This window comes from Carcharodon carcharias, chromosome 3 (assembly GCF_017639515.1).
Source record: "Carcharodon carcharias isolate sCarCar2 chromosome 3, sCarCar2.pri, whole genome shotgun sequence".
Taxonomy (NCBI): domain Eukaryota; kingdom Metazoa; phylum Chordata; class Chondrichthyes; order Lamniformes; family Lamnidae; genus Carcharodon; species Carcharodon carcharias.
Genome location: NC_054469.1, coordinates 224,177,169 through 224,299,064, shown reverse-complemented (window position 1 = coordinate 224,299,064; position 121,896 = coordinate 224,177,169). Strand labels below are relative to the sequence as shown.

The following is a 121,896-nucleotide window of genomic DNA, read 5'->3' as shown; positions in this document are numbered from 1 at the left end:
GATGATTAGAACGGGCCGAATATATTCCCACCAGAGTTAAAAGTGGCACAGCAAAAACTGAAGTTTATTTGATTTCAGTTCATCTGTGGTTCCATGAGAATATTTATTTTAAAAGTACATCTAAGTTTAATACCTGTAACAGAAGAAATTCAAGCTGACAATAGAAAACAGAGGAAAGATAATACTGCTGTGAAGCAACTTGGGACATTTTATTTCATTAAAGGCGTTAAAAAGATGTTGTTGTAACAAAGGGAAATAAAGGAATTTAACACAAAAAGCGAAAAGAAATACAGAAAAGAGGGCTCAGAGATGAAAAAGCATATCTTTTTATGGAGAATAATGAATGACGAGGTGAACGAATACTTTCTCCCCAATTTTACTTGAATGTAATCACAGAAATGAAACAGTACAAGAGATTGTCAGCGTCCTTACATCTGCAAAAGATGGGCACGCAGTAAGCAGTGCATTTCAGATGGGATGTCGCCACATGGCGCACCTTTGTTAATGGCTGAAGAGGCCAGTCTTCGAGAGGCAGGTTCTGCCACAAGTGCTGCACATGAAGCTACCAGGTGTCACGTTATTTTTGATGTTGGCATCTGGCACCAAGCTGCAGTAGCCATTGGTCATGATGGTGGTGCAGATCAGCCTACAGGAGATATCACTGTTTTCCTGTCATCAGCTAGTGGCTCCCACATGATAATGTTTATGGCCTTCATGTCATGCTTGCAAGCATCCCAGAAGCAGAGCTTTGGATGCCCCACTGGTCATCTGGCTCTAGCTATCTCACCACACGGCAAGCCCTTGGCTATGCGACAGTCATCCTGATGTGCCCAAGCCAATGAAGCCATCTCTGTTGAGTGCTAACATAACTGGGAGTTCTGCCTTTGAGGGCTATCACATTCATGATTTTGTCCAGCCAAGATAGGCCCATAATGTGCTGCAAATAATGAAGGTGGAAATCGTTGAGCTTCTTGATAACTGTAAGTCGTCCATGTTTCACAGCCATACAACAATATGCTGAGAACATGGGCCTTATACACCATCAGTTTGGTCCTAAGGGTCAGTTTGATGTTATCCCATACATGTCTCATGAGTCAGCCAAAGGTGCTCATTGCTGTGTGTATCAGGTACTGTATTAAGGAACAAATTGTGTCAGCGTGCACCCAACATAGCACAATTTGCTCACCACTTCCAGCAGGGTGCTTGTCCCATGTCCGCAGTTTTCTTAACACTTGTAGTCAGGGAGGAGAGGCAGTCCATGATCTTTGTAGAGGACTGTGGGCAACTAGTGCAGCATCATCAGTGTAGAGGCGATCTCTGATCAGGCTACGATGAGTTTTTGACTTCGCTTTCAGTCTTGATGGATTATAGGGCTTGCCATCTGACCTGGTATGCAAGCATACTCCTTCCATATCTGCAGGGAAGGCAAAGGTCAGGAGAAGGTGGAGCAACTCAATAAGATAAAAATACATAAAGGTAATAGCACTGGAGGAATTGAAAGTAGAAAAGGCACTGTGGTCCGAGGGCATGCAATCTTGAACACTAAGGGAAGCAGGAAGAAAATAGCTGAAAAATATGGGTCAGTGCTTCCAATGTCATTGAACAGGTCGGACATCTAGGAGGAAGAGCTGGCAATATCTCTTCAGAAGGGGTTGGAGTACCTGTTCCTTTGCTCACACCTGGGGTACTTGATGTTCATCCATGTGATGTATCTGATATGTTCTCCCATTTGAGGTTATCATGCTTTATTCACGTGAGGGCTGGGATATTTTTAAGATATAGTTTGATTCTTGGGATGTGACCAAGGTTGGCATTTATGCACATTCTTACTTGTTACATGTTACATTCTGAAAGTGCATAAATTAACAGGTCCTGCGGTTACAACACATTCTCTCCTTATATAAGCCGTAATGCAACTATTTTATAAAGAACATAAGAACCCAAATACAAAGAGCAAGAAACTCGTTAACAGAATAAGTACCAGATGTAGATAAATCTTTAACTGAACCATTAGCTGCAAAACAATAACATCCACAGAGCAATGATACAGAACTTCCTTCATGAAGTTGAAAAAGTGAAGAACACCAAGGAGAAAGTGAGTGTAAAAAATTAAAGCCATCATTAACCCTGCAAAATTAAAGAAATACAAAGACGTTAATTTGGTTTATTTGTTCTGGAAGTGGAGATATATCTCAAACACCATGTCTAGTTTGTGCACAAGTATTGTCCAATGAAAGTTTGAAACCTTTTAAATTACACAGGCATTTAATTATCAAGCATGACATATGCAAAAGAAAATGGTTAGTCCTAAAGCAGGAACGACATCCACAACTGCCATTGACAAAAAGTTTGCAGTGTTATCCTACTTGGCGCTTAAAAAATAGCTGAAGCAAAATATATTGCATTGGATTGCTGAGGGGTAGATAATGATGTGTGCTATTGAAATGGTGAGGGAAATGTTTGGAGAGGAGGCCAAGGAGCTGGAAAAAATCCCAATGTCAAATGATACTCTCAAATGGGGGATTAACTTAATGTCAGAAGACACTTTTGCAATGCATTGATCAGCTGCATGGCAATGACTCTGCTATACAACTTGAATCCACAGTCACTTCTAAAATAAAAAAAAATACTGCAGACGCTAGAAATTGGAAATAGAAACAGAAAATGATGGATATACTCAGCAGGTCAGGCAGCACCTGTGGTGAGAGAAACAATTAGCATTTCAGGTTGATGACCTTTTGTTAGAATTGACATTTCTAAGATGTCCCATTTAGTCACCTGTGTTCGACTTGCTTGGAAAAAGGAAATAAGAGATGACTTTTTGCTTTGTAAAGAGCTCAAGACAACAAAGTTGTTCAATATTTTTGAATTTCTGGATGATTTCATGCCTTTGGGAGAAATTAGCTGGACAAATGGAGAATCTGGAGCTGTGCTCCTTGAAGAGAAGATTAAAAGAAGATTTGACTATGTTCAAAATCAAGGGGTCTGGTCGGAGTAGACAAGGAAAAACTGCTCCCGTTGGCGGAAGGATTGAGACCCCAAAGGACACCAATTTAATGCAAAAGCAACGGCAAAATTTGGAAAAACTTTTATGCAGCAAGTGGTTAAGATCTGGAATGCACAGAGTGTAGTGGAAGCAGATAGAGGCCCTCAAAAGAGAATTGGATAATTACCTGAAAAGAAAAAAAAAACTGCAGGGCTACTGGAAAAAAGAGGGGGGAGTGGGAATAGGTGAGATGCAGAGCTGGCACAGATATTAAGAGCTTAATGGCCTCTTCCTGTGCTGCAACTATTCTATGATTATAAATTGCATTGGGGTCTGCACTGATGGAGCTGCAGCAATAACCAGAAAGCTATCTGGTGTTGTTTAAGATATAGAACCAGCTCATGATGTTCTCAACACTTGTGATAATGCTTTAAATCTGGAGCGATATATTAAAGGTGTTCTGCTGTACTTCGTGATGAAATAGGTACAGAGCAAAATTTCATGCTCATGCATTCAGAAGTGAGATGGTTATCTTGAGGCAGAATGTTCATCTGTATACTTCATCTCAGGGAACAGGTACATACTTTCCTAGCCGATAAGAAACCTGAACTTCGAAATTCTGAATAGTGGTTGGCTGGTTAAACTGGGTTACATCACAGACTTATTCAGTGAAATTAATAAGTTAAATAAAACTATGCAAAAAGGGAGAACTTTTTGACCCCAGAATGAAAGAATTAACATATTCAAAAAGCAGCAAGTGTAGAGTGCTCATGTTTACAGGGTGACCATGGGCATATCTGAGCTCTCGCAATCTTGCATTCCAGAAAAAAGGTTGACTTTTGACATAAGCAAACCACAACTGGTAGGGTACTCTTCTAGTCTATGCAACAAATGCAATACTTATTTTCCAGATAAAACAATCTGCTACATACCCATGTGGGCTACAAAAGACTCCTGTAGTGAGAATATTCAAGCTAGACTATTACCCTCTGACCCAAAGCTGTTGAAAGAGCTCACTGACTTTTCACAAGACAGTTCCCTCGGAACCAAGTTAGGTAAACCATCACTGCCGATATTTTGGTGTAAAATGCTTCCAACGAATACATCACTGCTTCTTCAGCAGCAATGAAAGTGTTGGTCCCATTTAGCACAACCAGCTGGATTTTCAGAAGTGACAATGAAAACGAAATACCTCACCAGGATGAACAGTGACCATGACGTATGTGAATGAGTGCTTATCGAAGATACCGTCAATTATTGGCTGAATTGTTTCTCAGCAACAGGTTTCACGAAGTAGAACAAAAATAAACTTATGTTCTATTACATAACTAATACTTGTGGAATTTTTAACACAGGGAGGGGGGACCTCAGAAGTGGAAAAGTTGAGAAGCTCAGCAGTCTAAGAATTTGAGTTTTTTTAAAAATCTGCAAATTTAAAAAAAATTGTATTAGTGAAAGTGATAATGAAGCTGTCAAGAGATTGCCGTAAATCCCATCTTTTAAAGGAAGGAAACCTGCTGTTGTATCTTTTTGTACACATAAACCTTGCATTTTCTCAAATTTCATGTTCAAAGGAAACAGCAACAAATTACAAGGGAGCAAATAGATATCATACCAGTCAGTCAGTGCCATTCAGGAAGGAAAAACACCAATCTTGACGCTCAGGAAACTACAAATCACAAATGGGCTAGAAGGAATGGGTACAAGGTAAAAGCAAAGAGAAGTTGAACCAATCAAATCGGTCCAAAAGTTAGTCAAGTTGGTTTAGACTGCCACCTTAGAATTTTTACTCAAATTGAAAATTACTTGTTATAAATACCAGCAACCTGCAAAAGTAAATAATTCTGAATAAAATACTTGTATTATTCAATGGGGGTGCCTGTATGGTGGTGTAAGTCACCAGAAAAATTCTCTGAGAAACCAGCATAACTTGGCTGGGAGGGGTAATTATTGGGTTTTGCTAACTCTTGATTCTATAAATGCCTCAGTTAATCCTGTTTGGCTGCTGTCCATGTAAATCACAATTAGCACCACCTCTTCATTGTGGCTCCAGAATGCAAATAAGGATGCTTCTCCTTCCTCAAGTGAGCAGACCATCATCAGGATCAGTGCATTCTTTTCCAATGATTCCATTACACAATAACTGGAGTAGCTCATTCAGTCCCTCTAGCTTCTGCCATTCCAGCAGATTATGGTTGATCCATACCTCTATAAGCTCTATTTACTTGCTTTTGTTCCATATCCTTTCACATCCTTACCTTAGTCTTAAAAATTTTAATTGACCCAGAATTCACAGCCTTTTGGGGGAAGTGAATTCCAGATTTCAACTACCCTAGATTTAACTCCTGGAGGATTGTGCTCCCTTTTGTTCTGGATTCCTCAACAAGACAGAATAGTTCCTCTGTATCTACCCATCAAATCCCTTAATTATATTAATTAGATCACCCCTCAATCATTTGCCCACAGTGCTTTAAAATCAAGGAAATACAAACCAAGTTTATGCAACCCGTGTCCAAAACTAAATGCAGTGCCCCAGATGGAGTCTAAACATAGCACTCTACAACTGGAGCATCACTCCCCCTCTTTAGTATTCTATCCCCATTAAAGGAAAGTCCAATATTCCAGAACTGACAGAATAAGATATTGCAAGTAAAATAAATGAACTTTTCTTGGTTTAAAAACATTAAAGGGCAATGGAGGATGAGCCATAAATGCTGCCTTGTCAGTGACACCCACATCCAAAGAATACCTTTTTTTTTTGAAGTGAAGGATTAACTTTTGAACTTTGGAAATGATTTTTGAAAGGCCAAACAGCCTTTTTATTAAGGGTCACTTATTTATCCATTTGATATTTATTAAACGAGCAGAGTTTTTAGCCTTTAGTGTTACAGGGACAGCTACTCTCCTCAACCTCTTGGAGGAATATGGCTCTGGGTTTGCGCTTTACCCTCAATGTTGGAGGTCTGGTTCAGATATCTGGAGCATCTGCCTCCTTTCATTGTTACAAAACCTGCCCAGCAAATAAGTTTTAATTTTGCCCCAATCCTCTAACCACAGTACTGGATCAAGGATTTTTACAGATACTAGTTTTGTGATAACCAAGGAGAAAACTAGCACATGGGGGCAAGCATCTCTGTTGGCAGGATTGGGTCAGAGTGGACTGGACTATGACCTTACCCAAGTACTTTGCCATTGGCTGCCCTACAGCTCACCCATTAAATGCCTTTTGTACCAACTCACCCAATCCAAATTCTTAACCCACCTGAAACCTTATTCATCTGCCCAAGTACATCCAAACTCTCCCGTTTGCTCTAGGAGCCAGGAAACGTCCAGTTCTGCTAGATTGCTTCCCTTGTTCCTTTGTCCCCATACATGAATGAGCTTGCTGTGTGCTCCTTCACTCAAGCTTAGAATCCCAGTGCTCACATATGCCTTCCCCCATGAAGTTACTCCAAAGTCCAGCCCTTCACACTTCTTCTCACCCTTCCTCCAAAACTCCAATCTCCCAACTGCTAAAGGCCAATGTTCTCATAGGACAATCCCCTTACCCCAGGAACCAGTCTAGCTGAACCTTTGTTGCACTTCCTCTAAAGCAAGTTTATCCTTCCTTAGGCAAGGAGACTAAAACTGTACACTGTACTCCCGACTGTAGTCACACGAAGCCCCTGTACAATTGTAATAAGAATTCCTTACTCTTATATTCTAATTCCTTACCCATATGCTTACTTTATGATTCATGTACAAGAACACCCAGAATAACAAGGATTAGAGAGAGTAAACTCCCACCTATAGAATATTTTATGGGTTCAAAATGCCTGAAATAACATTTAGCATAAAAGAGGCCTGTGCCACTGAGAAGCCTTGGGTTCAAGTTATGCACCCTTCATTAGGGCCATCGCTGAATTACAATTTGAGCAAACACCTGTGCTTCCCATTCCAAGCATCTTGCACTCACGTACATGCAATGTGAAGAAAATTTGCAGGAAGTATTTGTATAATTTCCTACAGGATATAAAAGGTACTGGTGGTTGCAAAACAGATCAACAAAATGATACCAGAACTGAGCGATTATATCAATCAGGGAAGGATAACCAGGGTGGATCGCTTTTCTCGAAGAGAACGCTGAGGACTGACCTAACAGGTCTTCAAAATTATGAAGGGCTTGACAAAGTAGACAATGTTTCCACTTGTACGTAAGAGCAAAAATAGAGCCCATTAATGTAGTCGCCAAGAAATCAGAGGGAATTCAGGAAAATTTCTTTACACAGTGAGTGATAAGAATGTGGAACAGGTTACCACATGGAGTGGTTGAGGTGAACAGCTTTTAAAGGGGGAAGATAGCCAAGAACATAAGGAAGAAGGGAACATAAGGGTATGTTGTTACATGGCTTATACACAGTTGTGTGGCTAATTGGATGAGGAAGGATGAAGGAGACATGAGTAAACGATAAATGCCAGCATGAACTGGTTGAGCCAAATGGCCTGCTTTTGTGCTGCATATTTTATGTAATCTTGATATTTTATTTAATTGTGAATTCTTCTATTTTTCAATGTGTAACAACAATTGAATGAGCTTTTCCTTTAAACAGGCCGAAACAGACTGCAGGTTTTGGCAGAAAAATTAAGAATTTTTATTTAGAAAGTGAAACAAAAGAGCATTTGGGGGTTGGGGGGGAGGGGGAGGAGGGGAGGGAGGGAGCATGGAGAAGAGGCAGGTATGATTACATGTCTCAAAACTCTTCCAGATATTCATTGCTCCCTACTTCCACAGTCTAGCATTCACTTTGTGATTGCATAACCTCTGGCTCGCTGAGCAACACCATGGGAAATCTCCATCAAGTGCTGTTGTAAATGTAGCACATGTCCAGCATACAAAAAAAAATACTAATTGCCTCAAATTTTCCAGGGAACAATAAAGGAACATTTACATCACTGTCCGAATCAGACTTATTTCAAAGTCTGTCCAGTAACCATGTGCACTCCCGTATCAGCCCAGTAAGTGTAATGGGAGATAAGTTATGGTTGTGCATTGTGACTGCAACACTTTCCACATTTTGGTGTCATAGTATATATAGACTTTCGGTTGCATAAAACAGCAACAATTCACAATAGAAGAGAAATGCAATGCACACATTATCCAGGGGTTTCAACATAGTTGAAAATAGCCACCAATAAAAAGTGAATCAAGTATGACTCACTTTACTATTGAGGACTATCCAAAGCTATTCAACATGAAAATCCAACTGGGAAAATTTGTTCCTGTCAAAAATTAATGTTCCTTTTCTTATGCATGTGCCAGATTTATTAGGTCATGAATTGGACGGTAAACAGCAAACATCTGTATTCTTGATTAGAATAAAAGGTCAGTTTGGTAAATAATCAAATTAAATAGACGTGACATTAACCAGCAGTCGCGTTGCTAACATGGCTTTCTAAAGTGATTTTGAAGAACAAATTATATAGTTATTTGGCTGCTTGTCAGTGAGTCAATGACGATTTGCCATCTAACCTTTAGCTGCTTTAAATTTTGGTGAGTTGCTGCTTCCTGCTAGTAAAAACCTAAGCAGATTTATTTACAAAAATAAACAAAAAACCTGTTCCAATATCCAAACTTCAAAGAAATGACAGAATTTCTTGCAGGGCTAAGTGGAATCTTACATCTGAAATTTGGTCCATTTGATCATTATAAAATTCTTCTTTAGCATACATTGGAGGAGAAATTTCTATGCAAAAAGCATAAATCAGGGCCCAAGGAAACACATATATTCCTTCTTTATGTCCTATAGTTGAAGTTTCAGGTAAGCTAAGAATTATTCATGTACATTAGGCACAGCACCTTTAAGAAAATGGAATCATGGAAGCTTTTTAAACTGAGTGTACATCATGCTGGAGTCATAACAATGCATTCAAACAGAAAGCAAAGTCATTTTCAGTAAGGATACTTCCCCAGGAAAATGAGTTTCCTGTGGCACTTAAAATTTTTGGCCATGATTTTACACCCTCTTTGAAACAGTGCAATTAGAGGAAATTCACATGAATAACTCTTTAGCATGGAGGTGGGGCCACTGTATCAAGTCATGATATATATGACGCAAGGATCAATAGATAGGTTTAAGAGATGCAGGAAATTTAGGTGTAATCAAGAGTTAGGAATCACTTTATGCCTCGATTATGTCCACCTCTGGGCGCAAATACACAGGAAATTCCACTCGAGGATCATGCTGCAAATATACTTGCATTTTTTTTAAAAAAAAACAAATCAAGAGTTAGGATTGAGATTCAGTTTCCAACACATCATGATCAAATGCAAATATTTTGCACTTCCATGATCTGAACTTTGGCTTTAAAAATTGAGGAAACAATGAATTCAGATTTGAAACTGCTTTTAGACCAACTGAACACTTAAATCTTAGATGTCTAATCGTAATTCAGATTGCACAAACTGACCTAATTTTGACCTGAGCCAACCAACATAAATCTAGCATACACACATACTTCTTACCTAAGCCATGGCTCAGAAATCTGCTGTAACTAAACTAATGGATGCAGGCTACCCATATAATGCAATTTCCTTGGATTTCAAAAAAGACAAATCACAAGGGTCTGAATGGGGATATAAAGAGAAAAACATTTATGTAGTAACTTTCACAACCTCAGGATATTCTGAAGAGCTGGACAATCAATGAAGCACTCTCAAAGTGTAGTCATGGTTGTAGGAAATGTCACAGCCAATTTGCACATAGCATGATCCCAAAAGCAATAAAGTAATAGCCAGATCATCTGTATAGCAATGTTAGTTAGAATCATAGAATGCTATAGCAGAAGGCCATTCAGCTAATCATGCCCGTGCTGGCTCTTTCAAAGAGATAACCTAGCCCCTGTTCTTTCCCTATAGCCTTGTAATTTTCTTTTTCCCTTCCAAATAATTACGCAATTCCTTTTTGAAAGTTACTATTCAATTTGCTTCTACCAACTTTCAAGCAGCCCACTTCAGATCACAACTTGACTCATGGCACAAAGAAATCTTGTCTCCTCTGGTTCTTCCACCAATGACTAAATTTATGTCCCCTGGTTACTGACCATTCTGCCATGTAAACAGTTCCTCGTTTAGTCAATCAAAACCCTGCAAGATATTGAATACCTCTAATAAACTTCCCTATAACGTTCTCTGCTCTAAGGAGAGCAACACAAGCTTCTCCACTCTCTCCACATAACTCAAGTTCCATATTACTAGCACCACCATTATAGTAAATATCTGCAGCCTAATGCCTGACATCCTTCTTAAAGTGCAGCACACAGAATTGAACACAATACTTCAGCTGGGGGATATCTGGTGATTTATACAAGTTAAGCATAATTTCCTGGTTTAGTAATCTATTGCTCTAGCAATAAAGCCAAAGGTCCTGTATGCCTTTAAAAAACATGCATCAACTTGTCCTATCACTTTGAAAGATTTGTGTACATACACAGGTTTCTCTGATCCTGCTCCCCTTTTAAAATTGTATCCCTTAATTTTAGTTTCCCCGTTAATCTTTCCAACATGCATATTTCCCACTTCACTGTATTAAATTTCATTGTCATGTGTCTGTCCATTTCACAGTTTGTGCCTTCCCCTGATGTTTGCTACTGTCCTCCTCACTGTTTAGTACACAAGCTCCACATCTTCTACAAACTTTAAAATTATGCCATGTAGCCAACGTTAATATATTTTAAGGAACAGTGGACCTGATGCTGGCACCTACTATTTACCTCCCTCTAATATAACTGGAAAAAGCCTGCCATTTTTCATTTACTGTTTTTCCAGTCAGTCTTGGTTTCCAACCCACCTGAACTCTTAAGCTCAATGAAATTAACTTTTGTCCAAGTTGAGTTTTTTAAAAATTCGTTCATGGAATGTGGGCATCACTGGCTAGGCCAGCATTTATTAGCCATCCCTCGTTCAGAGGGCATTTAACAGTCAACCACATTGCTGTGGGTCTGGAGTCAAATTTCCTTCTCTAAAGAACATTAATGAACCAGGTGGGTTTACAAGACAATCATGACTTTTAATTCCATCTGCCACTGTGAGATTTGAACCTGGGTCCCCAGAGCATTATCCTGGATCTCTGGAAAACTAGTCACTGACAATACCACTATGCCACCGCCTCCCTATAAGCTACCTGCTTATAAAGATAGATACGAACAGAGATTTCTCAACCACAGTGAGGGGTTGTTTTATAAGTAGCATTCTGTACCCTGAGCTCTGAAAAGTTATTTGGATTCAAAACAATAACTCTTCCTCTCTCCACAGATGCTGTCAGACCTGCTGAATTTTCTCAGCATTTTGTTTTTATTCTGTACCCAGGTCTGTTTATGACAGTATGATTTAGAGACACATTTTTTCAATTACCGGTCAATTTTCTGATATACCAGAACGCTTCAATCAGGTTTTGATAAAAGGATGGCTATTAAGTCTATTCTTCCATGTAGTATGTAGGTAAAATGCTAGTGAGCTAGTCAAGCAGCAGGCACAAGCAATGACCATCAAAAGGAAAGTAAATCGTTTTCCCTACACAACTCTTGCTACCAATTGTGAAAGTTATGAGGACCAAGAATTAATGACAAAACTAGTTAAAACAAAAATCTCAATGATTTCTGTGAAAATAAGTACAGTGGTAATCAAAATATTGAGTACATGGATAAAGGGAAGAATCTCAAGTCCAAGATAGGCCTTTCCTTTTATAAGGTTGGTATGGTCTGGTATCACAGATATGGGCATGGTTACTATCCCAGTAACTGCACGTTCATAAGGATGGACCTAGCCCCAGAAACCATTTTTGCAGTTGACAGAACATTAAATTGGAGCCAGCAAAACTGTCAAATGGGACAAGTAATGATAACCAAGATAAGGATTCAAACACTACCCTCTTGTCGTACAGTCTTTTGCTAATGGAGTTACGAGACAGATAATAACAAAACAAGTTTGGTTATTGGGTTTATGTGCACAACCTACAAGAACAGTGCTTAAAATGAGAGGAAACTGTAATAAAAGATTTGTATAATTTTTATTGCTATTAATTCAGGGAAAAAAGTTGCATAAAATCCAAAAATTTGTTCTAGAAATATAAGTGACCTTTCCAGTACATAACATCTTGAATATCAAAGAATACAGTAAACATATGAACGAACTGAAGGTAGCAACGTACCTCCTATATACAGTACATAAAATTAGTTCCAATATAGCCACCAAGTTATTTACACATTGTCTTACAGGGTCACGTGGCTTACCATTTTTAAATCTTTGAACTCAACAGCACAGTCGCACCAAGATAGCTGTTTTGTATTCAATTGGTCATCCAAAAAAAAAGTGAAGTAAAAGAAATGTGCTTCAAGGAAAATAAAAGCCACACTTCATCCTCTAGCGATCTGGAAATAACAGTTAATTGATTCACATGGGTGGCATTAAAAAGGCCCAAATGTCAACAGGTATTTCTCACATGCTAATAAGAAGTTTGGGTCAATGTCCTAGCTACTCAAAGCAGCCTGACTAGAGTAAGCATAGACAGATGAAGTCAACTGCAATTTTTCTCCCTAAAAAAATACTCTTTGATGACAAGCATTTTGTTGACACCAGGGCTTTAAGACAAGACAAAGGCCTTAAGAGCCTACAAACAAAAACACATTCAACTCCTATGACACCCACTCGTTTTCAAGTCAACAAAATACATCAATCCACTCAAAAAGAGTGGGGACTCTATACATTTATAAAAAAGCAGACTGCCGCATGCCAATATCACAGCTCCATTTATCCCCATTAATGTTAAAGGAATGCCAAGGGTCACACTTGGACAGCACTAATTCAACCTTACGCTGTAGGATGCAGCAACCCTCAAAAATGCCATCATCTTGCGAATAACCTCAGTGCACTTTTAAGAAATAAACCTGGAAGCAGAATAGTGCATATTGGCTTTTATCTCTCCTTTTAAAAAAAAAAGCAGCAGCATAAATCAGTGACAATGCTGACATGATTAATACCATCTACAAATATCAAGCATCAGTCTTCACATTATAGTAGTGGCAAATGCAAGTGAAATGGTGAATTCACTACCACGTCAAATCTGCAGAGATCACGCTACCTACAATAAATATCTTAAGTGGTTTTTTTTAAATCATGGAGACATGTAACCTTTTTTCTGTATAGCTATGAGTAAAATAAAATTTGTTTTACATTCTAAAATCCAAGTAAACACTGCCCCAATATCGGTTTCAGTTTAGAGCCTTTTTTTAAAGAAGGAAATCAAGTAATATCCGTTGCAAGTTTATGGTACAGTATAAAGATGGGATTCACAAAAATGATTGTGGCTATTCAATGGTTTGATCCAAAGACAAACTGAAAAACATTCACGCTTTTGTCAAATTTAAACAGTTGTTATAAATATCACCACCAAAAATTAAAGTAACAAAGGTAATTAGCTGCACTAAATAAAATGCTTTAAAATCTGTCCTTTTTTTAAAGTCTAAAAAGAAACTAACCAGACAATATTCTGAAGATTGTTTTTCCTGTTTTTTTATCTCGATTAATACAGGCACTCAATTTTCCAAAGCTTTTTCTCTTCAAAAAAAGACAATATAAAAGGCATTACCCTACGTCAATGTCTATATTTACTCTTTTATCCACTATGCCAAACAGAAGTACTTTAAATTCATGCATCTACTTTTGAAAGCGGAGTGGTTTCTACATCAACTGAAAGAGAAACAAAAAACCATGAAACAGAGAGGGAACAGAGACTCGAAATTTGAAGACAACTTGACGCAGACAGAAGATGTACCATGATGCAAGATGTGACCTGGCATTTTAACCGGCAGCAGTCTGCTCATTCCAGCCCAGTGTCTTTATCGGACAGGTTGGTTCTCAAACACTGCCATAAATTATGAACAAACAGCGAACATTGCACGTGCCACTTGGTATAATACATTCATCAGTGCAAAACGAGAGGTCAATATTGTAAGCATTTCTAGGTCGACTGCTCTGTTTGCTTCATGAACACTGCAGCCAAAATAGGTCAAGAAACGTTCATATATGGGAAAAATGCCACAATAGGTTCAAGACAACCCAGACTTCAGTGACCATGTACTAATCCCAATCTAATGGAGAAAACCGTTTTTGCTTGACTAACAGAGCATCAAGTGTATTGTTAGGGTCAGACCCACATATTCAGGCTCAATGCTAAGTTGACATAATTTTCTAGCTTAGTCGGCTGAATCCAAATCATGAGATGGAGCAAACTTTAATTTGAAGGCACCTGAAAATGAGAAAAAAATTGGTTTTATTAAAAAGCCACTGCAGCACATTCCAAACATTTATTACAAGATACAGTGAAGAACATTGTGAAAGCCATGTCATTAATCTGTGGAGAAAGTTTCCATTGCCATCAATTACATGTTGCTGTAGTTTGTACATAAGATTCCAATACAGTATCCATAAGACTACTAAAATGCTACTTTGGCCAAATGGCTTGCATGGTAAAGAATCCTTTTTGGTGGGGATAGGAAAGAGGGGAGGCAATGGGAGTTGGAAACAACAAGAAAGTTAGGGGGAAAAAAAAAAATCACTAAAATCACTTTAGCGTGGTCAAGGCACAGAACAGTACTTTTGCCAACTTTAATCCCACCCATAAATTTTTTTTTAAAAATTTTGACTAGTCCAAATGCCTGTCACACAATCAACGCTCACTTTCACTCATGAGAAAGATTGTGGGAGCATTTCTTACTTTTGGGCAGTGAGTGTGAGTGATGACATTGAGATCAGGGTCTGAGAAACAGAAGAGAGATTCTTCTGCTTGTCACCATGATCCAGTCAAAAGCGAGACCCACACTTAACGTTCCCAGATAATCACCCCCAGTTTTGTCTGAAATTGGAAAACCAAAGTGAAGGGAGTGGGCTCACAGTTCATTACACCAAAGATTAAAATAAAAGGAGAAAACAGGGCTGTAATCGGGAAGCATGGCTCAGCGAGTTTTAAAAGACCTGAAATTCTCGGATGGAAGACTAAGGCAGGGGAGGATTTCCTGGCTCTGAGGTCCAAACAAAGAATAAGTCACATCCAGGGGACCACAGCTTCCATCAGTGAAAAGCTAAATCAGTTGGTAGGTTCAATAATGCAGATTAATTTATACGCGAGATGACCTGAGCCACATTTCTGGAAAAGCCATGTCATTTTAAAGTTCCATTTGTTTTCTCATTAATTAATCTTGAACAAGAGAATCAGAGTTAATTTTTACATTTTGTGCAGCCACACGTCATATGCCCAACAACCTCAAATAGGAAAAGGTTCTGAATATTGCTGAAAAGACAAGACTTGTTACCAAAGCTTTTCATCTTGCAACTGCTTTGGCAGCAGGTCTCTCTTCTCAGCAATATTCAAGTTCTGTACTAGCAAGAAAAGATTCAGTACAACCATGAGTTCTCATGTCCTAGGCTTTACAGATTGCTTTTCCCAATCAAACGTTTTAATGTCTGGTACACTTAGAAAATACTGTATTTTCAATTCCTTCTTTTGTTTTGTGGATGGGTACTTAGTTCTAGAACACCTGCTTTGGTCCAAAACAATTTGTCGGCGGACATTAGCAATTTTTGTTTTGAGGGTAAAAATACAAGGTGATGATAACACATGCTTAATTGATTTAAGAAACCACTCTAGAATCTGTTGAGCGCACCGCACCACCCCCCCCCCCCACCCCCGCCCCACCCACCCACCTTTTGTCCTGTTAAATGAGCAACACAAACAGCATTCTGCTCAGCACGTTAAACCACAACAGATCATGGTGCAGTATGTGCCTTTGGTTGCTGTACTTTCTGCATGCATGTGACTTGCTGAACAACTAGAGAAAGTAAGGCAGTTCTCCAAATGCAATCAGGCTTTCAAGGCCATTCTTGCAAAAACTTACTCTGCCCCAATTAAGACAGCTTCCAACAGTACACCATTTCAGATCGACCATCTGGTTTGTGCAGCTCCAGCCTGGCCAACAGCCAGCCCTGTGAAAACCCAATCTTGATGATCAAGAGCACAACAAACTCTGGTCTGCTCAATGACACGGTGTGGCCTCATCACTTGTAAAACACGGGTTACATTTATCGCAAAGACTATGCAGATGAGGGAGCCTCTCATCCTTCCCCAGCTTCCTCCCCATTAGATTGTAGATGACTCCAGAGTTTTTGCCTTCAATACACAACTCAGACATAGTCATTTTCAGGCTTCCACACTGCTTGCACCCATGTCTTATGTGTTACAAATATACTAGGGACAATTCTCTCACTGTACCCCTGGTGTGAAGCCTGGCAGCATATAAATTGAGAAGCCATGCAGCCACGCCCCATAATCTCCCCATCCCCTCAAAGAAAACTGGGAGCATGCTTGCAATTATTCTAGCAGACAGAAAACCATTGGGAGCATGCTCCCGGAAATGTGCAATTTGTAAACTGAGCCCTCGGGAATCATTGTTGCCCCCTCCCCTTACCACTTCCCAGGGTCCCAGTGACCAGGACTGCAGCAAAGTGCTGCCAGACTTTCCAACTTATGTAAAACAGCCTCAAACTTTGTGCGCTGCTTATTTGGACAGTATGGTTCAGCATGCTGCTCATTCTGCCGTTTACTCCTCTACAATGTTCAATGCTAAAGCTGCCATCAATCCCAGGAATCTTTCAGTCCCCCCACCATCCCCCAGCCCCGGCCTTCTCAGAGCATGGGTACATAATTATCTTCTCCAAGCACCTTATACCAACTCAAGTGATAATGACTCTCTTTGTAACTTTTTGGGGGGCGGGGGGTGGCTTTGTTCCAATTAGTTTAAAAACTGAATGCTGGCTTGTGCAACAATGTGGTGGAGCACAATTACACTTGCAATCACCAAGAATTCCAATCTCAGCTCTGCAGTTGGATTGATAGAGTAAGGGTATGAAGAGGGAAAACAAAATAGTATTTTTTTTTAAAAATCTAATGTTGAAAACAGTTCCGTCATGGAGGTTTCAGGTGTATCTCAGTCCATGCATTCAATTCACTGTTGAGCAAAAAGAGAAGAACAAAGAACAAAAGAACAAAGAAAAGTACAGGAACAGGCCCTTCGGCCCTCCAAGCACCCGGTAGTTTAAGTACCTCAAGTCCGGTCAGTGGTCAGGGACAGTGGGGTGTGACTGCAAGTGAGGCAGGTAGAGGGATCCTGTGTTCAGGAACAGAGGAGCCTTAGCTCTTGACCTTGTCCAACAGGTACGAGGTACTTGCTCCCTGTGTGGATGAGGAAGAGGGCTGTAGGGAGGATGAGCCAGCTGACCACGGCACCGTGACACAGGAGGCCATTCAAGAGGGGGGAGCAAAAAAACAAGTGGTAGTTGTAGGCGATTCTATAATTAGGGGAATTGATACCTTCCTTTGTAAGCAGGATCGAGTGTCCCGCATAGTATGTTGCCTGTCCAGTGCTTGGGTGAGGGATATCTCTGACCGGCTTGAAAGGATATTGGAGAGGGAGGGGGAGGATCGAGTTGTGGTCCACGTCGGGACAAATAACATAAGAAAGACTAGGAAAGAGAACCCGTTTGGGGATTATCAGGAACTAGGAACTAAATTAAAGAACAGGTCCTCAAGGGTTATAATCTCCTGATTACTATCCAAGCCACGTGCAAACTGGCGTAGGGACGCGAGAATAAGGGAAGTAAACACGTGCCTAAAGGAGTGGTGTGGGAAAGAGGGGTTCCATTTCATGGGACACTGGCATCAGTATTAGAACAGGAGGGATCTGTACCATTGGGACGGTCTCCACCTGAAACGATCTGGGACCAATGTTCTAGTGAAAAGGGTAAATAGGGTGGTCAATAAGACTTTAAACTAGAAAGTTGGGGGGAAAGAGAGGGAAGGGTAAAACTCCAAGAAGTATGATTAATGGGAAACAAAGCAGCGGGTTAGCGTGTGGGGGAGTGGATTCAACTTCATGGAAAATTATGAAAAAACTGAAAAGAAAGGAGAGCCCAGGAGAGGCTATTAAAGTCTCCAGAACACAAAATAGGACAGTGTTTGGAAAGGGCTAGGAATCTAACTTCAAGCACAGCAGATAAAGGGACGACAATGAGAAAGGGGACGGGAAATACAGGACTGAAGGTGTTGTATCTGAATGCACAGAGTATACAAAGGTAAATGAGATTGTGGCGCAGATTGAAATTGGCAGGTATGACGTGGTGGGCATTACGGAGACATGGCTGCAAGGGGATCAGGACTGGGAGCTAAATATCCAAGGATATACATCCTATCGAAAAGATAGGCAGGTTGGCAGAGGGGGGTGGGGTTGCTTTGTAAGTAAGAAATGAAATTAAATCGATAGCAAGAAATGATGTAGGGTCAGGTGATGTAGAATCTGTGGGTAGAGTTGAGGAAACGCAAAGGTAAAAAAACCATAATGGGAGTTATGTACAGGCCTCTGAACAGTAGTCAGGATGTGGGGCACAAGATACACACCTTTTCTATCTCCTGGTGTAAGAAAGGCAAGGTTACAGTGATCATGGGGGATTTCAATATGCAGGTAGACTGGGAAAATCAGGTAGTGGATCCCAAGAAAAGGAATTTATGGAATGTCTACGGGATGGCTTTTTGGAGCAGCTTGTGGTGGAGCCCACTAGGGAACAGGCAATTCTAGATTTAGTGATGTGTAATGAGGCAGATTTGATAAGGGAGCTTAAGATGAAGGAACCCTTAGGAGGGAGTGACCATAATATGATAGAATTTACCCTGCAATTTGAGGAAAAAGCTGGAATCCGATGTAACGGTATTACAGTTGAATAAAGGCAACAACAGAGGAATGAGGGAGGAGCTGGCCAGAATTGACTGGTAGATGAGCCTAGCAGGAAAGACAGTGGAACAGCAATGGCAGGAGGTTCTGGGAGTAATTTGGGAGACACAGTAAAAATTCACCCATAGGAAGAAGCATACTAAAGAGAGGACAAGGCAACCATGGCTGACAAGGGAAGTCAGGGACAGCATAAAAGCTAAAGAGAAAGCATACAATGCAGCGAAAAGCAGTGGGAAACCAGGGATTGGGAAGCCTACAAAGACCAACAGAGGACAACTAAAAAAGAAATAAGGAGGGAGGAGATTAAATATGAGGGTAAGCTAGCAATATAAAAGAAGATTGCAAGAATTTTTTTTTTTTAGGTATATAAAGGGTAAGAGAGGGGCAAAAGTGGACATTGGGCTGCTGGAAAATGACCCTGGAGTAGTAGTACTGGGGAACAAAGAAATGGCAGAGGAACTGAATAGGTACTTTGCGTCAGTCTTCACAGTGGAACACGAGTGACATCCCCAAAGTTCAAGAGAGTCGGGAGGCAGAGGTGAGTATGGTGGCCATTACCAAGGAGAAGGTGCTAGGAAAACGGAAAGGTCTGAAAGTGGATAAATCATTTGGACCAGATGGATTACACCCGAGTTCTGAAGGAGATAGCTGAACAGATAGTGGAGGCGTTACCAGTGATCGTTCAGGAATCACTGGAGTCAGGGAGGGTGCCAGAGGACTGGAAAATAGCTAATATAACCCCCCCCCCCCCCCATTTAAGAAGGGAGTGAGGCAAAAGACGGGAAATTACAGGCCGATTGGTAATTGATAATGACCTCGGTCATTGGTAAGATTTTAGAGTCCATTATTAAGGATGAGATTTCAGAATACTTGGAAGTACGTGGTAAAATCGGGCAAAGTCAGCATGGTTTCATCAATGGGAGATAATGCCTGACAAATTTGTTAGAATTCTTTGAGGTGGTAACGAGTAGGTTAGACAAAGGAGAGCCAATGGATGTTATCTACTTGGACTTCCAGAAGGCCTTTGACAAGGTGCCGCACAGGAGGCTGCTCAGTAAGATAAGAGCCCATGGTGTTAGAGGCAAGGTACTAGCATAGATAGAAGATTGGCTGTCTGGCAGGAGGCAGAGAGTGGGGATAAGGGGGTCCTTCTCAGGATGGCGGCCAGTGACTAGTGGAGTTCCGCAGGAGTCAGTGTTGAGACCATAACTTTTCATTTTATACATTAATGATTTAGGTGAAGGAACTGAAGGCATCCTGGCTCAGTTTGCAGATGATACAAAGATAAGTGGAGGGACAGGTAGTATTGAGGAGGCAGGGAGGCTGCAGAAGGATTTGGACAGGTTAGGAGAATGGGCAAAGAAGTGGCAGATGGAATACAACGTGGGCAAGTGTGAGGTCATGCACTTTGGTAGGAAGAATACAGGCATAGACTATTTTCTAAATGAGGAGAGAATTCAGAAATCTGGAGTGCAAAGGGACTTGGGAGTCCTAGTCCAGGATTCTCTTAATGTTAGCTTGCAGGTTGAGTCGGTAGTTAGGAAGGCAAATGCAATGTTGGCATTTATTTCAAGAGGACTAGAATATAAAAGCAAGGATGAGCTGCTGAGGCTTTATAAGGCTCTGGTCAGACCATATTTAGAATATTGAGCAATTTTGGACCCCGTATCTCAGGAAGGATGTGCTGGCCCTGGAAAGGGTCCAAGGAGGTTCACGAGAATGATCCCAGGAATGAAAGGCTTAACATATGAGGAACGTTTGAGGCCTCTGGGTCTATACTCGATGGAGTTTAGAAGGATGAGGGGGGATCTGCTTGAAACTTACAGAATACTGAAAGGCTTGGATAGAGTGGACGTGGGAAAGATGTTTCCATTAGTAGGAGAGACTAGGACCCAAGGGAACAGCCTCAGAGTAAAGGGAAGACCTTTTGGAACAGAGATGAGGAGAAACGTCTTTAGCTAGAGAGTGGTGAACCTAAGGAATTCATTGCCACAGAAGGCTGAGGAGGCCAGGTCATTGAGTGTATTAAGACCGAGATAGATAGGTTCTTGATTGGTAAGGGGATCAAAGGTTACGGGGAGAAAGTGGGAGAATGGGGTTAAGAAACCTATCAGCCATGATTGAATGGCGGAACATACTCGATGGGCTGAATAGCCTAATTTCTGCTCCTATGTCTTATGGTCTAAGCCTGCGCCGATCATATTGCCCATCAACATTTTGCACTTCTGGGGTCCATATCCTTCTATTCCCAACCTATTCATGTATTTGTCAAGCTACACCATTGTCAGGTCACTGATTCAAACTCACTGGTCAGCTTTTTTTTTTAAATTAATTCATGGGATGTGGGCTTTGCTGGCTGGACCAGCATTTATTGCCCATCACTAGTTGCCTTTGAGAAGGTGGTGAGCTGCCTTCTTGAACCACTGCAGTCTATGTGGTGTAGGTACATCTTCAGTGCTGTTAGGAAGAGTGTTCCAAGTGTTCCCATCAATCTGCTGCCCTTGTCTTCCTAGATGGTAGTGGTCGTGGGTTTGGAAGGTGTTGTCGAAGAAACTTTGGTGAAATCCTGCAGTACATCTTGTAGATGGTACACACTGCTGCTGTTGTGCATCGGTGGTGGAGGGAGTGAATGTTCGTGGATGTGGTGCCAATCAAGTGGACTGCTTTGTCTTAGATGGTGTCAAGCTTGAGTGCTGTAGGACATGCACTCATCCAGGCAAGTGAGGGGCATTCCATCACACTCCTGACTTGTGTCTTGTAGATGGGAGACAGGCTTTGGGGAATCAGGTGGTGAGTTACTTATTACAGGATTCCTAGCTTCTGACCTGCTCTTGTAGCCAGAGTATTTATAGAGCTAGTTCAGGTCAGTTACTGGTTAATGGTAATCCCAGGGTGTTGATAGTGAGGGATTCAGTAATGGTAATGTCATTGAGCATGAAGGGGCAATGATTAGATTCTCTCTTGCTGGAGATGGTCATTGCCTGGAACTTGTGTGGCGTGAATGTTACTTGCCATTTGTCAGTCCAAGCCTGGATATTGTCCAGTCTTGCTGCATTTGGACATGGACAACTTCACTGTCGGAGGAGTTACGAATGGTGAACATTGTGCAATCATCAGCAAACATCCCCACTTCTGACCTTATGATGGAAGGGAGGTCACTGATGAAGCATTTGAGGATGGTTGGGCCGAGAACACTACCCTGAGGAACTCATGGAGCTGATATGACTGACCTCCAACAGCCACAGCCATCTTCCTTTGTGCTAGGTATGACTCCAACCAGTGTAGAGTTTTTCCCCCTGATTCCCATTGACTCCAGTTCATTGACTCCCTGATGTCACACACTGTCAAATGCTGCCTTGATGTCAAGGGCAGTCACTCTCACCTCACCTCAGGAGTTCAGCTCTTTTGTCCAAATTTGAACCAAGGCTGTAATGAGGTCATGAGTTGAGGGGCCCTGGCAGAATCCAAACTGGGCATCAGTGAGCTGGTTTTTGTTAAGCAAGTGCTGCTTGATAGCACTGTTGATGACCCCTTCCATCACTTTACTGATGATCGAGAGTAGACTGATGGGGCGGTAATTGGCTGGGTTGGATTTGTCCTGCTTTTTTTGTGTACAGGACATACCTGGGCAATTTTCCACATAGCTGGGTAGGTGCCATGTTGCAGCTGTACTGGACCAGCTTGGCTAGGGGTGCGGCAAGATCTGGCACACAAATCTTCAATATTGTTGGAATATTGTCAGACCTATAGCTTTTCCAGTGTCCAGTGCCTTCAGCTGTTTCTTGATATCGTGTAGAATGAATTGAATTGGCTGAAGACTGACATCTGGGGACCTCCAGAGGAGGCAGAGATGGATCATCTCCTCGGCACTTCTGGCTGAAGATTGTAGCAAATGCTTCAGCCTCATCTTTTGCACTGATGTGCTGGGCTCCCCCATCTTTGAGGATGGGAATAATTTGAGCCGCCTCCTCCAGTGAGTTGTTTAATTGTTCACAGCCATTCACGACTAGATGTGGCAGGACTGCAGAGCTTAGATCTGATTCATTGGTTGTGGGATGGCTTAGCTCTGTCTATCACTTGCTGCTTATGCTGTTTGGCCCCCAAATCTGGCTGACCAATATAGCTTGACCAGGGTTGACACCTCATTTTTAGGTATGCCTGGTGCTGCTCCTGGCATGCCTTCCTACAGTCTTCATTGAACCAGGGCTGATCCCCTGGCTGGATTGTAATGGTAGAGTGGGGGATATGCCGCGCCATGAGTTCACAGATTGTGTTCGAGTATAACTCTGCTGCTGCTGATGGCACACAGTGCCTCACAGATGCCCAGTCCTGAGTAGCTAGATTTGTTCAAAATCCATCCCATTTAGCACGGTGGTAGTGCCACACAACAGGAAGGAAGGTGTCCTCAAGGTGAAGACAGGACTTCACAACAACTGTGTGGTGATCACTCCTACTGATACTGTCATGGACAGATGCACCTGTGGCAGGCAGATTGGTAAGGATGAGGTCAGGCATGTTTTTCCCTCACCACCTGCCGCAGACCCAGTCTAGCAGCTATGTCCTTTAGTACTCGGCCAGCTCAGTCAGTACTGGTGCTGCCGAGCCACTATTATGTCAAATCTATGTATCTACCCAGAAGGGGAACCCCATTCACAATCTACTCACATGTAGGAATCGTTCTCAGAGCACAAAGTATTGTCTGACTTTCCAGTGCCATTCTGAGGAAGCATTACACTGTCAAAGGTATTATCCTGCAGATGAGACATTGAACCCTGTCTGCACTATAGCCTTTCCAGTGTCCAGTGCCTTCAGGTGTTTCTTGATATCACGTAGAATGAATTGAATTGGCTGAAGACTGACATCTGGGGACCTCCAGAGGTGGCCGAGATGGATCATCCCCTTGTGAAAATGTGAAAGCTCCCAAAGATCTTCTGATAGCTTGGCCAATATTCATCCTTCAGCCACAATAAATAGAACAGACTAGTTGGTGGTTGTCTCATTGTTATTTATGGGATCTTGCTGCTCACAAGGCAGCTGCCATGATGTCTTAATTTCAAGTGACTTACAGTTCAAAAGTTCATCAGTGGTAAAATGCATTGAGACGCGTTGAGGTGCTTTATAAATGCAAGTTTTCTACCCTTGAATCCACAAAGGCCCCCTTCCAATAGCACCTTCCATTTAATCTCCATTGGTGCTTCGTCTTCAGAGAGTCAGGACTACCATACCTGGCACTCGCTGCTTACCAGGCTTTATGAAGGGCAGTAAGTGTAGTGTCGTTGGTATTTGCCTAAATGTGGTGGCCTTGCTCCAGGATACCTTGGGGTAAGTCTACCCAACAGCGGTTTGAAGCTTGGGAGACTTGGTCTGCCTGCTGACTCAGGATTCAATTCATCCTGACTACCTTCCTGTCCAGAGGAATTTGAGTATGGGCTATGGCAGCAGCAAGTGAACTGGCAGATCTGGAATGTGAGATGAGGTGGGGAAGCACTGTAATTTTTGCTTTCTCCAGCTGCAAGTCAAGCAGGATTTCTAGCTGACCAGGTCATTGTGGCAAACATAGAAGGCTCTCCTGGAAGGGCTGAGATTTTGGCTGTAACTAATGCCTAGATATTGAAGATTGGTCGCTGCATAAAGACTGAAGTGTCCTATGTTTGTACTGGGCAATGACCTTGATTTGGAGCAGCTGGACCTATAGCCACATTGTTGGACAATATGAAAGACACCAGGGGAGGAAATGGTGGCATTCGTGAGAATAGAGGGCATCAGAATTAGGGATATTGGCAGGACAACAGACATCAGAAGCAACAGAGGAAAAGTGACATCAAATCTTGCTTAAAAAGTCTTTTTTTTTTTAAAAAGAGGGTCGCAAGAAGCGATGATTTTAAACATTATGGTTTGAAAATGGCTTATTGGATTGTTCTTGATTTAAGTAGAATAACATCCCATTTTGCATGTGGATGCTGAATAAATATGGAAGAACAAAAACATTTTCATGCAAAGTTTTGAATGGGATCAGAATAAAAAGTCATTGCTGAAATGGCTAACCTGTAAATTCTATGGAAATGCCGATGAAGGGAAAGTGTGGATACAAGTTATAAAACTGGGATAACAAGGGGAGGGAGCTTGAGTTATGCAGGGACTGGAGATGCTGGGGTTGTTCTCCTTAAAGCAGAGCAGGTTAAGAGATTTAAGAGACACGCTCAACATTGTGAAGGTTTCGATGGAATAAATAAGGAGAATCTGTTTCCAGTGGCTGGAGGGTGGGTAATTAACCAGAGGACACAGATTTTAAGGTGATTGGCAAAAGAACCAGGGGCAGATGAGAGGTTCTCTTTTAAACAGTGTTATGATGATTTGGAATGCATTATTGGAAAAATGGTGGAAGCTATATAATACCACTTAAAATCTTGGGATGTAGGCCCATCAGGCGCAGGGACTATGTCAAATTTCTTAACTCATACGAATACGATTTCTTAACTCTATGCATATCCTCACGTTCTTCCACTTTTACTAGGTCCTTGGTTGCCCACTGCTTCCGGAACGTTTTTTGTGCATTTGTAAAATGAGCCCTCGGGAATCACTGCTGCCCCCTCCCCTCCACCACTTCCCAGGGTCCCAGTGACCAGGACTGCAGCAAAGTGCTGCCAAAACTTTCCAACTTATGTAAAACAGCCTCAAACTTTGTGCTCTGCTTATTTGGGCAGTATGGTTCAGCATGCTGCTCATTCTGCCGTTTACTCCTTTACAATGTTCAATGCTAACGCTGCCATCAATCCCAGGAATCTTTCAGTCCCCCCCCACCACCCCCAAACCCCGGCCTTCTCAGAGCATGGGTACATAATTATCTTCTCCAAGCACCTTATACCAACTCAAGTGATAATGACTCTTTTTATAATGGCTGGGCGGGGGGGGCGGTGGGTGGCTTTGTTCCAATTAGTTTAAAAACTGAATGCTGGCTTGTGCAACAATGTGGTGGAGCACAATCACACTTGCAATCACCAAGAATTCCAATCTCAGCTCTGCAGTTGGATTGATAGAGTCAGGGTATGAAGAGGGAAAACAAAATAGTATTTTTTTTTAAAAATCTAATGTTGAAAACAGTTACGTCATGGAGGTTTCAGGTGTATCTCAGCCCATGCATTCAATTTACTGTTGAGCGAAAAGAGAACAAAAGAACAAAGAAAAGTACAGCACAGGAACAGGCCCTTCGGCTCTCAAAACCTGACTTCTCCAACCCCCTCTCAAATTTCAATTAATGCTCAAGCAGGGAGGTACAAGCTGTATTTTCAAAATTGCAGAATACAGAAGTTGCATTGATTACTGAATTTTCAAAGTTTTCTCCACAATATGCATGGAGCACATTAATATTCAACGCACAACTCAATAATTCACTGGTTGCTCAGTAACCTGGGGATTACATCATCAGATCTACTCAAGAGTCTTAAACAGAGTTCAATGGTTCAACCAGGTATCACATGATTATGGTTAAGACACTAGTAAATTTCAATGCTTTACAACTTAATATCAAGGTGAGCATGAAAGCATCAAGATTCCAGCACCATATCAATCTAAAATGTTCAAACCCAGATTATTGTTTGGGTTATCTTGAACACGCCGCTTACCTGGCTGACTGGCCTCCATGGATGGCTGTTTACAATCCTGTGCATAGTGTCCACCTACACCACAATTATAACAGGATGCATTTCCATTCTTTTTAGGTCCCAACCCATTTACATTGGTGACCATGTTGGCCACTTGATACATCAGTGGAAATCCTCGGACAAATCCAGGCATTTGCTGCATCCCATAGTTAGTCTGATTTGCCATAGGATCGTGCATTAGTCCATTAGTGTAAGGGTTCTGATAAAAGGGCATCTGGGTTCCGTTGTTTTGATGTGCTTGGTTGAGGTAGCTACCATTACAAAGAGAGGTTATCCCACTGAAAGGGATAAAAGGAACTCTGATAAGCTGGCTGGGTATCGTGTTGGGGTAGTAGTAGTTTAGCAGAGGATTACTATTGGTTCCACAGCTACCTCGGCATCCACAGGAACTACAAGCCCCACAGCCAAGCTGCTGAGCTGGTTGCATGGTCCCATTAGTACTTGTATTTCCTATTGTGTTAATATAAGATGTGCTGTCACTCTGAGCTGTGCTATGAGTTAAAGCAGTATTGAGACTTGGTACAGGGCCCGGGGTGTGAGTAGGGACTGAAGAGCCAGTGGACTGGATTTGGCCTACAGGAGATGGCGAGGTTGCTGTGCCCTGCAATGGCAAAACACTGGTCGGAGTTCCACTCAAGTTGTATGAGCCAGGTGGTGGTAGCAGGCCAGCTGCAGGAAGCATCACTTTTAAACTGGCAGACTCAGGTACTGTTCCTATATTCCCATCAGCCTGAGGCAACAAGGCGTTCAGTCCTACGACATTCTGTGTTGAAGGTTTAGCAGTGGGATCCAAAACCGAGGGTGCTGATAGTTTCCCCGATGGAGAGTGGCTGTGAACTGGGATGAATGCAGTGTTGGCTGATCCAATATTCACGGCGCCTGCTGGTGTCTGGGGTCCAGGAACACGGCAATTCTCCAAGTTAATTTGCGACGCTGTCATTTTATGTCTGTGTGCCATGGGATGAAGAGCAGGACTAGCAGCCTGCAGTAGGAAAGGAGTCGCCACTGAAAGAGGCGAAGGGATCAGGTCCACTCTCTTCCCTGCTTCAGCAGCGCCAACTGACGTTACATGTGAAGAATCTCGGAGAGAGGCAGCAACAGGAGGAACGGTTACAATCATCCCAACAGTTTTGTCCACAGGAGCAACATAATCTGGCTTCTTTCCACCATTTTGCATCATGTAGTGCATAGGAGGCATTAAAGGAATGCGAGGAAGAAAAGGGGCAGGCGGATTCCCTGGAACACTACAGTTCTCACTCTGCACTGGAGCAACCTGAGCAGTTGGCCTTGTGATATTTCCACGAACTGGGTTACAGGAGAGCCTCTCTTTCTGCTTATCTTTCCCAGAATCCTCCGAAGTGCTATCAGAATCTATTGGAAAGAAAGAAATAGAAGCATTCAATGCATTACATTGTAACAAAAATAAATAGATCAACTAGAATCTGCCAAAAGATTTTTTCATATATGTTATACAAAAGCACCTAGAAATTGATTAATGTTCAGAAAAACACCCAGTACAATGCAATGTGGAGGAAAATTGTGGTATTCCTCTAATAATCAGTCAAACAATAAGCTGGGGAAAAGATTATGTGGTTAAGCAAAATTGATATTTACCATAAATAGCAGGACCAATTTTCAAAGATGACCTAGTACAAATATGCATTAGGGACACAGAACAGAAGCAGGTCACTCAGTCCCTCAAGCCTATTCGCATTCAACTGGATCATAGCTGATCTGCACCACAACTTGCATTTACCTGCCCTTGACCCGTGCACTGATAGCCCTTACCTAACACAGGTACAGTGTCTCAAAACTCGGGACAGAGGTCATGCTACATTTCAGATCTCGCCAGATTTCAGGTCAGGTTCGGACCATGGGTGGTTCAGGTTAAACCAGGTGAGGGGGTGTCAAGGGTCGCTCGGAGCATGGGAATAGGCCGACACACACAAGTAGCAAAGCAGATAACTAGTCCGATAACAGCGCACCAATGTGGCATCTAATCAAATTGTCCTGGTGCATTTTTTAAAATATATTTTACTCAAATTAAGATGGGTGCAGGCACATTCTAAAAATGCCCGGTTTTCAGACAACAGATTTTGGACAGTCAGATTTGAGACACTATACTGTAAAACTTCATCAATCTCAGTCTTGAAAATTTCTTTTGAAATTGATAGATGACAAAACCAGTGCTTTATTGATCCATGTCATTTTAAATTATTTTTTCATGGTTGCAAAGAACAGAGTATAAGTTAGCAGCATTTGGGAAGAAAGTTTGGTTATAGAAAGTACCCATAATGCTTATATTTAAAAATCAGAGCTAAACTGAAGTTCAAAATTTTGCAACTAGCACACACCCATAGATGTAATGGCCTATCTGGATTGTGATACTCATATTGTAAAATTTGAGAGCCTGTACACTAGCAGCATACTAATGCTGCACAGAGAGATTGGGAACATTTGGTACAACAGCAAAGATGATATTCTGATGGGAAAGTAATAAAACACTGAACATAACTCAAGTTGTTGGAGAAATCTGACAATATTCAAGTTTCGGCCTGTATTCTTGGCACAGATTCTGGGCTTGAACCCACCATCTTGTCTCAGGAGCAAGAGTATTACCATTGAGCCAGGCTGACACATACAAGGCAGTTAATGTTGCATTGTAACTGGCTACCACTTTTGGCAATTCAACAGTGACTTCACTTCCAAAATAATTAGTTTATAGTGAAGTATTTCAGTACATTTTGAAAGAAAAATCACTAAATTCAAGCTCTCCCACTCGAATTCTGGTCATTAGTTGGAAAGACTAAATATCACTGTTAGATGTGGATCAGACTTGATCTCTAACCAACAGTGAATGTCAATTTGATCACAAAGTTGCGCCACAGGTTAGCAAGGCCATAAAAAAAGTCAAACCAAGCACTAGACTTTATTTCTAGAGGAACACAGAATTGAAAAGTCCGGAATCTATGCTAAATCTGAATCAAACCTTGATTAAACCACATGTAGATTACTGCCTGTACTTCTGATCGGCATATTATAAAAAAAGATATAGCAGTGAAGAGAAGATTGACAAGGACAATACCAGAAACACATGGGTATTCATGTCAGGAAAGGATCAACAGGCTGGAACTCTGGGAGCCTCAATACGAGAGAAAGGTAGCAAGAAATTAAGTTTTGGGAGAAATTCCAAAGAGCAAGGGCATAAAGGCTGAAGGAGCAGCTGTCATTGGAGCAAAAAGGAGAGTGAAACCCAGAATAATCCAAGCCCAAACTGTTAACTACAGTAACTATCCATAACTCTACCAATGGGTTATTTCTGCAGATAATACAGGTGTAACAATGACGGACTTTTATTGCAGTTGGAGCTGTATGTGTTTCTCTGTTCCATTTAATTTAGATTTATTGTGCAGAGCCTTAGTTTCCGATGATTAACTCTTCAGCACAATTTCAGAAGCTTTTAGGAAAAGTAACCCCCACCAACAGTAGACGGCGTTTGGCGTAGATCCTGTGAGCTGCAACTGCCTGTTAAGGAATTTCTTCTACTGAATCCTGCTTGCTGTAAAACCTCAAGTCGTTGCAGGCTGTTACGACGGGATGGGGTATTAATGGGTATTAATTTCATGGTAGTTTGTTGTCACACAGTGCAGCAAAATCTTAGTGCACAGAAATAAAAAAAATCTTCCAAATTTTGAGTTAGATTTTTTCTGTTTTGATTTTCATCTTCAGCAGTGTGAAAATTTAAACCAGGCACTAAAATCTTTTTGGACACCATTTGCAGCTATTTTATTTGCATCAAATACCCACTTGAGATCCAACTATCCCACCAGTGTGACCAACCAACTTCCATTGCTTGCTTTAAAGGTAAAATACATGCATTTGTTTTCCAGCAATTTCAGTATTCACAATGTGTCAAATGGTGACTTACTTAATTGCAAGTCATTCAAAACTAATCTAGAGGGATTTTCGAAATTCAAAATAACTCACCTTTGTCTTTTTCATCTTCACTTTCACAGCTCTCTCTCCCGTCGTGTCTCGGGCTGGAAGGAGAACTGTAGCTTTCTGAAGAGCTGTCTCCACATGCTTCTAAACCAGAGCCAACATCTCTTAATTCTAAAACAATCAGGTAGGTGCCATTCAGTAATAAAATAAAGCCAATCACCTTTTTAGTTTGCAGCATGATGCACAGTTACAGGCCATGTAGGCCACTGCATTATTTTGCAAAATACTTTGTTTGCGCTTCATTCTCTCTCCCTTGTCCTTCAGCTAAGCGCGCAGGACAGTTTGGGCTACACCTCCATGGCCACCAAAACTATTCCACAACTGGAGGTGTGCTGCCGCAGCCAGTTCATTTCCTGTGATTAGGAACCCAGCTGCTATGAACCACCCTCCCTGCCGATCTACAGCTACACTAGATGATTTTGCAAAACACGCAAACGTATGCAATTTTTAAATAGCAAAAGCATACTGAAATTAACAATTAAGGACATTTTTAAATTAAAAAATACACAATCTGCAAGTAGTGGCATCGATGTGAACAAATGTCAAACACTTGACAGGTGTTGGGTCAAAGGGAATTTCTTAAAGGTTAAAGCAGAGTTGTGGTATACTTAATCTTTGCCACTAGGTGGTGGTACAACTTTAAAATCAAAATGGTTCATTACTGGGAGAATCACCCACTGACTCCAACGCACCATAGGGTAGCAGGATACTGGTTTACAGCAACATTCCCACATTGATTTAATCTCAACTTGGTCATTACAGGTGCTGAGCAGAAACCAAGTATTTCTTCACCACTGCTCCCCCTCCCCACAAAGGGATAGAAGAAACAACAGCCTCTTTCATGGCCAGAGTTTCTAAAGGTTCGTGCAAGAGCAGAACTGAATTGCTACGAAAATCTAAAGAATATAAAAACCACAGGAAGGTCAGAGGAAGTCAACAAATGATACTGGATGATTGATAGGTGGTGCAAGCAGGTTCAGTTTGAATACTGTTCATTTCCTGTCAATGTCATTTCAATTGAGAAATAGAATTTTCCACAAGGGAGTTGAATCAGGATGCAATCAGCTTTACAAGCATATGAACCACAATAAGGCATTCTATAATATTTGCTGTAATTAAACCATTGCAACTTTAGAATGGGGAAAGAACCAATTAAAAATGTTTAGTTTGTTACATTAGTACTTCTCATTGCTACTGATGTTTCCAGTATTTTTAAAAATTAACTCGCGGCTTAGTGGAAACTCCAGAAAATTCAATTTTTCCAGCAAGTACTGAATATATTGCAAGGTAAGTACCAGTGAACCAGAGAATTCTCTGGTAAATTTTTTTTCTGCCTTATATCCCAGCTACAGATGGCATCTTTTCCACTGATCGTCAAACCTTTACAATATCAACCGAAATAAAATTTTAATTGCCCTCTGATTTGATAATATTTCCTCTGGAATGATTAACACTTCCCACTTCAATGACTTATTCAACTCTGATTTGCACGGCTTGCCAAAACATAAGTTAAACCAAAAAATAAAATCACTACCTTTATATACTTTGTCTAATGTACATATAAAATGAGGATTACAAATATTAATATTGCTGTCAGTAAAGTCATTACAATATAAAACTTGAATAATAAAACGGATTTCAATAATTCATTTGCCAGATTTTAGTGACAGACTTGAAATGAAATGTAGCAAGATGGTGCAGCAGTCTGTGTAATTCAAAGTTACATAAAAAATATCCACAGGGAAAAAGCAAATTTGGCTCATGTGTGTGGAAATTCTTTCCGCATAGAGGGGACAAAAATATCTTTTGGAAAACCCAGTACAACTGCACTCAAGGAATACAGAGTGCAACCGAAGTAGTTTCTGAACTAAGGCAAAGCAAGTTGTTACCAAATACCATATTGCTACTTTATTTCTTAAAGTAAGCCAGTTGGAAGACAGGTAGATTAAGCTGTCCATCAGATATTTTGCTGCATAAATAAAACGACTCCCTTGCATTTATTGCGGAAAATGCCCCCACCCAGCCAGCCACAGGATTTAATTGGGGTAATTTTAACCTGCAAGAAAGTGTGGATTTGGGTTTGGTGGGATGTTTAAATTTATAGGAGACATTAAAATCTGAACCCAAGCTGCCCATTTCCAGTTTTAATAGAGGTGGGACAGACAACTAATCTGTCCTCGAGAAGCAAGCCAGTCATTGAAAGCTTTTAAGGAGGCTGAATGCTTCCACATTAAATTAACTTTCTATTTTTAACTGAAGTCTGCCAAGTTTTCCTGGCCTTTACCCTGCAGGTAAAAGGAGGTACAAAGAGCTGGATCCATAAGTTAAGTGCCTTCATAGCACTGCACATGAGCACAAATGTCTCCTCCTGCCCCAACCATCCATCTGCCTCCCACTGCCATCATGCACACCTCCACTACTACCACTGCCCCTCCACCCCTGAGCCCTGCACCCTGTCTTTTGACCAACAAATGAAACCTCAATATTCCTGCTCTGGCCAAAGCATGAAACCGATTTTTTTTATTTTTAGCCAAGCAGAAAACTAGTGCTCTGCAAATAGATGGGAACCGGTAAGGGAAGTCTGAAAAATGAAAAGAATGTAGAGGTGACAAAACAGTAATGTTTTTAAGTGAGCAGTTATAATCTAAATTTATATCCATACTGACTGCTGCAATAAAGCTAAAACCTCAATTACTGAAATGTTTTCATTCTTCAGGCTGATGTCCAAGGAAATTTCCACAACACCACAGCCCTAGTCCCTAAAAAGGTACTGCATAGAATATAAATGTCAACACTTAGAAGTTAAAAAAGTAGAACCTATGGCAGCTAGCGTTATGCTAGATTACAAAGGGGCTGAAATAAATGTTGAGACTCTATTATAACAAATTCCTTGAGTATTTCCTTAAAAAAGGCTAATGGTATTATAAAAAGTGGAATTTGTATAAAATTTGTTTCGTGAGAAATTAAAGACATGTACCGTTACCAAATTATGCTCCCGTGAAGCACCTTGAGATGTTTAAGGTACTATATAAATGCAAACTTTGTGTTTTGTAAAGAAACACGGTGTGGGTGGGGCGGTGTGGAGAGAGGACTTGGCTAATTTGTCTGAAAGTTATTTCACTATATGCAGAGTAACAAAAAAATAATCCTTTTGGAAAACTCAATGCCTTGTGCTCAAGGAATACAGTGCAGAACAGAAGCAATTTGCGCAGATGAACTCAACCATTATCAGCACCCAAGTTTCAAAACCAGTCCAACAGCAAAGATTTCGTCAAAAGCTTTGGATTAATATTCCCGACATCATCTCTATAAATGTGACCGTAGAGATTTACAACCATACATATTTACTTAGATAACAAACATCCACTGGAAACAAAAGTACTGCAAAAAGTCAGGTCAGGCATCATCTCTCTCTATAGTTGCTGCCTGACCTGAGCATTTCTAAAACTTCCTATTTCAGTTTTCCAGCATCCACAGTACATTGCTTTTATATTTGTTAAAAATAGTTTGCTAGACTCTACGGTCACATCTTTGTTATTGTAAAATTGCCGAGTACGTTGCAATATTAATTTCAAAACGCATTGAAAACTCCTAGGTGAGGCCCTCTTCAAGGGCAGAATCCATTTTAAAAGTGGCAACAGTTATGTGAAATGTCCCTACATAGTGCCATGTTCAGCATTTGTAATGACAGACTGTCATCATACTAAAAGGACCATTAATCCCGATGCTCCTTGAGATTCAAAATTAGCAGGCAACTCTCCTTTCCTCTATGAAATCTCAACAAACACACTTTCTTCTAAGGGAATTTGCACAGAATTAATGATGCTGCCATTTTCACTATTTTGCCTCCCAGTCAATTTCTCTCAAAACCTAACTTAGTATAATTTCTCTCTATTCTCCACCCACTTACCACAGATTTGGATTTTGAGATCACCCTCCCTATCAAGAGATCATAAAGCCCAAAACACAAAGTTGCAATCCACCCCCATCGCGCCGTCCTCACAATTGCTGAAGTGTCAGCTGAGGAATGAGCTCATGTTCCGCTAACAGCTTTAAAAGTTGGCAAGGGACAGTCTACCTGCACACATGCTCATAATAAAAGAGGGGTTGCAGGTCCCCTGTGCTGGAAATCTTTTGAGGCCAATTGGCATCATGTAATGGAGGCTGTTGAGTTTAACATTATTGATGGTCAAGGCCCTTTCAATTTTGCTATTAACGTACCACAGCCATATGCCAAACACCTTCCAGTTGCAATTTTGGAAGTTTTGAAGACTGACATTGCTGTAGCTTCCCCCAGCCTGGCCACTGCGACAGCTTCCCTAACCTCTCCACTTGCTCAACCACTTTGCCAACACCCACCCCACCCCTAGTTAACCACTTTGCTAGCTTTAACCCAACCTCCCCAGAAGTGTTAACTCCCTTGCCCACCAGCTGAAAAAGTTAATTAGTATACCTTCCCTCCCATCAGCTCTCCCTATTTCCCCTAAAACTTTGGATCAACTATCCTCATGCCCTCTAGCTCTGACTACTATTCTTATTCTTGACAGACAGGTGGACTAGAATAGAAAAATACATATACATGTTAATAGCCATAAACTATGGGAGTAAAATAAATGACAAGAGTCCTTACCTTTTCCTGACCCAGTCCACACGTGCTGCACAGGAGGAATCCTAAGAATACCATTGCCAACAGGAGCCCTGTGATTCCCTCGGTCGACCTTGTTTTTGCTGCTGTTATAAAGCAAAAAAGGTAAAACAATTAGGGATGCATCATAGACTAATTAGAATTTTTTTTGCAACTCCAGAATTAGTCTTTATTGCCCGAGTATATAAAAGGAAGCCAAAATAATGTGTCCTGTTACAACATGAAAACACTAAGTGCTAGCCACACACTTTGAAAATAAATCTAGTGAACAGAACGGAACATCTAAACCCCTAAACTAGGATAAGCTCCCATACATACATGGGCACCCTCCTTTACTACACCACAGACCTTACTACTCTAACCAACGTGAAGTAATTTATTTTCACAAGAGTGTACATTGTTACAGTTGACTTCTGTTAAGCTGAAGGAGTGTCATTTTTTTCTCTCTGCATGATATACAATTGCCCAATTTTCTCCTCTTACACACCACACCCCCACCCTAATTTCTGCCCCAGGAGGCACTAATTTTCACTCTGGTAGGAAGAATAGAAAAGCAAACTTTTTTTTAAAAAAGGTGAGAAACTATTAAATGTTGGTATTCAGAGGGATATGGGTGGCCCTGTACACAAATCAAAGTTAACATGCGGGTATAGCAAGCTATAAGAAGGGCAAAAAGTACGCAAGGCTTTATTACAAGAGAGTTGAGTACAAGTGAAAGGGAGTTCAGCTGCAATTATATAAGGTTTGGATGAGGCCACAGTTGGGAGTGTGGTGTATAGTTTTGGGCTCCTTTCCAAAGGAAGGATATATGTGTCTTGGAGGTGGTGCAACAAAGGCTCAGTAGATTAATTCCTAGGGTGAGAGGGTTGTCCTAGAGATCAAGAACAATTTCTGGATTTTAGAAGAATGGGAGGTGATCTCATCTAAAAGAATAAAATTCTTAGAGTAAATTTTAAGAGGTTGTTTCCTCCAGCTGGAGACTATAGAATTAGGGGTCATAGTTGCAGGATAAGAAGTCAGCCATTTGGGACTGAGAAGAGGAGAAATTTCTTCAGAAGACTGTGAAACTTTGGAATTCTCTGCCTCAGGGCTGTAGATGCACAGGTGTTAAGTACATTCATGGCTGAGATAAGATTTTTGGACATTAATCTAATTTTATATATGGGGATAGGGCAGGAAAATAGGAGTTGAGGTAGATCACCAGCCATGATCTCAATGGCAGATAAGGCCCGAGGAGCCGTATGATCTACACCTGCTCCCATTTCATATGTAAGGACAATAAGGGGAGCTGCAGGCATCTGCAATACCTGAGTGCTATTCTTCACGGATAAGCTTAAAAAACAAGTGCATTAGAATCCTCTCACCAGGATTGTTTGGTAGTCAAGTTTGATCATTACCTCAGCACTAACAAACAGGGATCAATGGTCAGCAATCAGAATCAGGAAACCTGGCTGTTATTTGGGTTTCTCAGCTCAAAGACACCAAAGTCAGTTGTTGCAACCCAACCTAGTCCATGTCTTTTACTCCTCTCTGTACTGAAATGAAGACTTATACCATACTGTTGCAACTTATTCCTCTCATGAACTTCAAATTGGAATTCTTTACCTCCCTCAATATTTACTTTAAACAAAGAAAAACAAGAGAACACTTAACTTTCCCAACATCTTATTAATACATACTTGTCTGCCTGTGTGTTCAACTTCTTACTCCCAGATGAAGTATTTCTTTTATCTTCTGACAAACACTACAATGACAGGGGAAAAAATGCACAATCAGAATCCATTTGAATATCTGGAGGCACAGTAAACAGCAAATTAGCAGCAGTTAAGGGACAGGAAGGACCGTCTAAATTAGGACATTTATCTGTGTACTTTGTATTCCAACATTCTAAACCAGTTCTGGTTTACAGGAAATAATTGATACCATGTGATTCCAGGCATGAAGAACTGTAGCTATCAGGATAGAGTGGAGAGGGTGGGACTGCTTTCTTTGGAGAAAAGAAGGCTGAGAAGAAACTTGATAGAGGTATTCAAGATCCTGAGGGGTATGGACAGGGTAAATCGTTAGAAACTGCTCCCACTCAAGGGAGCATCAAGAACTAGAGAGCATAGATTCAAAATAATTGGCAAAAGGAGTAAAAGTGATGTGAGGAAAAATGTTTCCACCCAGAGAGCAGTTGAAGTCAAGAACAAACTTTCTGCAAGGGTTATGGAAGCAGGTTCAATCAAGGTATTCAAAAAGGAATTGGATGGCGTTCTGAAAAGGATGAATGTGCAAGGTTACAGGGATAAGGCAGGGGAGTGGGACTAGGTAGAATGTTCCTTTAGAGAGCCAGTGCAGACTCGATGGGTCACATGGCCTCCTTCTGCACTATAAAGATACTGTGATTCAAAGCAAGTAAATTATGCTAGACCTTTGATAAAACACTGGTTAGGCCTCAGTTAGAATTTTGTGTTCAATTCCTGGCACCACATCTTAGGAAAGTTGTCAAGGACGTTTACTAGAATGGTACCAAGGTTGAGGGACTTGAGTTACATGGAGAAGCTGAGGTTATTCTCCATTAGGATGGGATTTTATAGAGGGGCTTAAAATCAAGAAGGGCTTTGATAGAGTAAATAAAGAGAACTGTTTCTGGTAGCAAATGTAGCCAGAGGACACAGATTTAAGGTCATTGACAAAAGAACCGGAGGCGACATAAGGAAACCTTTTTAAAAAAATATATGCGAGTTGTGATCGCAAATGCACAGCCTGAACGGTGGTGGAAGCAGATTCAATAGGAACATTCAAAAGGAAACTGAATAAATACTTGGAAGGCAAATATTTACAGGGCTAGGGGGAAAGAACTGAAGAGTGGGGTTAATTGGATGGTGCTACCAGGGCCGATGGGCTGAATGGTCTCCTCAGCTTCTGTAACATTTTACGGTTCTTTTTCAAATGCTTTGGGTCTGTCCTGTAGAGTACATATACAAAACGAATAATACAAGACTGTATGCTCATTGGTAACTAGTCCATTGCACTTGGCTATAAGGTCGTATTTATCCTTCCTTTTTCACAGGAGCTTTCAGAAGAGAGAAAGTGGAAATATTTGGAGAGGATGGGAACTAAATCTTATTGGGATTATAGTCCTACAAGGAATCAACAGTTTTCTGGTAACTCACAGAAGTGCTCATTTTTCATGGGAGCTTAGCAACGAGTATCAAATGGAATATTTCAAATGTAAAGAACATAAACAAAAACCTCAATGCACGCACACGCGCGCACACAATTTCTGGCTAATAATCCGCCTCCCGTTTTCAGCATTAATGGATAGCTGTCACCATAACCAATATCAATTAATAGAGCAGAGACTGGGAATCAAACTTGAGATTTACTGATCTATATAGGTCAATGTTGCACCATAAACAAGCCAGCCACAAACCACAAGACTATGCCATCTCCTTCTTCACTTCCACCAGCTCCCACACCCATCAAGCCATTACAACTTTCCACATACATAGTCCAATCAGCTCAGCTTTGACCTTCTATGTGGCCAAACTGGGACCTATTTGACAAGCTTCAGCTCTGTAGATCTGATCCATTAGTTGTGGGATTGCTTAGCTCTGTCTCCTGACTGCTGCTTAGGCTTTTTGGCACACTAGTCCTGCGTTATGGCTTCACCAGAATGACATCTCATTTTTAGGTATGCCTGGTGCAGCTCCTGACATGCTCTCCTGCACTCTTCACTGAACCAGTGTTGATCCCCTTGCTTCACAGCAATAGTAGAGTGGGGGATATGCCAGGCTGAGGTTACAGATTGTGTTTGAGTGCAATTCTGCTGCTGATGGCCCGCAGCACCTCATGGATGCCCAAGGCTTGAGTTGCTAGATTCGTTCGAAATCTATCCCATTTAGCATGGTGGCAGTGCCACACAAGTAGGCTATCCTCAATGTGAAGGTGGGACTTCATCTCCACAACAACTGTGGTGGTCAACCCTGCTGATACCATCATGGGGCAGATGCATCTGCAGCAGGCAGATGAGAAAGAGGTCCAGTATGTTTTTCCCTCACCACCTGCTTCAGACCCAGTATAGTGGCAATGTCCTTTAGAACTCGGCCAGCTCAGTCAGTAGTGATGCTATCGAGCCACTCTTGGTGATGGACATTGAAGTCGCCCCACCCAGAGTACATTCTGCGCCCATGCCACCCTCAGTGCTTCCTCCAAGTGGTGTTCAACATGAAGGAGCACTGATTCATCAGGTTTCCTTAACCATGTTTGACCTGGTGTCATGAGACTGCGTGGCGTTTGGAGTCAATGTTGAGGGCTCCTAGGGCAACTCCCTCCTGACTGTATTCCACTGTGCCACCACCTCTGCTGGGTCTAACCTGCCAGTGGACAGGATATACCCAGGGATGGTGATGGACATTATCTCTAAGATATGATTCCGTAAGGATGACTATGACTTGCTTGACTAGTCTGAGGCAGTTCTCCTAATTTTGGCACGTAAAGGGCACTAGTGAACCAGATAGGTTTTTACAAGTATCAGCAATGGTTTTATGGTCATCATTAGACTTTTAATTCCAGATCTTTATTGCATTCAAATGCCACCATTTGTTGTGAGTGGTTTCGAACCAGTGCCCCCTGTATCTCTGGATTACTAGTCCAGTGACAATACCACTACACCATTGCATCTCCATCATATAAAGCTAGTCTCAGTAATGGTGACAGAACTATCAATTATTGTAAAAGCCCATCTGATTCATTAATGCCCTTTAGGGAAGGAAATCTGCCATTCTTACCCTGGGTCTGGCCCACATCCATCTTGAGATCCACAGCAATGTGATTGACTCTTAACCGCCCTCTGAAATGGTTTAGCAAGTCACTCAGTTGAAGGGTAATTAGGGATCAGCAACAAATGCTGGTCTTGTCAGTGACACTCATCTCATGAAAGAAAGAAAAAAAAGCACTGGGACATGCAGCAGCAGAAAATTGGTTTAGGATTCAGTTGAAGAAAATTCCCACCCATTTCTATGCAGAATCAAATTTTTTAGTTGTCATTTCCAAAGGAGGCCAGATGTACCTGCTCAACTGTGGGTAGGTGCTCTTAAATGAGGTGACAAGTGATATTGTATGTAACATTTTCCATCATTGTTGGCAACTCTGGATGCTGCCTGGAATGCTAGCATTGCTAAGGGAGTCAGGATAGTGTGTGCCTATGTCTATAAGTCTGAGGGGGAAGTTGCATGTTCAAAATAAACTTTGTCCAACCAAAACAAGCTGTGGGTAACGCAGGAGGGAAAAGAGAAGAACATTTTATAAAAAACAATAAATCTCAGTATTTGCACAAGTTTTAAAATTTCCTTCAGTCCACTAAAATTTACAAAACATAGCAGCCAATTGCTTGAAAGAACTTCAAGAGCTCAACCTTATAAGGAGTAGCTACAACATGCACTCTTTCCAGCCTTCGTGTGGTAAGGTACCCAAGGAAGCACACATCAATACTAGATATGTAACAGTCATTCACTGATGAGTCCTGTAGTTCATGTCAACTGATTTGCTCTCTGCTAACTGCAGAGTTCTAAAACACTTCAGCTATTAAATAAAATTACTCAATTTAAAGAAAATTCTGGCAGGTTAGGAATAGGGAGGGCAGAGGAAAAGGCACGTACTGAACTTAACCAGCCATATAAATGCTGTGGCTACAAGAGCAGGTCAGAGACTGGGAATTCTGTGGCGAGTAACTCACTTCCTGACTCCCCAAAACCTATCCACCATCTATAAGACATAAGTCAGGAATGTAATGGAATACTCTCCACTTGCCTGGATAAGTGCAGCTCCAACAACACAAGACAAAGCAGCCCACTTAACTGGCACCCCATCCACCACCATAAACACTCTCTGCCTCACCATGCGTGCCATCCACAACATGCAAAGCATCAAAGTTGTTTCAATAGCAGCTTGAAAACCCACAACTTCTAGCACGCAAGGACAAAAGCAGCAGATACATGGGAATACTATTACCCACAAGTTCCCTGCTGCACATCATCCTGACTTGGAACTATATCGCCATTCTTCCAGTCGCTGGGTCAAAACCCTGGAACTCCCTTTCAGCAGCACTGTCGGTGTACATACACCACAGACTGCAGCAACAAAGCAGTTCACCACCAGCTTCTCAAAGGCAATTAGGGATGGGCAACAAATGCGGACCTAGTCAATGACCCTCACCATCCTGTGACCGAATTTTAAAAATTACTACAAAATGTTGGATGGTAATCATGGAGATATGGAAGACAGCCTTGCAGCACTAAGTTCAATGAGTGTATTAGAATAATGAATTTGTTAAGACAACATTTCAAACCCACATGTTCCATCACAGCTGTACAGTGGTCAGTGTTACGTTTTGTGCTGTAGTTCCTTTTCTTCCAGTCCAGTACACCATTCTGTTCAGGGTGCTGTAAGCTTACCCCTACCCCTGGAGATTTTACGCCAGAGACACTGTAAAGAGAATTGAAATGTTCAGGAAAACAAAAACCACAATGGGATGAATTTGAAACATGATCTACAACATTATCAGGAGTATGAGCCAGTCGACCTCTCCTGTCAACAATACAAAGCTTTAATTCAGTGCACTGGACAGTAGAGGTACAGACCATTAACACCAAATTTAGCCTCCGACCTCAAAAATGTTTGATTTCTTTAAAGTTATTCTTCACTTTTTCCAACCCCATTTCTATTTAATTCATGAAATTATAAAATTTTAAAAAAGAATGCTGACCCTTAGAGAGCCAGTTGCTACTAACAGACTATTGAAAAGACCTTGACAGTTGTAATAATTGAAATTAAGCTTCACCCAGAGCTTAGCTGTAGAATTTAAATACAAAGAATAAATGCTAAAGGTCAGAATTTTCACACCAATCTTGCACTTGTTAATAAGTGACACTGTAAATTCTATCACATTTTGATTGAAAAGTTTAAAATAAAAACATCCATTAGAACTAGAAAATCAATTCATAAAACTGAAGTTTTTCCTGCAGTTTACAAATCCTTTTTAAAAATAATGCAGGTTACAGTAGTGAAGTTATATATAAAATTATGTATGTATGTACACACCAAACAAAATATTCCACCAGTACAACAAATCCCTATCCCAGGCAAAATAACAGAATATTGCCAAATTAAACCCAACTTTCAAATAACTTCACAAGGCTGAAAAATAATTAAAACTTTCAAAAGATTTTTCTCAAACATGTTTTGAATTGCAGACTTACCAGATTGGGTTCAGCCCTAACCATAACCATTCCTATAGGTCAGCATGCCTGAGAAGGAAATTTATACTTAAACTTACCTGCAGCCTATAGATTTCCCCATATTTTTCTTATGATGAATTGATTGCTGTTGTCCATCTAGAAAAATATCAAAAGTCAGTGTTATAAATGATCTACCAAACCATCCCACCATAAAAGCAAATCACTCCAAATGGCCAATTTCCATTTTCTTCCCTGATTTGAAAGGGTCTTCTGATGACAAGAAGTTATTATCTGTAGCTCTTAATTTCAGTTATCTGATCAAAAGGCAGGTAGTCTCAAATTGCACTTTATACTAGGTTATCCCTTGTGCAAAAAAATTCCTTGGAAGGAATAGAAAATCAGGGTGAGAAATGATAAGATACTGACTACATTGAAAAGAGCAGCAACATGAGAGACCACTAGGACGTTAACAATTTAGGGTAAAAGGAACGTATAGCTGCATTCATTTCAAAGTACAGACACTTATTGAATTTTTAAACTTCACCTCATCAGCTAATTACACAGCCAGGTTTGACATGTGAAGAAAGGGCATGGAGACAGAACAGACTCAATCATTTAAGACTCAGCTCTGGGTGCCACTTGTTAAAAAAAAATTGTAAAGCGTCAACCTATTTCATTTAAATGCAATTTGAACCTATTGATGTTTTTCATGCAACAGCACCACCAGCTGATAAAATGAAGTATCATATTAACTTCAACTGCATTAGCCTGGCAGCTGCCATGCAGTTACATTTAGTTGATTCCTTGCCTACCCAGAAATGTCAGAACATTCAGTAACTGTGGCAAATTAGAAATTTTATGCAGGGGGTAGGGAGCAAAATGAGACAATAAAAAAGACAAAGTTGAATCATCAATTTGCCTCTCTTGTCTCAGAGGAGTCCAAAGCGACTGAAGCCCAGAACTAAAAAGACTTGTAAAAAGCACATGGAGCAGCGTGTAAAGCCATATACCTTCTTCCTGGCTGGAAGCCTCAGAACTGTCTTCCTTGAAGTGTTCTACAGATTTAGACAACTTTAACGCTGGCTGTAAGTTTGCTGCAGAGGAAATTAGAAGCAATTAAAAAAGTAAATCCTATTGCGATTATAATATTCCAGTGAAACAATTAAGCCCATTACAGTCGTTTGGTATTGCTTAAAAAAAGAGGCAGGTGAAGCTTTTCATTTTACACACATCAGGATATTTCACAAGAATACCAATATAAGGGGAAAACAACAATTTATACTGTATGAGAAGAGTGCTGATTGGTTGACAAGTGGACTCTGATTGGTAGAAGCTTTGCCATGGAGAATGCATCAGCGATGGCAGCTGACAGTTAACTGCCAAGCATTGTTTGAAATTTAAACCAGTTTGACCCTGACTGGTCAATGTATTACCCTGAGGAATGTGTCAGCGAATGGCTGTCACTCATTTTGTTTAGCTGAAACAGGTGCAAAACGTACAAGGTACAAACCGTGGCCAACCAGCCCTTTGCTTCAAAAACTCAAAACATGGTATCCAATATTAGATGTGATGTCACAATTGGACAACAGTGTAAATTGTCTTCCCCTTATATTGGTATCTTGAGGTGTCCTGATGAGTGCAAGACAAAAAGCTTTGACATCTCTTTTTTCAGCAATACTTAATCCCATTATGCTAATTCAAACTCATTAGAAGTTCCTACAGAGAACAGTAAGAAAGGTCTCATCATCTTGTATGAAAAGATTTCAAAATGTTTCCCTTCCCTATTCAGTTTTCTCCTTTTCTAAAGTGCAGACTCCTTTTGTTTGAACTCCAAAGGCCCTCTTCAGCAGCTTTTCTTCACAAGCCTAGAACATTACTTCCACGTCCACCTGCGGTTGAAACCTCGATCTTTGTTTAGTCACCACCAGACCTGACTATTCCAATTGTCTCCTGTACATCCCACACCCAAACACCAGCTCATCTAAAACTGTCTTCTGTAGTACAACATGCATCACCATGACTCACCCACCAACCAAACCCCCATGTCCTCACTGGCCAACATTCCCCTCCAGTCCTCCAAAGTGTTTAAATTCATCCCCACCCCACCCCCCAATGGCATTGTTCCTTCCCAGTTATGTAACCTCCTTCAGCACGACAGCCACCAAGCTCTCGATTCCTGATGCCAACCTCAGACACCCACTCTTCCTTCATCCCATCACTAACAGCTTTACACTCACCAACCTCAGCCCCACTGCTTGGATCTCTAACCCCTTTTCTTCCTTCAAAACCTTCCTCGGAACCCAACTCTTCCTTCAGACTTTTGGTCATCCCCCTCCTCCCCCCTGCCAATTATCTCTTCCTTTAACTTGGTATCTCAATGAAGTTTCTTGAGACATTATTTTATGCTACAGGTGCTGTAAAGGTTGTTTGTTATCTCAGGTCTGGAAACTTGTATGATTGAACATTAAGTGTTTATTAACAGCTTATAACTATATACATCTCCAAGGTGTAGCCCTGCATGGGTGCTAGCTTCTGCTAGGCTTTTACTGTATTCAGTCTATCATGTGACTCTCCACATCGTGCTGTGGGTGGTACTGTTTCTCCAGTCTTACTTTAACCTTTGCTATGCCCAAACACCCATCTACCACAAGAGGCACTGAAAGCAAAGAAAAGCAAGCATTTTAAGAAGGTTTGGAAAAACAGAGGAAGAGAATCAGGGACTGATTAGAAAGAGCAATTTAATGAGTTGAGTACCATCATGTTAATGATTTGCTATTAATCAACTTAAAGAATCATGAACTCCCCATCTATGATTGGAGTTTGTTGTTGTTGTCCCCTCTTCCTGACTTTACTAGTGTTCTCTCAGTTTTCAGTTCTGACAAAGAGTTACTCCTGAAATGCTGAAATTACTTCTCTTTATGGGTGCTGACTGGTCTGTGGATTTCTAGCACTTTTTCAGTATAAAGAACTCAGTTTTAACTAGCTGAATCAAAGCGAGGTCAAGATTTGAAAAAAATGAAATGGAATTATATCCTTCTAAAGAAATAGGAGAAGATGCACAGACTCCACATGTTTATTTCATTAAAGTATTTCATCAATTCTGCTTAATGTTGCTCACTTACTATGGTGCTGACTGTAGTCGGGTAACTTCCCAAAGAAGAATTCACGAACATGTTCACTTTTTAAGAAAGCTCGAGATGGAGATGAAAACAGTTGCCTAATAGATAAAGGCAAGAGATTACCTTACTGCATGTACTCGACAGATTTGGGCAACATTTCATACCAGAAGCAAAACACTACATAGGAGAACAAACACTCAACTTGGTATAATTATAGTCAATTATAGTGTCATATGGTCAGAGTATTGATCCTCAAACTTGCATTAAGAAAGCCACCTCAGCTCTTTTCTGAGCAATTACTAGGATACAGTACTAGGAACAAGAATTAAAGCAGACCCAAAACAAATCCATATTTGATGGCATTTCTACGTACATCTAAGCTGCATTTTTGTGACAGGGTCAAGATATACTGTTTGTTTACAATGACTGGAGGGCTCTACTAATGTGCATTCTAGTGTACGGTGACTGTCATTTAGGATACACATTTATGTTTAGCTTCACTGAAGAGAATCAACAGGACAGTTTGCTCTTTCCATTCAGAACAGCAAGAGATTAGTGCAAGATCTTAAAAAAAATCCAATCAAATTCACAGGCTTTGTGCTGGACAGCAGAAATAGGATAGGATTAGGCAGGTAAATGAATGGCTGGAGACGTGGTGCAGGAGGGAAGGGTTTAGATATTTCAGGCATCATGCCAAGTTGTAAAACCGGAAGATAACCCGAAACCGGATTGCTTTCACTTGAACCAAACTGGTAAAGAAAATAACTAGAACAGTGGGGATGAATTAATATGCCAAAGAGGGATATTCAAACATCAAGAAACAGCCAGCATAGAATTGAACCACACAGCAAGCATTTGAAAATGGGGAAATTTAAAAGTTTAAGGACTAACACAGATCAAGAGGAAAGGAAGCACATATGTTTCAAAACTGTATACAAATGCATACAGCATCAAGAAATGAATGAAATAATCCAGAGCTCCGGTGACAAAATGGACAATGATATTTGAACAAAGTGGGGATATACCTATAAGGAAATATTTTAATATGAAAGGATAGATATGGTGGCGTTTTTAATGTAAAGATCAAAATGCCACACTAATTCCAGGTTTATTTGAAATAAAAGCTTGTTATTGGCTTGTGTAACTGGTCACCAAGTCAGAGTGTGACAATGGTTGCTGAGCTATTTAACCAGATTAAGATGACAACTACATTCATATTTAAATTGCCTTAAGGGGTTTTTAATTTCCTAGGATTAACTGCAAGGAGTAAGGAGAGATCAGGATCAAGATATATGCTAAGAAAAATACTGTGGACACTGGAGATCTGGAACAAAAACAGAGCTGGAAAATCTCAGCCAGTCTGGCTGCATCTGTGGAGAGAGGAACGCTTTTTAAAAATAATTGTTCATGGGATGTGGGCGTCGCTGGCCAGGCTAGCATTTATTACCCATCCCTAGTTGCCCTTGTTCAGGAGGCATTTAAGGGTCAACCACATTGCTGTGTGTCTAGAGTCACATGTAGGCCAGACCAGGTAAGGAAAACAGATTTCTTTCCCTAAAGGGCATTAGTGAATCAGATGGGTTTTTACAACAATCGACAATGGTTTCATTATTCAACTTTTAATTCCACCATCTGCCGTGGCAGGATTCCAACCTGGGTCCCCAGAGCATTACCCTGGGCCTCTGGATTACTAGCCCAGCGACAATACCACTACACCATTGCCTCCCTGCTTTTCCATGGCCTTCTGTTTTTATTCAAGACATATGCTCCCTGGTCATGCCCTTAAACTATCTGATCACTCAGTTAAAAAGCATGAGGGGTTGACAACGCAATCCAATTTTATTTAAAAAAGCACAGTGTTAGGGAACATGTTAAAAACAAAACTATAGTCAGCTCTGATGGCAGACTCACCACAGTTAAAAGAGCACAATAAAGATTTTAGATTTTCAAACACTAGTTGTTAGAGAGAAAGTAGAAAGCAATTAATGAAGCTGGGCTGAAAATATTACAGACACAATGCGTGGCATAGTGGTAAACTTTAATATTGTTATTACAGTATGGTGCATTTATGTATACCACAGGGTAAAGGAGTAAAGAAAAACCCAGAAACTACAAAAGGCAATAATACAAGGAATATGGGGCTCAAATATAGATCTTCAGGTTAGGAACAGGAATAGGCCATTCAGTCCTTCAGCCTGCTCTGCCACTCGATAAGAAATCATGGCTGATTTGGCTGTGGTGTCAGCTCAACTTTCCTCTCTGCCCCCCATAATCTTGGGCTCCTTGTCTATCAAAAATCTATCTAACTCAGCCTTAAATAAATTCAATGACCCAGCATCCACTGCTTTCTGGGGAAGAAAATTCCACAGACTAAACCACCCGCCAAAGAAAAAAATTTTCATCTCCATCTTAAAAGGCAGGCCATTTTTTTCTCTGACATTAGCTGTGTCCCCTAGTTCAAGTCTCCCAGTATTCACCCTGTCAAGTCCCCTCAGGATCTTGTATGTTTCATTAAGATCACCTCTGTGGTAGACAGAGTACAAGGATAAAATGAAAACCACTTTTAAAAAAATAAGAGCTTGACAAAAACTTCAAGACATAAAAGAATGCAAGGAGCATAAAATGCTCCTGCAACTATGTCTGGAGTGAACTGAGCCAAGGATGTAGGACCTTTGAAGGAGAGGTAGAATTAAGCAAAGATGGTCAATATCCTGAAGAATTTTCTTTTAAACACCAATGTTACTCATGAAAGGCAGCTTCTTCCACAAACAGCAATTAAAGAGCAATTGTAAAAAGGCTACCTGGATGCCTTTTTAAAGTTCTACAGCCGAAGTAGGGGTGGATCTTCCAAGAAACAGGGAGAAACTTTTTAATGACAATGTTAATTACTGATGAAGAAATGTTGGAAACATTGAACATAAAGAAGAGACCCAGAGCTGAATGGCCTGCACACAAGGGCACATTAAGGAAATGGCTGGTAAAGCCAATGACTGACAAGTTAGTCAACTCTTAGCAATGATATTTAGGGAATCATTAGAATTAGGATTTGCAACTAAGACTGAGCCTTTACATTAATTACAAAAAAAAAGTGCATAGCCTGAAGATTAGTTTGATAAATTGGACAAGGCACGAGCAAAATGTTAGGAACCACACTGAAAAAGGGAATCGTGGAACACCTAGGGAAGCACAAAGTTATCAGCTCACATCAGCAAAGCTTTCTGGGCAGGGCACAAAGATAAAGAATTCTAACAGGTTTACTGAGAATCATTCATGGTAAATGAAACTTCATGGATAATGTTTATTGTAAATTCAATAAAGCATCTGATACAGTGTGACTCAGGAGCTGATAAATAGTGTAGAAAAATTATGAAATAGGATGGAAGTTTTTGAAGTGTATTGCCACAAGCTGCAAAACAGGCCAAATGACTAGTCGGGCACCCAAGGATTAGTGCTTGGACCATTATACATCTATGATTTGGAAGAGGGGAAAAACTGTTGAAGTTTGATCATGATGCAAAGGAGGTGACAACAGGTGTAAGGCTATAAACAAGAGCAGGCTCACTGTAAACAAAGGATCCTTAGATATTTTGAGCAACTAGGCTAAATGGTAAATTAAAGTGTTGAGAGATGAAGTTCATAGAAGATCAGATACATCTGCTTCACACAAGTCAGCAATGTATATTTGCAGAGGGCATCCCAGGACAGCAATCAAAGCCAGTAATATCAGGAATTTAAGTGAATGTTAGATGGGCAATTGGCAAGAAAATCAATTGAGACATATGGATAATAAATTCTGTGCAGTGCTTTTGAGCTCCAAGGCCAGCCAGTTCAGCTGAAGTGGTCTTTTCCAGCCCTAAACATTTCTATGGTCATGCTTCTACATCGCCTAGCAATGACTACGTGGTCATGCTTCTACATCGCCTAGCAATGACTACGTGGTCATGCTTCTACATCGCCTAGCAATGGCTACGTGGTCATGCTTCTACATCACCTAGCAATGGCTACGTGGTCATGCTTCTACATCACCTAGCAATGGCTACGTGGTCATGCTTCTACATCACCTAGCAATGGCTACGTGGTCATGCTTCTACATCACCTAGCAATGGCTACGTGGTCATGCTTCTACATCACCTAGCAATGGCTACATGGTCATGCTTCTACATCACCTAGCAATGGCTACGTGGTCATGCTTCTACATCACCTAGCAATGGCTACGTGGTCATGCTTCTACATCACCTAGCAATGGCTACGTGGTCATGCTTCTACATCACCTAGCAATGGCTACGTGGTCATGCTTCTACATCACCTAGCAATGGCTACGTGGTCATGCTTCTACATCACCTAGCAATGGCTACGTGGTCATGCTTCTACATCACCTAGCAATGGCTACGTGGTCATGCTTCTACATCACCTAGCAATGGCTACGTGGTCATGCTTCTACATCACCTAGCAATGGCTACGTGGTCATGCTTCTACATCACCTAGCAATGGCTACGTGGTCATGCTTCTACATCACCTAGCAATGGCTACGTGGTCATGCTTCTACATCACCTAGCAATGGCTACGTGGTCATGCTTCAACATCACCTAGCAATGGCTACGTGGTCATGCTTCTACATCACCTAGCAATGGCTACGTGGTCATGCTTCTACATCACCTAGCAATGGCTACGTGGTCATGCTTCTACATCACCTAGCAATGGCTACGTGGTCATGCTTCTACATCACCTAGCAATGGCTACGTGGTCATGCTTCTACATCACCTAGCAATGGCTACGTGGTCATGCTTCTACATCACCTAGCAATGGCTACGTGGTCATGCTTCTACATCACCTAGCAATGGCTACGTGGTCATGCTTCTACATCACCTAGCAATGACTACGTGGTCATGCTTCTACATCACCTAGCAATGACTACGTGGTCATGCTTCTACATCACCTATCAATGACTACGTGGTCATGCTTCTACATCACCTATCAATGACTACGCATTTTAATGTGAATCCGACATTGTTACATTTGACCCATTTTCGATTCGTCCTATGTACTAGGGATCTTGCTACGGTCACCTTTTGTCCAACAAGTTTGTAGAGTAGCATTTGAAAATTCAGGCCTTATAACAAAAACACCGAACCCTCATTTATAACCATTATAATAGGGGTAAGCAGAGAAGGGGAATTCATTCTATAGAATGAAATCTTACCACACATTAGCACTCTTTTTGCACTGTATCGTGGTTCAAGATCTAATGTGCCCTCTTCAGCTTTTTTGTGCCTTTAGATGCTTTCAGACAAACAGTTAATAAAATAGGGAAACTATTTGGTTCTGAAATATAAATCGTGAAAACAGCTTTAATCCTTTCCCTTCAAAAAAAAAAAGAGCTCATCTTCTCTCCTAAAGTTACATGGTAAAGGGTTATAGTTCTTGCCATTTCTTGCTAAATTAGGGAAGGCTGTCAGACAGCTCAGTATGAAGAAGTAGCTTGCAAGCGCCCTACAGCACATCACATTTTCCATTTATGAAAGCACAGTTATCCATCTGTAGTTTTTTTTATTGGTTTACTCAATGTTATTTTGGCTGCATGCAAGATGTCAGAGATTCCTTACTAATATCCTGGCAGTAGCTCCAAGCAAGGATGGTGTAAGCTGGTCAGAGTTCCTATTGGGCTGACAAATTTGAGCATAGCCCTTAACTGGCTAATTAATGGAAATTGTTATTTAGTCTCCAAGGAGATGTACAAGACTGGAAAAGGCCATTGTAGAGGCTGGAATGCTCCTTGAATCAAAGAAAGTAGGCCCAAAGCAAGAAAGTATTCTCTTGGGCAAAGAACACTGCAAGTCAACCAGCACGAAAAGAAGCCAAAAATCACCATGGGAAGAGAGTTTTGGGCCAAAAAAGAGAACATGGGGCAGCTGAGGGGAAACAAAAAGGGGGAAAATGGCTATTGTCACTCATTTTAACTCATGCCGTTGAAAAGTAGCAACAAGTAAAATTATAAAGTCATGTAAAGGACTATTGCTGAAAGTAGAGTACTGGAAACATTGCCAAAGCTTTTCGCCTTGTACTAATCAGGACAGATGCAAGAGTACCAAATTTCGAACGATCACAATTTATACCACAGGAGAAAAGGAATGAGTGCAAGACAAAAATCTTCAGCAATGTGTCTCTCTTTTCAGCAATATTCAAATTCTATACTACCAAGTGATTGTTTGTAATACGAGAAACACTGATGCAATTGCCAGAATGAAAACGGAACAGAAAAAAATGGTTAAGACAGGCTTAATAAGTATGCAAGACCAGAAAGATAAGATTAAGATAGACAAGAAATAGCAGATGAACAAAGACAAGGAAACACTGCAGGTCAGAGATTTAATTCCTTACAGCATTGATAACCCCACATCAGCACAAGTTCATTTAGGCACATGAACAAAATTAAATAATTTGAGCAGCGTAAATTCAGATAAGTGTGAAATATAAATTGATTCAGGCAAGTGGCACACATCATAGTGGATGTGGTGAAAAGTAGAAAAATAGATATTTTATAATGCCGCCCAATGAGAGTACTGACAGGAAAGAAAATTAACAGGGCAAAAGAATACATTTCTCAAAAGCAGAATTTGTGGGGTGGGGTGGGGTCTGAAATATAAAGTTTGCCATTCAATCCAACTGGCAGAAAAGCTGGCAGTAAAACACGACTCTTAAAAAAACACCAATGCAATATTGTTAGGTATAAAAAGCTATATGGTAGGGGAATGAACATTTTAACATATTTCCTTGGATTTGCTTACAAGAACTCAAAATGTGTTTCTGAAAGAATAAACTACATGGCAAACTACATCATAACAGATTCTGCTGCAGGTTCAATTTTCAAAGCCTTTAAACATAGGTTTGGAGTTGGATCACAGATCATCCAGGAGGGCCTAAATGTTCCTATCTCATAAGTGCCAAACTACTGTAAAAAGTAATTCACAGATTTCAAGAGATGGGAGGAATTGGGGGATGGGGCAGGAGAGAGAAAAATGACTGAAACATAAGCAAACATTTTTAACGTATAAAAATACCAGAATAATATTACTAAAAAAGTTTCACGTTTCCTAATAGCACCACATTTGAAAACTGTAAAGTTTCACTTTGAATGATTTAAGTTTAAGTTTTGTTCTCAATGATTAAGTATTGTCCCAGTGTAGCCACCTGAATTGAGCAACCCTAGCATTAGGTAGATATGCATAGGAAGATGAAAACAGCAGTGGGTATGTTCTATAAACAGAGGGGATATCTGTACGAGATGAGGTAAAATTAGCACTTAGTGCCATTATTACTTTAATGCCAGTGCTCAGCAGTTACCTTATGAGTGACTCCAGATCAGAGTGCCGTCTGTCTTCTCTCGTCTGTGAGCCGTGACTTAATGCCCGCACTGCAGTCTTGCCAGAAACATCAATGGAAAGATCCTTAGGAAGCTGTATGAGAAAACAGAGTATTATTTTAGAATCACACAAGGGTGGGGAATTGGGTCATGCACAATAATTCAACCCACCACTGAAAACACAACTGAGCTTTAAAACACCCTAATTAGGGAAGATGGCATTCAAGAAGGTGGCTCACCTTCTTAAGGACAATTAGGGATGAGTAATAATTGCTCGCCTTGCCAATGACGCCCACTTCCCGTGAATGAATTAAAGAATTATGTTAACTAATGGTTTCCATTACAAGCCCAAAGTCTGTATGTTGTTTAAAATGAGCAGATTTACCAATTAAGAACTGCATTTCTATGCATTATTCAGGGCCTATTTTAATCCCCATATGATCAGCAATATAATTTCACACATTTCTTCGGGAACCAGGTCGAGAAAGAATCAAACCAACTCAATAGGAAATTTTATCAGACCTAGACTCTTAACCAAATAGCGTCTTCTTGGCAGGGCTGTGAAAGCCAAAGAAGCCTTTTTTGGTCCAAGTCTGAAGATCATATGTCTGTAGGCATATTGCTTCCTCCACATTGAAGGGAAAATGCATTACCAAAGAACAAACAGTGGTAAGAATGAGTCACCTTGGAAGGTGACTCCTGTAATAAACAGCCAGCTTGTGCTGAGCCACAGAAAGAAAAAAAAAAATCGCTCTCAACCCCTTGAAAGCAATACATTAATTTCAGAAAATGTGCCCCCTCCTCCAATACCAGCATAACACTTGTACTTCCAATATAAATCATCCTTGTAGTAACCTGTCAATTTCTCCTTTAAACTATTAAAAGTGTATGCTTTCATAGCCTTATAATCCTCACATGTACAATACAAAGCCTCCATCTTCAAGGGCAAGTGAGGGGTAGGCAATAAATGCTGGTCTTGCCAGTGATGCTCCTATGAATGAATTTTTAAAAAGACTTTAATTGCTAAGGCAGGATCCCTGAATCTCTTCTCAAACTTTATCTGAAGCATCTTGCTGAATAAAAATGGTCTCATTTGCATCATTAAAAACTGAGAAATGTAAAATTGCAGGATGCCCTGGCTACTTTCCTCCACTGAGGCAGAAAGTAGGAGAGAAAATTAAAAGATGGACAAACAATAAGAAAAAAATAGTAAGCATCCAAGCCAGTAAGGTTGCTGTAGCAAGGCATGTCAGATGTTACCTAATGAATATTTTTCAGAAAGATAACTGTTGGGGTGTCCTTTGAATAATAATAGTCCTAACTCGTAATAAACAGCAAAGCCTATATTCTAAAATCTATTTCACTCAATTTTTTGATTAGAATACAAAAACAGATCTCAACTGATGATACTTACATTTTGCACAATGGCATGCCCTTTTTTTAAATTGCACTTAAAGCAGCAAATGGGAGTGAAATGTGACCAGCTTAGGGGAAGATAAAAAGCAAAGCTCCTATCGGTATACGACAAAACCCACTTTAAATAGGAATCCAGGGTGGTATGCAAAGAGTATCAATTAAGCTGGGCTGTCCAGTGAGTTAATTCCAGCAGTTCACTGAACTGTTGCATTTCACCTGTCATTAGAATGAACAAAATGTTAATCTGGCCATGATCCCATTCCTTCCACCCCAAAAAAGGAAGGACTCAATACTTTTAAATATGGCAAACAGCCGAATAGTATAAGCCTCTTCCAAGCATAAATCACTATTAGGTTCTACTTTGGCTTCAACTACAAGAGCACAGGCTCCTTGTAAACAGTGCTTAGTTAAGAAATTGTCTCCTCCAGATACTAGGATTAGTAATAAAAACAAGGTGCTGGAAAAACTCAGCAGGGCTGGCAGCATCTGTGGAGAGAGAAACAGAGTTAACCTTCCAAGTCCAATATGACTTCTTCAGAACTAGGATTAGTATACTGCTTTCACCGTAATTGTCCAAAGAGCTCTGCAGGACAACAGCGAGTACAAACTCATCAACAAAATAAACAATGAACCAGGATCCTTGAAAGGAGGTAGAGATGGCACTCAAATATCTAGCAGGACAGGAATTTATTACCACATATTAATATTTCCTATCTTACTCAAGTTAAAATTGATTTGGAACAATAAGACCATATGAACAACGGGCAGTCATCTATGCACCTTATTTCTTATTGCCCCAACTCTGCAAATTTGAAATTTTAGCAAGTAAAAACTTACTTTAGTTAAAAACTCCTGCAGTTCCTGGTGTGTTTTCCTCACAGTACACATCGAGAGATCAGTCCGCAAGACCTTCAAATACAATTTTACAAACGTTGTGAATGATGGTACAAAGATATAAAAAAAAAACCAATGTTAACCGCAAACAAACAAGTCATCGGCTCCATGTGTCTATGCCAATATCTTTCTTTCCAAAGCCTAACCTCTTGCACACCATACCCTTAAATTTTCCATTTGAAACACCTAAGTAATTTCCTTAAAAGGAAATATTACTCAACTTCAACAACAGATTGTGATAAAGACTTCCACATTCAACCAATCATTGGGTAAAGACATTTACCACCCCCGCCCCACAACGATCCATTTAATTCTTGTGTGAACGGCTAAGATTTGTGCCCTCTTGTTACTGCCCTACTAACAACTTATCACTATTTAACTGAATATAATTAGTTATTATCTCAAAGACATCCACAAGGTTGATCGTTAAACCATTACTGCTACACAGGGAAAAGTCCCAAGGCTCTGTTCATAACTACTAATCCTGAAATCAGGGCTTGTACAAGTTCAACATTACCCTGCCTTGCTTCTATAACCAAAATTCTGTTTGCCTTTTTACAATGGCAAGTCCGTCTTGTGGGCTCCTGCAGCTGACATCAATACATGTCCCCCAGAGTTCAGTGTTGAGACTACCATTTCTAACTTACATAAATGACCTGGATTCATAAACTCAAATGCTAAGTGGTCAAAACTGTAAACATTACCAAACTGGAAGGGGCAGTGGAACCAGGACAGGCATTTCAGAAACCAGAATGATTTGGAAAAAATGGTATCTGGATTTAAGGCAAACTAGTGCAAAGTGCTGCATGCAGAAAGGAAAAATAGACAAAACATATATTCCACAAATAAGTGTTGGAAGTAGCCAAGGACAAAGTTGAATTAGTCGTAGTGGACTTGACAGAACACATCCAGCCAATGTAGTGTAGCAACAACAAATCCAACAGAACATTAAACTACATGGTCAAAACAGTAGTATATAGGTCAGAAATGATGACCAAACAGTATTATACTCTGGTCAGACTGCATCTCCAGGGCCATGAGCAGTTCTGGATGCTGAAACACAAGGAGAACATCTAAGTGCTGCCCACAATGCAGAGAAAAGCCATAGGTTTGGTCCCTAGTGTCAGAGTTGTGAGGAGATGGAATATAAAAAAAGCTAAATCAAGGCTATTATTTTGAGTTATTATTTTGAGCTAAGTGGCGATAGCAGGCTAAGGGAACTCAGATTCAGGCTACTAAACAGCAAATTTAGGATTGTCACTAGGAAATTCTTCTTTATATTGAAAAAGTGAACAATATATAGAATTAATTTGCAGGACAATCATAAGGCAAAAGCTTTGCAATCTTAAATAAATAGATGCTAAAATATGGAGACTTAAAGAACCCGTACTTTGGTATTTATATATACAGGTACCAAACCCTGTATCCGGGAAGTTCGGGACCAGATGTGTACCAGATGCAGAGATTTTCCCGATTTTGGGTCCTTGGGTGGGAGGTATGGGGTGGAGTAGGATAACTTAAAGCCGGGCTGACTTTTCCGCTGAGCTGGACCCAGCCGGGACGGGGGAAGAAAGGATAAGGGGTGGACCAGGCTGGCTTCCACCTTTAGTCCCAAGGTCTTCTTTGTCCATAACTGTCACTTGATTTAATTCAACTACTTGCAGATTAAAACAAAAATGATGATTACATATCAGCACTAATCTTGTCAATCTCAAATATTATAATCATCTTCTGCCATTTAATCCAGGGCTGTGTACTTTAAAGGTTAATTTAATTGCGTACAAAAGTCCAGATACCCTCTCCAATTACCCATCTCAAGTTTTTAAGAAGCTCAAGTACATCTGTGAAAGAAGCTCCAGGGCTAAAAATTGACATATATACAATTTCTGAACTAAAGTCATAATTAAATATCTTTAAGCACTAAACTCCCCTTTGCTTTTGTTGCTTAATTCAAATTATTGGATGGTTCCAATCCCTTTCTTGCAAAAAGCATGACTGATTCATCACTACATCCAGGTCTAAATAGCATGGCTGTATTACTGGTATATTCTCTTTCAGGAATGACAGGTAACATTTTGTCTTTGATTTATTACTCCATTGCAGGGAGTGATGAGTGAGTATACTAAAATAAAACAAACACGAGAAGCACAATGTCATTTTTTGAAAGCCTCGATTGTTAGATTTCCCCGACATCAAAAATAACAGCTATGCTAAATGTAACACTCTTATCAAGCCGAATCATATAAATTTAAAGGTGATATTAATAAAGCCATTATTCAATGCAGCTATCAAATACAAACCCTTATCCATCTTCAGTCTTGAATAAAAAAAGCACCTGAACCAAGTGGCTATTTCCATTCAACTAAAGTCAACTTCAGGCAGAAAGTGAAGGCTCCACACCTGAAACATGAACTCCTCTGTCACCGCTTATAATAGCTAACTTGAGTCTTAACAAGATTTTTTGCTTTTACTTCAGATTTCTAGCATCTACTGTTTTTTCTTTTCGTTAATATAGAGCAAATTAAAGGTAATCTATTACTTACCTCAAATGTGTACTCCCAGTAGTTGTCAGTTCTCTTTTTTGAGACAGTTTTAAAGATAATATTTTCAATCTGCCCACCTGAAAAACAAACAGAAAACCCTAGTTACAAAATAAAGAGACCATGATCAGTTTGAAATAACTTTTGTCCATTAGGACAGAATTAAATGAATGTGCAGTCAGCTGGTAAAAAGCTTTAAGTGGGGTGTTTACACTGCAGTTATGGGTTGCAAATCATGTTTATAAACCATGTGTGAACCCACTCTGTATTTACAGTCCAAGCAGTTTCAAACGGAAGTGGCATGACACTGCCATCCCCTCCACCACCAACCCCACCCAATCCTGCCGTAGAAAATCTCATCACTTTGGAGTCAGGACTGGGCCCCAACTGCACACTTACAACTCAGGTTCTGCACATGTCTAAAGTGGAAGTTAGTTGGCACCAATATTGAACTTGAAGTGTAAATAGAACCGTAAAAAGCAAACTGATGCCTATCTGAACATCAGAGAATTTTGTCTCCAACTGAAAAAAATCCAAATTCAGTTTTAGTCTCAGTTCCCTGCTACATCGGAGAACGGCTCGACTGTGACAGAGTTCCGGAGCACAAACTGAAGCCAAGATGGACCAAAGAGGAAACGGCCAAATTGGACTAAAGCCTAAAAAACAGCTCTACCAATTCCCTCTAGGCTCTACACCACATCTGTCTGGCAGTTGTCACGACATCATTGCAATATTATTTCCAACATCCTGGTCAGCTTTTTAAAAAAAAAATCAAGAGTCCAATCACACCTGAAAGGCACTCACTACCCTGAAAAAAAGGTAATGTTTCAATCATGTAATTATCAATACATTTTTTAAAAGAGGGAACTTGCTGCAAGGTTTAAATGAGTAAATGTGAAATAGGGAAAGTGAACAGTTAAGCAATTACAGTGGTGATTCTTTCAATTTTATTCAGTTCTGTCTTTTGACTGCTTTACAACATATTTTTCTCGAAGCAGAACAATGTGGTTTCTTGGCGTACCCACCAGTCAACATTAAAACTTAACAAAACCTTAGTATTCTCTTCAATTAGTCTCAAAGACTTCAATGCCCCATTGAGAACTTTGATCTTCAGTTATCACATTGTGAAGAACTTTGGTGCCAGAGTAGTTCTCATCTGTTGGGCTGCCTCTCACATTGTATCAGATCATATAATCAGGCAGGAAGAGGACAAAGATAATGCTGCCTTATTTATTTACAGTGACACACTGATGTACCTGGTCAATAAGAAATATAGGTCACAATTTAGAATTTGATCTTCAGTTCTGGCTGAAGCAGAAAGGAAAAGCTAATGGGAATACTTTCTGTACAAAATATCTAACAACATTACCACCACATTGCTTGTCAAGAGTTAATCATTTACACAGCTCATCATCAGCCCAAACAACTCAATATTTAGGTCTTCAATCTGCTCCTGAGTTTTTCTGGTGATGTAGGAGGCAGGTTAGGTGTGCATCACAAACCAGCTCTACCAATAGCAAGTATACTTAACAGACAATATACTTAGTCCACACAGTTCTGATGTCTTATGCACCATAACTCAAACACTTCCCAGCCACTTGGAGCAATGCAATCTCCTGGGATGAGTTAAAAAAAAGTACATACACAAATACCTTGACCAGCTAGGGCAAAGAAAACGTGGACAATTCTTTATCGACACCCTTAGGTGATCAAAATTGGTCCAGGAGATAACACTGGCTCTGACTGATGTTAGCAGGATAACTGCAAAATATTGTGCATGCTGGAAATCTGAAACACAAACAGAAAGTGCTGGAAAAACTCAGCATGTCTGACATCATCTATGGAGAGAGATCAAGGCGGCCAAATGCAGACTGGGTGACCGCTTTGCGGAACACCTCGTCTGTCCGCAAGCACGACCCAAACGTTTTGGTCACTTGCCATTTCAATATTCCACCCTGCTCTCATGCCCGTCCTTGGCCTGCTGCAATGTTCCACTGAAGCCCAACGCAAACTGCAGGAACAGCACCTCATCTTCTGACTAGGCACCTTACAGCCTTCTGGACTTAACATTGAGTTCAACAATTTCAGACCATGAACTCTCTCCTCCATCCTCACCCCTTTTTTTTTTTAAATCCCTTTCTTCAACATTCATTTTTATTTTTTATCCACTTTTATTTTTTATTTATTCATCCTTGGTTTTATCCCCCTTTATTATCGCATTTTCTATCCTTTTTTTCCCCATCACCACCCCCTCCCCCCACCCCATCCCTTACAGGGCCATCTGTCACTTGTTCTATGTTGTTCTTTGGTTCAATACTACCCCTCTGCTATAATCACATTCTGCTTTCTTACCTCTGCGCCACTATTAGCACTTTTTTTTTTAAGCACTAACCACCGCCATTAACAATCCCTTTGTCCTTTAGTTCATGACATATTTGTCAATCCCTTTGTCCCCACATATTGCTGGCCTTCTATCCAGCTCCACCTTCCCACTGCCCCTTAAACAGTATAAATTTCATCACATTTCCACTTTCCTTCAGCTCTGAAGAAGGGTCATACAAACTCGAAACGTTAACTTTGTTTTTCTCTCTCCACAGATGCTGTCAGATTGCTGAGTTTTTCCAGCATTTTCTGTTTTTGTTAGCAGGATAACTACTTCTTCCATGAGATTATCACCACCCCAGCAAGAAACTGGTTCGGCTCTTGCTTGAAGGACGCAGTGAATTGAGTGCTTACATGGCTATTCCCAAATCCACTTCGTTCTGGGAAAAGAACAATCTAATGTCCAACCTAGGCCTACCCTATGTAAGTTACAAACATGAACCCCAGTCCTTCTTAACCTATTCAATTCAAGCATGGGTCTACATAAATGCAATCCGGTGCCTACATTATCAATCAAATCACCCTCATATCTGCACTTCCCTGAAGTCCAGAGACCCAGTTTCTTGAGCCGAATTGTATAAGTCAGGTGGTTTATCTTGTGGTTGACCACTGCACCCTTTTCAAAATATAAATATCACCCAACATAAGTGACCAAAACTGGATACAGTATTCTGAGGCCTAGTCAAGGTGGTGTACAAGGACAATATGTTTTTACAAGGCATAAATTGTCCTGAGACTATAGCCTAGAACCCTATTCACCTTAGCTATAGCTACACAGCAGTGGTTATGGACCTTTAGAGATTGATAAACACCCCAATCTCTCTGCCTCACCACTAATTTTAATTATTTCCCTTGTTGGATGATTTTACATTTAACCTGCCCATGACTATAAGACGTAGAAGCAGAAGTAGGCCATTTGGCCCAGTGCATCTGCTTCGCCATTCAGTGAGATCATAACTGATCTGATAATCCTCAATTCTACTTTCCTGCCTATTCCCCATAACACTTGATTCCCTTACTGATTAAAAATCTATCTCAGCATTGAATATACTCAACGACCCAGCCTCGAGAGCCCTCCACGGTAAAGAATTCCTCAGATTCACTACCCTCAGAAGAAATTCCTCATCTCTCTCAAATGGGCAACCCCTTACTCTGAGATTATGCCCTCTAGTCCTAGATTCTCCCACAAGGGGAAATAACCTCTCAGCTTCTACTCTGTCAAGCCCCCTAAGATTCTAATGCATTTCGATAAGGTCGCTTCTCATTCTTCTAAACTCCAATGAGTACAGGCCCAACCTACTCAACCTCTCGTCGTCAGAAAATCCCTCCATACCCATGATCAATCTAATGAACCTTCTCTGGACTGCCTCCAATGCCAGTATATTTTTCCTTAGATAAGGGGACCAAAACTGTTTACAGTATTCTAGCTGTGGTCTACCTAGTGCCTTGTATAGTTTTAGCAAGACTTCCCTACTTTTATACTCCATTTCCTTTGAAATAAAGGCCAACATTCAATTCCTTCCCTATTACCTGCTGAACTTGTATGCTAGCTTTTTTTGATTCATACACAAAGGCCCCCAAAGCTCTCCATGCTGCAGCTTTCTGCAGTCTTTCTCCATTTAAATAATATTCAACTCCTCTATTCTTCCAGCCAAAGTGCATAACCTCACATTTTCCCACATTATATTCCATCTGCCAAGTTTTTGCCCAGTCACTTAACCTGCCTATATCCCTCTGTAGACTGTCATCCTCACCACTTGCCTTCCCACCTATTGTGTCATCCGCAAACTTGGCGATAGTACACTCACCTCCCTCATCCAAGTCATTATTATATATTACAAATAATTGTGGCACCGGCACTGATCCCTGTGGCAGTCCACTAGTCACAGGTTGTCATCCTGAAATTATCCAACTCTGTCTTCTTTTAGTGAGCCAATCCTCCATCCATGCTAATATACTACACCCAACACCACGGGCTCTCATCTTATCCAGAAAAAAATCCCACCATTCTGGGTTCATCAGACAGTAGTAAGGGTTGACAAAAATGGTTATTATTCTTATTACTATATCCTCCTGTTTACCTGCAAACATACAATCATACCCTGAAAAGATATCCCAATGCTTCAGAAGGTGGTTAATGAAAATATTGAATAGTTCTGTAAGAAATTGATTGATAAGAACAGTGATGCAGTAATTTAAAATAAATCAAAGATTACCTGGTCGCTGAGCAATTGCTTCAGCCCCTTCACAAGATGATGGAGGAGTTCTTTCGTAGTAGTTACTCTCTGTCCCCGAGGAATAATTTTTCCTGGAAAGACGGTCCTTTAAAAAAATGCAAAAAGGCAATACACATCACCAAAGGCTCTTTTATAGATCAAAGAAATTTTCACATCTTCCTTCCCCAAAACATGAAATATCCCTTCTAAATATGGGATTAGTATTTGTCAAATAATGCAAGCTAAATTTGAAAGCTGTAAGCTAATATAACTTCCAGGAGTGACATTTTATAACCAGTTTATTGAAGGCTTCTTCAAGGAGCTTATTCTAAGAACAACTTCCAACACTCGATGCCTATAACTTTCCCCCAAATATTGATCAACACAAGATACGAAAAATTCCAATAAATTTTATGAAGGCAACAATTCCACTGAAACATTCAATGGGCCATTTGATGAATATTAACTTAGTTTTAATGGCAAGCTGATTTTGCATTATTCAGGTAGATGACTGGATAATATTCTTGCAGGTTTTGAATAATGCCATTTTCAGTTCCTCCATGATACCCACTTTCTGTACTTTCTACTGCCCTCCCAATCTCTCCCTGACAACGCAACTATATTTTGCTGTTGACAGAGTCAAAGGCACTCTTCACCCTCCTCCCAAACCCCCCAAACCAAGGCTGTCATCACCTCATCACTGTAACTTCACCACTTTGCCTACTGTTTCATCGCTCACTTCCCTTTCCTCTGGAAAATCTTGGAATGCATCATTGCAACTGTGTTTCACATTTACCTCTCCTAACAGTTTCTCCTGATTTCCAGTCTGATGCCTCCAGCTCACTGTACTGAGGCTGCCCTGATCAAAGTAGCCAACAGTCTTTTTGACTGCAACTATGGTGTTTTACTCTTCATCTCCCTTGACCACTGGAGCATTCGATACTTTTGAACACACCATCTACTTTCATTTTCCACTTCTTTGGGACTGGCTCTGCTTGATTGCACTCTCACCCATTACATCATAGCCAGTATATCTTTTGGGAACAATCCCAAAAGGATTCCTTCAAAAATGTTTCATCCTTGATCCCCTTTTGTCTGTATGCTGTCTCAAGGTAATATTATTCACAGGCATGGGGCCAGCTTCTGTACATCTGTTGACACCCAGGCCTACCTTTCTCCATCACTGCCCCCAAAAACAACCATAAAATTCTGTGGCAAAGTAACAAGAAATTAGAACTTTCAATACTGGCATGGCCAAGCCATCTCTAAAGTTCCTGTCAAAAATTGTAATCAAAATCCTTAATCCCTGGCTGCCTCTCAATGACTTACCCAGGGTAAATCTAATGCAGTCAGATTTCAGTGTCAACATCCCAACTCCAAAATTTTCAGCCACCTCCAGGGTCAGCTTCTCTTTTCTAGCCTGCTGAGCTCCATATAAAGGCTGACTCGCCCAAATTTTGCTACCTGCATCCTAACTTGCATTATAGGGCCAAGTGGTTCGCTCATTCAGACAGTTAGCACCTTGGCATGCTGGTCATATTGTTTCCTCCATTGTAAACTTCCATTAAAACCTGCTTCATCCAGGAAGAATTATATTTCTATATTCAGCATTTTGATGCATTATTTAGTGAGCTTAAGCTCTTTTTTTTTAAAAAAAAACACTACAACCTGACACTGGCTGAGAAATGCATATTTCACAATAAGATGACTTAGCTTTTGATTTTGCTTAGTCTGACCTCATGCAGTACTCATTCCTTTTGAAAAAAACTCCACTGTACTTTAAACTTGCATACCCCTTAGCGTTTTATAATTAAAAACATTCTCCCACAAAACCTGTTAATGCAAAACTAGTTAAAAGTCAAGGACAGACAAGCAAGTAGATTTGCCTCAAATACACACGCTTAAATTGTTGGCTCTGCACTAACTTGTGTTCATATGCAACACCAGCTGTACAAATACAGGGTCCAAGTTGATGGTTGTGGCTTTTACTACTGCCAACTGGAATACAAGCTACTTATCAATCAGCATGTCAATCAGTTACAGTACACTCGTTAAAACTGATCTTCATAGCAGGAAGATAGGTTGCTCTAGTTACTGACCCCAACCTATCCTACTGAATGGGGCAAAGGAAGCCATTCAAACCCATTTCTATTTGTTTTTTTTAATAATGGAAAGGTGCAAAGGAAATTCATAATGCAGGGATGACAAACTTAACTTAATAATCTAAAACAAACCTCCTTCTGTTCATTAGAACAGAGAGAATTAAGATTTGCAAAATTGAGGATTTTTGATAAGATAGAGATCATTCATTTCACTGGATTGGTAACTGATGGAATACATTTTAGACCAAGCCTCCCCCATCTCAACGCCAACAAAAATGAGGAGAGGAATTTGCAAGGAAAATAACTTCTTTGGGGCATGAAATATCTAACCAGAAACAGTGCTGACACTACAATCCACAATAGGGAAGAGAAAAAAAATATTTGAAATAGAAAACAATTAGAAAGGTATGCAGAAAAGGACTATGTATGGAGGCTTTTCCAGAAAGCTGGCCCAGATACAATGACAAATTGCCTCCTTTAATTCTTTAGTTCTCAGAACCAAGATTCTTTAAGGTTTTGATAAGGCTTCTCAGAATTTAGCTATATGCTTACATTGCAAACAAAGAAAACCAATATAAGACAACTTCTGCAACACCGGCCAGGATCAGCTAACAAACCAAATGCTCTTGAACTTCGAGGTTCAAAGAAATCAGGTAGGACTCTGCTCCTGAACCGTTATTCCATGACCTCTGTTGGAAAGTAAAACAGCAACAACTTGTATTGATATAGCACCATTAATGTCGTGATACTCCCATGAAGCACTTTGTAATGTATTAACAAGCCAAGGAGATACTGGACAGATGACCAAAAGGTTGGGCAAAGAGGTAGGTTTTCAGATAAAAGCAAAATACTGCGGATGCTGGAAATCTGAAACAAAAACAAAAATAGCTGGAAAAACTCAACAGGTCTGACAGGATCTGCGGAAAGGAATACAATAAACGTGTCAAGTCCGTATGACTCTTCATCAGAACTAAGGAAATATAGAAATGTGGTGAAATATAAGCTGGTAGACGGGGGTGGGACAGGTAGAGCTGGATAGAGGGTCAGTGATAGGTGGAGGCAAAGAAGAGATTGCCAAAGAAGAGATTGCCAAAGAAGAGATTGCCAAAGAAGAGATTGCCAAAGAAGAGATTGCCAAAGATGTCACGACAAAAGGACAAAGGAGTGTTGATGGTGGTGATATTAGCTAAGGAATGTGCTAATGGTGACGTTAAGGGTAGAAAGGAGGACGAGCATGTGACAGATAGCCCTAGTGGGGGGAAGGGATTGAAATAGGCTAAAAGGTGGAGATAAAACTAAGGATGGAAATAAATTTAAAAATGGAAATGGGTGGGAAGAGAATATATTTTAAAAAAGTAAGTTTTCATGGTATTTGAAAAGGACAGGAAAGGACAGAAAGAAAGCAAGCTGCAGGCATGCACCTTGTGGGGCTGGAGGAAGTTAGGGACAGGAAGGGGCAAGACCATGGATAGAGTTGAGCATGAGGACCAAGCATTGGCCCAGATGGGCAGTGATGCCCAGAGGCATATTGCCTGTTCATTCAGGTCAGTGATATAGAGAGTGATTACTTGGGCAAGACGAACCAATGGTAGCTAATATGAACATACGATGAGGACAATTAGACTACTGGGCCCCTCAAGCCTGTTCCATCATTTTAGTCAGATCAGCCATGATCTCATGTGGCCTCAACTGTACTTTCCTGTCTACCCCCTATACCTTCTTATTACCTTGTCAATGACAAAAACTGTTAACTCAGCCTTAAAAATACTCAATGACCCTGCATCCACTACCCTTTGGGGAAGGGAATTCCACAGACTAACAACCATCAGAAAATTTAAAAAATTGACCTCATCTGTCTTAGATGGGAGGCCTCTTATTTTTAAACTGTGTCCCCTAACTCTAGTCTCTCGCAAGGAGAAACATCCTCTCAGCATCCACCCGTCACTTCCCTCAGAATCTTATGTTTCAGTTAAATCACCTCTCATTCTTCTGAACTCCAATGAATACAGGCCCAACTCGTCCAAACTTTCTTCATGAGATAACCCCCTCAGCCCAGGAGGTGAACCTTCTCTGAACTGCTTCTAATGCAACTAGATCCTTTCTTGAATAAGACCACCAAAACTGTACACAGCACTCCAGTTGTGGTCTCACCAATGCCCTGTACAACTGTAGCAAAACTCCCCCACTTTTTATATAAAAACAAAAACTGCTGGAAAAAAAAACTCAGCAGGTCTGGTAGCATCTGTGGAGAAAGAAATAGAATTAACATTTCAAGTTCAATATGGCTTTTTCAGAACTGGAGAGGTAGAAATGTGATGGGTTTTATGCTGTTGAAAAAAGGGGAGGAGGGTGGGGAAAAAAGGTATTTCCAGGTATTTTTATTTTTGTTTTGGATTTGCAGCATCCGCAGTTTTTTGCTTTTATCTTAGTGGAAAAAGAGGGACAGGTTAGAATCGAGCAAAGTCAGAAGATGAGGTTTATCAGCTTGCGCTGGGCTTCACTGGAACACTGCAGCAGGCAGAGGACAGAAATGTGAACAAGATAGTGAACAGAAATGGTAAGCAACAGGAAGGCCAGGGTCATGCTTCCCTACTTTTATATTCCATTCCCCTTGCAATAAATGCCAACAGTCCACTTGCCTTCATAATCACTTGCTGTGCCTGCATTCTAACTTTGTGATTCATATACCAGGACACCCAGATCCCTTTGTACCAGATTTCTATAACCTCTCAGTTTAATGTGTACATTTTTAAAATTCTTCCTGCAAAGGTGGACCTCACATTTTCCCACATTTTACGCCATCTGCCAAAATTTTGCCCACTCACTTAACCTATCTATATCCCTTTTCAGACTCCTTATATCCTCTTCATAACCTACTCTCCTACCTATCTTTGCCTCATCAACAATATAGCAATCATACATTTGAATATTGCTGAAAGACATTTCATCAAAGCTTTTCATCTTGCACTCATCAGGTCAATCACAAGAATACCAATGACAGGGGAAACAACAATACTGTATGAGAAGACAGTGCTGATTGGTTGGCAAGTGGCTCTATCTTATCTATGACCGGCTCTGCACAGCAAGAATTGGCCAAACAGTTGGGTGAATTGTTACAACCAGTTTTCCAGATATACGATTAAGGATTCCTTCACATTTGCGAAGACCATACAGGACTTGCAAATCGATAGCTACGCTGTGTCCATGTGCTCATTTGACATTGCCAGCCTAGTCACCAATGTTCCACTTAAGGAAGCCATAGGTGTTTGTGCTGCAGCATTATATCATGGCAATCTAGACCCGCCACCATTGCATAAATCAGTATTGACTGAGCTTATAAACTTGGCAACTCACACAGCTGAGTTCAGCTTTAAGGACACCATGTATGCCCAAAGAGATGGTGTTGCCATGGGATCCCCTCTAGGCCCAGCTCTCACAAACATCTTTGTCAGGTTCCAGGAGAAACATGTCTTCGATGAAATGACATTAACCTCCTACCCATTGCATATTTCTGATATGTGGATGATACGTTTGCTATATTTAAATCCATAGTAGCATGTAATAATTTCCTTGCACGTCTTAATGGGCTCCATCCTGCGCTCAAACTCACCTTCAAAACCGATCAGTCAAACTAACTTCCTTTCCTTGATGTACTGGTTGAGATATCTGCCAGGGGGTTCTCAACCACAGTCTACCGCAAGTCTACCTTCACTGGTCAATATACGGGCTATAAAACTGGCCTCATCAGCAATCTTGTAAATAGGGCCCAAGCCATTTGCTCTCCATGCAAGTTGGTGCTGAAATAGGGCGTATCAAAGACATCCTGTGGGATAATGGCTACCCTGATCAGGTCATTTCACACTGTATATCACGCAAACTCAAACGGGCCCAAGGCTGTCACTTTTGGCCCTGAAAAGTGCCTAGTCTACCTCAGGTTACCCTGGAAGGGGACGGTATGTCAAAAATTTGAACAGGTGAAGCTAGCTGTTTCACACTGCTGCTATGCAGTAGCAACACAAGTGGTATTCACCACTAACAGGATGCTGCCGTCAAGCCAAAGACTTTCTGCCTATAACATAAATGAGTAATGGGGTAAATGAATTTCAGTGCCAGTTTGATGCTAGGTACTTAGGCCATACATCCTAAAGACTGATGATCATATCAAATAGCATGTCCCTTCCATTGTTCACAACGGGCAAAGTACAGACCATACCCAACCAGCTTGTACTTGCAAAACTCAAAACACGGTGTCTAACATTAGATGTGATTCTGCGATTGGACAACATTTGCTAAATAATCTTCAGTGCGCTAAAAATTATGCTGACAACCAACTTAAGATTATCAGTCAGCCTCACAGTGTGGCACGTGTGTGTGTACTGGAAGCTACATATATTAATATACAGGGCCCTGTTCTTTGCAGACAGAAAGTGTACACATATTGCGCCTGTTTAGCTAAACAAGTGATAGCCATTTGCTAGTTTATTCCTCAAGGCAATGCCTTAACCAGTCAAGCTGCCTGGTTTAAACTTCAAACAATGCTTGGAAACTATCAGTCACCATTAACTGGTGCATTCTCCATGGCAACACCTCTACCAATCAGAGTCCACGTGCCAAACGATCAGCACACTCTTCTCAAGAGTATAAAGTTGTTGCTTCCCCCGACATTGGTGTTCTTGCTGACCTGATAAGACGAAAAGCTTCGGCGAAATGTCTTTTTTCAGCAATACTCAAGTTCTGTACTACCAAACGAATAATCATATATTTGGCCATTTCATCCAAATCATTGAAATAGACTGCAAATAGTTGAGACCCCAGCACTGATCCCGTGGCACTCCTAGTTACAGCTTGCCAACCCCAAAATTACCTATTTATTCCTATGCTCTGCATCCTGTTAGCTAACCAATCCCCTACACCATGAGCTCCTATTTGTGTAGTAATCTTTGATGTGTCACCTTACCAAATGCTTTTGGAAATCCAAGTACACCACATCTACATTATCCACGTAGCTTGTACTTGCTCAGGGAACTCTAATAAATTGGTCAAGCATTATTTCCCTTTCACGAAACCATGTTGACTCTGCCTGATTACATTAAGATTTTCTAAGTGCCCGGCTATAACCTCCTTAATAGTTTCTTGCATTTTCCCTATGAGAGATGTTAAGATAACTGGTCTACAGTTTCCTGCTTTCTGCCTCCCTCCTTTCTTGAATAAAAAGAGATCACATTCACTATATTTCAATCTGATGGGACCTTTCCAGAATCTAAGGCATTTTGGAAAATTATAACCAATGCATCTATTATCTACAGAATTATTTAAGACCCTGAGATGCAAGCCATCAGGTCCTGGGGATTTGTCAGCCTTTAGTTATAGTAGTTTTCTCAGTACCCTTTCCCTGGTGAATGTAATTATTTTAACTTTCACCTCTTGACTTTACAAGTATTTCTGGGATGTTGTGCATCTTCTACTGAAATCAGACACAATGTCTATTGAATGCTTCCACCATTTCCTTATTTCCCATTATTAATTCCCAGACACACTCTCTAGAGGACCAATACTCCCTTTACTTACTCTTTTCCTTTATACTTTAAAAAAGAGTTTCTGTAAGTTTCTTTCACAGTACGTGGGTGTCACTAGCTAGGCCAGAATTTATTGCCCATCCATAACTGCCTTCGAGGTGGTAGTGGTGAGACACCTTCTTGAACCACTGCAGTCCAGTCCATCTGGTGTAGGTACACTCTCAGTGCTGCTTTTATATTTCTAGCTAGCTTTCTCTTATCCTCAATTCTCCCTCATTAATTTTAAGTCACTCTTGCTTCTTAAATCCTGTACAATTTTCTGTCCTGTACTAATCTTAGCAGAATTCTACACTTCTTCCAATTTCATACTATCCTTAAGGTCCTTATTTAGCCATGAATGGTACATCCTTCTCCAGGAGTCTCTCTCTCTATCACTGGAACATATGTTTGCTGAGTGTTATGATATATCTCTTTCAATGTCTACCCCTTAACCTAATTTCCCAGTTCACTTCAGCCAGATCTGACTTCATAGCCTCATAATTGCCTTATTTACATTTAAAACACACACTTTAAATCCATTCTTCTCTCCCTCAAACTGAATGTGAAATTCAATCATGTTATAATCACTACAACTATTAGGCTCTTTTACTAGGAGGTCATCAATTAATCTCTGCCTCCTTGCACACTACCAGAATAGCCTTGCCTTTGGTTGGCTCTAGAAAGTGCAGCTCAAAGAAACTGCCACAAAAACATTATGAACTCATCTTCCAGGCTACCATTACCAATCTGATTTGTCCGATCTATAAGTAGATTAAAATCCCTCATGATTATTGCTGTACCTTTCTCACAAGCCTGTTATTTCTTTCTGTATACCTCATCCTACTGTGTTGAAACTGTTAGGTCTGCTATACATTACTTCCACAAGTGACTTCTTACCTTTGCTATTTCTTATCTCTACCCAAACTGATTCGACACCTTGATCTTCAGAACTAAGGTCACCTCTCACTATTGTACTAATGCCAGCCTTAACTAACAGAGCTATCCCAACACCTTTTCCTAGCTTCCCGTCCTTCCGAAGCATCAAGTACACTTGAACAGTCAGGTCCAGACTTGGTCATTGTGCAGCCACGACACTGTCTTGGCTATTAGGTCATCCACATTTATTTCTTTTTGTGTTGACAATTCATCCAATTTGCTATGAATGCTAGGCGCATTCAAATATGGAGCCTTTAGATCTGTTTTTATCTGCTATTTTTGCAAACTCTGGCCTTACCTGCTGAACCATAGCCCAAGCATTAACAACTTTAGGAAAGTGTAGATAAGAATTTTTGACAGGATGAGAAACAGCAGAAAGATACAACATAAACAAGCATTCCGAGTTTGGCGGGAGGAACATCAGCAATGCAGTAACCACAAGAGAGTACACGATATTGTGATGTTATCAGAAGGTTCAAGGCATAGTTGTAGTAAATCAGTGATTTTAACTTGAACTTTTGGATCCTAATCATAGTCTTTACTAGGATTTTCCACAATTTTACCCTTTCATCAATATATTCAATGCTGGAGGCACAGTAACTACCAAATGCAGAAGTTCTGCTGTGTGTACAAAAGGCAATGAACAACAATTAAAGTTCAGCACTGCTGGGAACTGGAGAATTCTGTTATCAGGAATTGCTGGTGCACGCACACATCATTTCCACTGATAGTGATACAGGAACAAGCAGCAGTATGGATTCTTCACTTTTTAAACTCAGCTTTTCCCCCTAATAGATACTTTCCTTCTAGATGATAATCTTGCAGTGAAGGCTGGATTTTCTCTACCCCAACACCCCTGGCCGGAATGGCTGCAGGAAAAAAAGCATTTGTGCTTTTCATGTTACTCCTTCCCCACCACTCTCCAGTTCTCTTTTCCACATTTCCTTTGGTCATTTTCCAGCACTGTGTCCAAGTGACCAGTATCCATGTGTTAACTAGACAGTGAGAGTCAATAGACTAACTAGCTGGAAAGGGCTTAACACTCAAGCCCAATCTTGCCCCTAATGACACTAACTCTTTCAAGCACAAACACGTTTCCATCTGCTCCTATTCAAATGAAGTTACATTGTTTCATAGTTTGCCACTTTGAGATTTGAACTCTTGATCTTGGGGTTACAAGCCCAGTACCATAACCACTTGGCTAAATATTTAGGCCAAGCTCCTAATGACACTGTAGCTGAACTAAATTAGCTCAGAGATTTAATATAGGGCTCCCCAGTCTCAATATTTTGGATAGGTACCGCCATACTAATTAAAAAGCTGACTTTTAAAATCTTCACTTTCATATTTCACTGTATCCACTGAGTTCTGTTATTTATCCCCTATATGTACAGTCATTCACTTCTCATTCTGAAGTGCCAACACCAACATAACTGAGTTGGCATTTGCAAGAGCAGCCAAGAACCACCAAGGCAGATATATTTTTGAAGCTCCTACAGAGGTAGAAGGCCTGCCAAGAGTGAATGAGATTGCCTTTCTCTGTGGCCAAGAACCTGCATTATGATTTTGAATCAACTATACAGGTATCCTTTTTCTGCCAGCCACACTTGGCATTTTGCCCCACAACATAAATGATGTACGTTAGGATGAGAACACAATAGGCAGAGCCTCCAAATAATTGTATTTCCAATAGAAATGAACCCTACAGTCCCATTTGCATCTCTTACCTAAGCTTTAAATTCCTTCTCAACGTGAAATATCTTGTACTCAAAAAGGAAGCAAACATACTGCAGTTCAGTGCTCTAGTTTGGTTTTAGCATTTGGCTGCAAACTAGACATTCCAAATTATTCAACCCAATTTTAGAACATCACCTACTACATCAGTGTGATCATTTCCGCTCCAGTTTGTTATCTCCAGTGCTTGTAGTGTACTAGCCAACCACCAATTTAGTGCAGTGTGGGGAACCAGGGGTAATTTTGTGCTACACAGGCTCTTTAATAAAGATTGCTGAAACTCATTTAACGTTAAGATATTTGTGGTGCACAGGGTGGGTATTTTCTGACATGGACTCAAAAAAAAAAAATTCAAAAGGTGAAAGGGTTGCACATCAGTGCAGGACTAAGCAAGTGCCGCAACATCAGAGATGCGCCCTTTCTGCCACGTGCTTTTGAGTGGATGTAAAAGGTCAAAAGCACCATTTCAAAGAACAGAAAGGAAATTCTCGCCAGCATCCTGGCTATTACTTGTCCCTCAATTACCATCACTAAAACAGGTGATTTGATTGTTCTCTCATTCTGTTTGTGGGAGCCTGCATATTAGTTGCCGCATTTCCTACTTTAGAATAGTGACTACACTTCAAAAAGTGCTCCATTGGCTATAAAGAATTTTGGGAAGTTCTACAATTGTGAAAGAAACTGAATGATTAGCTAATTTTAATTACATTCCTGAATTCAGAGCAGACTATAATGATAAGTTAAGCAATGAGCTACTGCTTTGTAACATATTTCAAGCATTCAGAGACAAGCTCCAACAGAACTGCTCTACTAATTTATCAGCTGAAGGTTAATAATGGCACCCATCCTGCTTTATTTAGTCTAATGCTCACATGGGTCGTGCAGCCAATTTATATGCAAACCATTTTTATGTGCAAGTAGGTTATGAAAGGCAGCAAGCTCTCATCATTAAGCCTTGCAATTTGAACTGCTGCAACATCCCCTTTTGTTTTGTTACATTAATGGAAAACATACACCATTTCTAATATGCTTCCATAATAATGACACTCAATGGTAATTTTATAAATCCAATAAAATCTAATCTTTATGAGCTGCTTAAAGCTTTAGATATTCAATGTATTTGAGAAAGTTGGCTGAAACTAACCTGCCTAACATTTTTCACTCAATCAGCACCATAGAATGGTTACAACACAAAATGAGACCATTCAGCCCATCATGTTACTGCTGGCTCTCTGCAAGAGCAACTCACTTAGTCCCACTCTTTTTTCCCCATAGCCCTGTTTGGAGTTTTTTTCTTTTCAGATAATGAATCTAATCCCCTTCTGAATACCAGCATTGAATCCGCCTCAACCACACACTCAGACAGTACATTCCAGAGACCGAAAGCAGATTAACTAGACATTGATCCCATTACCATTTGTTGCACCTTGATACATGTTAAATAGCTACAACACTTTCTCAGAAATACATTGAATCAGACATGGAGACAAATAGGTGACTTTGGCCATCTTGTTATTTAGCTGGAAAATTAAAGTAGTCAAATGATAGCAAAAATCTTGCTCCCTGTCTGAACATCTGCAATGTATTTTAGTGCTCTAAAGAGTGAACATGATACTATCTAAAGCTCTAAGCAAATCAAAGATTAGATTGTACATTATGTTTAATAGTGAGGTTTGAGAAATGTAATAACAGTAAAAATACAAGTCGTTCCTATTCTTGAAGTCTGCATCACTGACAATGCTAGTTAACTTCTAGCTCAACTGGTGTTAACAAGATGACCAGAGCCTCTATTTCAAAACTCAAATTCCTGTTAGCCTTTGTTGTAAATAAATCACTATTTATTGCACTTGTAGATTCAAGTTGTTTGAACCCCTTGACCTCTCCTTTCAGCCACAACTTTCATACTTTCTATTCTGGTGTGTATTTATTGTTTGTTTTGCCTTCCAAAAATCACCTCACTGCTCTACATTCAACTGCATTTGCCAGCTATCATTTCACTAACCTATGTATTCCTGAAGCCTTTTACAGTCCCTCAGTATTTTCCAAACTCCCCACTTGTCAGAAATTGAGATTATTCCTTATGTTCAATTCTGTCTATAATTATCAAGAACATTACCAGTATTGGCCCAAGTGCTAAACCATTTTAAGCTCAAGCAATACCCAATCATAAGCACTCCCTCTCCTGTTTGTCAATCAACTTTCTATCCACACTGATACAATTCCTCTTGTACCATACCTGAAATTTTTTTTTTTATATAAATAACTTATATAGCAAAGCAGTGTCAGGTCTTAAATCAAGTAAAATTATGCAGGAAATTTAAATTAAAAACAAAGTCCTGGAAATACTCAGGTCTGGCAGCATGTGTGCAGAGAAGAAACAGAGTTAACTATTCCAGTCAAATGTGACGCTCAAGTCATATTGGACTCAAAACATTAACACTGTTTCTCTCTCCACAGATGCTGCCAGAACTACTGAGTATTTCCAGCACTTTGCCTTTATTTCAATATCAGGTGCTCTGAATGTAGTTAAGTTTCAAAATATATTACCTAAATGACCAGAATGAATACTTGTGCTTAAAAGGCCACGAAGAGTTAAGTCCAAGTTTAACGAACAATTTGAATACTGCAGATGCTGGAAACACAGTTAGTATGGGGTTAATGACCCTTTATCAGAACTGCAAATGGCTACTAACATGATATTTCTCTCTCCACTCATCTAACCTGTAGTTTCCAGCATTTTTGTTCTTTTTGAAAAGTATGAATACTGAACGCTAGAGGCCCTTTCAGCTCAACGGTTGTACAGGTCAAGTATTCTACAATAGACTCAGATTCACAGAAGCCACCAACAATATGAAAGGGGAGTATTTGTACATCACAGGCTAATATCCATTATTCTTTCAACATTTACATGGATAGTTTTAGCTAAAGTGAGCATGACTTGCTGAAATGGTTGTCCTATTAATGAAAACTTCAATGGAAGTAATCTAAAAGATGGGTGTTGAAGATTTTAAGCAATGTGACTGTGACTATTTCCTATGGCAGCTTGTCCCATTGTGGGACTGTCCTTAAAAAGAAAGATTCTTGATACACTCTCTAGGAAACAAATGGTCTTTGCAGTTTGTGTGGATGGTTACCTTGTGTTTTGTCATTGCCGGAGAGCACCTGGTATTTGTTTTTGTCAATTCCCACTAGTCCATTCCATATTTTATAGAACACAGTAAGTCTATTATTTCCCCTCATTTGTTGTAGCGATTCCCTTTCCAAATCTTTGATCAATGATGTAATTCTGGCGTGTTTCCTATGCTGATTCATGCAGCAATTTGGGTCACTTCAATCTTATCTATATCTCTCGCCATAAGAATCCCCCACACAACTTGCATTCTCCAAGATTGGACAAATGAAATGTTCAGTAAGCTATAACTCTGACATTTGTGTTGCAATACCAAAGATGATTCCTCAGAAATCCAAGAATGCTGTTTGCTCTGGATGTTATCTGCTGAATGTGGAAGATTGCTTTTAAGATGTTGGAGAATCCAATTACAGAACTTAAAGCTACCTGAGAATGTAGCTGATCAGTTTGTCAACAATTGTCCATTAGCTAATTTCAAAAAAAACAGTTTAGTCACTTGGAAACTGGAGTCACTCCAATGAACATTTACACTTAAATAGCTTGCCCTCACTAAACTAGTTTATTTTATAGTGTCTCGATATAACTAGCAATAGTCTAATAACTCTCATTCAGTAGTGTAACTATTTCATAATCTCTGCCCAGACAGAATTAAACATTGTGAGTATGCTGCAGGTACAGGCTCAAAAGGCTTTTCAATAAAGTAGCCCTGATCAAAATGTACCTGAATTCATGGCCTCAGTATGAACCATTGGAACATAGGAGCAGAAGTAAGCCTTTCAGCCCTCGAGTTCAGTGATTTTGAATGCCTGTCCCCAGGACGAATGAGAAAAGGATTTGCAGTTCCTGAAGGGCGGGGGTTATTGAAGGATTACACAATACCAAACCAGAGTTATTTGCTAAAGCTTTCCAGTTAGATGATGACACTTCTTTGCTCCCAACTCCCATCCTGTTGTTGCTGCTATAAAGAGAATACGACTGGGCTCTGTGACACAACCAACAGTTGAATATCCCACCATCACTCACTGTACAGCTTCACATATGAAAAATTAGATACTTCAGCCATGCCCTGGAAATTGCTGATAACTGAAGAACTGTACATCAACAAACAGTCAATACCTCCAGGGAGGAAAGTTTGCTTTGTGCAGCGATGAATATCCTGACAAAAGAAAAAGGAATCGTCTACATTAAAAGCAATACTGCTTAAGGATAATTTGAGCTTTTGTAGTTGCGAACGGGTGCAATCGTACAGCTTGCAAAGGTGAGCACCTGGAACAGAATACACTATGGGCTGATACCCCACTAAACCAAATATCAGGTCACAGGTTGAGATATGAGATGGGGCTTGTAAAAAGAGGTGCAACTGCTGCAGTTCTGCTGATAAAACACCCAGTGCCCCAACCATGCCTGAAAAGAAAGGCCTGTATTTATATAGTGTCTTTCATAACTACTGGACTTCCCTAAGTGCTTTATAAGAAATGAAGAACTTTTAAAATGCAGTAACTATTCTAATGTGCACAGCAAACACAAACAGCAAAACAATAACAATCTGTTAAGATAGCTCCCTGGTTGTTCTTAAAATTGATAAAAGTAAAATACTGCGGATGCTGGAAATCTGAAACAAGAACAAAAATAGCTGGAAAAACTCAGCAGGTCTGACAGCATCTGCGGAGAGGAACACAGTTGACGTCGAGTCCGTATGACTCATCAGAACTAAGGAAGTAGAGAAATAAGGTGAAATATAAGCTGGTAGAGGGAGAAAAGGGCCAGTGATAGGTGGAGGCAAAGAAGAGATTACCAAAGATGTCATAATCAAAAGGACAAAAGGGTGTTGACGGTGGTGATATTATCTAAGGAATGTGCAAATGGGGACATTAAGGGTAGCCAGCAGGACAAGCAAGAGGCAGATGGCCCTACTGGGGGTGGGGGGAAAGGGATCGAAATGGGGTAAAAGGTGGAGATAAAACAATAGATCAAAATAAATAAAAATAGGTGGGAAAAGAAAAATGTATTTTTAAAAAATTAAAAATGATAAATTATTGGAAAAAGGGGGATGGGGATGGAGGAGAGAATTCACGATCTGAAGTTGTTGAACTCAACATCAAGTCCGGAAGGCTGTAAAGTGCCTAGTCGGAAGATGAGGTGCTGTTCCTCCAGTTTGCGTTGAGCTTCACTGGAACATTGCAGCAGGCCAAGGACGGACATGTGGGCATGAGAGCAGGGTGGAGTGTTGAAATGGCAAGCGACAGGGAGTTCTGGGTCATGCTTGTGGACAGACCGAAGGTGTTCTGCAAAGCAGTCATCCAGTCTGCATTTGGTCTCTCCAATGTAGAAGAAACCACATTGGGAGCAGTGAATGCAGTAGACTAAATTGAGGAAAATGCAAGTGAAGTGCTGCTTCACTTGAAAGGAGTGTTTGGGCCCTTGGACGGTGAGGGGGGGTGGGGGGGGGTGGGGGGAGTAAAGGGGCAGGTGCTGCACCTTCTGCGGTTGCACGGGAAGGTGCCATGGGAGGGGGTTGAGATGTAGGGGGTGATGGAGGAGGGGACCAGGGTGTCCAGGAGGGAACGATCCCTGTGCAAAGCTGCCGGGGGGGGGTGAAGGGAAGGTGTGTTTGGTGGTGGCATCATGCAGGAGTTGGCGAAGGATGATCCTTTGAATGCGGAGGCTGGTGGGGTGATAAGTGAGGACAAGGGGGACCCTATCATGGTTCTGGGAGGGAGAGGAAAGTGTGAGGGCGGATACGCGGGAGAATGGCCGGACAAGGTTGAGGGCCCTGTCAACCACCGTGGGTGGGAAACCTCAGTGAAGGAAGACATGTCAGAGGAACTGTTTTAGAAAGTGGCATCATCAGAACAGATGCGACGGAGGCGAAGAAAGTGAGAGAATGGGATGGAGTCATTACAGGAAGTGGGGTGTGAGGAGCTGTAGTCGAGGTAGCTGTGGGAGTCGGTTGGCTTGTAATGAATATTGGTGGACAGTCAATCGCCAGAAATTGAGACAGAGAGGTCAAGGAAGGGAAGTGTCAGTGATGGACCACGTGAAAATGATGGAGGGGTGGGAATTGGAAGCAAAATTAATAAATTTTTCCAGATCCAGGCGAGAGCATGAAATGGCACCAAAGCAGTCATCGATGTACCGGAGAAAGAGTTGTGGGAGGGAACCTGAGTCGGACTGGAACAAGGAATGTTCCACATACCCCATAAAGAGACAAGCATAACTGGGGCCCATGTGGGTACCCATAGCCACACCTTTTATTTTGAAGAAGTGAGAGGAGTGTAAGGAGAAATTGTTCAGTGTGAGAACAAGTTCAGCCAGACGGAGGATAATGGTGGATAGGGATTGTTCGGGCCTCTGTTCGAGGAAGAAGCGGGGAGGTGTAGAGGGATTGGACATCCATGGTGAAGAGGCGGCGATTGGGGCCAGGGCACTGGAAATTGTTGATATGATGTAGGGTGTCAGAGGAATCACGGATGTAGGTGGGAAGGGACTGGACAAGGGGAGAGAGAATGGAGTCAAGATGGCAAGAAATGAGTTCTGTGGGGCAGGAACAGGCTGACATGATCGGCCTGCCAGGACAATCCTGTTTGTGGATTTTGGGTAGGAGGTAGAAGCAGGCTGTCCAAGGTTGGGAGACTATGAGGTTGGAAGCTGTGGAAGGAAGATCTCCAGAGCAGTTGAGGACAGTGACAGTCCTGGAAACAATGGCCTGATGTTCAGTGGTGGGGTCATGGTTTGGGGGAGGTAGGAGGAAGTGTTTGCAAGTTGACGTTCAACCTCTGCGAGGCAGAGGTCAGTGCGCCAGACAACAACAGCACTACCCTTGTCAGTGGGTTTGATGACAAAGTCAGGGTTGGACCTGAGAGAACAGAGTGCAGCAAGTTCAGAAAGAGACAGATTAGAATGGGTGAGAGGAGCAGAGAAATTGAGATGACTGATGTCACGCTGACAGTTCTCAATGACAAGATCAAGAGCAGGTAAGAATCCAGGGGGAGGGGTCCAGGTGGAGGGAGAATATTGGAGGCGGGTAAAAAGGATCTGTCGAACAGGGAGAGGACTCCTGCCCAAAGAAGTGAGCACGGTGATGAAGGCGGCGGAAGAAGAGTTCAGCATCGTGCCGAGCCCGAAATTCATTGAGGTGCGGGTGTAAGGGTATGAAACTGAGTCCTTTGCTGAGCACTGAACGCTCAGCTTCAGAGAGGGGAAGGTCAGGGGGGTATGGTGAATACACGGCGGGGGCTGGGTTTGGAAGACGGGATGAGGTCAGGGGGGTGGGCAGGGGTGGAGGGTCCTGGATGGGCGTTTGGCTTCTTAAAACTGAACCTTGGGATACTTCACGCTCAGCTGAGCGGACAGACAGAGGCTGTTTAATATCTTCAACAAAGCACGACACCTCCAACAGCGCAGCACTCCCTTCCTCCTGAACTGGAATATCAACCCTGATCCTCAAGGCCCAGAGTGGACTATAACCCTCAGAGGGAGGAGTGCTGCCAACTGAGCCGCAGCTGATATCTGGGGTCTGGAGGCATGGAAACCCAATCTGCAATAAACATTCAAACTAGATTATTTTTTTTAAAAAAAACTATTGGTCAAAACCAAAACTGTAGCAGCTTCATGTCATTATTACATAGCCTTGTTAGGTGAAAGGCAACAGCCCTGGGCCAACCATCATGAGATCTTTCAAATAACACTTTCTTCTGAATTAATACGTAATTGCCACAGACCTTTCCTTCGTGGCCACAAAAGGAAGGAAGAAGGTAGAGAGGGCGGATGGGGGTGGGGGGAATCCCATGAAGATTGGTGCGAGATTAGTGATCAAACACATGCCGCAACGGAGCTGGTGATCCAGACTCTGCCACAACCGCTCCGCTCCGCTCCCCTCCCCCACCACCAACGGACACCTACCTGAGCGCGGTACCTTATTGGCTGCTTTCAAGCGCCAACGGCCCATTCAAAAAAAGAGAGACGAAATACCACAGGCTCCGCACGCCCCGCCCCCCTCCCCTCCCCTCCCCTGGCCACACGGACTGCCCAGAGTGCGCCTGCGCGCAGCCGCCACACACACACACACACACACACACACACACACAGACATCACCCCCCCCCCCCCCGCCCCCACGGCCTGAGGCCCGGTTGTTAAAAAAATATAAAATCAAATATCGAAGGTTAAAAAGACAGACTCATGTAAGAAAAAACCTGATTTTTTAAAAAATTGTCAAAGCAGACGGTGCTGGGCACGGCAATTTCTCTCCCTCCCACCCCCCCCATCTCCAATTATCTCCCTGCGCCCACCCCACCACCGTATTCTCCCCCCCCAACCTTCAATTCTCCCCTTCACCCACCTTCGCCCCCCCACTCACCCCATCCACCCTCCCCCACCTCCAATTCCTGTCCATGAAGCGCCCTCCAATTATCTCCCCGCCGACCTCCTCCGCCAATTCCCGCCCCCTCCCCGCACCTCCCTTCAACCCCCTTCTGCCTCCAATTGCCCCCTCTTCACCCCCCTCATTTCCATCCCCCTCTCCCCATCCCATCATTTCCCCCCTCATTTCCATCCCCCTCTCCCCATCCCATCATTTCCCCCCTTATTCCCATTCTCTCCCATTCCCCCTCCCCCCTTATTCCCATTCCCCCTCCCCCCTTATTCCCATTCCCCCTCCCCCCTTATTCCCATTCCCCCTCTCCCCTTATTCCCATTCTCTCCCATTCCCCCCCTCCATTCTCTCCCATTCCCCCCCTCCATTCTCTCCCATTCTCTCCCATTCCCCCCCCTCCATTCTCTCCCATTCCCCCCCCTCCATTCTCTCCCATTCCCCCCCCTCCATTCTCTCCCATTCCCCCCCTCCATTCTCTCCCATTCCCCCCCTCCATTCTCTCCCATTCCCCCCCCTCCATTCTCTCCCATTCCCCCCCCTCCATTCTCTCCCATTCCCCCCCCTCCATTCTCTCCCATTCCCCCCCCTCCATTCTCTCCCATTCCCCCCCCCTCCATTCTCTCCCATTCCCCCCCCCCTCCATTCTCTCCCATTCCCCCCCCCTCCATTCTCTCCCATTCCCCCCCCCTCCATTCTCTCCCATTCCCCCCCCCTCCATTCTCTCCCATTCCCCCCCCCTCCATTCTCTCCCATTCCCCCCCCTCCATTCTCTCCCATTCCCCCCCCCTCCATTCTCTCCCATTCCCCCCCCCTCCATTCTCTCCCATTTCCCCCCTTATTCCCATTCTCTCCCCCAATTCTCTCCCATTCCCCCCCCCAATTCTCTCCCATTCCCCCCCAATTCTCTCCCATTCCCCCCCTCCATTCTCTCCCATTCCCCCCCCTCCATTCTCTCCCATTCCCCCCCCCTCCATTCTCTCCCATTCCCCCCCCTCCATTCTCTCCCATTCTCCCCCCCTCCATTCTCTCCCATTTCCCCCCTTATTCCCATTCTCTCCCCCAATTCTCTCCCATTCCCCCCCAATTCTCTCCCATTCCCCCCCCCAATTCTCTCCCATTCCCCCCCCCAATTCTCTCCCATTCCCCCCCCCGATTCTCTCCCATTCCCCCCCCCCCGATTCTCTCCCATTCCCGCCCCCCCCAATTCTCTCCCATTCCCGCCCCCCCGATTCTCTCCCATTCCCGCCCCCCCGATTCTCTCCCATTCCCCCCCCCCCGATTCTCTCCCATTCCCCCCCCCCCGATTCTCTCCCATTCCCGCCCCCCCCCAATTCTCTCCCATTCCCGCCCCCCCCAATTCTCTCCCATTCCCCCCCCCCAAATATCTCTCCGCTCCCAGTACACCCCCCCCCCCCCCCACCCCCCCACCACCCACCCCTCAAACCCCCGGTTCCATTTACCTTGGTGACCGCCTTCTGGAAATTGCGGCCGTTGCCGGGCCGCCGCTGCAGGTCGGCGAGCTGCTGGCGGAGGCTCTCCTTCTGGTGGAAGGAGAAGGCCGGGTGGTTGGAGGCCATGGTGAGCAGCAGCAGGAACTCCTGGACGCCGCGCTCGGTGAGCGGCAGGCCGCAGGCCCGGACGGCCGAGTCGAGGCGGGAGAGGGCGCGGGCCAGCACGGCGGCCGCCTCGCGGTTCTCGGAGCCCAGCAGGGCCAGCGACACCACCAGGCGGCTGCGGGTCACCTCGTCGGCCGGGTCGCCGAGGGCGGCCAGCTCGGCCACGCTGTTGGCGCGGATCTCCGAGTCGCGCAGCGAGTGGTAGTCCTTGCGGGCCAGGTCCTCCAGGCAGCTGCCCAGGAAGCGGAGCTCCAGCGGGTGGCACAGGTCGAGCAGGCCGCAGCAGAACTCCAGGCGCTGGGCCGAGGTCAGGGCCGAGCCGAACCACTCGTACACGCCCTCCTTCCAGGGCTCGGAGAGCGGCGGCGGCGGCGGCGGCGGCGGGATCGGCATGGCAGGAGCCGCTTTCCCCTCCTCCTCCTCCTCCTCCTCCTCGTCGTCGTCCTCCTCCTCGGGGTCGGGCAGCTTCATCAGCACCTTCATCTTCATCGTCATCAAGTTAATGCAAAACCCCAGCCCCAACCCCCAAAAGAAAAAAAAACAAAAACACACAAACAACGGATTAATCAATCGCACAGACCGCCTCCGACATTATTGTACCGGTCGCAGATATTTTTTTTATCTCTCTCTCTCTCTCTCTCTCTTTCCCCCTTCTCCTCAGCGATATCCAACCCCGTAATGGCACCGGAGAGCCAACTGAATTCAAAGTCTCCGCCCCCCGCCTGTCAGAATCCCGCCCCCAATCCCCGCCTATCAATCTCCCAATTTCCCCCCAATCCCCGCCTACCGATCTCCCAATTTCCCCCCAATCCCCGCCTATCGATCTCCCAATTTCCCCCCAATCCCCGCCTACCGATTTCCCCCCAATCCCCGCCTACCGATCTCCCAATTTCCCCCCAATCCCCGCCTATCGATCTCCCAATTTCCCCCCAATCCCCGCCTACCGATTTCCCCCCAATCCCCGCCTACCGATCTCCCAATTTCCCCCCAGTCCCCGCCTATGGATCTCCCAATTTCCCCCAATCCCCACCTATCAATCTCCAAATTTCCCCCAATCCCCGCCTATTAATCTCCCAATTTCCCCCAATCCCCGCCTATCAACTCCCCCCCAATCCCCGCCTGTCAATCTCCCAATTTCCCCCCAATCCCCACCTGTCAATCTCCCAATTTCCCCCAATCCCCGTCTGTCAATCTCCCAATTCCCCCAATCCCCACCTGTCAATCTCCCAATTCCCCAATCCCCACCTGTCAATCTCCCAACTCCTCCAATCCCCACCTGTCAATCTCCCAATTCCCCAATCCCCACCTGTCAATCTCCCAACTCCCCCAATCCCCACCTGTCAATCTCCCAATTTCCCCCAATCCCCGCCTGTCAATCTCCCAACTCCTCCCAATCCCCGCCTATCAATCTCCCAACTCTCCCAATCCCCGCCTATCAATCTCCCAACTCCCCCCAATCCCAGAATTACCTGGAAAAACTCAGCAGGTCTGGCAGCATCGGCGGAGAAGAAAAGAGTTGACGTTTTGAGTCCTCATGACCCTTCGACAGATCATGAGGACTCGAAACGTCAACTCTTTTCTTCTCCGCCGATGCTGCCAGACCTGCTGAGTTTTTCCAGGTAATTCTGTTTTTGTTTTGGATTTCCAGCATCCGCAGTTTTTTTGTTTTTACCCCCCAATCCCCGCCTATCAATCTCTTGCCCCCCCCAATCCCTGCCTGTCAGTCTTCTGCCCCCCCAATCCTTGCCTGTCAGTCTTCTGCACCCCCAATCCCCACCTGTCATTCTCCCTCCCCAATAGCGCCATGGCTGTCAGTCTCGACCTCCCCATCCCCGCCTGTCAGTGTCCTGCACCCCCCCAATCCCTGCCTGTCAGTCTCCTGCCCCCTCAATCCCTGCCTGTCAGTCTCCTGCCCCCCCCCAATCCCCATCTGTCAGTCTCCTGCCCCCCCAATCCCTGCATTGTCAGTCTTCCGTCCCCCAATCTCCACCTGTCAGTCACCTGCCTCCCCCAATCCCCACCTATCAATCTCCCAACTCCCCCAAACCCTGCCTGTCAGTCTCCTGCACCCCACCCCCCCCATTCCCACTTGTCAGCCTCCCTTCCCAACCACTCCACGTCTGTCGGTTTCAACAACCCCATCCCCACCTGTCAGTCTCCCGCCCCCTTTCCCAATCCCCACCAGTTGCTCTCCCACTCCTGGCTGTCATTTTCAGTCTCCTGTCTCAATTCCTGTCAGTCTGCCGTGCACCACCCCACCCTGCATCTAACAGTATGCAGCTGACTTCCATGTTCCTTTGTCCCCCCTTCCTTTCAATGATTTAACTAATCTATTTGTAAATGCAATCCAGAATTAGAGCCCTCTGAATAGAAACGATTCTAATACCTTCTGTCCTAAACTTCTTACATTTAATCTTAAATCTATGGCCCACCCCTGCCCAAACCACCACCAACACCCCCTCAACCCCCGGTTCTAGACCTCTCAATTAATGACCGGAATCTTCCGTTCTGGAGTCTAGATTCGGTGGCGGGAATGGGAGTGATTTCCACTGGGAGGGGTGCAGGATGGCTGACCACATGTGATCTTTTGCTGTTCAGCTTATTACATATGCATCTGTGAGGAGCATGGCGATTCTTGAGGTAGGGGCAAGCAGAAAGTCACTGTCCCCAACGTTACCTCATGGGGTCAAAGGTCCAGACAATATATTTAAAGGGCACCTGGACAACCTGCATTATCCCTTCCGCTATTGCCCAGCCACTGCTCCAACCTTCCCCACTAACCCTTCCTCCCTCCTTTGGTCATCCTCCACACAGCTTGCACTGCTAGACCTAGTCTCAAGCATAGGTTTGCATTTACAGATGCTCCCCAAAGGGGATAATGCAGCAGCAACTCATCGATATAAAAACCAAAAACTACGGATGCTGGAAATCCAAAACAAAAACAGAATTACCTGGAAAAGCTCAGCAGGTCTGGCAGCATCAGCGGAGAAGTAAAGAGTTGACGTTTCGAGTCCTCATGAGGACTCGAAACGTCAACTCTTTTCTTCTCCGCCGATGCTGCCAGACCTGCTGAGTTTTTCCAGGTAATTCTGTTTTTGTTTCAGCAGCAACTCATCGTTGCTTATGGAAGAAGTCAACCTCACCAGGGGCATGGCACTTATATGCAGCCGTGAATGTGAACATTCTAATGTCTCGCTGGCAAGGAACGTAATTTGGAGGGGGAAATTAATTCTGGCGAGCTGGCCTCTTAATGAGCATGCACAACATGCTAATACACATTCATTGGGAAACTTGACCAGCCTTTAAAGTCCCGAGAATATAGTTGCGAAAGTTCATCCTGCTGTTGGGAAGTTGACGTTTGGCCTCATACCAAATTAAGATCCCCCCACTGCTGGTGGGTCCAGAAGGTTCCACCCACTGTCAGTGTCTATCTAGAATTACCATTCTTTCGTAATTTCAACTACCTCCATCAAATCAACCAGCAATTTTCTTTGTCTAATGGAAACAGCCCTAATTTTTCAGGTCTCACTTTGTCTTCTTTATACCTGATAGCATTCTAATGAATCTGTGCTATACCGTCTCTATTTTCTCAACATCCCTAATATGGTGTGAAACTCAAAACTGTACAGTACTCTAACTGTGCTTTAAAGTTTACCATTAGCTCTTGACTTTTATATTGTGTTGTTTTTGACATAAAACCCAGTATTGCATTAGCTTTTTAAATGATCAAGCCACTTGACATACTACTTGTGAATCTGAAATCCCAAATTCCTCCAAATCACATCACCAACCTTCCTTCACTCCAAGGTTTCTTTTTAATAAAAGTGGTGTTAAATTCTATGATAAAAGCAAAAAAAACTGCGGATGTTGGAAATCCAAAACAAAAATAAATATAAATAAAAATAAAAGTTCTGTTGAAGAGTCATATGGATTCGAAGCGTTAATTGTGTTCCTCTCCGCAAATGCTGCCAGACCTGCTGAGTTTTTCCAGGTATTTTTATTTTTGTTTTGGTGTTAAATTCTGTCTGCTGTTTATGTTTATTACAGTGTGGTGGTCAGGGTACCTGTGGTTTATTCACACTGTGGAATTCACACTTCAATACAGTAAGGGAGAAAAATATATTTTAGATGTAATAGTGAAAGGGAGGAGGTAATTCTTTATTGTAACCTTTAGCTCTTGGCTGATTTTGGAAAACTGGAAATGTCAGTTTCAGTTTCATTTCCAGTGAAATGAAAAGCAAAGACAGGGAGTTCAGCAAAGACAAAAACAGACTTTTGCATAGCACCACATGGATGGGAATTTTAACTACCAGGATGGAGGAGGAGAGGGAGGGTAAATCATGAAAAATCTGAAACCTGATCCTAACCCACCATGAAGACGTAGAACCGGACAGAGATGGTTCAATAATTCTAGCAAGCTAATGAGGCTGCATGCCTCAGATTTGAACAGACTTTTATATTTCACGGTTGGTGGCAGGTTTCCAAGAGCTCGGCAAACCCAGCAGCTGAAGGGACGTCGGAATGGTCAGATCCATCAGCTAAGGGCTTTCCCAGCACTGCCTGAGAGCTGTGAGTAGCAGGAGGGCAACATTCCCCCACCCACCTCCCTCAAGCTAAGTCACCACGATTGGCCTCTCTCCCTGCATTCGGCCAACCTGTAATTTCCACTACCCGTCACGCCCCATGATCACTCAATCCTCTCCAATTCCTGGTTGCAGCCTTCCCCTTTGAGAGTCAGCTAGGCTCTCGATCTGGCTGGCACCAAGCTGGGAACTGGAGAGTAAAATATTCACTAGCATATCTGCATTACCCACATTTTACTGCTGCTATAATATATTTTGGTGTTTATTACAAGGGAATGGAATATAAAAGTAGGGATGTTTTGCTACAGTCGTACAGGGTATCAGTGAGACCATATCTAGAGTATTGTGTACAGTTTGGGTCTCCTTATTTAAGAAAGGACATAATTGCATTGGAAACATTTCAAAGAAGGTACAATCGACTGATTCCTGGGATGAGTAGATTATCCTATGAGGAAAGGTTGGGCCTGTATCCATTGGAGTTTCGAAGAATGAGAGCTGATTGAACTTATAAGAACCTGGGTGGGCTTGACAGAATAGATGCTGAAAGGATGTTTCCCCTTGTGGGAGTGACCAGGACAAAGAGACACAGTTTAAAAATAAGGGATCTCCCATTTAGGATGGATTTGAGGAGAAATATTTTCTCTCAGAGGGTCGAGGATACATGGAACTCTGAACTCTCTTCCCCAGCGGGTGGTAAAGGCAGGGTCATTGAATATTTTTAAGGCAGAGGTAAATTAATTCCTGTGTTAGTCAAGAATTTAAGGATATGAGGAATAGGCAGGTTAGTGACACTGAGGCCACAATCAGATCAACCTTGATCTTATTGAATGGCAGAGCAGGCTTGAGGGACCAAATGGCCTACTCCTGCTCTTAATTCATATATTTGTATGTTCCCCTCCCCATAAATATTTAGCAGTAGCTTCTGGAACCCACGGAAAAGTCAGTCTCTGCTACTGGTAGAACAAACTAAATTGAAAGTTTAGCATTGTCACCAATTCTTAAAATTTAAAATATCCCTTTAATACAAGGGGTATTTTTTTTTACTCATTCATGGGATGTGGGCTTTGCTGGCTGGGCCAGCATTTATTGCCCATCCCTAACTGCCCTTGAGAAGGTGGTGGTGAGCTGCCTTCTTGAATGCTGTAAACCCTGTGGGGTACACCCACTGTGCTGTTAGGAAGTTCAAGGATTTCGACCCTGCGTCAGTGAAGGAATAGCGATATATTTCTAAGTCAGGATGGTAAGTGACTTTGGAGGAAAACTTCCAGTTGGCAGTTTTCCCACATATCTGCTGCCCTTGTCATTCTAAATGGTAAGTGGTCGCCAGTTTGTAAGGTGCTGTCAAAGGAGCCTTGGTGAATTGTTGCTTTGCATCTTGTAGATGGTACACACTGCTGCTACTGTGTGTCAGTGGTAGAGGGAGTGAATGTTTGTGCATGTGGTGTCAATCAAGCGGGCTGCTTTGTCCTGAACAGTGTCAAGTTTCTTGAGTGTTGTGGGAGCTCCAGTCATCCAGGCAATTGGGGAGTATTCCATCACACTCTTGACTTATGCCTTGTAGATGGTGGACAGGCTTTGGGGAATCATGGGATGAGTTACTCGTCGCAGGATTCCTAGCCTCTGACATGCTTTAGTAGCCACAGTACTTGGCCAGTCCAGTTCAGTTTCTGGTCAATGGTAACCCCCAGGATGTTGATAGTGGGGGATTCAGTGATAGTAATGCCATTGAACATCAGGGGGCAATGATTGGGTTCTCTCCTGTTGGAGATGGTCATTGCCTGACACTTGTGTGGCACAAATGTTACTTACCACTTGTCAGCCCAAGCCTGGATATTGTCCAGGTCTTGCTGCATTTGGACATGGGCTACTTCAGTATCTGAGGAGTCGCGAACGGTGCTGAGCATTGTGCAATCATCAGTGAACTTCCCCACTTCTGACCTTATGTTGGAAAGAAGGTCATTGATGAAGCAGCTGAAGATGGCCGGGCTGGGGATACTACCATGAGGAACTCCTGGAGCTGAGATGACTGATCTCCAACAACCCAACCATCTTCCTTTGTGCTAGGTATGCCTCCAACCAGTGTAGAGTTTTCCCAATGATTCCCATTGACTTCAGTTTTGCATGGGCTCCTTGATGCCACAAATGCAGCCTTGATGTCAAGGGCAGTCACTCTCACCACACCATGGTTTATCTCTATTATATCAGTGGTTCATCTTTGACACAGTATGCTCAATGGGCTGAGCTGTATTCACAGGATCACACAATAATTATGAATAAGGAAAATAATTTAGCCCATTTGTTTTATCTCTCCAAAGAAATCCTTATGCCCTCTCCCTGCATTGTAGCATCTTACAGGCTTTTAAATGATTACAGGGTTTTGATTCTAACACTGTATCTAGAAATTTAGTTCACGCAAAGATTAAACTGTGTAAAGATGAATTCCCAGATTTCAGTCTTAGAAGTTCCCTTTTCTAGTTTGAATCTTGCTTCCTAGTTCTACTCTCACAGGTGAGTTGAAATCAATATTCCAGATTAAACTTTTCTATATCTCAAATGATTTTATGTAAATCTTTCTGAGCATGCCTCAGGTGCTTCCTTTCCAGGTTGAAGAGTCCACATGTCACTGGTCTCTCATAACCCATAAACTCTCTTCCAATCTTTGAATGTCTCTCTAGTTTCTTGGTAACCAGAATTAGATGCACAATTCAAGATGCAGTCTGACTAGAGTTGTATAAAGTTTGATCTACTGTGTAATTGAACATCCTGTTGATGTTGTTGATGGCTATTCTGCATTATTTGGCCATGTAATGTGTACAATGAAGTTTTCTTCTTATGCGTAATGCTTTATATGTATGAAATGTCATTCACTGACCATTTACATACCTTGTCCTACTCTTTCTGTTGTTTCTAAATTGCCTTTTCTAATTCCACTGCCCCCCCCCCCCCCCCCCCCGGCCAGGCCTCCCGCACCCACCGCCCAGACCATTTTGTTGCATAGTTTCTGAATCCAGGTTGTTTGTGACTTAGAAACAGTTGTGTTGGTCCCAGCACTGAACCTGGAGGCACTCTACTCAGTATTTTCCCATTCTGATATAACTTCTAACTTGTTTCTTATCCTTCAACTTGTTTCTTATCCATTCCCAGAGCTTAGCCTAAATACCCACTGCATTCCAATATTGTGATACATTGGGATATAACCTCCATGGTTTACCTTTAGTATACTGAGGAGCAGGCAAGAGGTGCACCAAATCTCATTGCACTCCAATTCTGTGACACACTTGGATATACTCCCTTTGGTTTATTCTTTAACGCATTAGGGAGAGAAAGCAAAAGAGCCACCAGATCTACTTGTAAAATCTCATTTGTCAGTTTAAAATTGTGACCAATTTTGATCCATCCCATCCTTTAAAAAAGCCTCATATATTTAAATAGGTTTGTGATCAGACTAATTTTTGTTAAGTCATATATAAATTTCAGTAACATTTTGCCAATATTGGTAGCTATGGAATTATAAATGTTATATTTGTTTTAAACATTAACTATTTTGATGCTGATCACTATTAACCACAACTTTTATATTTAAGGGATTTGGAAACTATTGTACTGGTTGATCATGAATGTCAGAATTAATATTCCTTCTGCGGGAGCAGCTCTGCTTTTCCTTATAGCCCCCAACCCACCCCCACACCCCCAACATGCCATCAGAATTTTAAGAAGCTTTTTATATTAAACAGCTGTAATTATATCAGACAATGGCATAAAATACTGTAGAATAAATTCAGTGAGAATGTGGTCTCAGCAATGTGACTTGCTTATGAAAAGTATAGATTCGTAACAGTTATAACATTATAGACCAAATTTTCCAAACCACACTCCAAACCACACTAGACACAGAGGTTGTTTCTTCTGTCTAGAGAATCTAGAATATGGGGACACAGACTCAGTGAGACCATACATTGGAAGCACAGCCATAATAGATAATGCCTGGTGTGCATTGACATAGTGGTGTAATTTCCAATTAACAGTCTTTCTGCTTCTTGTTTGGATTACCTTTCCTTTAAAAATAATTCAAAGAGAAATTTTTAGTGTTAAACATTCTAAATTCACTTTCTGCAATCATCCAATTGCCACCCAAAATGCTAACAACTGCCATGATACTGAAACCAGTGTTTTTGCCAATTAACCTCATGCTTTGCCTGATGATGTTTAATGTGTAATTTAGATAAAAGTACATTATGGGTTCCACTAAGATAAAGATCTATATCCCATGCATGTTGACCAGATAACTAAGGTTTGGCACAGTTATGAGTGAGCTGACTTGATAAAGTATTCAATATTAATTAAGTCCCATTCATAATACTTCTCCAACATCTGATGTTAATTAAAATATATATATTTAAATGTCTTTTATGTGCTTTTATTCATTTTATTCATTATGTAATCTTGACTTACATTTTTCAATTTTATATTTAAATAATTGAAAAGTTAATTCCCTCTAACAAGTTGCCTTAACTTCCCCATTCCTTAGGCCATCTGAAGTGATGGATGCTATGACTTGTAGAAATCAGCATTATGGTGTAAAAATGCTACAACTGTCTGTTCACGCTGTCCATATATCAAGTAGCAGTGACAGTGAGACATCAGAATTTCAAAAAATGATTCAGGAGGAATAGTGGAGCATAAAAATTGTATTAAATTGTTCCTTTAAAAACTGAATCAAAGCATTCAATAAGTAAAAGTCACTGCAACTTTGAGAACTACATTTTAGGATCTCTTATGGTTTGGTTGTAATGTTATTGATGTCTTAGACAAAGAGATAAAGAGTACTGCGACTAAGTTTGCTGATGACACAAAGCTAGGTGGAAAAGTAAATTGTGAGGCAGATACAGAAAGGCTGCAAAGAGACATAGAGAGGCTAAGTGAGTGGGCAACAAGATGGCAGATGGAGTATAACATGGGGCAATGTGAGGTTATTCACTTTGGTGGTTATTCACTTTGGTTGTAGGAACAGAAAAGCAGAATTTTTTAAAAAGGTATGAAACTTGTAAACGTTGATGTTCACAGAGACCTGGGTGTGCTCGTTAAAGAAACTCAAATTTAGCATGCAAGTAAAGCAAACAATTAGGAAGACAAATGGCATGTTGCCCTTGCTACAATTGTAGAGGGCTTTCAGGAGACGGCACCTCAAGTACCATGTGCCATTTAGGTCTCCATATTTAAGGAAGAATATACTTACATTGGAGGCAGTACAGCGAAGGTTCACTAGATTGGCGTCTAGGATGAGGGGGTTGTTGTGTGATGAGAAGCTGAGTAAAATTGGGTCTATATTGTCTGGAGTTTAGTACAATAAGAGATGATCTCATTAAAGTCGATAAGATTCTGAAGGGAAGAGTCTGAAGAAGGATCATTCAGACTCAAAACGTTAACTGTTTCTTTCTCCACAGCTGGTGTCAGACCTTCTGAGTTTTTCCAGCATTTTCCTTTTTTATTTCAGATTACCAGCATCCGCAATATTTTGCATTTATTTAATATTCTGAAGGGGCTTGACAAGGTAGACACAGAAGTTGCATCTTCTGTCTAGGGAATCTAGAACATGGGGACACAGACTCAGAATAAGGGGTTGATAATTTAGTATTGAGATTAGGAGAATTTCTTCACTCAATGGGTTGGGAATCTTTGGAGTTCTCTACTCCACAGGATTATGTATGCTCCTTCATTGACTATATTTAAGGAATAGACAGAATTTTGGTCTCTCAGGGAATCAAGGGATACAGGGAGTGGACGGGAAAGTGTAGTTGAAGCCCAAGATCAGCCATGATTGTATTGACTGGCAGAGCAGGCTAGATGGGCCATATGGGCTGCACCACACATTCACTATTTGGCAACTGTATCAAAAAAACAGGCTGAACTGATGGCCTCTTCTGGCCCCTTCTGTTACTAAACATGATTCACAGCATCTCAGAGGAGTCCTGGTGGAACCCCGGTCTCACCCCCCAAAAATAGACATTCGATATTTCCATTGAGATACATTGACTCTCTTACCTTCTCATAAAGCTGCCAATCAATCATAGCCATTCATTGCGTCAATGTTAGAAGCTGTTATCCACTTCAGACCTCTTAATCTTAAGTAAGTAACACATAGGCAGTAAAAAAGCATTGTGATTACCTTGAGGAGCTCAGATTATGACTAATACACTTAGATCTCAGCAAGCAAAGTTTATACAGCTGCAAAGGGGAGGGAAAGCTTTGTTTGACTGACAGCTCTATTATCTTGAAATAACTTGCTGTTTCTTTGAACAGCTTTTTTACTGCCTATGTGTTTATTTACATAAGATTAAGAGGTCTGAAGTTGATAAAAGCTTCTGACATTGATGCAATGAATGGCTATGATTGATTGACAGCTTTATGAGAAGTTAAGAGAGCCAATGTATCTCAATGAAAATGTTGAATGCCTATTTTTTGGAGGTGAGACCGGGGTTCCCCCAGGACTCCCCTGAGAGGCTGTGAATCATGTTTCATAACAGAAGGGCCCAATTCCACCAAAGTTGTGGAGGGCTTTGAACCGCCTGTCCCTGCAAAGAAGCCGGCAAGGGCAGGCTACCCTCACCCTTGTCCCCTGTTGGCAAGAATTGCTGGAAAAGGGAATAAGGATGGGAATCCCAGAATTGGGTCTTGCTCCACCATTTAAGAATATAGGAGCAGGCCTATCGAGCCTGCTCTGCCATTCAAACAGACGATGGCTGATCATCTACCTCACAGAAATCAGAGATTGAACTTCCACAACTCTCTGTGGTAGAGAATTCCAAAGATTCACCACCCTCTGAGTGAAGGAATTCTTCCACATCTCAGTCTTAAATGACCTGCACCTTATTCTGAAACTGTGTACTCTGGTTTTAGACTCACCAGCCAGGAGAAATACCCTATCCACATCTAGCCTGTCTGCCCTGTAAACATTCTTGAAGGTCTCCCAAGTCAGCCAGTTGCAGCAAAAATCTGGGCCTACCAAAGGCGACAGGCTCAACTCCATCCTGCCCTCACCACCCCAGAATGAAAGTATTGTGGGCTGGGGCATTTTTAAAGGAGGTAGGTCTGCCAAGTCGGGAAGCTCCCCAACTTGACCTACCAGCCTCCTTCACGAAAATCTGACCAAATAAGTCCAAGCTGCATGAGAATCAACTCGACATTTTCCTTTAGCCTGGCATTACAATGCAGATTTGAAAATGGAGAGAAAATTCCATTTATGATCTCCGCTAGGTTCTGATATCATGGCATAACTGAGAGCCAACACACATGATGTTGTTAAGATCAAAAACTGCTTGGTAAGAGAGACAAGAAAACTCCATTGGGTAGACAATCTTATGTTGCAAAACAAAAACAGAATTACCTGGAAAAACTCAGCAGGTCTGGCAGCATCGGCGGAGAAGAAAAGAGTTGACGTTTCGAGTCCTTATGACCCTTCAACAGAACTGGTGAATCCAAGGAAAGGGGTGAAATATAAGCTGGTTTAGGTGTGTGTGTGTGTGTGGGGGGTGGGTGTTGGGTGGGGGGAGAGAAGTGGAGGGGGGTGGTGTGGTTGTAGGGACAAGCAAGCAGTGATAGAAACAGATCATCAAAAGATGTCACAGACAAAAGAACAAAAGAACACATAGGTGTTGAAGTTGGTGATATTATCTAAATGAATGTGCTAATTAAGAATGGATGGTAGGGCACTCAAGGTATAGCTCTAGTGCGGGGAGCATAAAAGATTTAAAAATATTTAAAAATAATGGAAATAGGTGGGAAAAGAAAAATCTATATAATTTATTGGAAAAAACAAAAGGAACGCAATCCCCCACACCCCCCACACCTTAAACCAGCTTATATTTCACCCCTTTCCTTGGATTCACCTAGTTCTGTTGAAGGGTCATGAGGACTCGAAACGTCAACTCTTTTCTTCTCCGCCGACGCTGCCAGACCTGCTGAGTTTTTCCAGGTAATTCTGTTTTTGTTTTGGATTTCCATCATCCTCAGTTTTTTTGTTTTTAATCTTATGTTGTAGATATGCCAGTTATCTCCAGGTCACAACAAGCCTGAAGAACTACAATTTTATTTTGAAATCCCAAATATAATGCATTATAGATTGATCTAGTAGCATTCTTGACTGCATTGGGTATTCTGCCCAGATTGCTCCTAATGGTCCCAGTGAGGCATTTGCCAACTGAGACCCTTAAGAAAATAAACCAAAGCACTGGTCCCTTTGCTCCTTGATGAGTTTAGATCTTTAAAAAAAAGGTTTGGGCACTTTAGGCCTTGGGCAACTCCTTTCAATGCAGCATGATGCCACTCTGACTTCCACTTTTTCAGTTAGGTGGACACCTGGTAGGCTACAACAAGCCAATCTCAAATTGTCAAACTACTCAACTGTCAGGATTTGGTTAATACCAAAGGCAGTCCAAACCAATGGGTGGACATTATGTTTTGCCTGTAATTCCACTCCCCTACAAAGTTCTGTGGCTGTTCAAGTTGAGAAATTAGTCTAGTGCTATTTGAACCAACTGCATATGCTCACTCACCTGTGATTCCACCTTTATTGCTGGATTTATTACTTCACCTTTGATGTTCCATGTTTTTCTAAGAAATATTCAGCAATAGGAATCACACAAATATAAGACACTGCAAAATAAATACACACATGCCATTTGACAGCACAGGTTGGCAAAGTAATGTTATCCCTACAGAAAACCAGTCTTGTCATTAATATAAAGTGTTAGAAAGTCCTTGTGCAATCTTAAATTTTAATAACTTTGGAAGTACACATGATAGAAACATATTGTAAACAGCATATGAAAATATACTCCACACAGTTTTAATATAACACAGTTCAATTTTCTAGGCTTCTGCATAAGGGCCACTGTAATATACCTGGTGTACCAGACAGGTTTCTTGTTAGAACAGTAATTAAATTTTAAGTACAGAGCTCCTGATGAATCTACATGCTTGAACCAGGTCCACAACAAGAAAGCTCCACCTCTAAGATTACCCATGCTTAGGGCTGATTCATGATCACATGATCCCCAAAACAGTATGATAGGTTTTACTTACAATCACTACAGCCACGCTTCATGATATATTTTTCAATCCAATTTCCTAACGGTTCACTTTTTATCCTATTGTTGCCATTTTCAATTCATTTCAGCATCATTAGCACAACATTAACATCAAAAATATTATGAATTATGCTTTTGTATGCTGCCTACAATTTGCTTCTATCATCTGTACATCCAAAGCTACTGAAGTTTAAATTTGCACAAGAACTTTATAAAGACCCCTTTATAAGCTATAAGGTAAATTCTGTATTCCCAGCATAGAGCTGTGCTGGTTGGAGAATTAGTGCTGCAGGCAAATCACTGACAAGTGCTTCTCATGAGTGCAGCTCAATACTGGGAGTTTGAGATGGGTGAACTTTTCAGCCCCTTCGAGGAATTCCAGTCAATATAATCCAGTCAAATTTTGCTATATGGCATGTTGGCCTGTTTTCTGAGTTCACCTCATTTATATCATGGCCCTGATTCAGAAATTAGCAGCAACGACTGAACATGGGTAGTTGTGTGAAAGTCACCTCCAGAGGCTTGGCTGTCGCAAAATAGGAGGGCCTTTGTAAGCGGGTTCCAAATTATGAAACAATAGAAGAACCCATATGCAGAAGTGACTAACTGCACCTCCTCTCAAAAGCCTGTCAACCAGATCCACAGGTGGTATACTTTAATTTAGGAGGGTTTTTTTACATTTGCGTGTAACTTTATTTGGTATCAGGAGAGAGAGGTCTACAGGTTGTGCTCCCAATTCTTGGGAGTGGATCACCAGTACACAAAAACAAAGTTGGCTCCACTTTTATCTGGAGAAATGCAGGGGGCAAATATGCAGGATTGACTCTCCCTGTTTAGGTTTGTCAAACCAGCACCTTTACCCTGAAAGCAGTTGCAGGCCCACATTTCTGTAGATTTGCAATATTACTAGCACAAAGGAAGATGGTTGTAGTTGTTGGAGGTCAGTCATCTCAGCTCCAAGACATCATAGCAGGAGTTTCTCAAGATAGTGTCCTTGCCACAACCATCTTCAGCTGCTTCATCAATGGCCTTCCTTCCATCACAAGGTCAGAAGTGGGGATGTTCGCTGATGATTGCACAACGTTCAGCACCATTCGAGACTCCTCAGATACCGAATGCAGCCATGACCTGGACAATATCCAGGCTTGGGCTAACAAGTGACAAGTAACATTTGCGCCACACAAGTGTCAGGCAATAACCATCTCCAACAAGAGATAATCCAACCAATGCCCCTTGATGTTCAATGGCATTACCATCACTGAACCCTCCCCTCCGCTATCAACATCCTGTTTGTTACCATTGAACAGAAACTGAACTGAACTAGCCATACAAATACTGTGGCTACAAGAGCAGGTCAGAGTCTAGGAATTGTGCAACAAGTAACTCACCTCCTGATTCCCCAAAGCCTGTCCACCATCTACAAGGCACATGTCAGGAATGTGATGCAATACTCCGCACTTGTCTGGATGAGTGCAGCTCCCACAACACTCAAGAAGCTTGAACCATTCAGGACAAAGCAGCCCGCTTGACATATATCACTGTCTCTTCATTGGTGTTGGGTCAATATCTTGGAACTTCCCCACCAAATAAAAAGCAAATCAGTAACAATCTTACAAACTGACTAACTTGCACATTTACCGTTCTTAGCAACAAGCCAGTCCAAGCGCTAAATTAGTTCAAAGTTTGGCAATCCATTTTACAGGTATTGGAAGCAAAGGGCTACAGTTTGATGCATATAATTCCATTTGGCTTTCTCCTATGTAACTTAACATGCCTGCCTCTCTCTTCTTCCATTCCCAGCAAAGTAGCAGCATTGAGTGCCATCTACAAGATGCACTGCATGAATTCACCAAGGCTCCTTAGAAAGCACCTTCCAAACCCACGACCACCACCATTTAGAAGGACAAGGGCAGCAGATAGATGGGAACACACTAACTAAAAGTTCTCCTCTAAGTCAATCACCCTACTGACTTGGAAATTTATTGCCGTTCCTTCACTGTCGCTTGGTCAAAATCCTGGAACTCCCTTCCTAACAGCACTGTGGGTGTACCCACACCACAGGGACTACAGCGGTTCAAGAAGGCAGCTCACCACCACCTTCTCAAGGGCAACTAGGGATGGACAATAAATGCTGGCCCAGCCAGCGAAGCCCACATCCCGTGAATGAATAAAAAAAAAATTACTGAGATGGGCAAGCTGGGCTAATTTACACTATTGAGTGCAGCTGAAGGTCGCCCCCCCCCCCCCCCCCCCCCCCCCCCCCCCCCCCCCCCCCCCCCCCCCCCCCCCCCCCCCCCCCCCCCCCCCCCCCCCCCCCACCCACCCACCCACCCACCCAAACCCAGCCACCGCGGCCATCAGGAGCACATACATAATATGAAAGCACCTGGAGTGTGTGCTGAGAGAACAAAAAGAAGTCTAAACAACTTCACCTGTTCTGCAGGAACAGAGTTCTCTAAATTTACTGGGAATGGAGCAAGAGAAAGGCATGCTTGTTAAGTTACATAGGAGAAAACCAAATGGAACTACATGCATCAAACTGTAGCCCTTTGCTTCCAATACCTGTAAACTGGATGCCAAACTTTGAACTAATTTAGCGCTTGGACTGGCTTGTTGTTAAGAATGGTAAATGTGCAAGTTAGTCAGTTTGTAAGATTGTTACTGATTTGCTTTTAATTGGTGGGAAAATTCCAAGATATTGACCCAACACCAATGAAGGGACAGTGATATATGTCAAAGTGTATATGAATTAGAGGGGAACGTGGAGAGGATCTTGATCTCTCAGCATTGTCGTTTTTGTCCTGGTTGTAGAGGCTGTGGTAGAGGGACCAAAGTACCGTGTTGAAGTGCACCCTGTAAATCAGACATACAGTTGCCACAACGTTCTAGTGGTGGGTGTGGAGGTTATTGAATCCAGTGACAGGGAAACTGATCAAGCAAACTGCTCTGTCAAAATGGTGTCCGACGTTGAGTATTGATGCAGCTGTACTTTTTCTAAGCAAATGATGAGTATTACATCACGCTTCTGACAAGCCTCAGAGACGTTGTGGGGCTTTGAATGGTTTGGAGGTGAGTCAGCCTTCTCCCTATCATATAGTACCCAACTCTGCTCCACTGTTTCTTTTGCAACGTAAATTGCTTTTAATTTAGAAGCAGAGTCAGTCGTATGGAAATAATCTGGAACCAGAGAAGGCCCAAAATATCATCTATAGTCGATGTAGTCATGGCACTGATGTTAGATTTTGGTTCAGCTTTTGGTTGGTGGTAACTTTCACACTGTTGACAATGAAGGACTCAGCAACAGAAAGTAGGAGCTGAAGCACCTTGGCAGGCTTTCCCATCTTAAAAAGGGTTATAAAAGTGCAAGTTGTTGTTTTATTGCTGGCAATGATTAAAGAGCCTGCTGTCTTAACATCCTGCTGAATAGGGTTTTTATTACACATGCATATTATCTAGATTATGAAAACAACCTCAACTAATCTGTCCTAGTGTGTAAAGTTTAAAATGGAACATAAATTGGGAAAGGAAATGACAGGCTATGAAAATTTCCTGAAGAGGTACATGAACCTACTGCTGGAGAGGAGACTTGAAAATAAGAAAAGTCATATTTGATTCTAAAGAGACCTCACTTCACAGTCAAATAAAATTAATAATAAACATTGCAGATAAATACTCATAAAGTGAATGTGATATTTGAAGTAACTATCAGAAGAATTATGACAAGAACTGTAAAGTGGTGTTCCAGGGCCAAAAGAGATTAATTTAAATACCAAAAACAAATGTTTACATCAGGGTTAGTGCCTGAGTTTGGCAAAGCAAAGACTAGAAATGAACCAACTGCTGAACACCAAAGGGTGATTCAGCCTTCGCAATCTCCTATTCTCTGTTATGAAGCATTTGATAATAGGTTAAATGTAAAAATATAGCATGGCCCCAAAATCACATTGAATGCATCTACCTTCATAAAAGATTTTCCTTAGTAATGGACTGAGGACATTACCCTTTTCCTTTCTGGATCACATGTGCAGTAATGTAAACCTAAGAAGCCACTGCAAACAGCTGCTGTTAGAATATTGATTAGTTGGTTGTTAATCAATATAAACCAAAGTAAGTTTGCATAGAAGGCTGTATTGCACTGATAATAATATAAGTAAGGAAAAGATCTCAAAAGACAATGCCCTTCAAAAGAGGACAGCCACCCAGTGCCACATGAGGATGAATGATCTCCCCTGTTCCGCCAGGGTAAGTCACTCCTCATCACTTTACACTCACACACTCACAAACCCATCACACATCCACAGGGCCCTCACTGCGGTTTAAGGGACATTACCATTCACTCTCTCACATTTACCGTCATTGTCCTCATCCCGTCCATGGGAACACAGTTTCCACACATGCCAGGCATACTTATCATCTGGCCTGGCAGGCATCCTGTTTACATTTTCTCCATCTCTATTCATGCAGGACAAGCTGGCACACAACAAGAGGGAGAGGTTGCAGACCGGTGGAGGAACGCCTGAAATCAAGGTCCTCATGGACAATGAAAACAGAGCCATCCCGCTGGCCAACGAGGATCTGGACTGTTCCTGTGCTAATGGTGAGGTCGGTGGTGCTCTACCAAGTGAGGATCCAGCAGCGCAACATATATCAGACAGCCATGCTGTGAGTGATGTGTCCTGTTTCACTGGCCACTGCCACGCACTAATTATCTCCCCTTGCTTCGGCAGGCACATCTGGGAAACAGCCGACAAAGAGCACAACCCATGGGCTCCAATCAAGCCCTGAAAAAACCTCTGAAGAGGAATCTGGAGGCACCCTCCTTGAAGTCCCATCACATCACTCACACACACCCTTCACCAGTGCAGAGACACACACCTCAGCGGGACCTTGCTTTAGAATAGCTTCAGGGTCACAATCTGGTGACAATTTCTTATCCACAGCAGGTGGCAGCAGAGACTTCCCTGGTGCCCAGCACTCGATGACTGCTGGAGGCCAGAACGTTGCTGAATCCAAGTCAGATGACGAGCCTCTGGACTCAGTCATGTCACAGTTGCTGGAGCTGCAAAGGCAAGCTCGGGAACATCAGGAAGGGATGTCCGCTGCACTCCTCAGATTGCAAGGCACGATGGAGGAGTCCGTCCACCTTCACTCAGAGGTGATAGCGCCGGCATGCCAACGCACCAAGGTCAACACTGGTAGGATGGCGGCTGCCATGGAGACCTTGGTCCAGGACGTTGCTCCTGCACTGCTGCGCGTGCTCAACTCCATCGCTGATGCCATTGTTGGCCTCCAACAGTTGTAAGCGAGAGGAGTGCTGGGCAGCTCGATCTCACTTCAGCTACCCCTTCTCCACAATGAGTCAATGTTGAGCCCTTGGCACCCATAGGGAGGAGGATCAGCAGGTGCACACTTCGGGGCCATCCATCTAGGTGACTCCGGGAATGTCCTGTCCATCCGAATCCCCTCTTCCCTGTGACCTCAGCAGCTCCAGCTCCGCAGGCCAAGGAGGGTGCCGCTGCCACACAGCAGGACCCAAAAAGCTGGCTGGGGCCCCCCCAAGTCTCAGGCCTCTAGAGGATCTCCGCCAAGGTCATCACAGACAGGGCATTGCAGGTCAGCAGGCTGCCTCCACCTCTGCTGTGGATGTGTGGGGAACACCAAGATATAACGGCAGGGTTAGGGAAGTTAAAAAGAATTAGCTGCACAGCCTGGGCATGGGTGTTAATCACTTGTACATACTGTTCATTATTGTCAACAAACTCCCAAGAGTGTCTCCCTGCCTATGGCTCCTTGTTCTGATGATTGTCATTCAGATGTGAAACCTTTCTGCACAAGATAAAGGCAGGTGTCTTAGTCCAGGGCCTCTTCCCTGTGTCTGTGCAGCCTTCAGACCAAAGTGATTGTCCAGCCTCACACTCCCTGGAAACATTACTGACGTCTGCACCTCGGCAGTGCTGGTCATTGCTGCCAGAACGTAGTGGGCAGGCGCCACAGGGTTCTCTCATTCTCTCTGTGTGCTCGCACCATCTTTAAGGTGGGGCTGGCCCCCATCTCTTCAGCACCTGTGACCAGTGATGCTGTGCTCCTGAAGGGCTCAGGTACTGAAGGCTGACAAAAGATCGGATGCTATTAAAGTTTCATGGCTGCATCTCCATGATATGATCCTGATCACAGAGCGCAAGCGAGCTGCCCTCGGCCAGACAGGAGTCAGACATTCTCAGAGGCTGTGTGAAGATCTATGGAGTGTCCTCACTGCATGTCGTCATCATCTTCTTGGAATCAAGTGATTATTAGGGCCTCCACTGTGACTCCACGACGGGACCGTTCTCACAAAGGGAATTCACGCTGCCATAAGCCAGACTGGAGTCAAACATTCGCAGATGTGACGTGAGGATCTATGGGGTCAGCTCACTGCATGTTGTCATCATCCTCCACAAATCTAGCAGCTATGAGAGCCCCCCCGGGGCGCACCTGCCTTTCCTAGCCAGTGCGAGGACCTCAGCCCCATCATCATTGCCTTTGAGGACCTCCTCATCCTCATCCCCAATGGCATCCTCCTCAGCAGAGGAGACCTCTAGCTCCTCCATTTCCTCCTCAGCCAGCTTGTCTCCCCGTTGCAGGCCAGGTTGTAAAGGATGCAACAGACGATGACTTTGCATGACACCCTCTGCGGACTATATTGCAGGGCTCCACGCGACCGGTCCAGGCACCGGAACCTCATCTTCAGCATCCCGATGGTCTGCTCCACCAAGTTGCGAGCTGCAGCATGAGCCTCATTATAGCGTCGCTCTGCTGCAGTCTGAGGCCGCTCCACGGGTGTCATCAGCCACAGCCTCTGCGGGTAGCCCTTGTCCCCAAGTAGCCATCCCGACTGAGGATGTAGGAGACGTGCACACTCCCTGGAAACTGTGCACATACCTGCAGGATGCGTTTCTGGTGGTTGCACTCCAGCTGCACATTCAGCGAGTTGATGCAGTTCACCGAGTGTTGCGACGGAGATCTGAGCACCAGGTGAGTGCAGTCGATCGCACTCTGCACCTGTGGGAAACAGAGATCAGGGCGAATCCAATTGCTCTTGCATCCTGGATGTCCTGGTCCTGGGTGAAATGCACAAAGTTGTGTGCCCTCGCAAAGATGGCATCAGTGACTTCATGGATGCATTTGTGGTTGGAGGCTTGAGAGATCCCACAGAGGTCACCTGTGGAGCCCTGAAAGGAGCCACTGGTATAGAAATTGAGCACCACTGTCACTTTCACTCCCACTAACAGTGGATGCCCCCCATGTCCCTGTGGTGCCAAATCCTGCAGTAGCTGGCGGAGGTGACTGACCAGTTCCCTAGTCATGTGCAGACTTCAGTGACTCTGGTTCTCGGTCATCTGCAGGAAAGAAAGGCGGCGTCTATAGACCCTGGGCGTTGCTAGGCGCTGACCAGTGACGGCTCACTGTGGCTCTTCGGCAGTGTGTGCGGGAACCCCAGCCACCCCTTCTTCCTGAGGTCGCTGCTCCGGCCTCTGTGCAGCCAGGACCCTCAGTCGCTCTCTCCTCTATTGTCTTCGCTTTCAGTAGGCCATCAGTCATACAGCTAGTTTACGAGGCTCCATGATCCTGATGTATTCCTCTTGCAGGATAAAGAGAGAGACGTGGTTACCATGGGTGGACTAAGAACCTGCCCCAGTTAAATGTAAAGGCCCCTTAATGCTTCCCGGAGAGTGCTGGCCACCACTTGGATGGTCAGAGATTAGTGCGCTGCATGTCTGCCCAAAACCCCACCCTCTCCGCCCCCACTCCACCCCACCGGTTGGCAGCAGCTTTGCCCTTTGGACTGCACGTTGTGCTCTCAGCTCAGGCGCAGGCATTCTTCTAACCCACCCTGCAAGGCTGTGCTGTTAGCCTTAACCATGGTGGGGGGCAGGGGGGGGGCTGGTCCAAACCGGGATGGTGACATTGCAAGGGGCTGTGAGCGCCTCCAGCAGTGACTGCTCCATGGCCAGCTTTAGCGAGGAGATTGTACAACGTGTGCAGTCGGCCAACTGTTCTGCCGTCCACTAAAACACTCATAACTTTGCGGTCTGTGCCGGAGGAGGGTGCGGTGGGGGGGTGAAAATTTTTGGAGCACTTGGTGGCACTTTGATGCCTCTGTGTTGCTTGAGTGGACAGATAAGATAGAAGCCTGGCTCCAATCATATCAATGTGGCTGCTTCTGAACTGTCTCAGCTGCAGAGGATTTGCTAACTAATAGAAGCCAGAGAGCTGGGATAAGGGGGCGCATTTTCAGGATGGCAACCTGTAACTAGTGGAGTGGCGCAGGGATCAGTGCTGGGGCCACAATTATTTATGATATATATTGATGACTTAAATGAGGGAAGTGAATGTACTATCGCCAAGTTTGCGGAAGACACAAAAATAGATGGGAAGGCAAGTGGTGAGGATGACACAAATAATATAGAGGGATTTGGACAGGTTAAGTGAGTGGGCAAAAACTTGGCAGATGGAATATAATGTGGGAAAATGTGAGGTTATGCACTTTGGCAGGAAGAATAGAGGAGCTGAATGTTATTTAAATGGAGAAAGACTGTAGAAAGCTGCAGCACAGAGGGATTTGGGGGTCCTCGTGCATGAATCATAAAAAGCTAGCTAGAAAATAAGTTCAGCAAGTAATAGGGAAGGCAAATGGGATGTTGGCCTTTATTTCAAAGGTAGTATAAAATAGAGAATTCTTGCTAAAACTATACAAGGCACTAGTTAGACCAGACCTAGAATACTGTGAGCAGTTTTGGTCCCCTTATCTAAGGAAAGATGTACTGGCATTGGAGGCAGTCCAGAGAAGGTTCATTAGGTTGATCCTGGGAATGGAGGGGTTTTCTTATGAGAGGTTGAGTAGGTTGGGCCTGTACTCATTGGAGTTTAGAAGAATGAGAGGCGACCTTTATTGAAACATATAAGATTCTTAGGGGGCTTGACAGGGTAGATGCTGAGAGGTTATTTCCCTTGCGGGAGAATCTAGGACCAGAGGACATAATCTCAGAGTAAGGGGTGGCCCACTTATGACAGAGATGAGGAGGAATTTCTTCTCTCAGAGGGTAGTGAATCTGTGGAATTCTTTACCGCAGAGGGCTGTAGAGGTTGGGTACTTAAGTATATGCAAAGCTGAGGTAGACAGATTTTTAATCAGTAAGGGAATCAAGGGTTACGGGGAAAAGGCAGGAAAGTGGAATTGAGGATTATCAGAAACAAAAAATGCTGGAAGAGCTCAGCAGGCCTAGCAGCTTGTGTTGGGATAGAAATAGAGTTAATGTTTTGAGTTCGTATGACCCTTCTTTAGGATTATCAGATCAGCCATGATCTCATTGAATGGAGGAGCAGACTCGATGGGCTGAATGTCCTACTTCTGGTCCTATGGTCTTGTGGTCAGAGGAATGATCACTTTATACAGGTTTCCCTAATGTGTGGCCACTTCCCTCATCCACCCTACCCCCCACCCCGAATGCTTGTACGGTATATTCAATGGCAGGGCAGCTCTTGCACCGCCTCAATCGCAAGGCAGCCCTTGAATCCCACCATTCCCACCCCCCCGACTCCCACAAGTCATCTCAATGGCAGGGCTGCCCTTTATCGCCACCCCCCCCCACTTCCCCAACACCCCTCAAGCTTGAAGTCCAACAGGCAACCCGGGCGAGTGCTGCACATCGTTACTGTGCACTCACCTGCGAGTTCCCCTCAAAGTGCAGCCAGCCAAGTGCACGCCTTTTATAGTGCTGTTTTGAGAAACATCAGCATGCTCTCCCCTGCTGACATGGACTGACGATCCAGTGGGGGGTTGGGGGGGACCATTCCAGCGGGCTGGCCTAATAATGTTATGCTGATGTATTACAGTGAGGTTCCTGACATCCGATAGTGGGAAATGCAGCCTACCGTTGGTGGGCTGAGTGGACACAATTGCGAACTGGTTTCACCCGTCCTGACTGGTAATCAAGTCCCAATCTAGAGACATGGGCACAAAAATGACATCAGTTTTGTTTTTGTCATAATGTCCTGAGTATGCTCCATTTTTTTTTTGGTGTAGGGTATGCCAGTATGTAATGCTGGATGTGAGTGGCTCTATACTTTATTGCACAGGCACTGAGTGAACTTTGGGTTCAAATGAAAGGGTAATTTCAGACATCCGGGATGGAGGCGTCAGCTCTGGCATGTGGTTGAAGCTCATCTTTGGCAGCCTAGCTAAAGGAGCATTGGCTCAAAGCATCCCTGGTGTCCCTGCCTCCTTGAAGGATACAGAAGATACATCCACGTCCTCAGTGTTCTCTTCTGACTCACTACTGGATTCATCCTCTGTGGCCTGTGGAGCTGCCTCAAGATCCTCTTCCTCCAGTGGGTCCCCCCTTGCCAGTGCCAGATTGTGGAGAGCGTAGCATGCAACCACAATCAGTGACACCCACTCTGGGGAGTATTGTAGTGCTCCCCCGAACGGTCCAGGCATCAGAAGCAAATCTTCAGAAGACCTATGGTCCTCTCTATCACTGCCCTTGTGGAGACATGATTCCTATTATAATGCTGCTCTGCCTCTGTTCTTGGGTGGCGGAGAGACATCATGAGCCACCTTTTCAACAGATAGCCCTTGTCACCCAGCAGCCGTCCATCCATTTAGGCTGGAGCACTGAATAGCCTCAGCACCTGGGAGTGTCTCAGGATATAAGTGTCATGGGAGCTGCCTGGGTACCTTGCACAGACTTGAAGAATCAGCATCCTGTGATCACACATTATCTGCACGTTCATGGAGTGGAATCCCTTCCTGTTGACGAAGGCACCCGGCTCACCTGCTGGCGCCTTGACGGCCACATGTGTACAGTCGATTGCACCCTGGACACGGGGGAACCCAGCAATCACTGCAAAACCTCTGGTTGGCTTCGTCTGTATGGTAATGAATAAAGGTCAGTACCTGCCTGAACAGAGCTTCTGTCACCAGCTTAACGGAACTGTGGACAGCTGATTGGGACACTCCACAAAGATCCCCCACTGACTCTTGGAAAGAGCCGGAGGCATAGAAGCTGAGGGCCACTGTGACCTTTAGAGCCACTGGCATGGGGTGTCCACCCACACAGTTGGAGATGATCACAGACCCAATCATGTGACAAATGAAGGTCACAGTCTCCCTGGAGAGGCGGAGCCTCCTTCTGCATTGTATCTCAAACATATTGAGGTAGCTGCATTGCTGCCTGTAAACCCTGGCACCAGGATAGTGGTGTCTTTTGCGGCCCCTTCCGCCTTGGGCTACCTGCTGGCCCATCGCTCTTTGTGCCTGCCACAGGTCCTTCCCCTGAAAGCTGCATTGGGATATCTGGCCTCCCTTTTGCCCCTCTCTTCCCCCTCAGAGGAGGCACATCCAGCGAAGACCCACAATCCCCATTACCAGGGTAACCGAAGGCTGCCTGATACCTGGAAGGGTCCATATGGTTAAAATCCTCCCGGGGCCTTGGAGACACCAGTGAGTCCTGAAATGAAGCCTGGAAATGCTGAGAATGATGCTCAGAACAGAGATGAAGCCGTCAAGTTCAAATAAGCAACCAGCAGCAAACTATCTCCTAAACTCATCACTACTCACAATGGCAATGCTGCTGACCCTTTTTAAACCCACTCTTGGATGAGGTTTTGCAAAATGTGGGCTGCCGACCTGCCCGTTTTGCCTTTTCAATGAGTGTGAAATCGCACAGGCAACATAAAAACGGGATCAGTTGCCTTTTTAGTGGGCCTTAAGTGGCCTTTTAGTTGATGGAGGGTGCGGCTCTGACACCCACGAGTGCCTGCCGACCTGAAGATTGCACGCGTGCAAGATGACGTTGGGATGCTCGCCCAACATCTTCTTGCGCTATTTTACGCCCGATCGGGTTGGATGTGAGCCCGTGAGGCGTAAAATTCTACCCAGAAAAATATTAAGATATGTGAATTTTAGACTTTAGTAGCTGTTTTCACTTTTTCCTCTCTGTGTTGGCATTTAATTTCCCATCTTTGTGACAATTGCAAATGTATTATTTGTAACTTCTGCAGTTACTGGCACAGAGTGGGAATACCCACTATATGATGTGTTTGGGAAAAGAAGAGAACCTATAGAGTAATATCAGTCAAGATAGGCTGAGAAGAGACTTGGTGCCACTTGTCAGTATCCAGGTCTGTACAGAGATGTGGTCAGAGCTGGCTTTGGCAAACAGTGTAAGTGGAGATACTTTTTCCCAAAAGAAGCTGGAACAACATCTCTGATAGCACGACTAGAATAGGGATATGAGCATTGCTAGCAAGTCAGCATTTATTGCCAATCCCTAATTACCCTTGAGAAGGTGGTGGTGAGTTGCCATCTTGAACTGCTGCCGTACCTGTGGTATAGATACACTCACAGTGCTGTTAAGGAGGGAGTTCCACGATTTTGACCCAATGATAGTGAAGGAATGATGATATAGTTCCAAGTCAGATTAAAATATTGGCCAGGATGGTGTGAGACTTGGAGGAGAACTTGCAGGTGTTGATTGGTGTTCTTATGCATCTGTTGCCCTTGCTCTTCTAGGTCATGGATTTGGGAGGTGCTGTCAAAGGATTCTTGGCAAGTTGCTGCAGTGCATCTTGTAGATAGTACACACTGCAGTCACTGTGCGCCATTTTGTGCCCCTGCTGAAGAAATTTCATCTCCAAAGTGAGTCTTTTTGGAGCTATAGCTGGCTGAATCCAATCCTATTTATCCTGTCCAAAGTAATAGTAACAATTATATAATATAAACATCTCACAAATTGTTGCTGAGGATTCCTCAGTGAAGGCACACAGCTACATTAACACAAAAAAACCTTTCTTCCCGAGATGTTATCCTGGCACTCTGCTATCGCCTCAAAAAAGTACTTTTCAAGTGTAGTCAAGAGTCTCCACCTTGATTTTTGTGCCCAAGCCTCTAGGTTGGGACTTGATTACCAACAGTTATTTCAATCCTCACATCCTTTATGACCAATTGTATATTCAGACCTATTGCCCATGGCCTTGCTCAGTCTGAGTTGTAAATTGTGAATTATGCTGCTCTGCAGCACTTTAAAAGCTCTGCTTAGCTATGTTCTTAAATATCTGTTCACTTTTAAGAGTAGATTGCACAATATAATGTTTAGTCCCCAGTCTATGGCTGGCTCAGGGCCTCCAAACATAGGAGTATTGTTTTGGCAGCCTGGCAGTAACTTAGCAAAGGAAGCAAATACATAGAAGCATCAATATGAAATATATGTGCTGTTTGATGAACAGGAATGCAATGGAGAGCACCAGAGATTGTAATATGACCCAGTTATGCCAGGATTTAAAGGCATCCAAGTTTCCACAGGAGCCTGCTTGGTTCAGAGCCTCAAATCAACCCAACATGGTCCTGGGTGTTAGTGGGAGTGGGATTGAATTCCTGGACTAGGAAATGCCTTCTTTCTGGTCTGGGTTACGTCAAGTAGTCATCAACCATGTATTTTGGGCCTCAGCCCAGAACAATAGGGGCTCAGATGGAAATCTGGGCCTGGGTCCTTGCTTGGACCCCAGGTGGGCATCATCCAGTTCAAGGGCTGGTACATTTGGTTAAGTCCTTTTTGGAGGGGAATGTGGAGAATTCCAAGTGATTGCTGGAGGGCTGGAGATAATGACACAGTCTCGCATACGGCTGCCCAGCCTTCATTTCCTGCCTTCTTTCCTTCACATTAGAAGACCAAGATGAAGTTGCTGTGGCTGTTTGGATGATTTAAATGAGGATATTTAGTTCTGACCTTGAAAATTCGATGGAAGAATGAGTTGAGGATCCCACGATTTTTGCTCCCTCCACCTAAACTATGATGAGAATGCTCACTGGCTCAAAATGTGCAATCCAGGGGTCTCCAACCAAGGGACAGAAGTCAGATCCACATGGCATAACCATGGAATGAGCTGCACTAAAAATCCAAGCCCAGCAATTAATTAAATAATTAAAACTCACTACTTCTTCCCCCCAAAACACACAACCTGCACCTCACTTGTGGTTTATATTCTTTCTGGTCTGGTAGCTCTACACTCCTGTACTTTCATTGGACTGTTTGGCCTGGTCTTTTATTTTCTGCTCTTGGCTGCAGCTGCTAAATGAACCCAGCTTCTTGCCAAAAATTGCTTGCGCACAAACACAAAATCTCCCATGGGATCCTGGGTCACGTTGAGAGAGCTTGCAGTTCAGGTTCAAGCAGCGCTTTTCACTCTGCCGGTGGAATCCGCAAGTTCCTCCAGTGAGATTTCTAAAGCAGGATGGTGATCAGTGGGTGCTAATAAGAAAGGCTGTCTTTCAAGGGACGACTGAGCCAATAAATAATATTCAACATGTGTGCGTTACAAGTAAGCTGCTTAATTGGCTGTGAATGGAGAAACACAGACTTTTCCTGGAAATTCTCATTGCTCAACAAATTATTGGAGCTGTGCAAAAATCTTTCACTATAAAACAGAGATTAGAACATCGTTCACACCTAGTTGAACAATCGTTCTCAGCATGTTGGCTTTTCAATGCAGTTAGCTTGTTTGACTTAATATAGCCAATGTTTTTTTGTCTTGCACTCAATTCTTTCAGACTATGTTTTTTCCACATGAGGTTTCATCACCCTTTAAAATTATCCAATCGTCTTCCTAAAACTGCACCTTCACTTTTCAGTTTCTTGGACGGACCACTCAAAACTGTTGCCTGTAAGGTCAATATTGTTGTATCTTTTTGTTACTGTTTTCCTTTCCCTTCTTGAAAATGCTGATTCCACGAGAACAGCAGTCCTCCACTTTGCCCAAGGGGCTGTTCCTCACATGTGAAGACAATCAGACATAGGTTTTCTGAGCCCCTCCCACTGATTTGTTGGTGAATCTACAGTGGGTGGCAACTGGAAATTGCTCCATTGTCCATTCATTTGTGCGTGCTTTGCCTGAAGGCGAGTCCTTAACTCATTGTCTGCTGAGCCATTTTCTTGGCAGTTGTTCCTCAGTGGTGGTTTGCCATTACCTTCCACTCTCAGGAACAGGCTGATGTTCCAAATCTACCTCAGCCGGAACGAGAATCAAACCACACTGTTGGCATTATTGTAAACCACACCCTAACCATCTAGCCAATTGAGCTAATTGATCCCTCCTCTGTCCATATCCTAATAATTTCGTGTCTTTTTTCCACAGCCACCAGTTGCCAGCTTTAGACTGCTACTAGTCCATTCACATCCTCCTGTTTAAACTGAAAATCTTGCAGTTGGTTTAATTGGAGTTACATCAATTCCAATTTCTGCTACAGGAATAATCCTTGAAGTCTCAGATAGCAGGCGAGAGGAGTTGTCGGATGATGAAGAAATAGTCGCATTACAATGCTGGCCACATTTTCAACGTATTTCAATGGTTATAAGATGTTCTGGGAGATTCTGAGATCATGAAAGATGCTATATAAGTGCTTTAATTAAGGCTAATGATTTTGAAGGTGGATATTGCTTGGCTCAGGTGCTGGTTAAAGAACAATGCAGAATGAGGAGAATATATACCACCTACTTCCTTCCCTCACCTGATGAATCATTGCTTCTCTAGGAATTGAACACCACTTGGAAGAAGCACTGAGGGTAGCAAGAGCACAGAATGTACACTGGGTGTGGGAATTAGTCACCAAGAGTGGCTCAGTAGAACCACTACTGACTGAGTCCAGAAGAACATAACTGCCAGACTAGGCCTGCTCCAAGTGGTGAGAGAACCAACAAGAGGGAAAAAGCTAATTGACCTCATCCTCACCAATCCAGATGTCACAGATCTGTCCATGACAGAATTGGTAGGAATGACCACCGCACAGTCCTTGTGGAGTCAAAGTGCCATTCTCACACTGAGGACATCCTCCATTGTGCTGTGTGAAACTATCACCATGCTAAATGGGATTGATTCAGGACTGATCTTGCAGCTCAAAACTGACTTGTAGATAACTGCAATCTGTTACCTCATGGCCTGGCATTTTCCTCACTCTACTGTTACCATCAAGCCATGGCACCAACCCTCGTTCAATGAGGAGTGTAGAACAACATGCCAGGAACACTGCCAGGCATATTTGAAAATGATGTGCTAGCCTAGTGATGCTACAATACAGGACCACATGCAAGCTAAACAGTGGAAGCAGCATGCAATAGACAGAGCCAAGCAATACCACAAACAACAGCTTTGATCAAGCTTTGTAGTCTTGCCACAACCAGTCATGAATGGACAATTAAAACAGCTAACAAGAGAAGCAGGCTTCATGAACAACCTTAATGTTGGGGGAACCCAGCACATCAGTGCAAAGACAATACTGAAGCATTTGCAACCACCTTCAGCCAAAAGTGCCAAGTGGATGATGATCGGCCTCCTCTGGAGATCTCCATCATCATGGAAGCCAGTTTTTAGTTCATTCAATTCACTCCATGTGATATCAAGAAATGGCTAGGTGCACTAGACACAGCAAAGACTATGGGTCCAACAACATCCTAACTCTACTGCTGAAGACTTGTGTTCCAGAACCAGCTGCATGTCTAGCCAAGCGGTTCCAGTATAACTACAGCATTGACAACTACAAACAAAGTGGAAAATTGCCCAGATATGCCCTGTATACAAAAAGCAAGACAAATCCAATCCAGCCAATTACTGGCTCAGTAATCTGCTCTCAATCATCAAGCAAAGTGATAGAAGATGTCACAGTGCTATCAAGCAGCATTTGCTCACCAATGCCCTTCTCATTGATGCTCAGTTTCGTTTCTGCCAGGACCACTAATCTCCAAATCTCATTTTAGCCTTGGTCCAAACATGGTCAAAAGAGCTGGATTCCCAAGATGCGGTGAGATTGGCTGCCATTGACATCAAGGCAGCATTTGACCAAGTGTAGCATCAAGGAACCTTTGTAAAATTGAAGTCAATGGGAATCAGAGGGAAAACTCTCCACTGGGTGAAGTCATACCTACCACCAAGGAAGATGATTGCAGTTGTTGGATGCCTACTATGTTGGCACAGGACATCACTTCAGGACTTCCTCAGGACAATATTCCAGTCCTAAACATCTTCAACTGCTTCATCAATGATTTTCCCTCCATCATTAAGTCAGAAGTGGAGATTTTCACTGATGATTGAACAATGTTCAGTTTCATTCACAACTCCTCAGATAATGAAACGGTCCACACAGGGATACAAAATGAACTAAACAACATTCAGGCTTGTGTGGATAAATGACAAGTAACATTCGTGCCACATAAGTGCCAGGCAATGACTATCTCCAACATTCCCTTCACATTCTGTGCTATTATCGTCATTGAATCACCCATCATCAACATCCTGGGAGTCACCATTGACCAGACTTATCTGGACCAGCCAAGTAAATACTTTGGCAACAAGTACAGATCAGAAGCTGGATATTCTGTGGCAAGTGACTCATTTCCTGACACCCAAAAGCCTGTCCATCTATGAGACACAAGTCAAGAGTATGATGGAATACTGGATGAGTGTGGCTCCCAATATTCAAGAAGCTCAACACCATCCAGAACAAAACATCCTGCTTGATTAGCACCCCATTCACCAGCTTAATCGTTCACTCACTTGGTCCACCATCGGTGTACCATGTCTGCATGGCGTATCATCTACACGATGCACTGAATCAATTCATTAAGTCTTCTTTGCCAGCAGCTCCCAAACCCATGACCCCCTATCACCTCGAAGACAAAGCAGGTGCATGAGAACACCACAACCTCCAAGCTCCCCTACAGGTTACACACCATCCTGACTTTGAGCTACATCACTATTTCTTCACTACTGTTGGATCAAAATCCTGGAATTCCCTAACCTAGTTGCACTGTGGGAGTACTTTCCCCACACAGATTGCATTGGCCAAGAAGGTGGTTTGCCATCACTTCCACAAGGGCAATTGGGGATGGACAATAAATGCTGTCTTTGTCAGTGACGGCCAAGTCCTGTGAATGAATATTGAAAAAATTTGCCCAAAGTTCAAGGATCTACAAAATGATTCTGAAAATGTCTGCAATGACTTAAGTTTTTAGATGTCTGCAAATGGCAAAAGGCATGAGGCAGTCACAGAAAAAATGGGCAGTAGGGTGTATAGTCCCTTGTAGTGCTTGGCTGCATTATTGATAATGTATTATAAGCTGACAAAGTCTACCCAATTGCACAAATATCCAAATGATATTGTGGCTTTTCACCAAGTTCATGGTTCTTTCAGGCCAGCATCTTCAACTTCACAAATAGAGCAACCATCTTCAGTTCACAATGTCTGAACAGAAGTAATAGTCATGTATTCATGCTTTTAGCTGTTCATCTTGATCATCAAGCAGCAAGCATTTAGGAAGGTGCTGCCTCTTTGAGCTAAAAAATAAAGCGTTTGGTGATGCTGTGTTGAATTCCATGTTCTTGTTGTTCTTGAGTTTGTACATATGCTATGTTTGAATAATATTAACTTACCAATTTGGGTGTGTCTGGACTGAACAAAGGCTAGCTGAAACATCATTCATGCAAGTGTTGAAGGCATTATGCAAGCTCATCATGTTGGGCTGTTAAAATAAAACCAGCACGTTAAACAGCGTGTAAAACATTGTCACAAATTGATGACTAATGACACACGTTTGAACTGTGAAAATTATTTAAGCTTTTGACATACTATAAAAATTCTACTCTAAGATAGCAAATAAATCAATTAAAAATTTGGTAATTCATTAGACAATATAATGCTTTTGAGAAGATAATTGTAGCATATCGCATAAATAATATATTAAACAAGGTACTCTTGAAATGGGAATAGACTTTTTAGACCACGGATGGACAGCTGAAACTTGTTGCTTGCACTTCATGTGCCATTTGGAAACTTCAGAACACTTCCATGCATCTTGGCGCACCCTGTGTGGAGAAAGTACCTCCAGCTGCTCAAGCTTGAGCTCAGGAGGGGCAGCTGAAGTCACTGCAGCACATCATGGAGGATCTGTTTTTTTTGGATTATTCCAGGTGGTGGTCACCCAACAGGCAGAGAGTTCAGGCAGCTATGCCTCTACTGGCATAAGAGTGGGATGAGGCAGGAAATACAGTAGTCTTTTAGTCAGCACTTACTGCTATGAGTGCGAAGAAACCCTACCTCTCTCACTCTCATTAGGGAGTAACAGGGCAGCGTTCCTTTCATGGAAGTGGCAGGCAAGGGGGAACTGGACACAAATGATGTGTAGGCATTGACAATGCATTAAAATCCTTTTCTTTTATCTAAACCTGCTCTAATCAGTACAACTACACCTGGCTTATTCATTTGGATACAACAAATTGACTGTTACTTGTCAGGTCACAGTTTGGCTATCAATAACATAGAAAGTGTGATTAAATGTCACCTTCACTACCACTGCGAGACCGTGTTCCTCCCCTAGACCTCACCAGCTCTCCTCCTTCAAGACACTCCTTAAAAAAACTATTTCGTTGACCAAGCTTTTGTTCACTTGTCCTGGTGCCTCATTCTTTGGCTCAGTGTCATTTTTTGACACATTATGCTTCTGTGAAGTATCTTGGGAAGCTTTTTTTTAAATTATTTCATGGGAAGCAGCTGTCACTGGCAAGGCCAACATTTGTAGCCCATCCCTCAATGCCCTTGAACTGAATAGCTTGCAAGAGCTATTCAGAGGACAGTTAAGAGTCAGCCATGTTATTGTGGATCTGGAGTCACATGTAGGCCTTAAAAGTTTCAATCAAGTCACCTCTTACTCTTCTAAACTCCAGTGGATACAAGCCTAACCAGTCCAACCTTTCCTCATAAGACAACCCGTCCATTCCTGGTATTAACCTAGTAAACCTTCTCTGAACTGCTTCTAATGCATTTACATCCTTTGTTAAATAAGAAGACCAATACTGTACACAGTACTCCAGATGTGTCCTGTACAACTGAAGCATAACGTCCCTACTTCTATAATCAATTCCCCTCACAGTAAATGATAACATTCTATTAGCTTTCTTAATTATTTTCTGTACCTGCATACCAGTATTTTGTGATTCATGCACTAGGACACCCAGATCCCTCTGAATCTCAGAGCTCTGCAAACTCTCACCATTTAGATAATAAGCCTCTTTTTTATTCTTGCTGCAAATTTTTTTTTCACATTTGTCACCTTTCTCATTTGTCCACATTATACTCCATTTGCCAGATCTTTGCCCACACACTTAACCTATCTGTTACTCTGTAGCCTCTTTACATAGGAACATAGAAGTAGACTGTTCAGCCCATTGTACCTGCTCCGCCATTCAATATGATTAAGGCAGATCATCCACTTCAATGCCTTTTTCCAACACTATCCCCATATCCCTTTATGTCATTGGCGTTTAGAAATCTGTCAATCTCTACTTTAAACATACTCAATGACTGAGCTTCCACAGCCCTCTGGAGTAGAGAATTTCAATGATTCAGAACCTTCACAATCCTCCTCTTCTTGGTCCTAATTGACTCCTCCTTTACTGAAATTGTGTCCCCTGTTTCTAGGTTCCCCAACCAGGGGAAACATCTTATCTGCAGCTACCCTGTCTGTCCCTTTAAGTATTTTGTAGGTTTCAATGAGGTCACCTTTCATTCTTCAACACTCTAGGGAACACAGGCCCAGTTTCCCCAATCTCTCTTTAGGGGGCAGTCCTCCCATCCCAGGAACAAGTCTGGTGGGCTTTCTTTGCAATAATATGGCAATAATATCCTTCCTAAGGCAAGGGGAACAAAACTGCACACAGTATTCCAGGTGCAATCTAACCAACGTTCTATATAATTGAACAAGACTTCACTATTCCTGTACTCAACCCCTCTTGCAATAAAGGCCAACATACCATTAGCTTTCCTAATTGCATGCTGCAACGGTACGTTAGCCTTCAGTGACTTAATGACGAGGACACCCAAGACCTTTGTACATCGGCACTTTCGAATCTCTTACCATTTAAGAAGTACACTGCGCATTTGTTCCTCCTACCAAACCTTACATTTTACCACATTATATTCCATCGGACATGTTCTTGCTCACTCACTAAGTCAGTCCAAATCCTTTTGAAGTCGCTTTGCATCTTCCTCAGAACATACATTGCCATCTAGCTTTGTGTCATCTGCAAACTTGAAAATTCTACATTTGGTCCTAACATCCAACTCATTGATATACATTGTGAACAGCTGGTGCCCAAGTACTGATCCTTGCGGTACCCTATTATGGCACAGCGGATGGTAAGTGCTGAGCTGTTCAAATCCCAGACAGAAACTTGAAACAACTGCCACGGCTATTTTACAATTTTTACTTATTTCGAGATGCATGCATTTAATTCAGTAGTAATAAGACTGCAGAGTCTTATAGGTTTCTTAGAAAGCTAAATTAAACCTTTATTAATAAAAAATGATTTTAAGCACATACGTACATTTACAAATTACTGCTATGATAACTCCTAGCTCCCCTAGCTAATCTAACTCCCAGTTACACCTCATTTAAGGCATCAGTAAAACACATAGATTTTAAAAGATCCAGGAAAAGGAACACAATACCCTGACAGTCAAATTCAAAGTGAGTTTTCTTCACTTCAGTTCATGTATACAGCAACTTGAGGATTAGAGGCTGGAGGCTTTTCACATTTTTTAGGTCTTAGAATGCCTTCCTCTTACACATAACCACATCTCCTTTACACAGGTTCCCCCCTTTTTAATATAAATCCCATTGTCCCAATATGTCTTTTCAACTCTACTTTTCTAATAATAAAAATCTTTCATAGTACCAATTTTATCAACCAGCTTTGATAAAAATAAACACGCTGTTTGGCTTCTTCTGGCTAAGTATAACATTTCACCACGTCTTTTGAAATTCAAATACTCTAGTTTATATAAAAATGCAAATTTTCCCTTTAACCTCACATTCTAAAACTTCAGCCATGTTTACCTTTTAACATTTCAAACTTACCTTCTCTTCTGGTACATCAAAGCCTTCAGACCAGCTGTCTTTAATTCAGTTAAGTCACACACATGCACATACACACACACACACACACACACACACACACACACACACACACACATTTCACTATACCTACTTACCATAAATTCCAATAACATTATGAAAATTATATTTTCCTGACATACCCCACTAGTCACAGTCTGCAAACGTGAGAATGACCTATTTATTCCTACTGTCTATTTTCTGCCTGTTAACCAATCCTTAATCTATGATAGTATATTACGTCCTATTCCATACACATTAATATTACTAACGAACCTCCTGTCAGGTAGATATAATAATTTTCATAATGTTATTTGGAATTTATTGTACAGTAATAGTGGGTCTGTGTGTGTGTGCTTGTGTGCATGTGTGTGTATGTGTGTTTTAATTGAATTACAGATAGCTGGTTTGGGTCCTTTGATGTATCAGATGGGAAACAAGGTTTGAAATGCTAAGTAGGTAAACAGAGCCTGGAGGTAAACATGGGGAAAGTTTTAGAATGTGAGGTTATTTTTCCCAAAGATTACTGGCAAAATTGGCACTATGATAGATTTTTATTGGTAGAGAGGTAAGTCCAAAGACATAGAGAAACAATAGGAATTTGAATTCAAAGTGGAAAATATGTATAAAAGAGAGAAGGCTGTGTGTAAGGGGCATGAATTCTAACATCTAACAACTGTGAAGACCCTCCAGGCTCTGTGCCCAAACTGCTGTCTGCAAGAGCTGAAGTTAAGAAAACTCACTTTGAATTCAGCTGTTCAGGGTACGGTGTTACTTTGCCTGGGTCTTTTTAAATCTATGGACAGAATTTTGCCCTTGATGGGCGGGCAGGCCCCACCAGCTCGGCAGCGGGCAGGCAGCCGATTGCTGCCTCCGAAACGGGCCCCGCCGCCATTTTAAGCGGGCGGGCCTCCCGCCAAGAAGCACTATGCGCTTCCTGTGCGGTGTGGGGTGTGTGTGTGTGTGTGTGTGTGTGTGTTTGGGGGGGGGGGGTGGATTCCCCAACTGTCAAAGTGCACTCTTTCGTGCAGACCACAGCTCCCTTCAGGGAGAGCGCTGAAAGTTTTATAAACTTAAAAAATAGAAAAATAAAAAAAATATTAACATGTCCCCCTCATGTAACAATGTCACATGAGATGGGGCATGTTGATAAATATCACATGAAGTTTATTAAAAGTTTTTTAAAACAGACATGAAACCTCATTCTGCCAGAGAACGAGGTTTCATGTATTATCAGAAGCCCGCTGGGGCTCCTGCCCTGTCCGCCAGCCTTAAGGTTGGACGGGCAGGGCCTTTTATTGGCTTAATTATCCTGTCAATGGCCTCAATTGGCCATTGACAGGTTGGCAGACGGAGAGCTGATTGCGCTGTCCGCTCGCCTTCCTGAATATTTAAATGGGGCGGGGTGACGTCGGGGATTCCTCCTGACATCATCCCGCATCATTTTCGCGTTGGTGAGCAAGACCCACCCCCAACTCGTCAGTTAGCTTAACATCTGTCATAGGGAAAATGTTAGATGCTATTGTTAAAGATGTTATACAGGGCACTTAGAAAAATTCAAGATAATCAGGCAGAGTCAACATGGTTTTGTCATGTTTAACCAGCTCCAATAATTTTCTCAATACCACTTACTTTTCTGGTGATTATGATTTTTCTAAGTTCCTTCTTTTTACTGAATTCAAAGCTCGCATCTCGTAATAAATACAAATTGCAAATAGTTGTGGCAGCTGCTTCAAGTTTCCCTCTGGGATTTGAGTAGCTTAGCATTTACCTTGTACTGTGCCATAACAGAGCTTCATCAAAAGCTTTCTCAAAATCCAGGCATACTGCGTCTACTGACTCCCCTTTAACAATTCCATTAGTAAGATCCTCAAAAAACCCCAACAGGTTCATCAAACATGATTTCCCAATTTTAAATCTATATTGTCTATGTCCAATCAGATCATTATTACCTGTGTCCATTTACCACATCCTTTATAATAGATTCTAGCATTTTCCCACTACTGAAATAAGGCTAACAGGTCTGTAGTTCCCTGTTTTCTCTCTCCCTCCCTTCTTAAATAGTGGAGTGATATTTGCTGCCTTCCAACCTGCAGGAACGATTCCAGAATCTATAGAATTTTGGAAGATGATTACCAATGCATCCATTGTCTCCGTAGCTATCTCTTTCAACGCTCTGGAATGTAGGTCATCAGGTTCCAGGGACTTATCAACCTTCAGTCCCATTAAATTCAGCTAACATCCTCTTCACAACTTACTTTCCTACCTACCTTTGTGTCATCAGCAAACTTAGCAACCATACCTTTGGTCCCATTATCAAAGTCATTTATATAAATTGTAAAAAGTTGGGGCCCCAGCACAGTGCCACTGATCCCTATGGCATCCCACCAACCAGAAAAATACCATTTATGCATACACTCTGTTTTCTGTTAGCTAGCCAATCTTCTATCCATGCTAACATGTTACCCCCTACACCATGAGCTTTTATTTTCCGCAGTAATCTTTGATCTGGAAATCTAAGTACAGTACAACCTCTTTATCCTTTGTCCTTCAAAGAACTCCACTAAATTGGTTAAACATGACAAAACCATGTTGACTCTGCCTGATTACCTTGAATTTTACTACGTGCTCTGTAAAGCATCTTTAATAATAGCATCTAACATTTTCTCTATGACAGATGTTAAGCTGACTGGCCTATAGTTTCCTGCTTTCTGTCTCCCCCCTTTTTGAATAAAGGAGTTACATTTGCTATTCTCCAATCTAATGGAATCTTCCGCAAATTCAGGGAATTTTGGAAAATTGTAACCAACACATCAACTATCTCACTAGCCACTTCTTTCAAGTCCCTAGGATGAAGTCCATCATGACCTGGGGATTTGTCAGTCCACAGCTCCAATAATTTTCTCAATACCACTTACTTCTCTGGTGATTATGATTTTCCTAAGTTCCTTCCTCCCTTCTATTTCCTGATTTACAGCTATTTCTGAGATGTTACTTGTATCTTCTATAGCAAAGACTGATGCAAAATACCTATTCAATTCATCTTCCATCTCTTTAATTTCCATTATTCATTCCCTGGACTCATTTTCTATAAAGATGGCAGATTTTCTTCCAAAAGGATATTAGTGAATTAGATGGGTTTTTACAGTAATCGATGATGGTTGTTATGGTCACTATTACTGAGATTGGCTTTATATTCCAGATTTATTAATTAAATTTAAATCCCACTAGTTGATCTGGCTCCCTTTCTAATCTAGTGACATCACTACTATGCCAGCATCTCCCCCTGAAAGTTTTGTACATTAAAGGCAGTATATAAATTCAAGTTGTTGTTCATTGAAGAACTAATTTCTGAATCTGCTTTCAATCCCAGAAAGAAGTTAAGAACTGCTTGTTTTGTCAGCCAAAACCTCTGCCAATATGAATTGTTGATCAAGCTGTAAGTACCTTTTAAAAGCTTTTTGGGAGAATATCTTCCACATTTTACTGTTGTTTTGCTTATTAATTACTTACATGAAAAAAAAATAAAAAGCTCAGCAACATGCCCT

General features: G+C 42.4%; 1 protein-coding gene across 3 annotated transcripts; it reads right to left on the bottom strand.

Moving 5' to 3' along the window:
- Window positions 1-319: 319 nt before the first annotated feature.
- On the bottom strand, window positions 320-83,386 carry LOC121276138 (zinc finger CCHC domain-containing protein 2-like). Of its 3 annotated transcripts, XR_005942613.1 has the most exons (15): window positions 82,547-83,386; window positions 62,258-62,363; window positions 57,663-57,739; window positions 55,063-55,134; window positions 52,791-52,903; window positions 45,453-45,547; window positions 43,341-43,424; window positions 42,429-42,486; window positions 41,446-41,578; window positions 36,787-36,851; window positions 35,093-35,193; window positions 30,448-30,573; window positions 26,422-27,831; window positions 13,499-14,268; window positions 320-1,414 (listed from the first exon to the last, which is right to left on the bottom strand). XR_005942613.1 is itself a non-coding variant. In XM_041184172.1 (14 exons), exons 1-14 carry the CDS (start codon window positions 83,195-83,197, stop codon window positions 14,216-14,218), a joined length of 3,144 nt encoding a protein of 1,047 aa, XP_041040106.1. In that variant the 5' UTR covers window positions 83,198-83,386; the 3' UTR covers window positions 12,012-14,215. The 3 variants fall into 3 exon arrangements, 2 of the variants coding, with proteins under 2 accessions (XP_041040106.1, XP_041040107.1); XM_041184172.1 differs by lacking the exon at window positions 320-1,414 and having other exon boundaries at window positions 12,012-14,268; XM_041184173.1 differs by lacking the exons at window positions 320-1,414; window positions 30,448-30,573 and having other exon boundaries at window positions 12,012-14,268.
- Window positions 83,387-121,896: the final 38,510 nt, after the last annotated feature.

Coding starts and splice junctions, on each gene's coding strand:
- LOC121276138 (XM_041184172.1), bottom strand. CDS start 83,197: ATGACGATGAAGATGAAGGTGCTGATGAAGCTGCCCGACCCCGAGGAG. Junction 62,364..82,546: donor TCCAGAAGGCGGTCACCAAG/GTAAATGGAACC, acceptor ATTTTTTTAAAG/GACCGTCTTTCCAGGAAAAA. Junction 14,269..26,421: donor CATGGAGGCCAGTCAGCCAG/GTAAGCGGCGTG, acceptor TCTCATTTTCAG/GTGCCTTCAAATTAAAGTTT.